The sequence below is a fragment of the Gymnoscopelus braueri genome, assembly GCF_963280865.1.
Source record: "Gymnoscopelus braueri genome assembly, chromosome: 22".
Taxonomy (NCBI): domain Eukaryota; kingdom Metazoa; phylum Chordata; class Actinopteri; order Myctophiformes; family Myctophidae; genus Gymnoscopelus; species Gymnoscopelus braueri.
In genome coordinates, this window is record NC_137624.1 from 8,227,353 (window position 1) to 8,371,531 (window position 144,179).

General features: G+C 41.8%; 6 protein-coding genes across 6 annotated transcripts in view; 2 read left to right on the forward strand and 4 right to left on the reverse strand.

Moving 5' to 3' along the window:
* Window positions 1-3,561: 3,561 nt before the first annotated feature.
* On the reverse strand, window positions 3,562-10,373 carry LOC308078046 (uncharacterized protein). The gene is made up of 7 exons (XM_080419106.1): window positions 10,262-10,373; window positions 6,858-7,191; window positions 5,850-6,212; window positions 5,179-5,438; window positions 4,952-5,026; window positions 4,313-4,387; window positions 3,562-3,964 (listed from the first exon to the last, which is right to left on the reverse strand). The coding sequence occupies exons 1-6, from the start codon at window positions 10,331-10,333 to the stop codon at window positions 4,313-4,315; spliced, it is 1,179 nt and encodes a 392-aa protein (XP_080275232.1). The 5' UTR covers window positions 10,334-10,373; the 3' UTR covers window positions 3,562-3,964.
* Window positions 10,374-14,788: 4,415 nt separating this feature from the next.
* On the forward strand, window positions 14,789-16,952 carry LOC308078415 (NF-kappa-B-activating protein-like). The gene has a single exon (XM_080419572.1). The coding sequence runs from the start codon at window positions 14,880-14,882 to the stop codon at window positions 16,068-16,070; it is 1,191 nt and encodes a 396-aa protein (XP_080275698.1). The 5' UTR covers window positions 14,789-14,879; the 3' UTR covers window positions 16,071-16,952.
* Window positions 16,953-21,746: 4,794 nt separating this feature from the next.
* Window positions 21,747-23,923, reverse strand: LOC308078802 (dual specificity tyrosine-phosphorylation-regulated kinase 2-like; the record flags this gene model as incomplete). The annotated part of the gene is made up of 2 exons (XM_080420151.1): window positions 21,747-21,976; window positions 22,084-23,923. The coding sequence occupies 2 exons, from the start codon at window positions 23,921-23,923 to the stop codon at window positions 21,747-21,749; spliced, it is 2,070 nt and encodes a 689-aa protein (XP_080276277.1).
* A 1,899-nt stretch (window positions 23,924-25,822) lies between these two features.
* ppwd1 (peptidylprolyl isomerase domain and WD repeat containing 1) lies at window positions 25,823-32,738 on the reverse strand. Its single transcript, XM_080420519.1, has 11 exons — window positions 32,577-32,738; window positions 31,573-31,675; window positions 31,276-31,379; window positions 31,039-31,159; window positions 30,063-30,510; window positions 29,361-29,551; window positions 28,820-29,009; window positions 28,214-28,395; window positions 27,423-27,504; window positions 26,884-27,066; window positions 25,823-26,058 (listed from the first exon to the last, which is right to left on the reverse strand). The coding sequence occupies exons 1-11, from the start codon at window positions 32,725-32,727 to the stop codon at window positions 25,915-25,917; spliced, it is 1,899 nt and encodes a 632-aa protein (XP_080276645.1). The 5' UTR covers window positions 32,728-32,738; the 3' UTR covers window positions 25,823-25,914.
* Window positions 32,739-33,551: 813 nt separating this feature from the next.
* On the forward strand, window positions 33,552-89,164 carry cwc27 (CWC27 spliceosome associated cyclophilin). The gene is made up of 14 exons (XM_080419532.1): window positions 33,552-33,746; window positions 36,123-36,219; window positions 36,685-36,797; window positions 37,270-37,413; window positions 39,563-39,661; window positions 39,907-40,010; window positions 40,234-40,303; window positions 40,805-40,884; window positions 41,753-41,780; window positions 42,867-43,042; window positions 66,397-66,500; window positions 79,051-79,166; window positions 80,169-80,281; window positions 88,007-89,164. The coding sequence occupies exons 1-14, from the start codon at window positions 33,705-33,707 to the stop codon at window positions 88,170-88,172; spliced, it is 1,452 nt and encodes a 483-aa protein (XP_080275658.1). The 5' UTR covers window positions 33,552-33,704; the 3' UTR covers window positions 88,173-89,164.
* Window positions 89,165-104,923: 15,759 nt separating this feature from the next.
* adamts6 (ADAM metallopeptidase with thrombospondin type 1 motif, 6) overlaps window positions 104,924-144,179 on the reverse strand; it is a 120,480-nt gene continuing 81,224 nt past the window's right edge. Inside the window, exons 18-25 of the mRNA XM_080419522.1 lie at window positions 143,126-143,206; window positions 132,038-132,201; window positions 129,065-129,203; window positions 125,412-125,541; window positions 118,386-118,590; window positions 117,610-117,786; window positions 112,406-112,562; window positions 104,924-108,126 (exon numbers count right to left, since the gene is read on the reverse strand). Of these exons, the coding sequence (XP_080275648.1) occupies window positions 108,017-108,126; window positions 112,406-112,562; window positions 117,610-117,786; window positions 118,386-118,590; window positions 125,412-125,541; window positions 129,065-129,203; window positions 132,038-132,201; window positions 143,126-143,206 (1,163 nt within the window). The 3' untranslated portion in view covers window positions 104,924-108,016. The remainder of the gene's footprint in view (window positions 108,127-112,405; window positions 112,563-117,609; window positions 117,787-118,385; window positions 118,591-125,411; window positions 125,542-129,064; window positions 129,204-132,037; window positions 132,202-143,125; window positions 143,207-144,179) is intronic.

Genomic DNA, 144,179 nt, shown 5'->3' on the forward strand with positions numbered 1-144,179 from the left:
GGCCCCCATTGGCAAAGATTGTCAGTGTAAATAAGAAATAAACTTACTTGAAGCACTGGGCGGCAGTGAGAACAAGTCGGTGGGCGACGAGCGTTCCAGTGCACATATGATGTCCAAACCACTTAATGCTGATATCGGTGTGTCCCCCAACTATTTTCTTGTCTGGAGCCACATTGGTTATTGGATAGTCGATGGAAGTCCCCTCTGGAGCCACAGTGGTCATCGGAGGGTTGATGGTCGTCATGGAGTACGCGGACGAGGCAAACCAAACATGACCAAGGACACACACTGGAACAGACAGAGATACAACCACTTAAGCCCTTTATACTTACAAGTTAATCATATGATGAATAGATAAAGTATCAGATAAAAAAAATCACTTGAGGGATTTAAAGGAGCTGTAAGTGATTTGTTAACATGTGTTAAACATATCTAATCTAAATGATATTATTCTTATAGTAAACATTGCTATTGAGTGTGTTGAGTGAAAGGGGTTTCCCCCTCTCTCCAGCTCTTAAAATATGTTTAGGGTTGGGACACCAATTGTTGTCAACCGGGAGAGATAACTCATACAGGAAACACATGGATAATCAAGAATAGGAAGTGATGAAACAAAACAAAACAAAAAAATAGCAGAGATTGAAACTGAAAAATAAGTTGTCTGCAATTTTTTTTAAATAAAACATCATTATGAAAGTAGTCTTACCGTATCCTATGAGCAAACTGCATCCTATGCAAATGCAAATACTCAGGGGGAGCTCCAAGAGACCAGCCAACAACCACCCTTTGGACTGGGATGCAGCTAAAGTGAACACACACACACGCACGCACGCACGCACGCACCAAAACACAATCGTGATTTTCTCTGCGGCCAAATATATATCAATTTGGGGGTCCTTGTTTGAGAACCACTGTTCTAAAGAATTTAAATGTTGGACCTTGTATTGTGAATTGTACTTCCATGTACTGTTTCCATGTCTTTCTAAATAAAGTATTCAATCAATCAATCAATGTTCAGAAGATCTGTTCACGTTCTCCCATTGAAATGAATAGACTCCAACCTGCTTTCCGTCTCCTGCTGTGGCGGCATCTCCGGGAGAGGCGGCCACCTCTGCCACGCATCTTGGCACACAAAGTGTCCCAGTGGCCCACAGATATCTGGTTAGATAACAAATGAAGATTCAAGTTAGCTTGGTAATCATAATACAGCGTGTGATCTAGATGTGTGTTTCTTAATTTGAATTGAATATTTGGTTTCCTGAGATATGGGCTTCTTTTGGAAGATCATGACTTTAGATTTGTTCAAGTTTCTCTCTCTCTCTCTCTCTCTCTCTCTCTCTCTCCTAAACACTTAAATTCAATTAATTATTTCACTCTTGTTTTATTTGATGGCCTTCCTGCCCTGGCATTTGGCCTTTGTGCCCTAAAGAAATTGACAACACCAAAGGCCAAGTGGCCTTGCCCCTAAAATGACAACATTACAGGCCTGGATATAAGAGAAGGCCTTGGTATAAAAGTAGGTTTTAAGAAGTGGTTTAAAAGATGACACTGAGTTTGCATCCCTCAGATCCTGAGGCATGCAGGGCGTTCCAGACAATTAGGTTCCCAGGCTGCAAAAGCCCGATCACCCATAGTGACGAGGCGACTTTGGGGAACAGTCAGAGAGCCCTGCCTGCCTGAGGATCTAAGGTTGCCCACAGGCTCATACAGTTCCAGCATGTCAATATCTGGACCTGGGAGCCTGACCTTGCAACGTCGCAAGGCTAAAAGTCGTCAGTAAAATCTCAAAATCGATTCTGAACCTCAATCACCGGCAGACAGTGAAGGGACTGGGGGGCCAGGGCTGGTGTGATAAAAAGTCTGTTTGATATTCTATATCTGGCACATGATGCAGCACAAGAAACAGGCGTGTTTCTTGGGTTATAACCTGCCCTGCATATGACAAAATACTCTGTACAAAATAGTCCAGTCCACGGCAAAGAGGCAGTAGCCTATTATAACGTCGCACTAAATGGTGCATTTATTTAGCGCCTTTATCCACAGCGCTTTACATTGTGCATTAGATAGATAGATAGATGCGCAATATTGCTATAATTATACAATAGTATACACTGCGGTTGAATAATCCAATTCTTGCATTAAATTTAGGAAGGCAATAGCTTTCTCTAGCCTATCAGCCAACACAAACTATCTGTGTGCGTCACACACAGCAAGTCAAGACCGAGTTATTTACAAAACACAATCACACACAAACAACAATATAATATATGAACACGTCACATCATTCAACTTCAACATGGAAATTCATACATTTAAAATGCATTTTACATTTTATCTCGACAACAATCTTTAGTTTAATTTTTACTTTCACTTTAATTTAGTCTTACTAAACACTCACTTTTTAAATGCTTCGGGGCCGGGTAGGCCCAACTTCTGGATCAATTCTTCTCCGTCTCTCACCACTCAACTTTGGCAAAATGTGTGTGAAAATGAGGGCCTTCCCAGTACTGTACTGTTATGAATGATGAATCTGTTTTTATATTCAGGCCCTGGATCTGACACACCTCCTACCTGGAATACTTACATGTGATTGGTTTCAGGAATAAGCTCTCTCAGCATTCTGTCTCTGACTCTGTGTTAAAAAATGTTGCCTTTAGACAAGCGCATTCACTGTAAAAAGTCTGACCCAGTGCACCAGGTACAGCTGTGTGTGTGTGTGTGTGTGTGTGTGTGTGTGTGTGTGTGTGTGTGTGTGTGTGTGTGTGTGTCAGGCGCACCTAGGTTTGTGTACACGTGGGGGAGCCGAAAGAGAGACAAAAATACTAATTAATTATAATAATATAAAAGTGTGCAGAGCAAAAACCTAGACAGCACAGAGCCCTTGGGTATCTGGTCAACTAAGACCCTGTCTTGTTAACCTTACGAGTGCTGCTATTTATTGTCGTCTCTGCCAGGTTAAAGACAAATGGTCTGTGGCTAATTTCACAATCCACTGGGCTGATCAGTGTCAGATTTATTGTGCCAGAGGGGCAATGAAATAACTCCACAAATGTATAAAGTCTTATGTTAAGTCAATGGGCTCAGATCGAGCTGAAACCTTGCCCTCATTTGGAGTCATACATCATAGATATGTCAGAGTGCGATATGTTTGATGTCTAGACTCATGTTCAATCTGTATATTTATCTGTTGATACATTTTAGACTGAAAGGTCAGTATGTCAGCAAAGACATCCTGGGAGAGGTGGAAATGTATTTGTGGTGTGTGGCGCCCTATGGTGGCTGCATTCATCATTCTGCTCATCCCTCAAGTGTGTTCCTATAAAATGTGGTACCATTTAAAAAGGAAAAAACAGGCGTTCCAATGGTATGGAAGATATTGCCAAGAGGCATTGTTACAGAGAAATAATCTAACAAACAAATGTAAGAACTTTCAGAAGTTTATACACATATTGCAAAAGATATGTGCAAAATATATACAAAACTTAGTCAGATATTGCCAAGAAGCATTGTTACAAGGAAATAATCTAACACAAATTTCAGAAATGCATATACATATTACAAAATATATACAAAACATTATAGAGTCATTATGAGCTGAAGCCCTTGATGGCTGTAGGGGCCTGAAACCAAACGTAGTCCTTCCAGTCTGGCATCTCAGTCTGGATGCACCTACAGAAGGCAGTGTCAGATGACAGGGCAATAACTTGCTTTTTTGCCCGGGTTGGCACTTTAAAGTTCAGTTGAGGCCGGAACCAGTCAACACCGCATTCCCTGTGAGCCAGAACCAAGACTCTGGTGGATGTCAGGTGCACAGGTGCGGTGTCGGACAGAATATCCGCGACAAGAAGTGTCCGACAGAGTTGCTGTAAGCAGGTTGACACCTGCAGGCTTTGGTTAACTGAAGACAATGTCAGTGCCTCCATATTGATGTCGTACAACTCTTTTGGCAGGACCAGAGAGCCACCTAGAATAGAATAGAATACTTGTATTAACATACAATCAAAAGCAATGTATCCACTTTAAAAGCATCAACATGGATATGTCACAAAAAAAGCCAAAGCTCGTTTCCATTGTGGTCCATGACCATATTAGACAGTTAAGATCCAATATAGAGGGAACTAATGTCTTCTGCAAATAACCATCACATTTAAAAACGCCACGCCTTAATAATCCCCTCATGACGACTGATAATGATGCATCTCTTAAAAATATTACTGAAAGATTCACATTAACAGGACCATACAAAGCATCACATTTGAAAAGGCTAAAAGTGAATGTAAATAAGGAACAATTGTGTAGTTGAATGTAGTACCTAGTAGCAGAAGAACACGGGCACCTGGCTGAGGCAAAACAGCTCTTCCAGCTGTTCCAGCAACACGTCCAGCTCCTGCAGGTAGGAAATGGGACAATATGAAACTTTCATGTCACCACTAGTGTGGCCAAAATAATTGTGCTTAATGCCAAAAACTCTTAAAATGCCACTTTTGTTAACCACTTGCATGACAGCGTCCATTTCTGGGAGTAACATCAGCCAAAAATATCAGATCTACAAGTTCAGAGCTTGTAGATCTGATGTTTGGCGAAGCAATTTCGTGTAGATGGCAAAAAAGAGGTCAGAGTACGAAGACGCATCATCTACATATGATTACTAGTCAACATTTTTTTCGCGATAAACCAGTGGTTCTTTTCAAAGAGCGGTCAAGGGACCCTCAGGGTTCCATGAGGGGGTTCTAAATCACCGTTTCCCAAACAGTGGGTCGTGGACCAATTTTTATGGGCCGTGAGTAAATATCCCCCTTTTTTTTGTTTCCTACATAATAATAAAGAATAGTAACCGACAGTGTACAAATCAATTTGCACACTCAAGAGTTATGTTTGTTTTTTTTTAAGCATTTTTAAGTTTGAGAACCACTGCGATAAACGATAATAAGGATTATGGTTTCGTCCTTACCTGTAGGTTGCGCTCTCTCTTCCTCCAGCCCAGGTCTGCTGACCGCACTGATCTACAGCTCGCCTCCTCCTCATTCTAGAAGACACAGAAAACACATTTCCAGTCAGCTAAAAACAGTGGTGTAAAGTAACTAAGCACATTTACCAGTACAATTATGAGGTACTTTGGCTTTATTTGAGTAAATTACTGGTGGTTATTACTAAATAGCCAGAGATAACAGAACTCACCTGCTTTGAAGCTTGACATGTCTTCAGCTGCTCGTAGGGCATGGGCAGCTGCTGTCTCTGGTAGAGAACACACTTGACGATCTCAGTGACAAACTGACAGCAGCCATGCAGAGTCACAGTGCCTTTGAAGACCACATCTACACGAGCCTCCTCCTGCTGTGCCCCTGTCACCGCTTCAGTATCACCATCACACTTAGAGGGAGTCACAACGGGGGGCTCGGGACCCTCAAGGCGGGGGCTGTCATCTTGTTGAAGGTCATCTGTGGAAAAGATGTCAACAAGTTTAAACTGGTTTATTCACAACAAGCAGCTTGCCCGGCACAGCCAGGGCTGTCACGATCATGACATTTCACTTGATGATTAATTGTCATACAAATAAAAGTCAATTTTTTATTTTTTTTCCCGTTTTTTATTGGCATTTTGTAAACAAAATCTACTCAAAATAAAGAATTAATAAACAGGCCTATATAATAAATGTATACTTAACTGCATTGGAATCTACAAGCTCACAATGCATTGTGTTGTGAAAGCTCACAACACGTCGCTAGACTGGGATTCCAGAGATACAAATCGGATCAAATAAGAGAGGTCCTTGAACTTAAAAAGGTTGTGAATCACTCTGGTCTACAGAGCAGCAGGATAACTGCATTAGCTTAATGTTAGCTACATACCACCATCTGTGTCTGTGTCTTCAACGATGCTTGTGTTGAGTTCTGAACTCAGTTGATTCTCTGAAGAGACATCTTCTTCTTCATCATCATCATCAATGGTGACATCAGACATGGTGACTTCCAGTATTGAAGACTGGAAGGAGATGTCAGGATCCTCTGTGTCAATGTCCTCTACTGGGAGGATCTCAGTGACAAACTGACAGCAGCCGTGCAGAGTCACAGTGCCTTTGAAGACCACATCTACACGAGCCTCCTCCTGCTGTGCCCCTGTCACCGCTTCAGCATCACCATCACACTTAGAGGGAGTCACAACGGGGGGCTCGGGACCCTCAAGGCAGGGGCTGTCATCTTGTTGAAGGTCATCTGTGGAAAATATGTCAATAACTTTAAAGGTAGGGTAAGTGATTTGCTTTGGTTAAAATAAGTGTTAAAGCTCTATATTCTGATAGTACTCATTGCTATAGAGTGTTTGTTCAGTAAAAGGAGTCTCCTTTTTTTTCCTGATTGGCTGAGATTTTGACACACCTACCGAAAAATGTATTTTCTGTTTATTAAAGAGCTGGAGAGACAGGGAGACATCTGTTACTGAAAAAACACTCTATAGCAATGATTACTATCAGAATATAGTATTCTAACCTTTTAACAAAATACTTTTTGTTTTAACCAAAATATATCACTTACCCTACCTTTAAACTGGTTTATTCACAACAAGCAGCTTGCGTGACGATTAATAAGTCTAAGTTTTTTTTTTATTGGTGCTTTGTAAACAAACAAATCTACTCAAAATAAATAATGTACTATGACTAAAACAGGCCATATTTAATAAATGTATACTTCAAATTTTGTTTAACCATCAGAATGTATCGGAATCTACAAGCTCACAATGCATTGTGCTGTGAGAAGCTCACAACGCGTCGCTAGACTGGGATTCCAGAGATACAAATTGGATCATCATATTGGTCTACAGAGCAGCATGATAACTGCATTATCTTAACGTTAGCTACATACCACCATCTGTGTCTGTGTCTTCAACGATGCTCGTGGTGAGTTCTTCTGAACTCAGTTGATTCTCTGAAGAGATGACATCTTCATCGGTGACATCAGACATGGTGACTTCCTGTATTGAAGACTGGCAGGAGATGTCGGAATCCTCTGCGTCAATGTCCTCTACTGGGAGGAGCGTGTCAGAGAAGGCCTCCTTCGTGGAAATATCTGCAGCTTGTTCTGGAACAACTTGAGATGGTGCCTCAACTCTGACCAGCTGTGATGGCTCAACAACAGCTACTTTGGGTTTCTGGTTCAAAGTTGTCTCGGTTGAAGGTTTGGCCGCTCCAGTCCTCCTCTGAGAAGGAGAAAAAACAAAAAGATCAAAATGCATTATTCTTTAGGGTTAAACTGTAGCATTTGTATCGTATAGTTTAATAATAAAAGAATACGGTACAGGAGAAGATTTATTTAAGGAGAAGCAACGTTTCAGTCCCTGATGACCTTCTTCAGACCGAAACTTTGCTTCTCCTTCAATAAATCTACTCCTGTACCGTGCAGTTCGGCAGTGTGCGGACGTATTATTTTATTATTGATGTGCTCTTGTTTGCCTACGAACCTGCTCTTAAGCTTTTATTCTAGGAGTGCGAAAGTATTTCTTAACAGTATCTTAGTACTCCAAAATGGGACCGTACCTATGTTCCCCAGGTTCTATGTTCCCCAGGTTCTATGTTCCCCGCAAAAAAGGTTCTATGTTCCCCACTTACCAAAAAAGGTTCTATGTTCCCTGGGTTCTATGTTCCCCTTTTACCTAAAAAAAGGTTCCATGTTCCCCGTTTACCCCAAAAAAGGTTCTATGTTCCCCATTAACAAAAAAAAGGTTCTATGTTCCCCGCTCACCCAAAAATGCAGGAAACATACATTTTTAATTTCCAATTATTAATAACATCTCTGAACACACACACAACTGAACATAATGGGGAGAAATTACTATCAGAAACTTGCCCGCCCCTTTCCCCTTTCCTCCCCCCTTTTCCCCATCTTGGTGATATAGAGCACCTTGTAGCAACTCATAATGTAATAACGGCGTAATAACAGTTCTTAATATAATAAACTAAATGTCATAAAAGCTCATAATGTAATAAAATCATGAGCGATAGCGCAATAACGGGTTTTTGCATAATATAATAACGTAATAATTTGTTACATTAAGATTTGTTCTGGCTTTATCTGCCTTTTATTAGATAGTATACAGTAGTCTGAGAGGAAATGGGGAGAGAGAGATGGAAGTGACACGCAGCAAAGTCCGTCGGGATCGGGAGTCGAACCCGCGACACGCTGTGCCCGGACCGCCACACCAGCTGTCCGGGCCATAACTGGTCAAATTGTTGAGAAAAGTGTTACATCTTATAATCAGTATCAGTATCATGGTCAGTGTCATGGTCAGCATCATGCTCAGTTTCATGGCAAGTGTCAGTATCATGTTAGTATCATGGTCAGTATCATGGTCAGTATCATGTCAGTATCATGGTAGTATCATGGTAGTATCATGGTCAGTATCATGGTAGTATCATGGTCAGTATCATGGTCAGTATCATGTCAGTATCATGCCAATATCATGACAGTATCAACTTTTTTAACATCATATAAACACCATAAAAGGCCTACACCAAAATGTAGGGAAAAAAATAAAACCTTGTCAGACAAGAGGAAATGCTTGTCAAAAAAGGCAAGGGGTTTGGGGGATATAGCCAATAAAAAACATGCATCATTAACAACAACAACAAAAGCAAAACAACACCAGAACTACACTAAAATAGAAGAAATTCCAGTAAAAAAATTAAGATATGCCTATTAGTGATGAGCGGGTCGACCCGTAACCCGCGGGACCCGCGGGTCAACCCGCGGCGCGGGTAGGTCGAGTCAGGATTTCAGAGAAAATTATGCGGGCTGAGGGTGAGCGGGTCAGCCGCTCTCCACGAAAAAAAATAAAATAAACCCTATTTTGACCAACATGCTTGTTTATTCAGCCCATGACAATGTTGTGCTACTGTAGACATTTAAAGGGACTTTGGGTACTTAAAAGAGCGCAATATAATATATATATATATTCCCACCGCGGGTCGCGGGGCGGGTTGAGCCATAGATTTATATATGGGTTCGCGGGGCGGGTTGAGGCGGGTCGTGTTCCGTCGCGGGTTGGGGCGGGGCGGGTCATGAAAAAACCCGACCCGCACATCACTAATGCCTATCAAATTTGTCAAAATCAAAAATGTGCACAGTCTAGCCCATGTAAATGATACGGCTGACAGCCCTCCAGTATGAAGGCAGATCTCTGTGGCCCTGATTGTATTACGGTTAAACATGAGGTTAAACATGAGGCATCATGTCAGTATCATGTCAGTATCATGTCAGTATCGTGTTCAGTAACATGTCAGTATCATGGTCAGTATCATGTGTCATGTCATATCATGGTCAGTATCATGTCAGTATCATGGTCAGTATCATGTCAGTATCATGCCAATAGGGTTATTGAGGGTTTAAAATGCTCATTTGTTAATTGCATGGTCTTCTTTCTCTCAAGTTCATTCTTCTATGTTTCTATGGCTTATTGTGCTTATTACTTATCATTGCTTCTTTCTTTTTTCTTTCTGCATTCCCTGGCCCGCTTATCGCTGCTTTCAGCTATATTTGTATTTATTTTTGTGTGTAATTTTTTTTAAACTTTTTTTATATGCTTTATAAATTAAGCACTTTGAAACTGCAGATGATGGCCAATGTTGATGATAGTAAAAATGATAATAATATCGTATCGATATCGTGAGCCCAATATCGTGTATCGTATCATATGTACCGTGAAATTAATGTATCGTGACACCCCTAAATAGATTTTGAGTCATGTCAAAGAAGATTTCAAAACATGATATTTTGACACTTTAAAAACTGAAAAATTACAAATAACTAATGGGTATAAATACATGTATTTAAACCTTTTTAAATGTCTCACCATTTCTTGCATTTTTGGGTGAGCGGGGAACATAGAACCTTTTTTTGGTTGAGTGGGGAACATAGAACCTTTTTTAGAACCTATTTTGGTTGAGTGGGGAACATAGAACCTTTTTTTGGACGAGTGGGGAACATAGAACCCTTTTTTGGTTGAGCGGGGAACATAGAACCCGGGGAACATAGCACCTTTTTTGGGGGGGGAGGGGAACATAGAACCTGGGGAACATAGAACCTGGGGAACATAGGTACGGTCCCGGATCGCAGCCCTCCACACCTTCCTATCCAGCATTAGGAGCTCTGCAGTGTTAGCTTCAGTGTTGTGCCGCAGTGTGTCTACGTAGGTGGTGCACCTCTTTCCTCTCCTAGCTGCACCTTGGGTTGACTCTGACAGTGTAAGCATGCTCGTCACCAGTTTCGAGTACCTGACACAGTGCCCTGATCCTCCTCGGGAGGCTTTGTAGAAGAGGTCCACCTTTCTGGTCTGGTCCACCCATGGTACATCAATGGCCATTTGTAGCATTATGACACTACAGGCATCATCCAGGGCCTTTTCCTGTTTGGAACCAAATGGAACATTAAATTAGAGGCGTGTTACTCTAAGATTGTACAAGTGGAACCAAGTGGACCCATAAGGGTTCATTTGGTTAAATTTTTTCTTTTAAATTAACAGTCAATTTCAATGAAAACTGAGGATTTTGCAGTGTAGATTGGGGTCCCAAAAAAAAGGTATCACACTGGGGGTCCTTGAATTTGGAAAGGTTGAGAATCAGGGTTTAAATATTATTACCTAACATTCAAAAACGGAAACCGTTGCAAACAACTGTCCAGTTAAAATCCAAGGTTCAAAACGCACTTAACATCTACTTAAACAGCATTCAAAAGATCAGAATACACTTAACCCGTTCAAAAGATCAGATTTACACTTAACCAACGTTCAAAAGATCAGATTTACACTTAACCGACGTTCAAAAGATCAGAATGACATTTAACCGACGTCCGAAGGATCAGAATACGCTTAACAAACGTTCAAAATATCAGAATTACATTTAACCATTTGCGGCCGTTCAATGTGCGCGACCACGTCTGCTTGAACGCTGCTGAGACTTGTCAGAGACCGTGTTGCCATGTCCGCTTATTATAAGCGACGTTGGGCTTGTTTTTCTGTAAAGTTGCTTGTAAATATTGGTAGTTGCGGGTTGAGGCTTGATTGATTGATTGATTGATTGATGTAGTTTATTTAGAAAGACATGAGAATAGTACATGACAGTACATAACAGTACATGGAAGTACAAATTCACAATACAAGGTCTACTAAACTGGAAACCCTCATTAAGCACTAAGCTTGTTTAAGATGAGAACCCCATGCACACAAATCATGATGAAATATAAGAGGCAGGCAGATATACACACTACTATACAGAATGTCATACAATCAGCTTTCAGGTTACTGGTATGACGAGAGGAAAAAAATATATATATATATACAAAAGAGGAAAATGAAGGGGGGGGGGTAGGGGGGGTAGGTTAAGACTTAGACAGGGGCCATTTTCGAATTGCAGCCTCCTGAAGGTGTATCTTTAGGGCAGTTTTGAAAGTGAGTAGGGTTTTACACTCCTTTACTCCTTTTGGTAGGGCATTCCACATTTTTGATGAATAGCATGAGAACGAGTTCATACCCTTAGTTGAGCCAAATCTGGGTTGAACATGATTTGTGGAGCTGCCTCTGGTGTTATGATCATGGACTGCATTAACATTTTGGAAGTATTTTGACAAATACAGGGGGATCCCAATGTTGTGGTGTATCTTGAAGACCAGGCCCATAGCAAGTTGCTGTACTCTGTCCTCAACCCTAAGCCATCCAATGCTAGCAAAATGAGCGGGGGTTAGATGGGTTCTGTGATTGAGGCCAAGAAGTAGCCTTACAAGTTTGTTTTGGGATGTTTGGAGCCTTGTTTTTAAGGCCTTGGAGGTGTTGTGATACCATGAAGTGCATGCATAATCATAATGACCTTGAATGAGGGCCCCTGCAAGAATCTTCAGAGTATTCTTACTGACTAGGCGATCAATCCTCCACAAATAGCGTGTTGTTTGGTTGACATTTTTGATCACTTTTTCGGCGTTTTTGTTACCAGAGAGGTTTGCCTCCAAGATGGAGCCCAGGTAGGTAATTTCATCCTTTCTTTTGATGACATCATCACCCACTTTGATCGTGAAACTCTCTGCCTTGCTAAGGTTAGGACTGGACCCAAAGAGGATGGATTCAGTTTTACCCAGGTGTAATGAAAGTTTGTTGTCAGAGAGCCAGATGCAGATCTTGTTGAGTTCGGAGCTGAGAGTTTTCTCAACCTGCAGCCTGTCCCTGTCCGAGACTAGCAGGGCCGAGTCATCTGCGAACAGGAACAGCTTGCAGTCGCAGGCCGATGACATGTCATTCACATATATCAGGAACAGTAAAGGTCCTAGTATACTTCCTTGTGGGACACCACAAGTCACAGGGAGGGGGGGGGACTGGGTGCCGTTTACTTCCACCACTTGCTCCCTCCCTTCCAGGTAGGATCTCATCCAGTTCACTGACGTATCATCAAAACCTATTGCTTTGAGCTTATTGATCATAATTGGGTGATTGACGGTGTCAAAGGCCTTCTGGAGGTCCAGCATGACCATGCCGCAATATTTGCCCTTGTCGACATCTTGTTTGATAGAGTCGTTCAAATAGAGAAGGCATGTGTCAGTGGAGTGGTTTGTTCTGGAACCAGATTGGAATTTGTAGATTAGATTTTTTTCGGCAAGATACTTATCGACCTGTTCATAGACTATTTTTTCCATGACTTTCGAGATGGAGCTAAGAATAGAAATAGGGCGGTAGTTGCCAGGGTCTAATTTGTTTCCTTTTTTGTACAGAGGGGTCACCCTTGCTTTTTTGAAATCGTTAGGGACCCGTCCCTGTATGATGGAGAGGTTTATTATGTGGGTAATGATTGGAGCAATGGAGGCGGCCGAGTCTTTTAGAAATTTGGCGGGGATATTGTCGAGGCCTGTGGCTTTGTGTTGATGAAGAGCACTACATTTTTTAAACACCTCTTCTGTTTTCACAGGGGAGAGTTTAAAATCATCTTTGCGTACACCCTGTTTTTCGTAAAATGAGTCAACATGCTCTTCACCATAGCACCCAGAGTGAGGGGGTAGTTTTTCAACCAAATCTGAGGTTATGGTCGTGAAGAATATGTTGAGGATTTTACTCACTTCATGTTTGGATGTGATGAGAGTGTCATTCACCTTGAGGCTTATGTTTGTAAACCTGGTTTTAAATTTCTTGCTGCAGCCTAGTAGGTTGTTGAATAGCTTCCAAAGCTCTCGTGGTTTGCTTTTATTTTCCTCAATTTTGTCATCGAGGAAGCTTTTTTCTGCTAATTCGAGCATGCCATTAACCTTGTTTCTTAGCTTGTTTCTTTCTTTTTCAAGTTTAGCTACGTGGGATTCGAGACCTTTGTTAAAACACCTGGCGAGTTTGATCCTACCTTTATGAAGCTCAGAACACTTTTTGTTTCTGACCTTCATGGCAGTAAGGATGTCCGAATTCATCCATGGTACCGGGCGGGTTTTGACCCTGATGGTTTTCATGGGAGCCACACTGTCCAAAATTTGAATGAATTTGGTTTTGAAACTAAGCCAAGATTCGTCTACCTGTGTGCTGTTTAGTACGTCGGACCAGTCCAGTTCCTCTAGCCTGTGATCTAAGTCCTCACTCTTAGAGTTTTTGAGGTCTCTGATCGTGACTGATTTGTGGTAACCGGTCTTAGGTTTACGTTTCTTTCTGGTGCAGAAGATCATGTTATGATCAGATATGCCACAGGTAGAAACACCACTATTGAGGATTTTGTCCTTGTCCGTTGTTAGAATGAGATCTATGTTAGTTTGAGTGGAAACACACAGCCTTGTGGGCTGGGTGATCAGCTGGTGGAGTGAGTGCCGATGACAAAACCCCTTGAATGACTTATACACTGACGCTTCCTTACGGAGCATGTCTGTGTTAAAGTCACCAAGAAGTATCGTCTCCGCACACTCCACCTTAGCTCGACCTTAGGCTTTTTGGGCTTGTTTCCTAAGTGTAGTGACTTATTTGGTTTTGCTTCCTAATGTTGTTTAAGACAACTTTCATGTCAAGGACCGCCCAAATTAATATGTATTTGTCTGCGGACACCCATCTGAAAATATGCTATGCCAGGGACCCCCATACAAGGTTTGTGTAGATCGGCTAGATTTTTGTTATTTTTGTGTACCATGCCTCATGTGAAAAGCACTTTGTTACACAATTTTGAAAGGTGCTAAATAAAGTTGTATTATTATTATTATTAAAGTCCTCATGTGGTCGCTTCTTTTTGGCTTGTTTTCATAGACCCGGTTGCTTGTTTCTCTCTCAAGATCTGGCAACGCTGATCAGAGCGCGTCATTCGCTGTTTGTTCGTTCTTTCAACAAACAAGATCCTGCTACAGTGTTGCCATGTCGGCTTATTATAAGCGACTTTGGGCTTGTTTTTCTGTGAAGTTGCTTGTAAATATTGGTAGTTGCGGCCTTGCAGGTTGCGTTTTTTGGGCTTGTTTCTACAGTGTACTTGCTTATTTAGGGCTTGCTTCCAATTTGTTTTATTGTTATTTAAACCAGTGGCTCTCAAATATTTTCAAGAGAATGTTTTGTGCCACAGGGCAGCATTTGTGTTGTTAGAATGTTTCAAAACCTATTCTAAATATTCCACATTTTATTGCAATAGTTTTTGATTATTATTTTTTTAAAGATAGCGATGCGACGCGTTGTGAGCTTGTAGATCAGCTATTTTCAAATAGCCGACGCATATAGGTTTAAAAGTGTTCATGTGGCCTAATAAATTGCTTCTTTTGGGCTTGTTTTCCTAGACCTGGTTGCTTATTTCTCTCACAAAAGCTGGCAACACTGCCCACTACACTTCCGCGTCACTCAGCCGTTGACTAACAGTGAAACCACGTTGGGGTATTAGCTACTAAGCTTAGATAGCGGTCGAAAAAATGCCGTCGGCGTCGTCGAATCGATCCAGTTCTTCTTCTGACGCCGAGCAGCAACAGAAGAGCCCCAGGCCCAAGAGACGGAGTCGTTCTCGGTCTCGGAGTCGGTCTCGGTCACGGTCACGGGACAACAGCAGGCTACTGTGGCCGGACTATTTCGGCCCGAAGCCACCGAAGCCCCGCGACAGAGAACAAGAAAGAGAGGACGGAGAGCGTCGCCTCCGAGAGGCCCGGAACATCAAGCGGTTCCGCATAGGAAGCCCCCCTCGTTTCCCCCCGGCTAAAGAGAGATACAACCAGGGCAACATCAAGAGCAACAACAACCAATGGTGCAACAATGAGCCGAAGTATGGGGGCAGAAGTGACTACTGTGACCCGGAGAGAGACGCCGCTCAGCGTCAGGTACAAGAGGCCTTCATGTCCCGGCGTCTGCAAGAGAGGGAGCGGATCGGCGAGACGGGCTGCCCCGAAGTTTGGGGATACTCGCCAAGAGTCAAGGAGCCCGACTCCGACGAGTTCTCGCCGGTAGAGGACGCCAAAAAGGAAGAGGAAAAGAAGAAAAAGAAAAAGAAGAAGAAGTCCAAGAAGAAGAAACACAAGAAGCACTCGGAGGACAGCGAGTCCGATTCGGAGGAGGAGGAGGTCAAGAAGAAGAAAAAGAAGAGCAAAAAGTCCAAGAAGTCCAAGAAGAAGAAGGCGAAGAAGAACCGCAAGGCTTCCAGTGACTCGAGCAGCGAGGAGTCCGGGGAGGAGGAGGCGAACAGCGGGGTGATGTGGGTGGAGAGGACCTGCATGGATGAGCACCTGGTGGGCCCGGAGGCCCCCCTCACCCATGTGTCTCAGCAACAAGGGGACAAACCTCTGGACTTTGGTCACGCTCTGCTGCCGGGTGAAGGTGCGGCGATGGCAGAATACGTCAAAGCGGGCAAACGGATCCCGAGGAGAGGGGAGATCGGGCTGACCAGCGACGAGATCGTCAACTACGAGAAGTCTGGCTTCGTGATGAGCGGCAGCAGGCATCGTCGCATGGAGGCTGTGCGCTTGAGGAAGGAAAACCAGATCTACAGTGCGGATGAAAGGCGAGCCCTGGCTTCCTTCAACCAGGAGGAAAGAAGCAAGAGGGAGAGCAAGATCCTTTCCAGTTTCAGAGAAATGGTGTACAGGAAAACCAAAGGCAAGGACGAGAAAAAGTGAAGCTTCATTCTCCCCTGGCTGTCACTGAGCCCCATCTCATAGGATGGGAGAGTCATGTCCCGTACTGTGGACCAGAGTTTCACAAACCTTTTAGCTCGAGACCCAAGAGAGTAATTTAATGTCTCCCCGGGACCCAAACTGGTGAAAATAGCGCGTTGTAAGCTTGTAGATCTGCCATTTTCACTACTTCTTAAAAGTTTTTTTTCATGTTTTTTATGGAATATCTTTTGAAAAAGGTTTTTAATAGATGGAACATTTAGATTTTCAACAACTATTTTTTCAAATGTAGGAAAAGAAGAAAAAAAGGGATATTTACTCGTGGCCCACGAAAATGGTTTCTGCGACCCACACATGGGGTCTCGATACAGTGTTTGGTAAACAGTGCTGTAGACAACACTTTCCTGACTTCTATCCGAGTTCTGTGGACACAGGACATGTTATGGACATGTTGGACACTTGAAGAGGACTATTCCATAGTGATCACACTGGAACTTCTTCCACTACACTTATCATTTTGATATCATAGATTCTATGGGGTGTTGTGTGTTGGCCATTTTGTCTGGATTATTTGTCTTAACAACATGAACACATGCCACAAATCAGGTTAACGTGTCAAACTTTTAGTGTACCTGCTCTGGTCACTGGGTTGCAGCATTCACTAGCCAATTTCACTGGAAGGTTTTCCGACTAGAACCTCTAAATTATATTATATGTTTTATACCTCCATGTCTTTCTTGCACAGGCAATATTTGGTTCACTGTAAACCGCTTCAACGGCACTGCAGCCCTGGTTATATGTTTTGGTTAGTATAGTAATTTTAAGCTACTGTTTCTTGTATGTATGCAGTACGTTTTTGGGGGTGATTAAAGTTGACTATATGCAGCTCTTGGTCATGTTTTTCTTGGTCCACAAAACATATTTGAAGTGGTTAATTAAAGCCCACACAGGACATTACATAACAGCGTTATGATGTGGGGTGTGTATACAGTATAGACACTAAGTGGAATTGCTGTAGATGCAGCTTCCTCACTAAATGAAAAATCAACCTGCCTTACTCTAATAACCCTCCTAACTTTAACTGCTCAGCTCAACTGCTTTCAGTGAGACAAAACTCTAATTTTAATTCCCCAAAAATATGTCAGACAAAGAACTTGCCATGGCATAAATAATAAAATAACCAGCTGGTGAAAACAAGATGCGATGAGACATTCATTTAACCCATTAAGACCTGGAACGCATCTGTGTCACTTTAGATTTCTTTGGCTATTCAAAAATAGCAGATATACAAGCTCATAGCGTGGCACCGAGTGCAGCGCTATGAGCTTGTAGATCTGCTATTTTTGAAAAAAAGAGAAACTGTTAAGATTATAAAAAAAAAAAGAATCGCCTCAGGTCTTAATGGGTTAATTTGATCCCTAGAGACAAGATGACAGTCTCCAGAACAATATTGCCCTACAAAGCCAAAGTGCAGCAACTACGTTTTTGGACACACTGACTTATTTGTGTATCCCAAAGGTCAAATTAGCCTTTGGGATTTTGGGGGATACACAATTACCTCAAGAACAGATATACAATTTGTGTAATATCACTTATAAGCCGATAACCCATTTGGCTGACCAATTGAAACCGTTTTAAACCCTTTCATCAGTTAAATGATTTGCGCAGTTTCACTCAAAGGAGGAGTGAAGGCTGTGACATGGCCAAAAAAGCCAGCCCCTCAGCCCAAATCACACTCCTGTGTGATGGTAAACAAAAGGTCTCATTTCAATCTCTACAGTTCTTGGATCAAAAGATGTTGGGTGTCGGTGAAGACTGAGATAGGTAGATAACTATATTATGCAGAGAACGATGGCAAGTTGAAAGCCCCTCAGAGAAGTAGCACTTGTACTCTCAGTCTGACCCACACTTTATCACAATGTAGAGATAACGTGACTCATGATTTTAGCTAGAATAAATTCTATAACAAAATACAATATCTTGACTTGGTATCCACTCAGTTTGAGGGGGGAAATATAAGCACACCTCTGTCTGCAGTGAATGTAATGTTTTGAACCACTACTGTCCATCTCAAATGAGGTTAAACACATCTCTAGTGCAGTAGTTCTCAAACTTTTTCACGTCAAGGACCCCCAAATTGATATGTATTTGGCCGCAGACCCCCTCATCTGAAAAGGTTTTGTGCAAGGGAACATGAGATTTATGTTAAAGAAATTCAAAATTATTCAAAAATGTAAAAAAAAATAGATACAAGCTCGCAGTGCGGTACAAAGTGACCCGTTGTGAGCTTGTAGATCTGCTATTTTCGAATAGCCAATGTTTGAATGGATAAAGTGGTTAAAATTATTGTGATTATTGCTATATTAACCATACAGCTTGTGTTAGACATTCCACTCTATTCAAGAGATGGTTTCTTGAATAAGAAATGTAGGTATTATGTTCAATGTCAAATCTGTATTTTGGGTGTGTGTGTCCGTCTGTCTGTGGCTAGCTAATCTCCGGCACCGTTGGCCCGATCGACATGAAACTGTGCACACACACTCCCTGGATGCCAGAGCCCCAGACGGTGTAGTGATCAGACTGGTTCACTTACATAGAAGGTGTAATGATCAGACTGGACCCTCTGCACTAAGACTTTGTTCACATACTGCAGGCAAATCTCATTTGTTTCTCAAAACTGATCTTTAGGACTGACTTTCCACACTGTTATTTGCAAGTGATTGGATTTGTGTATTCAGACATTGCCAAACATAGCAGATCGACAGTACAAGCTCACAACTTGTGGATCGGCTATTTTTTGGATAGGACTATTATCAGATTTGGGCTGACGGTGTGAACATAGTGGGTCTTCAACAGAGGGTCCAGGACCTTTAAGTTAAGTTAAGAGTTACTACAAGGGGGGGGGGCTGCCTCAATACTTAGTTTACTAAGTATTGAGGTTTTAAGTGTATGTCTGAAAATAAATGTTAACATGAATCCAACATATTAATAGAAAAGATAATGTGTAAACAAACAAACAACATTAATTTACAAAACACTGATCATAGTGCTATGAAGTCTATGAAGCTATCTATGAAATCTATGACAATTTTTTATCTGCAACACAATGTTAGCACAATATGTAGTGGGGGTCCCTGTTTCATCTCTCTCTCTCAAAACGTTGAAGACCCCTTAAATAGATGAATTGAATACTAATGCAAATTCTCCCTCTCCACTAAGCTGTGAGGGGCAAATACTCACGGCGCAAGCTGATGAACATCGCCCTCATTCCTGAGCTGCAGTCACCTGCTGTGAAGAGCCTGGCTGCTACTGTCAATATTGACAGGTTGTTTGTTACCCCCCCCCGTCCCCCGTCCATCACTTGCACTTCGTAACGTGCTCTCATATGTAAATAATCATTCATTCATTCAATCATTCATTAAAACTATTTTTGTGTGATTAACAGTGTTTGTCATTGTATATGCAGCCTTTTAGTTTCTATTGAACAAGGTTTTCTTCTGACACTTGCTCTAAATGGTATATGACTTGTTTTTAATGATGTTGTTGAATTGTCTAAAGTACCATCTATCTAAACCTTAGACTCAGTTAAATGACAAAATACGATTTTGTTTGTACTTTTACTTTAGTCAAATTTGAAAACACAGCTTTTACTTGTAACAGAGTAGTTTTATATTGCGGTATTACTACTTTTACTTAAAGACGGGGTGCCGTGATTTTCAGTGATCCCCCCCCCCTAAAACATAATCATCAGGTATTATGGTTATACTAGGAGGAATATTTTTTTCAAAAAAGTGTACAGAAATTGTTAAAATTATGTTTTTATGTGGACACGCCTCCAGTTCATTAAGTATACCTGGTTCTCACCTTAGCACCTCCTCCACCACCTTAGCACCACCCACCTGTCCTAGTCCCTCCTCCTCCTCATGCCCACACCTGTTGTGTTATGATAATGAGGGGGAGGGTGTATTTTTACTATGTCACTAAAGCGCTGTTTTTCTATTGGCACGTTTGACCCTCAAGGTTTCAGCCTCCAGGTAGAAACTCAAAATAGTCAGAGAAGACATAAAACACCATAAAAACATCACCAGGGGGCTTAATGAAGTTCTATCAACCTCATAGACACATGAAAAACAGAAAAAGTTTTTTTCTGAGTAAGATTTTTTCTGAGTACGTCTTCCACCACTGGAACATGTATCCACAAGTTTCCTAGGGTATTGTGGGCATCACTTCCTGTCGATTTGATCAGGTATCATGGATCAAATCGACAGGAAGTGATGCCCTCAATGCCCTAGGAAACTTGTGGATAGGAAGAAATACATTCAAATATTCAGCTGTGTTACTGTGGAATGGTCTACCTGCTTCCCTAAAGTCTATTGGCTCATACTGTACTGTATGTCACCTTTAAATCCGCCATAAAGAGTTCAGCAGCACTAGAAGCTGTTTCTAAATAGGTAACTAGTGTTTGTTTTGAGTGGAAATTTGTATTTTTTGAAGATATATGTATTTTTTGTTTGGTTTTGTAGGACTTTTGTATCAATATTGTAGACGGTATATTGTACATATGTATTTGATGTATCCTATGTATTCAGAGGAAGCAAACTTGTTCTAAAGTTAGTTTGGTCATCTGTGAAGTATGTATGTAAAAGGCAAAGGCAAATCCCTTCACCCGGTCATATATCTGAGGCCCAAAGCTGTTTAAATGTTGAAGCCAATTTCAATACTCATATTAAGCCACAGCTATTATTTGATAACTGATTAAATTCACAAGGGTTGAGAGGATCACATATAGATTAATATTAAATTGAATCACATTCAACCTGACGTCCATATCTTGGGCATGACATTGTACAGGCAAACATCGGAGAAAGACCGAAATATTTCAGTAGGTCATGCCATTGTGACATGCCCTATTGCCCTCAGGCCTTACATTATTTACTAAAAGAAACAATGGTGGTATTGTTAAAGCCATTAAAGGCCATTAAAGAGGACAACAGATCATTTAAAATGCAGGAAATTCAAATAATTCTCATAATGAGAAAAGCTGATCACCTCCACTGCGGAGACTTAAGGAATTGCATCCTCTGTGGTGCATCAGGCTTGGCCGGGCATTCCAAACAAACACTATCGGCCGTGTTTGAGGGCGGTGGGGGGGTCAGGGCTACACGTCTGTGGGGAAGATTCGTGACTAAATAGGTAGAAAAAATATGAAAAAAGAAAAGAAAAGCTGACCACATTTTGTAAATGTTTCTTTTGAAAAAAGAGACTATCACGTTAATTTACAGCTACTCTACAGTTTCTCTTTTCATAGTCTGTATACGTTTGTGATCTCATGCTGGAACAACCATCTTCCCCCCTACTTAACATACCACTTTACACACCAGGGGCGTGATGACTAAACAATGAGTATTTTGCATAAAAATTATTCACATAGTTGATGCCTCTCTAATCGCGGTGAAAAAACGACCTTGTTCCGAATAAAAATTGCATGGCTTTATTGCCACGTCACATTTTGTGTGAATGTACTCATATGACACAATCAACGGTTCGAAAAAATACATCTTCTGGCTAATTAATCATAAACCGCCCTGTTGTGTAAGGAACACAACGGTTAGACTAAATGGTTGTATACGACATGTTGCAACATGATTATACAACCCCCTATACTACTTACCTTTCAGTTTAGCTTCTGAGTATACATCTTCTGATCTTCAGCGCTTGACCAGAGGTCCTGTTGTTCTGGGTGGTTGCCGTGGTAAAAGCGTTGATCTTACGAGTGTGAGTGGAGTCTTTGTCTTCCCCGAGTCTCCCATCATGTTGCTCCTCACTTTGCGGCTGTCGTGGGAGACCCTGGGCTGTTCGCGGCCGCAGGCAGGGGTTCGGGCAGTCGGCGGTACAGAGCCGCAGGTTGGCTATGGCGTTTGATTCACACAGAACACAGAAGTCATGTGTCGCTGCTGTCCTCCTGTCTCCTGCAGTTGTCAACGTTTGTAGCCAGCTTCCTCCGCAGCCTCCTCACCTTCACTTTCAGTACGGCGACGTTTATTCATCGGCCAAGAAGGACGACTATAGGGGGCATACTGCATCATGGGTAACAATGTGCCATGGTGCTCGGGGAACCTCTTCACCGCGTGGACCCCTGGGCTATTGCCCTCTGGCCCGGGGCTATTGGCCCCGTGCAAGGGCTTGCCTGCCAGCCAGGGGTGCTTGAGGGCTTCACTTGGAGAGAGGCGCGTCGAGGGGTCCCAGTCCAGACACTTCTTAATGAAGTCAGTAAAGGTGGGGTCCTCGCAGCCCTTGAGTGCAGCTCTCCACTCCTTGCTCCCCGGGGGACCTCTAAACTTACCTAGGCGGGAGAGTGACCCCGTGAGCATGGTGCCCCCCGTGGGCACCGTCTTGGCGACACAGTAGCGCGGATAGCCTTTGGAGTTGATGAAGTTCTTTGCCCGCTTGGCCTGCTCCAGGACCTTCTGCGGAGGCTTACCCAGCAGCTCCATGACACAAGCCAGCTGGTCACCTTCGTCCTCACCGGGGAACAGCAGGTTGCCCGTCAGCAGCTCGGCCAGTATGCAGCCAAAGCTCCACATGTCGATGGGCAGGCCATAGCACATGCCGAGGATCACCTCTGGGGCGCGGTAGAAACGAGATTGGATGTAAGCTGTTCGAAACACAGTCTCTTCGAAACAGCTGGAGCCAAAGTCAATCACCTTGATGGCGGCATCAAGGTGATTGACTTTGGCTCCAGGTGATTGACTTTTGGGTTCATCCCTCTTGAGCTGGATGTTATCAGGCTTGAGGTCACAATGGATGATTCCGAGTCTGCTCAATGCTTCCAGACACTGCAGGATTGAGTGGGCAAACTTTTTGACCACCGGCAGGTTGAAGCCCTGGAACTTTGAGCCCTGCGACTTGATGAACTCGTGCAGGTTCATACCCAGCAGTTCGAACGTCATGCAGATGTGGTTGCGGAACATGAAGGTCTCTAGCATGTGCACCACGTTCATGGTATCGTTGAGGTCCTGCTTGCGCAGGTACTCCAGGATGCGGATCTCCTCCTGCGCCTGCCGGTGGTAGCGCTTGTCGTTGCGAACCATCTTCAGGGCCACAAACTGCCGCAGCTTGTGATCGTACACCTTGGCCACTTGACTGAAGCTGCCCTTACCGATCACCTTGAGGAACTCATAGCGGTAGGCCAGCTGGTCATGGAGGACGAGGATGTAGTGAGCGTTATCGTCATCGTAGCCGTTGTTGTAGTTGCTGCTGCCAGCGATGTCGGTCGTCCTTTTCTTGGCATTGGTTCCCAGAAAGTAGATTTCTGGGTAGGAGTAGACCTCCGTCTGCTCCAGGGGGGTCAGCAGGGTGCCGTACAGCCTCAGCGCCTGCTCAGGAGTCAGGGGCAAGCGTGTGCTGTTGCCCTCATTCCCACTCCCCTGGGGGCCATACGAGTCACTGGAGCCTTTACCGGAGCCTGTGCTGTCCACACTGTGCTCCTTGGACAGGTTGTACACAGGGGTGGGTTTGCCCGGCACCTGAACTGCGGTAGGCCCGTTGTTCTGGATGTTTGCCACTGTAACAGCGTTGATCTTACGGCTGTGAGCGTGGTCTTCATATAGATAATTGACCTTGAGTTGACCACCTTGCACCGCTACCTGATCCCTCATTATGCCCTCATTACTCACCACCATGTGTTTAGGCTTGGGGGGTAGCCCAGATGGACTGTTATTCACCACTGTGTGTTTAGGAGGTATGGATGGTAGCCCAGATGGACTGTTACTCCCCACTGTGTGTTTAGGCGTGGAGGGTAGCCCAGAAGGACTGTTATCATCTGTATGTCCTTGTAGGATGTGGTCTGTCCTCATATACGAGTCATCGTACAAACTGCTCTTTTGTGTAAAGAACTTTGAATTTCCTTTATGCTGAAATGTGGTATTCAAATTATTAGCAATTGCACTGCCTTTCCTTGGCTTACTCCATGGCGCCATGGTGAGCTGTTGCAGTTGGGCCTACAGTTCTAAGGCGCCCTTTCAACGAATCAATGATGTGCTATTTTGTTCTACTTCTATATAATTTAATGGCTGGATGGAATGACTGAATCAAGAGTGTGCAATGGCATGCTACGATTCAAAATGAGCTATATATATGGTGTGGAACAATGACGTCACCATGAGCTCTACCTCTGTGTTGACGTGGTCATACTGTAGCAACATAACGGATGACAAATAAACCGTTGTTTTTGTTGTACTAATGTATTGGGCTTTCATTCACTCTTCTACGTTTTCATTAAGTAGCTGAAGTATTGAACATTTTCATGATTAAATGAAATGTAATTTTTGCTGTCAGTGTTGCGAAGCTCGCTGAGCCAATCCCACCGGATCGTTTGACGGTGACGTCATATGACGCTACAGCAGGGTGGGTCACTGTGGAGTGTCTAGGGTGCTGTGTCCTCCTTGGCCTACTGGCAGTGTGCGATCAGAGTTTGACACTGATCGATCCGGTTGTTTCCGAGATTAGACACACAGACAGGGGCAAAAACATAATCTCTGCCTCCGCCGCAGAGATAATGATACAAACTAAATTAAATTGTAATGCACATTATTTATAAATACCAAAAATATATAAAGCCATCCCAGTTCAACACTGATACAGTTCATAATTCTATAAAGTTCAGTATATGGTTATATATGGTTGGACTTATCAAATGGATACAACAAAGTATGACTAGAGACTTTCAAAAGTATTATTACTATCAGCTTCTATGATTATAAAAAGACTATTGCTTTGATGCACTCTCTCCTTCACCTTTTAAGAAAGCCTCATCTTGGCTGTATCCCAAAACTACCAGCAGCCTAAAGTTAAAGAACCTCATTGTTAACTTTTTCTTCAATATACACAACAAAAGATGTAATTATGAAGACTGTTTTGAGGAGGTAGATCAATTTAATACCATTCACTGATCTTTTTTCCCCACTTCGAGCACTGTACATCCTATAGCCTGTATCCATGGCATAACATAACCCCTGTTAAAAAAGATTGATATCTATATCTGTGGGACTAAAAAACCTAGGTCTTTTTTGTAGTTTATATTCCTGTACAGGATAAAAACTACATAACGGTAAAACATGGCAGGCTGACCATTAGTACGCTGTGATGTAAGCAACGCAGCTGCAGTCAATACAATTAATGGGCGTGTAGACAGGGATGGTTTTTCACAAAAGCTGCTTAATGGTTAAGTAATACCTATACAGTATACCATGAGATATTTACAAATCCAAATCTATACTATCAGGTATTCTTATTAGTCATTTATGAAGCAATCAGTATGGCCATGCTTGCACATTGGCACACCTATTGATGGTGCTTCTGGTATGTTATTTCTTACCTTTGTATTGCTGCTCTGTATCTGTAACTAACTACCGTTCTGCCTCTTGGCGACTGATTTCCCCCCGTGAGATCAATAAAGGTCTAAATCTGGATAATAATAACACCTTTGAAAAACCCAAGGACACTTTACATTAATAAAAATAAACAAACTAATTGCCAGAAAGCCTGAGTGGAGAAGCGTCTCTTGAGTGCGGACTGGAAAGAGTCCAATGGAGAGAGTTCCAGAGGACAGGAGGCTGCCACACTGGCTCTATCGCCGAGGGTCCGCATATTGGTGATACTCATTGATGTCACTATGACTATGATTGAAACTTTACATTTAAAAGACGATTCAGTCATTTAAAAAAAGACACGATTGATGTCACACTGACTATGACTGAAACTTTACATTTAAAAGACTTTATTCAGTTAAAAAAAAAAGTTAACAAAAAGGGACAGGATGGCAAGGAAACTGATACGACTGAAAGGATCATTTGACGGTAATGTTGATGATGCTGATGTCCTCGTAGGGTTTGTCTGTCTTGGGGTTGACTTTGACGTTGGAGATCCTCTGGACCACCTCCATGCCTTTAGCACTCCTTCCAAACACTGTGTGCTTGTTGTCCAGCCAGGGCTGAGGAGGTATAGTACAAGAGCACATGTTGATGAAGACGACAAAAATGGCACAAAAAAGCTGCTTTTCACACTCACACACACAATGCATTATTCATTATTTTTGTTGATGAAGACAAAAAGGGCACAAAAAAAGCTGCTTTTCGCACGCACGCACACGCACACACACACACAGCAATTTTTGTAACATTTTGGGTATGTCATAGGTGACATTTTTCAATACATGTCGAAACCTTAAAAAAAAAATCGAAAGTAGCAGAAAAAAAGTTATACCTTGTTGTAAAGGTGACTAATCAACGCTAAACATTATATGAAATAAAATACCAATTGGTATTATTTAAGGGGAGAAATAATTGGTAGAATAAACTCTAAGCGGGCGCTCGGCTGGCGCAGTGGTTAAGTAGCTGCCCACCACCACAGAGGTTGTGGGTTCGAATCCACTGCGGTGCAACGGGCTTTGTCGAGCGTCTACACAAACACAATTGGCCCGTGTTTGGGGGAGGGAAGCCAGGCAGGGAGGGTGATAATTGGCACAGCACGCACTCCTACGGGCTGGGGGCGGCGCCTGTCAGCGGGCAGTGTTGGGCAGTAGGGGGAGTAGGACGAAGGCTCTACGTCCTCCCGGTGGGGGCTCCTCACTGGCAGGTGAGTCAGTGGGATACAACAGCAGTGACAACACACAAATGTGTGTGGGCAGGAATTAATTGGCATAACGATACATTGGGGAGAAAAAGGGGGTTGTTTCTTTTTGGCTACTCTAAATTTGTAAAAAAAAGAAAAGAAAAAGAAAGAACAATAAACACTAAGCCCTAATGACCCAACTTACAGTTGGTACGACGGTGACGAAGAACTGTGACCCGTTGGTTCCAGGGCCTCCGTTGGCCATGCTGAGTGTGTAGGGTCGGTCGTGTCTCAGTGTAGAGTGGAACTCATCCTCAAACTCGCCTCCCCAGATACTCTCTCCTCCCATGCCTGTGCCTGTGGGGTCCCCCGTCTGGATCATGAAGCCCTGTTCATCAGGAAGACCAGAAGATAAACAATCAGTCAGGTTAAGACAGTGGTTCTCAACCTTTTCAGGCCGTGACCCCCCAAAATAATCATATTTGAACTGGGGACCCCCCCCCCCCCACCCTGACAAGCACTTGGAATTGTAGGAGTTAAGGCATTACATTTAGATAAGCAAATGCATGAAAAAGATTCATCACACCACTAACTATATATAAGAAATTGAATAAAATAAGAGGTAAGAGATAAGAGGTTTCTGCCCGACAGCAACGATATATATAGCCCTTGACTGAGTAGCATCAAAACCTCAACCTCAGAGTATCAAGTACAGTGTCTGAAATGATACAACAGAGAACTTACCTTGATAACTCTGTGGAATATGTGACCGTTGAAGTAACCATTCCTGCTGTGAACACAGAAGTTCTCCACCGTTTTGGGGCATCTGGTGAAACATTGAAAAGATCATCTGAATAAACATCTTAACATACAAATGACACAGAATAACCTGGACGGAAATCAACAATCGCATGGAGGACTTTCATCGTAATGGTGGTGCAATAGTTTAATCGAACAAAAAAAGATATAACATTGATTTAAATAAAATGATCAATTTGGAGGGAAAGAAATAGTAAAACTAGCCGAGCCAAGCTCCCCAACGCCATGTGGCGCATTGTGAGCTGCTATGTTCGCTATTTTTGGGTGACAGTTGTATGACAATGTATAAAATAGGGCTTAAGTGGTTACGGTAATCAGATTAAACGATTTAGTCCAGTGGTTCTCAAAGTGGGGTCCCCAGCAAAAGTAGTTAATATACCATAAGTCATTTTAACCTTTTTATCCATTTATACGTTGTCTATTCAAAAATATCAAAAATGTTTGGAAAAGTTTGGATAATTTTGATAAATCTTCTCTTCTTGGAGTCCCTGGCAAACCCTTTTCAGATGGTTGTCTGTGGCCAAATACATATCAATTTGGGGGTCCTTGACATGAAAAAGTTTGAGAACCACTCATAAACCAGTCAATCATAAAAAACGAAATTTGAATCGTTTGGCGTCCGAAAAAGTAATTAATAGAATAATGGCTAAGCAGATCATGGATAGTTGCAGCACTACATCAGAGTCATGGGGGGGGGGGGGCAGGGAGAGACGTACTCAACAGGGAAGAGTTTGATGTGGATGTCTCCCATGGTGGTATGGATGATGGCACTGTCAGACACTCTCTTGGGGCCCTCAGCCTGGGTGGCAGCCATCACCTCTTCTTTAGAGGGCTTCTCATTGAAGATGTCTCTGTCAGAGTCTGCACTCTTTGTATCCTCTGGCTCCCTCTTGGAGAACTGGAAATGATGGATGATAAAAGAGTGAATGTATGCATAATATAATATGAATAATATACTGTATGTGTCACAAAACTTTTATATACATGGAACAGAATTTTTTATAGATGCTTTACACTTTGTATATATCAATGATGAATCACCACGAATATATTGTAACTGGTTTTTCATAAATCGAGTAAGCCCAGTTTGTTGTACAATGGTGTCAACAAAAATAGCTGTTCTACAAGCTCACAGCGCATCGTGATGCATTGTCAGCCTGTAGATCTGCAATTTTTTTTAAAGATTTTAAAATTAAATTTCCATTTCCCCCCAAAAATTGATAATTTTATTGAAATCGATAATTTTTCCAAATTGATTACTTCTATCAACTAATTCTTTTCTATTCGTTATTTTGTTTGACTAGAATGTCACGCCATCTCACGTTGTAAAATCGGTTCTTCTTGAACGCAGTGCAGAAGATGGTGGGATCGGGCACCCCGCTCTGTAAGGCAGGGTTGTCGGACGCCTTCATCTCAATGGTGGGCGCCACTTGGGAGACCTTTGCAATGCCTTGGAACAGGCTGAGCTTGACCACACGGATGTTCTCCATTTTTCCTAGAACCCGCACACACCTTACATGGCAGATGAGGAGGGAAAGGTTTAGTCATATTTGAGGTGAATTACACAATTACACACTGTTTTTACATATACTTAAGATATTCAAGGAAGTCTGATCATTTCAAATATAGGGTTCATAGAATTTAGAATTTTTCTCAAACAAATTGAAAATAGTTTTTCAATTTAAGCAATAACGATAAGCCAAAGAGCCTACATGTTAAGCCTGATTTATACTTCGTTGTACAACGATGTCGCAAGTCAAAAATAGCAGATCTACAAGCTCACAGATTAGCTATTTTTGGCGAGCAACACCATAGCACAACGGAGTACAAAATAAGCATTACCAGGACCACTTGAAAACATACCTGTTGGTTTCCACGTTTATAACCTTGATGCCAAGCATTGTCCCGTAGAGGACAAAGTGTCCGGTCTCATCAAAGATGATGTTTGTCAAGCGGATGCCGTCGATCTTCTCCAGTTCTCTCTCCACAGCCATTCGCCTCCCAAACTCCATATCGGGCAGCTGCTGCCTCATCTGCTGAAGCTCTGTGAACATCTGACACCAAACACATCAGGTGTGAGAAGCGTCAATTCAGGTGCAATGAATTACCCACGCAAGTAGTGTTGCAGACACGTGTATGCCTTTCGGCCTGACAAAATGCACAAACCATGCCCAATCGCTGCGATTTCACTTGACAATATATGGCAGACAATGACGTCAATGGGCTAACGTTAATGGGCTAGCTATAATAATATAATTTGGTCCACAGTCCCCTCTCCTTTTGGGAGTGGGGACTGGGGGTTCTATGGCCCAATCAAATACCACGTAATTTCCCACCCAGCCAAAGGTAGGACAGCTAATGAAAGAGATCGGGCCTGGTTTGCATATTTGTCAGTGCACAAAGCGTCAGGGTGACTTATACTTGGTTGCGTGCCCGGTGTCACCCACCAGAAAGCTGAGCTTGTAGATCTGCCATTTTCTGTGCACAGGAGGGGTTGGTGAGCAACCAAGTATAAAATCAGGCATTACACACTTTCCACAGGACGACCGACCAACTAGAACTTACCGTCAATGATTCATCAAAGACCCTCATCAGTTTCCCAGTCAGGAAACGGAAGATCCTGACTTTCCGGTCAGACGCGATGGTGGCCATTTTCTTGCCATCAGGGGAGAACACCAGGCTGGTGGGATAGGTTTTGTTTTTCGCAAATTCGTACAAGTCTGTGTCCGTTTTGTACTCCCACTGAACATACTTGGGGAACTTGAATTCGTTTTTGAAGCCAGTCCAGTATTCCAGCATTCCCGATTTGTCAGCAGAGACGATGACCCTAAATTTGGGATTCAGGCGGATCTGGGACAGTGGCGAAGAATGCATCTTGTCAATGGTGTGTAGCGGCTCGTTGCCTCCCCGTCCGTCATAGACGAAGATCTTCCCTGTAGATTTTTCGGAGCAGGCTACAGTGTAGATAGCATCCCCTGGGTTGTATATCCATTCACACTGGCCTGGATGGAAGCTGCACAGTGACAAACAGATAATGTCATACTGTCAAATAGTTGTCAGTGCTTGAGCAAAGAGAGCTTATTATATATCAAATATTCATGTTGGCTACATGATATTAATAAAAAATGCTGCTGGCCCGGGCGGCTAGTGTAGCGGTCCGGGCACCTAGGCTTCCAATCCAGCGTGTCGCGGGTTTGACTCCCGATCCCGATGACCTTTGCTGCGTGTCACTCCCCATCTCCTGTCAGTCTACTGTTCACTATCAATAGGCATAAAAAGCCCCCCCCCCCAAAAAAAAATATGCTGCTTATGTTTTGGTCAGTTTGAGTATGATGATAGATTCTCTGACATGTAACCTGACTTGTAGTTCAAATGACTTATTTTAAACAACATCTTTATCAAAATCAAAAACAGCCTCTTGGCATTCAGGAAATTGCAGCAGATCATATTGCGGTTGTAAGTCCATTGTGATTAATTGCACAGCCGCAATTTATGCACACCATCTTTGACTGTTACATGTAAAACATGAGTGCACACATACCCCAACTTCAGCATATTGATCATGTCAAAGTTGACAACGTCAAAAACTTTCATGGCCTGGTCATCACCAACGGAGCAGAAAATGGCCCCCTCAGAACTGACAGCAATGCACTCTATCACACCTGCAGAAAGTCAAAGGCGCACAGATTGAGATTCCTGGTTTGAGCTAATTGACAAATATTACTTGAGAAATATTATGACAGACGGTGTCCGTCTCCCCAAGAAATGTCATTCATACCAAGATGGCTGCGAAAGTGTTTCACAAACTCTATTCCCTGGTCTTCTCTCTTCTTCCAGAACTTGACGTGGCCATCCTGACTGGCTGTGATGACGAAGTCTGTCCTAAGAAGGGGAAAGATAAACTTTTCATCAGATAACACAAAGTCTGGAGGAAAAGGAGAAAGTCAGAGTGATGGTGCACCGAACTGGGAATATCACTGATTTAATCAAACAACTAGTGAGTATGGAACAACTACAGGCTAGTAGTAAAATAGTTTCCTTGACTTGTGGAAACATTATAAGGATTAAAACTTACTTGGAACAAACAATGTATGTGATAACGTCTCTGTGCATGTAGCTTCGCTCATACATGGCAGCTGACGGCAGATTGTCCAAATAGACACGCTCGTATTCCAACACTGAGGACAGACAACAACACAACAAAATGTCAGACATGCACTCAATAGATCGCTCAAAGAAAGCTCAAATCGAAACACTGCTCCTTACTTTTGACGAAGAGAAAGCATTTTGAAAAAAGGTGTGCTGGCCCTTTATTTTTGAAACATGCTAAAGGTTTTCATCTTAACACGTTTTGTTAAATGGCTTCAGAACAATGTACAGCCAGGAGTCAGGACCACAAGAGCACAGGATAGCTTAAGCAGAACCCTCCAAGACGGTTTTTGAGTTACAAAGATGGACACATATCAAAACGGGAATAACGTTGTTTAATACTATCAGATAGGACTTTTCTGTTTGGATGTATGGGCTGTCAAGGGTTGATTTTGCAACTATAGATTCGATATTAAAAATAGGATCTAAGAGTTGCTTGGGGCTAGATTCACTGTATAAATTGAATCATGGAAATCCAGATTAAGCTAGATCTATATGATTTGCAGAAACTGTACCCCATCATTAACAGGGTGGGTATTAATGCATCGTGTACCATTTTGTGTTGTGGTTCGGACAATAGAAACAAGGAAAACAACTAGCACATCTAAACTGAAGTGGTTAGAGGCGGTCTCTCCCGACTATTCCATTGATACATTCAGAACCTGATGTCGGGTAGATAGGAGTAGGACACGACATCTACTGGCATAAAAGTAGTACTGCCTGAAGCCAATAAGTCCAACATCTTCCCCTGGCACTAGGCTTTGATCGGGGCTACCAAACTGAAGATGACGTTTTACAGATGTTATTGCTTTGACAGTAAAGAAAGTAGAACACGGCCACAGCCCACAGTTGATCATAGTCTTCATCAGAAGTTCCCAGGGAAGTCTCAACACTAACACACAGAATGGGAAAACCAACCACGATCCTGACCTTTTCTCTTCTTGGTGTGTGTAGCCTCGCTCGGCATGGGTCCGACCCATTCTTCTCCATCTTCTCCTTCCTGCTCTCCGGGTTGTTCTGTCTCATCATCATCTGCGTCCAGTTTGCGCTTCAACTCCACATTGCTTCCCTCCGCCGCCATGGTTGTTGTCGAACTGCTGGAACTACCCGGTCGTCTCTTTCCGGGCCACCCTACTTCCGGTGGCGCGCAGGCGAAAATAGCCGATCTACAAACTCACCACGCGTCGCACCGCAAGACGTGGTGAGCTTGTAGATTGGCTATTTTCGGCACTAGACCCCGGGCTTGTTCTTTCTTTCTTTTTTCTTTTACTACGGCTGTGTGGCAAATAACTTCTAATAAAATAAGAACACTAAACGAGTCGAACTGTGGAATCAACACACCTTCCCAATTGAAAATTGTATTATATGTCTTTTATTAAGTTAAATAGTGTAACGCGTCTCCCTGGCTATCCTGGTTTCAGTTTACTTGGTGCTCAGATCCGGTTTAAATCCCGCCTACTATATCCGGTACTTTCCACACACACATACACACGCATGCGGGCCGTTTCCGTGTCCGTTCTAGGCAGGATCCACAACATTCAAAGTGAAGTTATCCAAAGTCTAGTAGCGTCAACTCCAGATTTGGTAGCCGCCGGCCCAATAGGGTCTGGCGGGTGTTGTTTCTACAGGGATGGATTATAACGCAACACCTGAGCCAAACCAACAAAACAGGGGAGTTCGCGTCAAAGCGATAGTGTTTGACGCCAATATATTTGCTTTTTAACCGACCATTGTCTAAATAAACAACCCATATACACGTTTTTAATTGCAAACATCCACACCCAACTGGTATGGCTGGAATTGATGACACACGTAAAAAAGGGTCCCTCGAAGTATCCCCCCATTTATTGGAAGTAAACAATACCCTCACGTGTGGGTGTCTCCAACATGGCTGTGTGGGGACTGTAGTGAAATCGTGAGATCAAGTGAAGTGTTTATAGTTGTTGATATTAAAGTGTTATCGTTTTGATCCATAATCTATCTGACTCTATAGTCGCGTTGTAAGTACCAGCCGGTGTAAACGTGCTTATTGTCCTCTGCTGACTGCACATCGGAAGAATGAGTAACATCTACATTCAAGAGCCCCCTACTAATGGCAAGGTGAGCGCGAATATAACAACAAAAACAGATGATCTCTTCATCATGGTGCTCAAACTGTTTCATCTCAAACTGTTTCATCTCAAACTGTTTCATGTCAAGGACAAGGACCCCCAAAATGATCTGTATTTGGCCGCGGACCCCCATCTCAAATATTTTGTTCCAGGGACCCCCCAGAAGCAATACGATTTGAGTTACAAATGTTCGCTTTAAAAAATGTACATTCAAAGGTTTGCACAAATCTTCACGATAAAAAAAAGGCAGATTAAGCTCATAGCGCGGCACCAAGTGCTGCGCTATGAGCTTGTAGATCTACATTTTTTTAAATAGCCAAAGTATAAAAGGTTGAAGTGGTTAAAATTATTGTGATGCTATATTAACACATTTTGCTGGGGACCCCCACCCACGGACCCCACTTTGAGAACCACTGCTCTATACACAAAGCTCACAATGCGTGAGCTTGTAGATCTGCTATTTTCAAAAGATTCTGCACAATAAGTACTTCCTACTTGTGTTACTTCAAGTACATTTAATGCCAATACTTTTGTACTTTTACTCAAGTCCATTTTTTATTCCAGACTTTTACTTGTAGCAGAGTATTTCTACATTGCAGTATTGATACTTTTACTTCAGTAGAACATTTGAGTACTTTTCCCACCACTGCCTAAAAGGCAGACTATACAATTTGACTGGGAATAAATTGGGTGGTGTTATGTAAAATATCTCTATTCTTATCATTGGTATAGATAGATAGACTATAGTGTTGGTTCAGTAACAGGGGTCTCCTTAATTTGTCTCTCCAACTCTTTAGTAAACAGAATATACATTTTCAAATCAGGAGAGAGCTCATACAGGAGGGTACAGGATAAACAAGTGACTTTGGAAGTGATGAACACTATAACATGTAACTTTTCCCTGTGTTTACATATCAAAGCAATAAATCATATTTCTATGCCAGCAGTCCTCAGCCACTGGAGTAGTGTGGTGGTGTTTACCTGCAGAAACACATTGCCCTCTCACTGTATTTCTGTGTTTTCACGGTTATTTTTTTAGCAGACAGGGATGTTTTTGGGCAACCAAAGCAAACAGTGTAAACACCAACATACAGTCAGAGGGCAATGTGTTAAGGCTGATAACTGCTGGCATAGAGAGAAAGGACGGTCGGGTGTATTGTTTTGTTATGGAAACACACCGCATAATATGCCTTTAAGTTAGCATAGAACGTAAGCATTTAAAATAAAATATCTCATTTTATATAGTTGGTGTACCCATTGGTTTTCATGTTGGGTTAGCTAGTCAAGACGTTTTCCCTCTTGATATGAGGTTGCATCAAGATTCAAGAGATGCATTTGTCACGCTCATACAAGTACTGTACCTGTATGTGTGTGAAATATTGGTTTGACACGCTCCACCAGACTAACGCTATATAATAAACCATATAACACACAGGGTATTATACAAGTACAATGTATAAAGCAGTGATTCTCAAATGTTTTAATGTCAAGGTCCCCCTGGTATGAATGAATCCACAGGCCCCTATAACTCGGAGTGTGTACAAACGGGTCCATTCGTAAACTCTGAGTTACAGATATACAAGGGTCCATTTGGTTCCTAACTAGAAAGTACTGGAAAGTGTATCAAGTGCAAAGTGTGTGTCAGTGTGTTCAGTGAGAGGCTCTCACTGAGAGCATTTTGAATAACGTAGTACATGCAAAAACGATATCTACAGACACCTTTACGGATTGTCACTCTACAGAATAGGTTGGATATACTGTATAATATGAACTAGATCATGTTTTGTGTGTCAAAATGTCGCATTTAAATGTACGGTTAAAGATTATGGTAGCCTATGTATGTTTGTTGTATTATTATTAGCCTAAGTTTGGTTAAGTTAAAGGGGTAGTTCACCCCCAAAATAACTTTTTTTCTATTGATTACTGACCATCTGGAGCCTTGAATTCATAGATATTTTTTTGTTTTTGTCACATTCCTAAGCCAATAATTTGATTATAATAAATGTGTCCCCATTGATTCCGGTAGGAGACACAAATGCATTTGTGTCTCCTACCGGAATCAATGGGGCTAAATTTATTATAATCAAATAATAAAGGAAGGAATGCGACAAAAACAAAAAAATATCCATGAATTCAAGGCTCCATGGGGTGAGTAATCAATAGAAAAAAAGTTATTTGGGGGGTGAACTACCCCTTTAAGTTTGTCTGAAATCATGGCATGATCTTGTTGAATGTTGAATAACCTAAACATTTTGACAGGACATAAAAACAATCTGCTCGTTAACAGTACATTATAAGTATAACAGAAAGACATTAAGGAAAATGTAGAGAAAAACATTGTAATTTTGCTCTGAACGTTCCGTAGGTTCTGCTGAAGACGTCAGCAGGTGACATTGACATCGAGTTGTGGTCCAAGGAGGCTCCCAAAGCATGCAGGAACTTTGTGCAGCTGTGTATGGAAGGTAAAATGACTCATTGGCTGAGGCTCCAGGCAGAACCAGAACTAATTGTTGACCACATGAAGCCTAGCATCCCTATTCTGGACAATTATGTCACAATAGGAAAAATGTGGTGAAAATAGGCAAAGATTCATTGAAAATAGCAGATCTACAAGCTCATGACGTGTCACAACACGACACCACATGAGCTTGTTCGATCGAATTTCTGGCAAAGAGATTTGGCGTTGAGGGAAAAATGGAGGAGGCTTAGTATAGACCCCTGGGGGACCCCAGGTCAACGAAGTATATAGGGTTACGGTAGTTAAAATCGGCCTCAGGTCTAAATGGGTTAATCAGTTTGAATGAATTTGCCATAGATTTGTACAATAGTTTGCGGTTGCTGATATACTGTATCCATCTAAATATCTTTTTTTTGGCCCCAGACACCGCCGTACGACTAATCGGGTTTAATGTTGTCATTTTGTCCAGGTTACTACGATGGCACCTTGTTCCACCGCGTGGTGCCTGAGTTCATCGTTCAGGGGGGGGACCCCTCTGGGACGGGGAGCGGTGGCGAGTCTATCTACGGTCGGCCCTTCAAGGTCTGTCTCCTATACTGTACTGTATTTCCCTGCCAAAATGGAGTCTATAAGTAGTCACCCCACAGAGACTTGAATTCATGGATATTTTTTTGTTTTGCGGACCGGTAGGCAGCGGTTCCGGTAGGAGACACAAAGGAGACTCTTTGTGTCTCCTACCGGAACCGCTGTCCCGGTCCTGTTGAGAACCATTATGCATATCGTCGCTGTCCGGCAGAATCCTCCTATCTACATATTCTAACTTTTTGTGTTTAAATTAACGCCCTACTTTATCATACTACAGCGTCACACAAAAGCATCAAAAGTAGCAGATCTACAAAATCGAAACGCTGCGCAAAGCGATCTGCTACTTTTGAATTTGAATCCTGAAAAGTAACTTTTGGACGTATGAGGTTTCCATCCGACAGAGACGATATGTCAGATTCTTGATTGACTTGATTGTACTGTGGGTGACTTCCTTTGCTCCCGCTTTCAGGATGAATTTCACTCCAGACTGCGTTTCAACCGGAGAGGACTGGTCGCCATGGCGAATTCAGGGCCTCACGACAACGGGAGTCAGTTTTTCTTCACGTTGGGGCGTGCGGATGAGCTCAACAATAAACACACCGTATTTGGCAAGGTAAAAAGAACATTTGGTGTGTGTCTTCATAATGCTATTATAAACAACTAAGAAACTCTTAACTTAAGCAGTCCATGCAAGTGATAATTGATGGGTCGCCGGTCATTATTAATAATGACCAGCGACCCGTCAATCATCCCGCTTATTACATGGCTATTTAATAAATAAATAAATAAATTGACCCAAAAGTAACAGCAAAACGAAGTATTTCCTTGCTTAAGACAATGAAAGTTGGGGACGCCACATTAAAAACTATTAACTCAGCCTCTTCTTGTGCGAGACTATGTCTCATCCAATTCAAAGTACTTCATAGGATACATTATAGCAAAGCTAGATTATCGAGAATATACCCAGATCTCTCTGATGCCTGTGACAGATGCTCTCAGGCACCAGCCGATCTGACTCATATGTTTTGGTCATGCCCAAGCCTGACGGAATACTGGAGATCTTTCTTTGATATTATTTCCGAAATATTAGCACTGAATGTGGATCCATCACCTTACATTTCTATCTTTGGTGTCCCAGAAGAGGGGACCCGAATGAACACCAGACAAAAGAATATAGTTTAATTTGCTTCTTTAACCCATTGAGACCTGAAGCCGATTCTACAAATGTCTTCTAAATCCCAACAGTTTTCTGAAAAACGTATGTTTCTATATCAGTGGTGCTCAAACGTTTTCATATCAAGGACCCCCAGAATAATATGTATTTGGCTCAAAATATCTCGTTCCAGGGAACCCCAGAAGCGATGATTTGAGTCAAAATGTTCGCTTTAAAAGAATATATATATTCAAAGATTTGCACATATTTTCATGATTTTTCAAAAATAGCAGTGCTGCGCTATGAGCTTGTATATCTGCTATTTTTGAATGGCCAAAGTGTAAAATAATTATTTTTAGCTTAAAATCTAAAAATTACAGATGCGTTCCAGGTCTCAATGGGTTAATTGCTCGTCGTCGAATCCTCCTCCAATGGAAAAACCACTTACCTCCTTCAAACGCATCCTGGCTGCGGGATTTAATGTCATTTTTGAAACCTTAATTTTTGAAAAATTTAATTTGCTGTCCGCGGCTCGGTTGAAAACTTTTATAAACACTGGCAGCCTCTCATCTCTCACTTTGATGCACTACAGAACATTTCACTTGATTAGATGACCATCCGAAATTTGGGGGTGTGGATTGTCATGTGATGTATCATTGCAAAATTGTGGAATAAAACTTAATAAAAAAATAAAAATAAAAATAAAGACAATGAAAGTATTCCTTAAGTGTTGTGCTAGGCGGACACGGTTGCCTCGGAAAACAAGGGAGTGTTGATCAAATATAATACATTTTCGGTTACTGTATTGTCTATTTCTCGCTTCAAATGTTTTCAAAAACATTCTTGAACAATAGTTTCTGTAAATGACATGGTGTGTTTGTTTACATGGCTGTCATGTTGGATACAGCATAACATCTAGCAGTGCAGGTTTACAGCGGCGGACTGGCCATTTGGCGTACCGGGCATATGCCCGGTGGGCCGCGGGCCAGTGGGCCGCTGGGCCACCCAAAAATAAAAAAATAAAAAAACAATGTTTTTTTTTTGCTCCCGTTTTAGGATTATTACTATCATTTCCGGGTCGCGCGGCCCAATTATTAGTTACGTTAACGTTTGGGGCTGGGATGCTTTCCAGCAGTGGCCTCAGTGCGGCTGCAGAGTTCATGTTGTGGCCTATCCTTTACATAGGGTTGCGTTTTTTTTTCATACTGCCCCCCCCCCCCCCCCCCCCCCCCCCCGTTGACAAAACGGATGGTGGGCCGGACCAAAATGCCAGGGCTGAATTTTGGTCCCAGTCCGGCCCTGCAGGTTGATATGAGCAGTTGCTCTGAGTCTTTGATTAGACAGAGCTCATCGGTCATTATCCAGAAATAACACACAGCTGAATTCAGTGATTGACCAATCAGAATCAAGCATTCAACCAAGCAGCGTAATTAAAACTGTTAACAAGTTTCTTCCGAGCGCTCATAAATGTTTATGATGCTATTATTAACATATATGGTCTTATTAACACATAATAAGCATCTTATAAGGACTAATACGTTTGGTACAATCAAAATGCATTCTGATAGATAAAATGATGGTATCTCTCTGCTGTTTTGTTGTGGTGTAGGTCGCAGGAGACACGGTTTACAACATGCTCAGATTAGCAGAAGTTGAATGTGACAATGAGGAGAGACCACTGAATCCACATAAGATAAGAACATCTGAGGTACAGTATGTCCCATGGCAGCCGTTCCCAGCCTGTGGGCATTGCAAGTGTGTTGCAATTTTCATGAATTTTCAAAAATACCAGATCTACAAGCTCATAGCAGGGCACTCGGCGCAGCGCTATGAGCTTGTATATCTGCTATTTTTGAATAGCCAAAATATAAAAGAATGGTTATACCTAAAATCTAAAATGACACAGATGCATTCCGGGGTTGAATGGGTTAATAGACATTGTTGTCTTCACAGGTGTTGCATTCCCCTTTTGATGACATCATTCCCCGTGAATCTAAGAAAGACAAAAAGGAGAAAAATAAAGCGGAGGGGAAGAAATCTCAGTCAAAGGCCACAAAGTGAGTGCTCGGTTATAGCGGACCTACAAGCTCACAACGTGTCGAGAATGCGACGTATCGTGAGCTTGTATATCAGCTAGTTTTCCGGCTGCGCGAATGCGTTGTACAGCGGATCATAATTAACTTATGTTTTGATCTTTGATTTCCAAGCTTCATTGTTCTTCTTTTTTATTCATCATCATCATTATTATACTAAATTGACATGTTTACATGTCATTTCTAGGAACTTTAGTCTGTTATCATTTGGAGAGGAAGCCGAAGAAGACGAGGAGGTGGTGAATAAAGTCAGTCAGGTAATCCATTCTTCGTCCATTCAGACGTTCTGGAGGATGTACTGTTGCTGTTTATTGTTTATGTACGGTACAGTGATGAAGGAAGTATTCACATTTTTTGTTTTATTTTAAATTCATCAATACCACAATGTAGAAATACTTCTGTTACAAAAGATATATAAAAAAGTAGAAATATGGAGATGCAAGGTTTCTGCCTGACAGACCATAATTTGCCTCATTCAACTAATATAGAACTATAACTATATGAATAGTTGCCAATGCGTTTTTCTGGTCGTTTATTCGTCACCTCTCCCCTCTGTGTAAAGACCTTAATGCATCTAATCAAGAATAAATAAAAAATTCAAATAAAAAAAACGGCAAAAGTATCTTGCAAATCTGCTACTTTTGATGCTTTTGTGTGACGCTGTAGTATGATCAAGTAGGACGTTAATTTAGAACATGGAGAGGTTTCTGCCCGACGACAACGAAATGTTTATTCTTTCTGCCCCATTGTCTCCACAGACGCTGAAGGGAAAAAGCAAGAGCAGCCATGACCTGCTGAAGGACGACCCCAGACTGAGCTCTGTTCCAGCTGTTGATAAGTACGAAAGTCTTTGATAATATAACCCATTCAATCCGGGAACGCATCTGTGTCACTTTAGATTTCTTTGTCTATTTTTGAAAAATAGTGAAAATGTGTGCAAATCTTTGAATATATATATATATATACATTTTTAACTAAAATCTTTGCTTATCCCCCATAAGCAAAGATTTTCCCTGGAACAAAATATTTTGAGATGGGGGGTCCACGGCCAAATACATGTAATTTTGGGGGTCCTTGACAAGTGGAGAACCACTGGTAATATCAGTTACAAATGTTCGCTTTAAAAATGTATATATATTCAAAGATTTGCACAAATTTTCACGATTTTTCAAAAATAGCAGATCTACAAGCTCATAGCCGCGCTATGAGCTTGTAGATCTGATCTAATTCGGGAAAAATAAATAGGGCAGTCGCGATTATTACATTTTAGTTGGCGATTAATTGTTGCTCAAATAATTGCGATTAACTATTTAATTGTGTTTCTGTCGTTGAGCATTATGAATAAGAAATACATTTCTGTTTGGCTTCTAGGCTTCGTAAACAAAAGTTGCATAAGGCAAATTGACAAATAACTTACATATTTAATAACTTTATACTTCGGAAACAGAAATGGCCGATCTACAAGCTCAAAAGCTTTAGAGCTTGTAGATCTGCTATTTCCACAATTTTTTGAAAAAGTACATAGAAATGATTATGACGATTATGCAAAAAAATATTGCGATTATCTCAAATAATTGCGATTAGACGATTATGCAATAATTGTGACAAGCCTAATAATAAATGTCCTTTCTGTCATTGTTGTTATAAAAAGTCCTAATCACACACTATTGTAATGGTAATTGTAATGTGTGCTTTCTATCCAAAAGGAAAGCCAAAGCCGAAGGTGTGGCTGAGGTATGTATAACTTATTATTACACGGCTTGGTTGAATGCTTGATTCTGATTGGTCAATTGCTGAATTCAGCCATGTGTTATTTCTGAACCGATGAGCTCAATAACAGACCGCTGTCTAATGAAAGACTCAGAGCACCTGCTGCGCGCCGCTTGAATTCAACATGACAGCCATGTAAACAAACACACAATGTCATTTGCAACTAAACGTTGCTCTCAAGAAAGCGAGAAATAGACGATGCAATAACCGAAAATGTATTCTATTTGATCAACAATTCCTTGTTTTCCGAGGCGACCGTGTTGCGCTGGACGGACGGCCAGCGCAACACTTATAGAATACTTTAATTACCGTAAGCAAGAAAATACTTAAAAAATAGCAGATCTACAAGCTCATTGCGCGGAACCGAGTGCTGCGCTATGAGCTTGTAGATCTGCTAATTTTTTTTTATTCTTGTAAATTTGTGCAAATCTTTGAATATATATTTTTTTATATCGAAGATTTTTAACCCAAATCTTTGCTTCTGGGGGTCCCTGGAACAAAACATTTTGAGATGGGGGTCCATGGCCAAATACTTTATCAAAAAATGTTTTCTAAATTCTAACAGAATGTTGGTATATCAGTGGTGCTCCAACTTTTCCATGTCAAGGACCCCCATAGCGCGGCACTATGAGCTATGAGCTTGTATATCTGCTATTTTTGAATAGCCAAAGAAATCTTAAAGGAGTAGTTCACCCAAAAAAGTACTTATTTTCTATCAATTGCACACCCCATGAAGCCTTGATTTCATGATTTTTTGGGGGGTTTTGTCACATTCCTAAGCCAATAATTGAATTAACGGCGGAAAGATGGTAAAGTATCCGGTAGGAGACACAAAGTAGACTCTTTGAATCTCCTACCGGGTCATCAAATTATTGGCTTAGGAATACGACAAAAACAAAAACATCTCCATTAATTCAAGGCTTCATGCAGTGTGTAATTGATAGAAAATACGATTTTTTTGGGGGTGAACTACTCAAAAACAACTAAAATCACACTGATGCGTTCCAGGTCTTAATGGATTAATTTGCGCTTTCCGCACGTTCTGTACAGGTGAACGACGGTGATGACAGCGAGGTGGAGATGGGTGCAGGGGAGGAGGACTACGACTCTGACCAGAAGGAGAAGATGAGAGAACTCATCTCCAAGAAGCTGAAGAAAGACAAAGCTGCAGACAGGAAGACGGACGCCGAGGAAGAGGAGGAGCGAGGGAAGAAACCCAGCCGCAGGTACAGACAGTAAAGCACCAGACTCTCTCTTCGCCGGTATTTTGCCCAGGTGGGTGTGGTTTTGAGCTTAGGTTTCTGTGAGGTTCGGGTTAGGGTTAAGGTTAGGGTTAGGCATGTGTTTGTGAGGTTAGGGTTAAGGTTAGGGTTAGGCTTAGTGTTTGTGAGGTTAGGGTTAAGGTTAGGGTTAGGCTTAGTGTTTGTGAGGTTAGGGTTAAGGTTAGGGTTAGGCATAGTGTTTGTGAGGTTAGGGTTAAAGGGATAGTTCACCCCCAAAATGACTTTTTTTCCTATCGATTAGTCACCCCATGGAGACTTGAATGAATGCATATTGTTTTGTTTTTGTCGCATTCCTAAACCAATAATTTGGCAATAATTTGATGACCGGCAGCGGTTCCGGTAGGAGACACAAAGAGTCTCCTTTGTGACTCCTACCGGAACCGCTGCCTACCGGTCCGCTGGTCATCAAATTATTGGCCCAGTGGTTCCCAAATAATCGATCGCGAGTATATCCCTTTTTGTTTCCTACAATTTCTTTAATTATTTCAAAAGATAAAATAAAATAATGAAACACATTTTAAACATGTTTTAAAAGAACATCATACATGAAACAATGAAACAACAAAATAATCAAAGAAATTCCAGAAATGAATTTTATTTTTACTTTTAAGAAGTAGTGAAAATAGCAGATCTACAAGCTCGATGCGACGGCTATTTTCCCGGGGAGATTTCTCTTTTGGTTGAGCTAAAAAGTTTGGGATCCTCTGGTCTAACTGGCACTGCGGTGCTATGTCTGTGATTCTTCCCCCATTTGATATGATTTCTATCTCCCAATCTACACTGTAAAATCCTGTTAATTTAACTCTGAGGATGTTCAAATGGAACCAAATGGACCCCGGAACTGGTCCCTCAAGTTTGAATTAATTTTAAAAGATGAAAATGGCAACGTTAGTTAGTTATCAAGTATCTACTTTATAAAAGTATCTACTTTATAAAACCTTGTGCTCCCATCTGATACCGTTACAGGTGACAGGTTTATGTCACAAATATTTTGGATGATGTTTTGGACCCAAGATGATGGTTAATTTGTTGTTCTTTACGTAATACAGTTGTTTGGCCTGTTGGGAGCAGTGTTGTACAAGAAAAAGACAATCAACAGGTTCCAATAGTAGAATGCAGTATGTAAAGTAATCACATGCACAGCAACAACACTAAACATTTGGAAGCAGAAGACGTATACAGATCTATTCTATCTGGTTACATTTGTGACATATTTTTCCAGGTGACAAAACAAAAGAAATACAAACATTTGTCTCCAGGGTGAATAAGTAATTGTACTTGGTATGTATACTGTATACTTACCATTCAATCCCGGAACGCATCTGTGTCATTGTAGATTTCTTTGGCTATTCAAAAATAGCAGATCTACAAGCTCATAGCGTGGCACCGAGTGCTGCGCTATCAGCTTGTAAATGTGTGCAAATCTTTACATTTGTAACTCAAATTTTTGCTTCTGGGGATTCTACTAATATCTTCTAAATCCTAACAGTTTTTTGAAAAAACGTATGTTGCGATATCACTGGTACTTAAAACCTTTTTCATGTCAAGGACCCCCAAAACTATATGTAATTGCATTTTTTCAGAGCATGTTGTGATCGATCAATCGATTGTGTACCTCATGGCCCCACCAGAGGGCGCCCCAGCCCACATGTTGAGAACCACTGAATTAAATCATCTCTCCAGGTTCAGGAAGATAGTTGGCTGTATGAGAATGCCAAAAAGACCACTGCAGATTGATACTTGTAAGTGTCGCACCAAAAATAGCAGATCTACAAGCTCACGACACGTTGCAGCTTGTAGATTTCCGGCCGTATAAATCGTGTAAATCAGGCTTTAGGTCTTATTTTTTGATAATGGTCATGATCGCCATAATCATTTCCCTGTTGAAAAATGTCAATGTATTTTCAAACATTTAAAAAAAATAGCAGATCTACATGCTCAAGACGCGTCATGACGTGTTTTGAACATGTAGATCTGCTATTTCCACTATTCTATGTTTTATTTAAAAAGTATATTGAAGGATGTAAGTCATTTGTCATATCTGCCCTGTGCACCTTTTGTTTGCGACGCCTAAAAAGCCAAGCCGAAATGTAAATTTTTGTTCCAATGTTCCAATGACAGTAACGCAATTAAAATCGTTAATCGCAATTATTTGAGCGACAATCAATCGTCAAGCAAAACGTCATAAACTCGACAACCCTACAGATTAGGCCTTACCTAACGGACCATTGGTGACATAGATATTTGGGATAGGTCAGTAGGAATGATGTGACAGGTCTTGCCATGCCTTTTCAGAATCTGCTTGACAGAATCAGATTTATGCAGTGGAGTAAAGTAACTCAGTATATTTACTCAAGTACTGTATTTAAGTACAATTTTGAGGTCCTTTTACTTTACTGGAGTATTTCCAATTGTCTGTACTTTTACTTCTACTCCACTACATCTCAGAGGCAATTATTGTACTTTTACTCCACTACAATTATTTGAAAACTTTAGTTACTAGTTACTTTGCAGATATAAATTATTACATCACAAAACATACATGAACCACTTTAGCCCTATTTTATACTTAGGCTATTTTCAAACATTTAGTACTTTTACTTTTGGTACTTTAAGTATATTTTCATGCCAATACTTTTGCACGTTTACTTAAAGTAACGTTTTGAACACAGGCCTTTTACTTGTAACAGAGCATTTCTACATTGCAGTATTGATACTTTTACTCAAGTAAAAAAATTGGGAGTACTTTTTCCACCACTGGATTTAGTATGTGCAGCCCGCTTTTTCCAAAACGCACACACGTTACCTTAGTTCACACTCACTGGACCAACATCTATGGGTCTGGCTGAGGGCTACGGCTGCCAGAGGCTATGTGAAAAATGAATCTTGGCACTCGAATCAAATTACTCTCTGCTGTAGTAGAAGCAAACTGTAGCCACGGCTCCCGAGCCAGCAGTGGTACTAGTCACGGTGGGCGGGGGCCATAGTGTGTATGTGACATTGGTTCTCAAACTTTTTCCTTGCCAAGGAAGACCCCCAAATTGATATGTATGTGGCCACGGCCCCCCCCCACCTGAAAATGTGTTGTTTCCGGGACCCCCCAGAAGCAAAGATTCGTGTTATAAAAATGTTCGCCTTTTAAAAAAAAGATTGAGAGATTTACACACATTTTCAAGATTTTTCTAAAATATCAGATCTACAAGCTCGTAGGGCGGCACCGAATGCCGCGCTACGAGGTTGTAGATCTGATATTTTAGGAAAATCTTGTAGATCTGATATTTTTGAATAGTGCAAAGTATAACATATGGATAAAGGGGTTAAAAAGATTGTGACGCTTTACTAACTAATTTTGCTGGGGACCCCCTGGTACCCCCCCCCCCCCAAGGACCCCACTTTGAGGACCAATGGTGTATCTGACATTGGTTCTCAAAGTGAGGTTCTGGGGGGTGGGGGGGTAGTTAATGTAGCATCACAATCATTTTAACCACTTTATACATTTGCACGTTGGCTATTCAAAAATAACAGATGTACAAGCTCGCATCGCGGTACATCTGCTATTTTTGAACGTCTTTGAAAAATATAGAAAGTGTTTGGAAAATTGTGAATATAGCCTATATAAAAAGAAATTATCCCCCCTTTTTTTTTACATGAATCTTCTCTTCTGGGTGTCCCTGGCACAAAACCTTTTCCGATGGGGGGGGTCCACAGCCAAATACTTATCAATTTGGGAGTCCTTGACACGAAAAGGTTTGAGAACCTACTGGTGTATGAGACAGAGTTAGCATGAGACGGAGTTGGAAAGAGAGTGGAGAGAGCAGGTGGAGGTGAGTGTTTTTAGAGCAGTGATTCTCAAACCGTTTGAAATTCTAGGACCCTCCAGTTCGCTATGCATAGGGTCATGGACCCCCCCCATAACTATATCTCTATCAAAAATCTATTTTTTTTTAAAGAATTTCACAAATAAAATAAAAAACTAATCAAATAAATTCCATACATTAAAACAAAAAGTTAAGAAGTACTTAAACAACTGACTGATGTCGTGATGCGACACGTTGTGAGCTTGTAGAGCGCTGTTTTCTATTCTATTCTCCTCGAGCTAAGAAGTTTGGGAAACCACCGGCTTAGAGGCTTCGGGGGGCTACCGGAGGGTATGAAAATGAAACAGAATCATTATGATATATAACCCTTAACCCATTAAGACCTGAGGCAGATTCTACAAACGTCTTTTCTGTTTTTCAGTTTTCTGAAAAACCTATGTTTCTATGTCAGTGGTTCTCAAACCTTTTCATGTCAAGGACCCCCAAAATGATACGTATTTGGCCGCGGACCCCCATCTCAAAATATTTTGTTCCAGGGACCCCCAGAAGCAAATATTTGAGTAAAAGATCTTCGCTTAATTCTTTTTTATATATTTTAAGTTTGCACAAATTTTCACGTCTTTACAAAAATAGCAGATCGACAAGCTCATAGCGCGCTATGAACTTATATATCTGCTATTTTTGAATAGCCAAAGTGTAAAATAATGCTTTTTTAGCTCAAATCTAAAATGACACAGATGCTTTCGCGGACTTAGTGGGTTAAGGCTTAATCTCTCATCCGTCTCTTTAATGCTGTAGTTATCTGTATTCAAGTATTCTCTTCCTATATACTCCCTCGTCGACATGCATACATACAGAGCCTACATACCCTTCTCTCATTAGCGCTAATGGGATAAGGAGCGGGGCCCCCGGTCAGCTGTGTGCCCTGACTGACAGCCAGCCCAATGCAGGCAGACTGTAGTCTATTAAACACAAGCTCAGATTGTTTTGCTACAAGAACTGTAACCCAACACAGTGGTTTGTCTTGGCAGGGAATCAAAGAGCAGGCTGGTAGGTACAGTGTTAGCCCGGGACAAAGGGGGCATTGTTGAAGGGGGCGAAACCCCCCCAACCCCCCCTCCCCCCACCCCTCATCCACCAGCGCTTTGCTCAGACGGTCAGACACTCTGTATGCAAGGAGGACAGGCTTGCTATCTAGTCACCTGGGAAAGTGGAGAGGGTGTTAAAAAAATAAAATAAAATAAATGGTTCTGAATCTTGTCTGTATATAACTTTCTATCACCCCCCCCTAGTACTCTTCTTCTCTCCTTGTAGCCCTTCTCCTGTCTCCTGTTTTATCGAGATTCTAGTTTTTCTATGCAGATACAGTATATCTCTGCTGTCCGGCCGGAACCAGCTAAATCCAAAATGGTAATTGTTCAGGAAATGAAAAACAAAATATATTTTTTTCTGAAAATGAAGAAAACCTTATATTTTTAAAACAAAGCAATACTGCCTCATCAAACTTGGTATTGTGACTTTATATATTATCAGATACTTGCATGTGTCATTATATTATCACCACTTTACCCAAATCCAGCTCAAGTGGAGTTAGGAGTTTTGTCCAAACACAAATCCAGCGCAAGTGGAGTTAGGAGGTTTTGTCCATCATTGATAAGAACAGCTGGCAATGGATCTCAAAGCTCACAACACATCACAACGCATTGTGAGCTTGGAGATCAGCTATTTATGGTGAGCGCCATCCTCATATACTAAGTATAGATCAAGCTGAATTCTGTACTTAAACAACTTTTATTTTAACATGCATTGTAAACAACCATGAATCTAACTGTTACCACTGTTGTTCTTCTACAGTTGAGTGCAACAAACAATTCTGCCTCAATACTCAATCATGTATTTAACAAAAGCAATCATGGCACACCAACAATAAATAAATGGCATATAAATACAAAATACATTCATGAAAAATAGAATCTGTAGCCTATCAAATCTGTAGCCTACTGCACTAACAATAAAAACCACAGTTGAATTTACCTATCATATACCTATCAACATTTTATTATCACACTGTTGTGTGTTGTGTGTTGTGTGTTGCGTGTGTGTGGTGGGTGTTTCTTAGTGCTTTAGATTGTCATAAAAGCTGTGAAAGTCTTTTGGCATGATCTCCTTCAGCTCTTGGAGATGTTTGAAACAAACTCCTGCACACACTCATTCTCTGTCCATTAACATTTAAAAATAAAACACGAGCAGATGACCTTTGTGAAGACACCCTTCTCCTCTTTACTGGGGTGACATCTATCAAACCTTGCACATACATTCTCTTCTCTTCCCAGTTTATGTTCTCCCAAAAGCATTGAAAAATCTTCTCCCTGTCTGCCTCATACAGAGCAGAGCTTCTCTGAGAGCCTGAGAGGAGGGGGGAGTTGTTTGTTTTTGACGGACAGTTTGAGGGTCCAATGGAGTTAGGAGTTTTCGTCAGAGGCGCTTTTTAATACTTTTCATATGTTATTATTAAAAAAAAAAATTCACAGATGTAGAGGGGGTTCAATAGCGTTGATTTATGAAAAAAATTGAGTTAGCTGGTCCCGGCTGGACATCGACGATATTATGTTGGTTACTTTTTCCACTTGTTCTTTTTTTTGTTTGTTACTTAGATTAGTTTTTTTCACGTATAATTTTAAGAATGTTATGTAGATTGGTGATGGTTCTCAAAGTGGGGTCTGAGGACCCCACAGGGGTAGCAGCTTGTAGCAGCTTGAACGTCTGCTATTTTTGAAAAGTTTTTGAAAAATCAAGATTTTTTTTTTAACTCTCTCGGTGCCACGCCTCGACATATCCCGAGTTTTTCCCGAGTACCCTCAGTGCCAGCACGAGAAATCCCGAGTTTTTACTTTTGACTGTGGTCGCGCTATTCTGTGTATTTTTCATGATCACTTTCGCTTCCTGACTACATCAGACTCACCCGGAAATGGATGTGAAAAAAAAAATTTCATTTCCGGGTCACGTTGTTTTTCTCCGGTGATTTTCGGCCAGAATAGGGAAAGTCACGGTTTTTCACACGTTATAAAAAACAAACGGAGAGGTCCACGTCTACTCTCTTTGGTCTGGGTGACGATCAGTCATCGTAGTCGTGTATTACATCGTAATTTAGCGCGATCAACGATTGTCAAAAATGTCAACATCCGGTTCTGACCGGATATGACGTGAGCCTGTTTGGGAGGGGGCGAGTGAGCCAGCGAGATCATCAATGTGTCGATTTGTTGCTCTCTACTGGTAGAACTGTATTATGGGTTTAAAACCCCAATCAGATCATTTATTTGAATGAAAAATTACAAAATTTAAAAATTAAAAAAAACGCAAATTCCTGGCAGTTTGGGAGTACTTTATGAAAATACTCTTGGCACTGAAAGAGTTAATATAGATTTTTTTTTGAAAAATCTTAAAATGTGTTGGAAATGTTTATATATTTTTTTAAACTGTGAAATTGTTTGAATATATATAATTTTTTTACACAATCATCTTCTCTCCTCTTCTACATCTTCTCTTATGGGGGTCCCTGGTACATAATATTTGGAGGGTGCGCGGCCAAATAAATATCAATTTGGGGGTTCCTTTGACTTGGAAAACGTTTGAGAACTCCTGATTTAGATAGCGTGTTGTTTAGGCAGATGCTAGGTTCGATGTTTACCTGGTATCCTAGTTTCTTTGAGGCACTACCTTGTTCTCTCTGTACTCTACTTATTTGTGACTATTTACACTAGTGTTTGTTGAACAGGGTGCATGCGTACTCTGCTTACTCTAATCTCCCAGGTAAGGTCGCTCTGGATAAGAGTGCCTGCTGAACAGTGGTGGAAAAAGTACTCTAATTTTTTACTTAAGTAAGAGTATCAATACTGCAATGTAGAAGTACTCTGTTACAAGTAAAAGTCCGGAATTCAAAATGTACTTGAGTAAAAGTGCAAAAGTATTGGTATCAAAATGTACTTAAAGTACCAAAAGTAAAAGTACAAAAATGTTTGAAAATAGCAGATCTACAAGCTCACAACGCTTGTAGATCGGCTATTTTCAAATGGCCTATGTATAAAATAGGGCCAAAGTGTTTAAGGTGTGTTTTATAATATAATGATTTATATCTGCAAAGTAACTAGTAACCAAATCTTTCAAATAATTATAGTGGAGTAAAAGTACAATATTTGCCTCTGAGATGTAGTGGAGTAGAAGTAGAAGTATGGAAAATTTGAAACACTCCAGTAAAGTAAAAGTACCTCAAAATTGTACTAAAGTACAGTACTTGAGTAAATGTACTTAGTTACTTTACACCACTGCTGCTGAATGCCTCAATTGGAAATATAAGCCCCTAATGGGACTGTAATTATTTAGGTCTCCGTTTATTTCCTTGAAAGGGGGGAAAAGAAAGTGTATGATTTCATTGCATTGAGTTGCATTGAGTCTCTCACTCTCTACAGAGAGTGAGAGAGTGTCTTCAGCTAAATTGTGACAATACCCTTCCTGTCAAAGTTGAATCTGTGACATCTCTGAAAATGTGTGATCTCTGGGACACCGAAATAGTTTTTTCATCAGCCTCCAAAATGACCATACCATGTTGGCAGTGGTGGAAAAAGTACTCAAAATAAAAGTATTAATACTCCAATGTAGAAGTACTCTATTACAAGTAAAAGTCCGGAACGCGTCGCATTGCGACACGTTGTGAGCTTGTAGATCGGCTATTTTCAAATAGCCTAGGTATAAAATAGGGCTAAAGTGTATGTATGTTTATAATGTAATAATTTATATCTGCAAAGTAACTTGTAATTTAAGTTTTCAAATAATTGTAGTGGAGTAAAAGTACAGTGAAACTTTGCACGCACATTCCCACTAGGCAGAGGAATACATGCCATCCTTTTAACATTGCCCTGTTATAGCGCCACCAGGAAGACGACTTTTGCTCTTTTGATATTACAGATTTTGACCAAACATCACGCAAATCGGTACACATTATCTCTATAGTCATGTGATCAAGACGGATCCTGGCGGAGACCCGAGGAGCACGTCTTCTTCTAATTTTCTCCTTGATGCTATAGTTTACCTTTTTTACTACTGGCAAAGCATGATGCTTATGTAAAAGGAACAGTCTTTGTATCAACACCATTACCTTGTGTGTGAGTGAACCATAAAGGGTAATTCGCACTGCTGCCATCTTTCTCCCAAACCGTATGACGATATCGCACGCCACAAAACAGCAGATCTATAAGCTCACAACGTATGCGACACGTTGTGAGCTTGTAGATCTGATACTTTTGCCACATGAAACCGTCGTACCAACGAGTATAAAATCGACCATAAAGTGGTTTCATCTCATCATGAAACGTGTGGTGGTGAACTTGGCTTAACCACTTCAATCCCAAAGGTGGTTGACCGGAGTCCCTCAGGGCTCTATACTAGGGACTTTTTCGCTCTACATTAACTCTTTGACTGCCAGAAATAAAACATAATTTGCTACACCACTGCCAGCGATTTTCGAGTGTTTTCACTAACCTTTGAAAAATCATAGTAAATGAATTTAAAAGACGTATCCGAGTCTCGTAAAATCGGGGGGGGGGGGAGGCGCCGCGATCATCCGTGCCATAGTTGTGGGCAGTTGAATGTAAGCTGTTTACACCAAAAAGCAACAGAAAAAACTGTGCATGTGGTAGCCTAGCCACCACTTTGGTTAACCCATTAAGACTGGGAACGCATCTGTGTCATTTTAAGATTTATTTGGCTATTCAAAAATAGCAGCTCTGCAAGCTCGTAGCGCGGCACAAGCTTGTAGATCTGCTATTTTTAAGCGAACATTTTAACTCAAATCTTTGCTTCTGGGGGATTCTACAAATGTCTTCTAAATCCTAACAGTTTTTTTTTTTTAAACGTATGTTGCTATAATATCAGTGGTTCTCAAACTTTTTTCATGTCAAGGACCCCCAAAATGATATGTGTTTGGACCCCCATCTCAAAATAGGTTGTTCCAGGGACCCCCCAGAAGCAAAGATTTGAGTAAAAAAAAAATATATGCAAAGATTTGCACACATTTTCACGATTACAAAAAAAAATTTGCAGATCTACAAGCTTGTAGATCGGCTGTTTTTGAATAGCCAAAGAAATCTAAAATGACACAGATGCGTTCCCGGTCTTAATGGCTTAAAAACCCCGACGGGGCATGACTGGGTAAAGCAAAACGCTTCCATATGGCCGTGGGACACAGCGTAGATGCTCTGCCAGCCAGCAGGGCCCTGGCTTTCTCTAGTCGCTGTCTGGTAATCACTTTTCACTCACAGCTGGGCTGAACATAAACCAAGATTAAGGGTTCGTACACACTGCAGGAGATTTGGTCCGAGATTGCTGTCGCCGACATTTTTTGGCGCTCGCCGACAAAACCTCCCGATCTGACGCAGATCGGCCTTTGATCTGCGAGATAATGCTCGCTCTGTGTGAAAGGTTCCGCGAGACGATGTGGCCGCGATTATCCGCTCTGCGACGGCTTTCCGACCGTTTTCAGATAACTACCATGTTAGATATTCAGCTCTGTCCCAGACAGGAGATCGGACAGTATCATACATTATGAAAGGGTCTGCGAGGAGATCCACGCTACAGCCAATGAGAGCCCATTACAGCCACCGTGGCCAGGGGAGCGTCGCTGGATCTGACCACAACAAACAGTCCCTACCGCAATATTACCGTCCAGTCCTGTATTAAGTTAACATTATAAAACAAAATGAGAGAGTGAGCAAGCCTGGTGGGCTGTTTATTTTAGAGGAATTGTACAGAGAGAGAGAGAGAGAGAGACAGACAGACAGAGAGTGAGAGCAAGAGCGAGCTCTGTGTGTGTGTGTGTGTGTGTGTGTGTGTGTGTGTGTGTGTGTGCAGCATGTGCACGGTGTTATGAACAGCGTTGCCAGATGTTGCGAGAGAAATAAGCAACCAGGTCTATGAAAACAAGCCCAAGAAAAGGCCACTTGAGCACTTTAAACCTATTTACAAATACATTGGATATTTGAAAATAGCCGATCTACAAGCTCACAACGCGTCGCAGCTATTTTCAAATAAAAATCTTGAGAAAATGTATGGAATATTTTCCAAATCCACACAAATCTTGTATGGGGGTCTATGATGGCACAACATATTTACAGAAGGGGGGTCTGCGGACAAATACATATTATGTGTTGTTTAAACAACATTAGGAAACAAGGCCAAATAAGCAACTACACAAATAAGCCCAAAAAATGCACCCCGCAACAACCAATATTTACAAGCAACTCTACAGAAAAACAAGCCCAAAGTCGCTTATAATAAGCGGACATGGCAACGCTGTCACTGACCGCTTCTGCGCACTTGACGTGTGAGAGAGAGAGAGAGAGAGAGAGAAAGAGCGAGAGAGGGGGGAGAGGGAGAGGGAGAGAGGCATATCACGGGATACGTCGATTAAAATGAATTGGAATAAACTCAAATGTATGTATTGGGTCTGACTCTGGAGATAGCATCCTAGTGAACTATCCTACAGTGTGTCAGCCCTTGTCGGGGATCAATCCTGTTGTGAAGACCACAACGATATTATGACAGCCGATTTCAAGAAATAAACTCCTGCAGTGTGTTATGCTTAACGATCAGATGACCCCCCGAGCACTTTAAGGTCCTGCAATGTGTACCTGCCTTAACACTTCCCTAACTGTTATTTTACCACTTGCTATCACCTAGTGCAGGGGTGGGCAACTTTGATGATGGAGAGGGCCACTATATTTACACACTCACTCCAGAGGGCCACATTGCATATATTGTCGGGCTGAAACCTCTTATCTCCGTATTTTAACTTTTTTTTCGTAATTAATGCCCTACTTTGTCATTCTATGTAACACAAAAGTAGCAAAAATAGCCGATCTACAAGCTCAAAGAGCTTGTAGATCGGCTATTTTTGCTACTTTTTAATTGGACTCCTGAAAAGTAACATTTTTATTTTCTTTAAAGAAGAACCACTGGCAGTCGTTTAGAGCAGGGGTTTCCAAACATTCTGTGCCTATGGGCAGGTCCAAATCTCCATGCACACCTGTATTCATAGCGAGAATAGCTGATCTACAAGCTCACAACTCCACAACTGCCATTCTTTGGCTAATGTAAAAATAAAATATTTTGTTCAAGGTACCCCCAGAAGCAAAGATTTGAGTTACAGATGTTCACTTTAAAATATATATATATATATATATTCGTAGATTTGCAATTTTTCGAAATTTAAAATGACACAGATTCTTTCCCGGTCTTAATGGGTTAATGGGTATCAATTTGGAAGTCCTTGACATGACAATGTTTTGAGAAGCCAATTCTAAAAAGTGGTGTCCCCGGGGACCCCCAGCGGTCCTTGAGGGGCTTCCAGGGGGCTCCCCAGCAAAGTGATTTAATATAGCATCAAAATCAGTTCAACCATTTTAACCCGATTTCATACTTTGGCATCAAAAATAGCCGTGTCGCTCACAACGTACGTTGTGAGCTTTTCAAATCCAGAAACATTTTTGAATCATTTCATAGCGTTTGAAGACAAATCTTCTCTTCTGGCGGTCCCCCTGGCACACAATGTTTTCAATAGGGGGTCCGCGGCCAAATACATATTAATTTGCGGGTCCTTGACTTGTCTAGAGTCTAGACTACTCAGCTCATACAGAGCCATGCAAATGTAAAAACACGTTGGCAAGAAATGATTACTAATGCTGTCACTGCTGGCAGCGGACCGCGCACCACTGAAAAAAAGAAACGCATTGACTTAACCCATTCAATCCGGGAACGCATCTCTGTCATTTTAGATGTCTTTGGCTGTTCAAAAATAGCAGATATACAAGCTAGCGGCACCGAGTGCTGCGCTATGAGCTTGTAGATCTGCAAAAGAAAATGTGAATAGAGAGACAGAAAACCAGGGGCAGAGAGAGAGCAGAGACGAGACGGATCGGATTCAAACACAGGTCCTCATTGATTGAATACTTTATTAACAAGTTTGTTAACGGTGCATGGTGTATACAGTCAAAAGCTATGCTATGCTTAAAGCCCCCCAGGGGGCTTGTTTCCATTGTGGTCCGTTGTACTCAATTCATCAGTAAGACATACAATACAATACATATCGGCAGCAGAAGGTATATTTACAGGAGGGAGGAGGGGCAGAGGATGCTACTACCAAGGTGTTCCAAGGTGTACTAAACCCAATTGTATTTTGAGGTCAGCCATTCTTTTAGGTAAGTTCTGAGTTTGGGTCGGGAGTGGAGATCTTTAATGGTTCCACAAGGAGCTCACAAGGAGCTTATGGTCGGCGCAGCTTGGTCTGGACGGTTCTCAATTCTATGTATATTGCAAATTATAATGGATAGAATATTTTTGTTGCCGTTTTTTCCAGGGCATGAATCTCAGTAGGCTAATGGTATCGGCTGATTGTGGAGTTTGAAAAAAAATTATCTATTCGCATTGGCCCAGAATTTCCATATCGGCGCATCTGCAGTACACAGAACCGTGGGTTTTCCTAGTGAATAAAATGTGCTCCATGTTAAAAGTATGTTAATGATCATTAAACTTTTTAAAAGCCGCAGAAAGCTCCTCCACTAACGCGAGTGCAATTGAGCCAACGTTGCTGACAACATATGGCGCAAGGCCTGAATAAAAACATTTAAAAGAGAAATAAATAGCCCGCAGTATAAGTCATGTCAGTCTTCAGTTATGCACAGGCCTGTTGAATACACTCTGACTTCACTCACTACTCCCCAACACCGCATGTGGTATAGATAAAACAATAGGCTAAACGCCGAGCCAAACTAACCCACATCTGAATTTAGGATCTGAATCCCAATCTAATTATCAAATCTTTTGGATCTCCAAAGCGTTCGCCTCAGCCCTGCTAATGTCCATTGTGCTATATTGTCCTTATTATCCATACCAGTGGTTCTCAAACTTTTTTAATTTCAAGGACCCCCAGTTATGCATTATGCACTATGCATTAGGCCGGTGGTTCCCAAACTGGAGGTGGGGGTCTCCCAAATTATTTTGGGGGGTCCCCAGATGATTAGCTTAATGTCCAACATTATTTTCTCACTCAACAGTAAACAAACCAACATACGGTATAAGTGTTTACAGGTTATCTGCACATCATTTCTAAAGTTACAATTTAAAGATTTTTTAAGACCAAATTGGCCAAACTGGCAAATATTGTGTAAGAAAGAGGCAAACCGTGAAAATAGCCGATCTACAAGCTCACAACGCCTGCATTGTGAGCTTGTAGTTTGGCTATTTTCATAATATTTATCTGTGGAACCGAGTCAAACTAAATGTAATGCCTACAATTCCAAGTGCTTGTTCCAAGTGCTCGTCAAATATGATTATTTTGGGGGGTCGCGGCCTGAAAAGTTTGGTAACCCTTGCATTAGACCAATAGACCATGGACCCACATAACTCTGAAAGTGTAGGAATGGAACCAAATGGACTTGTTAGGTAGCCTGGTATCCAGCCTGCTTCGCTACGTTCGGCGGACCTTTTTTTCTCTCTTCGCTTCTCAGTCTGGAGAGCCTCCTATCTCCAAGGGAGGCGGGACATGTCAAAAGCTTCGAAACCTACCGTGGCTTCTGATTGGTCTGTGGTGCGGGGCGGGACAAAAAGAAACAGTGTGATCGTTGTGATTCGTCATTCGTTTGAACAACATCCAATCAGCAACGACGTTGCCCAACGTAACATATGTAGTTCCAGTGTAGTTCTGCAAAACGAGTCAATAGGGTGCTCTCCAGACTGAGAAGCGAAGAGAGAAAAAAAAGTCCGCCGAACGTAGCGAAGCAGGCTGGATACCAGGCTACTTGTTAGGGTCCAGAGTTACCAATCATTTGCTGTAGCCGGTGATCCCCCTGGAAACCACTCAAATACCCCTTTGAGAACTATTGATCCATACACAGGGACAGGGTTGCATTGCTCATGGGACGGCCTTGCACGCCGCGCAGGAACCTATTTGACCAGGAGCACGCACAGGCACACGCATAGATTTAAAACTACTTTAAATTCACACCTGAACAAAGTTTACAAAGGCTCCCGACTCACACCAGGTAAATTAACATAGGAATTAGCCTAGATGCATATCAATTGTCCATTGTGTGACCTGTAGTGTAGGTGTTTAGCGGCGTGCGCGTCACGCCATTAAAAATACAGTGCAACCACGTTCCAATTCAGCATTGCAACACTGTCAATACAACAGCTACAGTTAAAGATGTGGTGAAATGGAAAGATAAGTTTCTCACACTTTTAGAACATACCCACAGTCATAATTAGGACTTATCTATCATTAGATGCAAAACATTTTGTTTGTGTATTTTCATATCAAAAGTCCCTAAAATTGGAATTTAGATTTCTTCCTGTAAACGCAAATGTATGCGTGATGACATATGATAGATAGACTCTTATGAATATAAATGCATCTTGATTTCATTCACTTGTTTGACTCCCATATAGCTCACGTTCCTCCACTCACACCTGATTTCAATTAGGGAGACACTCTTGGGCTGCTACGTTATTTATCCAACTCAACATGACGGCCAGACGGTGCATTACTCATTTTAAACTTAACCAGCACACTAAAATATATATCTGAAAACATTATACGTTAGAAACATCATCATGGTAACAAACATGCTCTCTCTCTCCCATGGGCAGGGTAAACAAACACTAGCCCTCTGCTGCACACAGGTGCAGTGAGTGAGATTCCAGTGTTCCATAGCCTTAAGGGATGGGACCTTCTGATTAGTTGAGACCAGGTTGAGACGACGTTTCAGACTGAAACTTCAAAATGAAATGACCGGAAAAGCCATTTCACCACAACTTTAAGTCTTTCAACGTGTGACTAAATTAACCACTTAAACTCTCTGTACTTCGTTGTATGTCAAATAGCTGAAATAGCCCGAACTACAAGCTCACAACGTTGTGATGCGTTGAGAGCTTGTAGATCAGCTTTTTTGGCTAAACTAGATGCCAAATGCGGTCCGTTTTATCAAGTATAGAGGGTGTAAGTGGTATTGAATTGCAGCACAACAAAAGCTAATTCATCCTTGTGACGGAGGACAATATCACGATAAATTCTAATCTCTGCAATATGATTATTGTGAGTGTTTTTTTGTATCACAGTAAACGATAACGATTATCGTCCCATCCCTACTCGGAGGCCAGTTTATGATGTCAGTAGCACTATGAAGTTATATTGATGACACCAGGTCTCCATAAAAGGGGACACAGACAGACACACAGACAGACAGATTCACAGAGATATGTCTGTGGATTTGGGGTTCTGAGGAACCGTTGATCCCACCAACTTCTTTAATCCGCACTGACCGTGCTCCCCTGGGTCCTCTGCGATACGCACGCCAGGTTTCGAAGTCAATGGTCAGGCGGTTCTCAAGATATGCAGATTCTATGCATTGTAGATGGAGAAGTTTGCTTATTTTTTTGCCAAATGTTTGCCTATTTTTGCAGAATGTTGTTTGACATACCCAGAATAGGGATTCTAGCGTATGGACGTGCGGGTAAGGCAACAAATTCAATTTTCATATTAAAAAAATATCTGTGGTCCTTGCATAAATAAAACAGACGTTTGCTGCATAGAAAGAAAACGTCTCTGTTGTGTGGAAGCCTTGGATGTCCAAAAACTGTGTATTCAAAAACTTTTCAAAACATTGCAAAAGTAGTAGATCTACAAGCTCAACTCGAGCTTGTACATCTTCTACTTTTGATACTCTTGGGTGTCAAGTAGGGCGTTAATTTACGAAAAAAAAACCAAAAACAGTTCAAATCTGGAGATAAGAGGTTTCTGCCCCGACAGCGACGGAAAGTGCAACGCGTTATGTGACTGCGTTCGGAGGAATTTGTTCGGAGGAGTATTTGACAGGTGTTCTCAGGTTCTTCCTGGCCTCTCTATCTTTATTGCTACTGGGGTCATGAAGCTGATTTCTTTTGGCTGTTGCCTTGGATATGTGTCTCTTGTTTTGCAAATTGTAACCTGTCTTGGCAAGCAGAAAGAGATCACTCAGTCAGAAGGTGTTCCTCCGCAATAAAATATATTGCCTGTCTTCATTTCGAACTCACAAAGTATTGCCCTGATCAAAGGACTCTTGTGTTGCCACGGTAACTCTATGGCTCATACACATTTTCATCAAATAAAGCTTTGAAAGAAAAAAAAACACCACACCGAAATCTGACCTGAACAGAAATGGACTAATAAATCATGGATCCAAAAATGCATGTTTGACCTCATCAGTAGAAGACCACGTCTCAGCCATGTGTAATAGTTGTTCATAGATATGTAATCAGTGAACTTTGCCAGAAGTGTTTAACCCATTCAATCCGGGAACGCATCAGTGTAATTTTTTCTTTAATTTCTTTGGCTATTCAAAAATAACAGATCTACAAGCTGCCGCGCTACGAGCTTGTAGATCTGCTATTTTTGAATAAATCGGGAAAATGTGTGCAAGTCTTTGAATATATACTGTATATATTTTTAAAGCTAACATTTTTAACTCAAATATTTGCTTCTGGGGGTCCCTGGGACAAAATATTTTGAGATGGGGGAGGCTCCGCGGCCAAATACATATAATTTTGGGGGTCCTTGACATGAAAAGGTATAGCAACATATGTTTTTTCAAAAAACTGTTAGATATTTTGAAGACATTTGTAGAATCCCCAGAAGCAAAGATTTGAGTAAAAAATGTTCGCTTATTTTTTTTAAATATATATCAAAGATTTGCACACATTTTTCACATTTTTCAAAAATAGCAGATCTACAAGCTCGTAGCGCGGCACTCGGTGCCGCGCTATGAGCTTGCAGATCTGCTATTTTTGAATAGCGAAAGAAATCTAAAAAAATTACACAGATGCGTTCCCTGGCCTTAATGGGTTAATGTGTCTGAGAGCAATGGACCAAGTCAAATTCCTTGTATGTGAACATACTTGGCCAATTGACTTATTCTCCCAAACAGTGGCATACATGCCAACAGATGTCTATAGCCGAGGTTCCCAAACCTTTTATCCCCGAGACCCAAAAGAGACATTTGATGTCTCCCCGGGACCCAAACGAGTGAAAATAGCAGATCTTATAGCAGCCGTGTTAAGTGCATGTTTATTTTAATGAGCAATCAATTAAATTGTGTTCCAGCTTGGATCAATGGAACTAACGTAGCACATTTTAGTTCTTATTAGTCGGTATCACAATGAAACATGCCAACAGATGTCTATAGCCGAGGTTCCCAAACCTTTTATCCCCGAGACCCAAAAGAGACATTTGATGTCTCCCCGGGATCCAAACGAGTGAAAATAGCAGATCTTATAGCAGCCGTGTTAAGTGCATGTTTATTTTAATGAGCAATCAATTAAATTGTGTTCCAGCTTGGATCAATGGAACTAACGTAGCACATTTTAGTTCTTATTAGTCGGTATCACAATGAAAAATGTTCAAGGTTTTCCAGAAAGAAAATACCCTGACTTTATTTTATAGTATCATTAATATAGTGTTTTGCCAGTTATTTTGGGGGGCCCACTTGCAATATCCCCCAGGCCCAGGAGTTGAGAATCACTGGAATATACAATGTTTTATTTAACCCCTTAAAACTGGGAAAGGATCTGTGTCATTTTAGATTCTAGCTCGTGCCGTGCTATGAGCTTGTAGGTCTGCTATATTTGCAGAAAATCGTGAAAGTTTGTGTAAATCTTTGAATATATACCGGTATATATTTTTTAAAGCAAACATTTTTTACTCAAATCTTTGCTTCTGGGGGTCCCTGGAACAAAATATTTTGAGATGGGGGTCCGCGGCCAAATACATATAATTTGACACGTAAAAGTTTGAGCACCACTGATATAGCAACATTCGTTTTTTCAGAAAACAGTTAGGATTTAGAAGACATTTTTAGAATCGGATTAAAATGATGGTGATCTCATACAGATGTTTACGACTAGTTATGCCTAATAATAAAACACTCCAATGCAGAATACAGTATCAATGGGATTTGTACTTCCCCGACCCTCGCTGTTGAGCTCTACATTGCGTCGACTGTATTCCTTCATCCAGCGGTCGTTCATCACGTCGCACTCCCCCCTTTGTCATACACCCTAGAAACAATATGAATCATGGACTCCTGGCTTCTGGAAAAGTGGCTGAGTTGGCGGTTTCTCAGACCTCATCAGCGGTGACGAAGGCTGCCTCAGACATGCCTTTTTTCATCTGTTCAAACTTTAGTCTAGAACGAGCTGTGACAATCCCAGCGGGAATAAGAGAAGACCTTAGCCAACAAGCTTGTCTGACTGCTTCTTCAGCTTAAATGGAGGCTAAAGCATGATTTATACTCCTGCCGGAAATGGCAGATCTACAAGATCTGCACGCGCCAGCGTTGTGAGCTTGTAGATCTGCTATTTTCGACGTGGGACACAGTGAGCGCCACAGTGATGCAGTCATAACTAAAGGGGAAAAAAGAGAGAAACATGGAAGAGACAGGGCATCAAGTCAGCCACAACAGCTGATATTTGCCAACCTTCTTCTGTTCCTTCTGACATCCCATTAAAACTGGGATGTAATTTTAGATTTGAGCTATACTGTACACCTGTATAACAATTTAAGTTTATCAGAAAGTTTATCAGAAAACTGGATTAGGATTTAGATCAGTCGTTCTCAAAGTCCATATTTTATACGTTGGCTATTTTGAAAAATCTTGAAACTGTTTGAAAAACTTTGTTTTTAAAAACATTAATCTTCTCTTCTGGGGGTCCCTGGCACAAATAATTTTCAAATGGGAGGTCCGCGGCCAAATATAAATCAATTTGGGGGTCCTTGGCACGAAAAAGTGTGAGAACTACTGATTTAGAAGGCATTTGTTGAATCGGCATCAGGCCTTAATGGGTTAAATTACCAGACATGACCAAGTTTAACAACTTAGACCCCTGTAGTCAGTCTTAAAGGACTGGACTTGAGTTGCAAGGGTACTTAGACCCCTTTTTCCGTTTTCACCAAATCTCTTCGCCAAACATAGCCGATCTACAAGCTCACAATGCATTGCGCGAGCTTGTAGATCTGCTATTTTTTGTCCCACTCCCAGACTATGAACGCTGGGGTTCAATTGGTTAATACCACAGTGTGTTTTTCCCCGGAGAGCATCAGAGAAATAAAATGTTAACCTACGTGGGAGTCGGACAGCAGCAACAAACGCAGCAATGAAAGTTGCTGATAGAAAAGGGGGGGGGAGCGAGGGGGAAGGACAAAAAGATGAATGTTGTTACGGAGAGAGAGAGAGAGAGCAGATGGAAGAAACAAAGGTGGCCATTGTTTTGGTCTGGAGTTGCTTCTGTTTCTTGTTTCTGGGCCGGGGGCCCAACGTGTGCAGCTTACCTGTGTTTCTGGCGAAGGGACCAGCGTGTAGGCCTGTCTAGCTTACCTGTGCTTTGTGGCTTCATCAGAGAATGGGAACAAAACGGAGCTAGCTTATTTGTTTGTCTTCCTGGGGTCCACACAGAAATAATTACATAACATGAAAACATTTTACATGACAGTATAAGAGAACCAATTGTAAAAAATAATTAAAATCTCAATTATATGGTGTGGTAAATCATTACTTAATTCAACGTTTCACTCATAGCCTGACAACAGTCAGGACCCCTTTTGTCTTGTATGGTGTTCTTATTTTCTGTAATCTCTTTCTCAAATAAATAGAAAAATATTTGATATTTAATATCATATGGTGTATGTCCCTCAAACCTTTTTCAAAAGGTTTGAGCCTAAATCATCACTCAGATATACTCATCCCAAGTCAATTGTCTCTGGCTTATACAGCACTTTCAGCTGCAATACCAAAACGTCCTCTTGGGCAGGGGGGGGCTACTGAGCAATTCTGTCTGGCCAGCATCAATGCAATGGCAATGCAAGTGATGTCACTTGCATTGCCATTCTGAAATGGCCTGTTCAGACACGCCCATTCTGAAAATCTCTGAAATGAGAATGAATGACTGAATGTTCAAAAGAATTTTTTTTTGGGGTACAAGAGACACTGGGGAGCCCAAAAAATACTAAAAACCCAAAAAAATGAAATTCATGGTGTAGACCCTTTAATAATGAGTTATATGTATTTTTATGCATGCCTGGGATCAGCTGAACATTTTAATTTAACCAAACAAACTTCAGAATTCCTGAGCAGTTCGTCTGATAGAACTACAACTGTACTGGTGGCGACCCGATAGCCAAGTGATTAGCATGATCAGCCTGCTGGTTCGATTCCCGGCCGGCCAGACCATTTGCTGTCATTCCCTTACGCCTTCTCTGCATTTCCTATCTCTCTCTACACCAGTTGTTCCCAAACTTTTTAGCTCAAGACCCAAAATAGAAATTAGATGTTTGCCCGGGACCCAAACTAGTGAATATAGCAGATCTAGAAGCTCCCAACACGTCGCTTCGCGCAGCGTTGTGAGCTTGTAGATCTGCTATTTTCACTACTTCTTCAACTTTTTAATTGATAAGAAGTTCTGTTTTTTTTTGTTTAAATCTGTTGAAATAATATACATTTATAAATATATATATTTATAATATATTTTAAATGTAGGAAACGGAAAAAAGGAGATATTTACTCACAACCCATAAAAATTGGTCCGCGACCCAAAGATGGGTCCCGAGTCCTAACCCACTGTTTGGGGAAAAAGTGCTCTACACTGTCACTATCAAATAAAGGCTTAGAAAATGCCCAAAAATAACCTAAGAAAGAAAACGACAACAACAAAAGAACTTCTGCTGTACTTGGTTCAGAGCTCTTCAGCTGTACATGAGATGATCTTATGGCAGTTTATCAAAATATACCTCACCTCACTTTCTGGAAGCAGAGTCTGCCTCTGCTGTCCAGTTTGAGGTTTGGCCCACGTGGCTGCATGGATTCAGTGGTTTCAATGCTGGTGCCACTTGAGAAAAAGAGGGCCAAGCATTTTTTACATTTTGCTCACAAGGTCATTGGGATATTATGTTTATTTGACCAAAAAAGTGATACATTGCATTGAGGCCCGATGCTCTGTTATTGTTATATGAATACGGCTGATTCGCAAGGATAACTTTTCAAATTTGAGGCAAAATTGTCCATAAAGCCACAGACTATCCAAGGCAGAGGCAACCCTCTGGTTTTGTCAATTAGCTGCAGACGTAGTCTTTTTTTTTTTTACCCCAAGGGTATGCATATTTGTGTGAAAGCTTGTAGAAAATTGCGTGGGCAATACTAAGAGTGTACATTTGTACAGTTGAATTAAAATTGAGTTCTGTTGATGTTACTGTGCAGTTTCACGGTCATCTCCCCATTATGATCACAGTATGTTTTAAACGTGTTTCATGACTGCCAGAAAAACCCAGACAGATGAGCCATGAAATATGTCTTGTGAAATATGGACTATGTTGGAACAATTCATGTTTGTTTGTTAATACCAGCTGAAATATATTATTCATTGGTGTGGAATGTTTAAATGGATGGATATGCTTGCTGGTGTAAGCCTAATCAGTATATTCAGGTTTTGTAATGTATGATTTAATATTAGTCGTGCGGCGGTGTGGCGTGCTGAAATTCACAAGCTCACAGAAATGATCCAATCTACAAGCTCACAGAAATGATCCAATCTACAAGCTCACAGAAATGATCCAATCTACAAGCTCACAGCGCGTTAAGTTGCTTGTAGATTGGCTATTTTCGGCATGTGACACTGAGTCGCAACAAATTATAAATCAGACTTAAGAAACCTCGAACCTTGGCTTTGGAATCTGTCACCATCAACTATTTGCAGAATTACTGCCTGTTTAAGTGTAATGATTTAAGATTAGTATATCATTGTTGTCAGGCAGAAACCTCATGTCTCCATATTTTTCGTAAATGAATGTCCTACTTCATCTCACTACAGCAAACAGTGGGTCGGGACTCATCTTTGTGTCGCGGACAAATTTGTATGGGTCGCGGGTAAATATCCCCTTTTTTCAGTTGCCTACATTTAAAAAATATATAATTATTGCAAAAGATTTTGAGGTTTAAACAAAAAATTGAAACCCCTTCCAACATTTTTCTAAAGTATTTAATAAATAAAATAGCAGATCCACAAGCTCGCAACGCGGCGCAAAGTGACACATTGTGAGCTGGTAGATCTACTATTTTCACTAGTTCCGGGCGGATGTCTGATTTATCATAAATAGCCGATCCACGTTGTGAGCTTGTAGATCTGCTCTTTTTGCGGTTAAGTGTGTCCGTTATTGTTGTTTTAATAAATATTTAACTAATGAAAAGTATTAACACAAGCTTGTGACTAAATAATAACTACATTGGATCCATTGGAACACAGGTTCTTTTTTTCCTCCATTTTCTGAAAAGTAACGTTTTTGGACATAGGTCATTACAGTGATTACATAGTATAAAGTGTAGAATCTTGAAGCCCTCTTCTGTCTATATACAGTGATGAACTTCGTAAAGAGTCCCGTCAGCTGAAGAAGGACCTGCAGGCCATTAAGCAACGGAAGGAAGACAGTTTGAAACCCGCAGCAGACGAGGACAAGGAGGGTATGTTAACAACTATTACTCATATTAACTACCAATAATTAATTGGCTGTTGGTAGTTTAGCTAATCACAGACTGTGGTTTGGAGAATGTTGTTGCCTATATGTTCATGTTGTTTTTTTTTGGTTTCCGAGGTTTTGTAAAAAAGAAATTTTCTTAAAGGTTCAATAGGCAATATTCAGCCACTAGATGTCGCTCTCTAAACACCTCTGTTGCTCATTTCATCGGCAAGGCATCAATTATGCAGTTTGCCACATTGTAACGTGGTGGCTGCCTCCAAGCGTTTCTTTGAGGGAAAAAAAGTACCTTTCCCCAAAGAAAATAGAAGTAGATGGCTGTCAGCTTTCAGAGGTAAACAAAACAATTATTTTGGACCTGCCAAAAACAATCATAATATGTTTTTGTTTGTGGAAAAAAAGTGATACTTTTATGCAACAACTTTTTAAAAGCTCTGTGAATGTATTATTTTTCCGTTTAATATTTGTCCACATAAAGATGTTATCAACATGACGTTTAATTTGTACTTCACAGAGCACTAAGCCTGTGCAAAGTCTCGAACAGGGTGGTCAAGCCACATTCCCTACTAATGGACACCAAGGCAGAGGCAACCCTCTGGTTTTGTCAATTAGCTGCAGACGTAGTCTTTTTTTTTTTTACCCCAAGGGTATGCATATTTGTGTGAAAGCTTGTAGAAAATTGCATGGGCAAACAAATTGTTGAGTGGCCGCCATAGCTGAACATCAAACCCTCATGTGTTTGCTAGTTAGCAGCTTTTGGTCAAAGTGACTCTGCAAAATCTCAACCCCCCCCCCTCGGTTCTCACCACACTGAAAACTCTCATAATGCAGCGAGTCTCTGGGTTGTTTTTGATATACAAGCTGATGTTGAAACACATTTTTGACTATTATGGAAACCACTTGGTGCTAGAGGTTAGCCCAAGTGTGGCTGTAGGTTTCTTGGTTGTGTGTACATTGTTGAGCAACCAAACAAAATGGTCCATGGGGTCTATGTCGGATGCCAACCTATCTGTGTGGCCACCACCAACTGAAGTTTACTGTTGACTTTGAGGTCCTCTCATTTCTCAGACACAGTTTATTATTTTTTTGACTCCACGGCTGAAGATGCCTCTGTAATTTAAAAGGGACTTGAGGACATTTATGGCTTGGGGTTGGTCGGCTTTAAGATGGTGTGATAAAGAGCGCACTTTGAAATGCCTTAATTTGTACTTTAGTTTATTACTGCAGTGCACGGGGTCTTCAATGTTTTTCAGGCCAACCTGAGTCAAAGGACCCCTTAGAGATAAAGCAGGGACCCCCGCTACATATTGTATAAAATTGTGTTGCAGAACTCTTGTATAGATTTCATAGATAGCTTCATAGACTTGTTTGACAGTACTATCATCAGTGTTATGTGAATTCATATTTTTTTGTTTTGTTTGTTAACACATGATCTTTTCTATTGATATGGTGGGTTCATATTAATCAGTTTTTTCAGACAAGTCTAAAACCCTCAATACTTAGTCATCTTGAACTTTGGTTCTGTACTTGGTCTGCTCTCTTTTCCCTCTTCACCAAATGTCTTCGCTGCGACGCATTGTGAGCTTCTAGATCTGACATTTTCGTCAGAATAGGGATGTGGTTAATAACCCCCTTGTAGTTACTCTGAGGACCCCCTGTTGAATGTGTCGGACCCATCGAACAACCCGAAGCTTGCTCAAAAGTGTTGAACACGCGTTAGATTTTCTTCTGACAAGAATCTTTAAATTGTCCTTGTGTCTTCATTACAATCTCATCCGTAAGTCTTGCTGTCATGTCCTCTACCATCGAGGGGAAAAGACGGGGACGGGGGGGAAAAGATAATCTAAAACATGCATGTGTTGTTGGCAACCGCGTTATCTTTCAATCTGACTTGGCACGTCCCCCTGGAATAGATTTACAAGATTCAAATCTGCGTTTCTCATCCCATTAGGCAACAATTTAATCTCTGTCGGGGTGGAAACCTCATATGTCCAAAACTGTTACTTTTCAGGATTCAAATAAAAAAATAGCAAAAGTAGCAGATCCACAAGCGCGAAACACGTCGCTTCGCGCCGCGTTTCGAGCTTGCGGATCTGCTACTTTTGACACTTTTGTGTGACGCCGTAGTTGTAGTATGATCAAGTAGGGCGTTCATTCACGAAAAAACACAAACAGTTAAAATATGGAGATAAGAGCTTTCTACCCGACAAGAGAATATCACATCCATCGTGATTAATGTTATGGGCAGCGGTGGCCTCAAGGTTAGAGGAGCACACTTGTTGCCGGAAGGTTCCCAGGTTCGATTCCCCGGGCCGGCAGGACAAATCTGGGCGGGGGAAGTGAATGGCCACCACTCACCCCTCCCCCAAACAGCGCCGAAGTGCCCTTGAGCAAGTCACTGGACCCCCCCACCCAGCTGCTCCAGTGGAACTGCTCAGTGGCCAACAGTATAAGACTGTGGTTGTACTGGTCAGCTCCCAGGTGTGTGTGTGCGTGTTCGTGTACATCAATGTATGTATGTGTGTGTGTGTGTGTGTGTGTGTGTGTGTGTGTGTGTGTGTGTGCGCGTGTGTGCTCACCCCAGTATAAGTGTCTTAAGTGTCCGTGAGCAAGACACTTAACCTTAACAACTCCCTTCTGTGCGCTTATCATAGCCATCTGAGCAACCATCAGTTGGGTTAATCTGTAAAAGCAACCCCCCCGGGGACTAGAAAATACTCCCTACTTATGAACGTGATGAATAACGTTCTACTGGTATCTGTTTTTAAATGCGTTGTTAGTGGTGCTATTTGAACCATTGTGTGTATAGTTGTTTTTATAAGGATCATGAATGCAGTGTAAGAAATGTGCAATTATGTGTTGTGACAGTAAATGGCCTACTACAGTGTACATGGCTGTATAAACAATTGGCAAATGGCTTTAGCTCCTCCATTGTCTTGCGAGGCACACAAACTCTGCCAAGAGACTTGCTTTGTGTTTGTGTGGTGGCTTAGCAAGAGACAGGAGTCTCATTTAAGAATCCACCCATTGTATATGTTTTGTGTTGGAAGAGGAAAGTTAATTCCATGTATATACTTGGGCCTGATTTATAAATTGTTGCGTGTCATTCTCGCGCGCTGAAATAGCTCGCAATGCGTCGCGATGCAACACGTTGTGAGCGTGTAGATCGGTCAAGTATGAATGAAGCCCATGCCATTGACCACTGGTTCTCAAAGTGGGTGCGAATGGAACCAAATTGACCCTTTACAGGTCTGTAACTCTGAGAGTATGCAAATGGAACCGGATCCATTTGGTTCCGTTTGCACACTCTCAGAGTTATGGGGGTCCTCAAAATGTAAAAGTTTGAGAACTACTACCATATATAGACCAGTGGTCACACCAGGGGAGAGGTATGTGTACCTGTCCTCAAATACAACCACAGAACAACAATGTGATGAGATTGTATACTTTATTGTCCTGTTTCTGTGGCGAATCCTTTTGCGACCACGGCCAAGAACAATATAACATAAAAATCATCACAAGCCGGGGGCGATGATTTCATACTTTTTGCCTCAATTACGATAAATACCTGATCTACAAGTTCCCAAGATGTGGCGCTGATCGGTCCAGCGGTTTGTGAGATTAACTATAGTCAGACAGACAGACAGACAGACACAGACCCTGTCATAGATGGTTAGCCTCTTGCAAATCCACGCCATAAAAACATTGGATTGTTTACATTGTTTGAACAAGACACATTGCCAACCTGCCCACATAGACCGTGTGTGTGTGTGTGTGTGTGTGTGTGTGTGTGTGTGTGTGTGTGTGTGTGTGTGTGTGTGTGTGTGTGTGTGTGTGTGTGTGTGTGTGTGTGTGTGTGTGTGTGTGTGTGTGTGTGTGTGTGTGTGTGTGTGTGTGTGTGTGTGTGTGTGTGTGTGTGTGTGTTACTATACTTGTGAGGGCCGAATGTCCCCCCAAGTATAGTAGAATTTGAAATATAGACAGGAGGACAATTGCCCTGCTCCTCACAACTAAGACAGATGTTTGTTTAATGGCAAAAACAAAAGATTTGTAGAGTCAGGCTTACAATTAGGAAAGGATTCAGGTTGGAATTAGCATTAGGCACTTACATGTTAGGTTTAGTGGTTGGAGTTACGTCTGATTTATACTTAGTTTGCGTGCTGGTCGTGCACAGAAAATAGCCGATCTACAAGCTCCCAACGTGTCGCGGCATGGCGCTGTGAGCTTGCAGATCCGCTATTTTCACTGTTTTTTCTTTTTTGAATAACCAAATAAAAGCCTATGGTCCACAGATATAAATGTCAATGAATCACTCAAACACGTTAATCTTGAATAATTGACAGCTATTAGCGTTATATAGACGAACATTCTGTGTAAACGGCAAGATCTATGAGCTCGTGGATCTGCTATTTTCGGCAAAGAGTTTGGTGTGGAGGGGGGAGAAACGGGGGGGGGGGGGGGAATTGGTGGATGGGGGAAAGTATAGACCCCTGGGGGGCTCCGGTCAACAAAGAATATAGGGTTTAACCCATTAAGACCTGAGGCCGATTCTACAAATGGCTTCTAAATCAGTAGTTCTCACACTTTCAAGATTTTTCCAAAAGGTCCAAAAATAGCAGATGTACAAGCTAAACGCTAAAATCTAAAATGACACAGATGCTTTCCCGGTTTTAATGGGTTAAGTGGTTAATTGCAGGGTGGATTCAGCCATGAGACCCACCATGGTGGGAGGGGGGGGGGGGGGTTAATACCTCAGGTCTGACAAAAGAAAAGTTACCTCTGGGTGAAGACTGAGGAAGAACCATGTCTGACAGAACTGACTGATGTACCCATTCCAAGGGAGCATCACCAACCATTTATTTTAAGACCTGAGGCCGATTCTACAAAATGCCTTCTAAATCAGTGGTTCTCAAACTTTCTTGTGCTAAGGACCCTCAAATTGATATATATTAGGCCGTGGAACCCCCCCCCATCTGTAAATGTTTTGTGACAGGGACCCCCAGAAGAGACGATTTGTGTCAAAAAAATAATTCAAACTCTTTCAAGATTCCAAAGAGTTTAAAAAAAAATGTATGTCGCTATAATATAGCTATATATATAGCGGCTACATATATATATATATATATATATATATATATATATAGCTAAAATCAAAAATGACACAGATGCTTTCCCGGTCTTAATGGGTTAATGAGGTACTGGTCAAACAGTTGGAAGTATGGTTGCTGAGAAATGTCCGCTGGTAGCTTGTTAGCATGTTGTAGCAATGCTAAATGAAACGCGTCGGTACCAGCTATAGCCAGTTTTCCAGTATCCACACCATCCTCTAACCCGGCCTTCATTATTAGGGGTGCAACATTTAAGCAATTATAAAAATCACAAACATGAATGAATGGGTTTTCTATCTGTGGCACCACAAAATGGCCACCACTGCTATTGCTCTCTTCCTATGACCCAATCACAGTAATGCTGGTATGTAGTGGAACAACCCTCCCTCGCATGTGATGATAACAGAACAGTGGAACTGTACCCTGCCTAAGAAACTAATTATGGCTCCAAAAGGGACAAGTATAATTAGGCTATATTTAGGTTCTCACTGTTCCTTGGTCAACACGGTAACAATAATACTGGTGGCAGAGGGGGGAAAAAGAGGTTAAATGGTCTATTCAGTACATGTCAGAATAAACTATACCCATATTAACCCATTAAAACCGGCAAAGCATCTGTGTCATTTGAGATTTTAGCTATTATATATAGCAACATAAGTTTTTCAGAAATATCTTAGGATTTAGAACAGTGGTTCTCAAAAATAGCAGATATACAAGCTCACAGTGTGACACTTTGTGCCGCGCTGAGAGCTTGTACATCTGCTTTTTGGGGGGAAAAAATGAAATATTGAAAATGTTTGAAAAATCTAGAATAATTGTGTTTTTTTTACACAAATCTTCTGTTCCTGGCACAAAACATTTTCAGATGGGGCGTCCCTGTCCAAATATATATTATTTTGGGCGTCCTTAGCATGAAAAAGTTTGAGAACTACTGATATAGAAGACATTTGTAGATTCGGCCTCAGGTCTTAATGGGTTAAAATAGCCTGTAAATGCCATCTAAAATCTAAATCAATACAATGGCAGCCGGTTCTCGTTACATGTTGAGGTCTTCCGATTATAACAGATCTTTGTCAACGGGCAAGTCATTTGAGAGTTCAATAATCCACAGTTGAGGTAGTGATGGCTGACAGGGAAGTTGAGGGAACCATCAGATTTCCAGTGTAGTGGTGTAGGCTTTCTTGCTGAGGAAAGTTCTAGATCTACCTAACGTTTCTCAAATGTGATCCCTGTGATCTTTGGCGGCCCCCTCCCCGGGGGGGGGGGGGACCCCAGGTCGAGAAACACTGCTTTAGAAAATGAGTCAGCAGTTAACTTGCATCACAGCTGCAGTCTGGGTCATTTGTTGAGTGTATTTGACAGCGGAGGATTTAGGTAGCGAGCGTTTACCTCGGAGTGCTAATTTACTAAATTATTTTTGATGTTCCCGTTGATTGATGACAGACAATAACGCTGCCTCGCCGCCCGAGGACAACGCTTGCCGTGCCTCTCCCTTTGGGACGCGTTGATTGTCGGAAGGGGAGAAAGGCAACCCTTCCTCCTCAAAGGAAGCGAGCGTTTTGTCGTCTACAACAACCCGCTCGGTTGCCACAACATCGGCGGCGTGATTTGTAGCGCTTGCGAGCCCAGGTGACAGGAGAGGGGAGGAATGTAGTTAGAATGGCCATCAAACTCAAAGCTAGTACTTAGTGACAACAGCTGGAGAGGGTGATGTGTGTTCCTCGGTGTGGGACCCCAGGGCATCATCACTCAGCATCCAGCATGTCACAGGCTGCAGCGAAGAGGCAGAGCACGAGAGGTGCACGTGCTAGAACAGTGGTTCTCAAACTTTTTCATGCCAAGGACCCCCAAATTTACACTTATTAGCCCGCGGACCCCCATTTGAAAAGATATGCCAAGGAGGACCCCCATAAGAGAAGATTTTTACAGCTCTAGCAGTGATTTTCAACCATTTTAATTTCAAGGACCTTTGACGTTTGATATGCATTAGGCTACAGACCCCCATTTAATGGCATTTCTATCTCTGGGACCCAAATTTATATTGTAAAATTAATGTTAATTTAACTCTGAGAATGTAGAAATAGAACATCTACACTCTCTGAGTTACAGACCCATAAGGATCCATTTGGTTCCTAACTATCTATCATTTACCTGGGGACCCCCTGGAACTCCCTCAAGGACCACTGGGGGTCCCCGGACCCCCCTTTGAGAACCTCTGTGCTAGAAGACTCTAGAGCAGGGGTCTTCCAACGCTTTTCAGGCCAAGGAAGGACCCCTCAGCTGAGAGAGAGTTGAAGCACGGACCCCCCTACTTACTACCTACAGTTAGCGTGTAAAATTGTGTTGCATATTCAACTTTTAAGACTTGTCTGACACATCAGTGCCGTGTAAGTTAAACATATTTCTTTCTATTAATTATGTTGGATTCGTGCTCAATGTGTATTTTCAGATATTTAACCACTTAAACCATCACTACTTGGTAAACTCGGCCTTTGGCTCTGATTAAAAAAAAAGAAGGTTCCTATCGCACAAAGATTTGGCGGCCTCCCCTGTAGTAACTCTGAAGACCCCCTAGGGGTCCCCGACCCCCTGTTGAATACCCCTGCCGTAGAGCGGTGGTTCTCAAACATTTTTGGCACCCCTATACATAGCTTCTTCATCCACGGCACATCCCACCACAGCTAGTACATTTGGCTCTTTTCCTCAAAGCAATTTGGTGTAGAGGGAAAAAAAGGAGGACGCCTGGGGGACCCCAGTCAACAAAGTATATCGTTGCTGCCAATCATTTATCTCCATATTTATAACTTTTTGAGTTTTTTCGTAAATTTTACGCCCTACTTCATCATACTGCAGCGTGACGCTGCAGTATGATGACGTAGGGCGTTAATTTACGAAAAACTCAAACACAAAAGCACCAAAAAGTAGCAGATCTGCAAGCTCATAACGCGGCACGAAGCGACGCGTTATGAGCTTGTAAATCTGCAATTTTGTATACTCTTAAATTAGAGTCCTGAAAAGTAACAGTTTTGGACATAATGACCCGACAGAGACGATATTTAAGTGTAACTTGAGCTTCTGAATACTAAAATGCTGCACATTTGCTCAGAGCTGGATAGTTGATGTAAAAGGTCGCTAGGGCTCATATCAGCCTGAAATTGCTTAATGGCAGCCAAGCCCACTGTTAGTATGTATTTACAGGATGATATGTGCCTGTTAAGTAGGGAGAAAGATTATTTGCACGTTCCTAAAATATAGACTATTTGCACGTTCCTAAAATATAAACTAGCTCCAGGCTGTGAAAAGCATCACTTTTGTGAACTACACCTTAGAACTGTTCCACCGTGAAGTGGTTCTCAAACCTTTTCATGTCAACGACCCCCAAATGAATGTGTGTTTGGCCCCCATCTGAAAATATTTTGTGCCAGGGACACCCATACAAGATTTGTGCTGTAATTAAAATCATAACTCGCTGAATTCTTAACAGAATTGTGTCGCGGGTTTGGACATGTATTTATGTTAAGATAATTTGTTAAGTAAAACATGCGGGTTTAATATGAAAACATAGATAGTTAACAGTAATGGTTATAAAACAGAAACAAGTTTTAGTCTCGGGTACTTCTACAATTCAGGCATATTTCTTGAGTTATGGCAAGCTTCCCTGCATAATATGGGGGTGGGGGTGGCGTTGACGTGCGGCCCCACTGGCCAATGAGGTGTCTATGTATTAATGTCTATGAAGGTCAAGGTCACACATGCGCTTCATACAGTAACCGGAACGCTCGCCCCAAAACACACTCGCCCCCATTTGTTCCCGCGGACCGCTCGCCCCCAGCGGTTCTTGTATTCGTTTTACTCAGGTTAAGGTTAGGAATAAGGTTAGGTTTAGGCGTAGTTTTACTGAGGTTACGTTTCGTAATACCTGGTAGCGACCGTTCCAAGGTCGCCGGATTTCAGCGAGCGTGCAAGCTTGTATTCCGATCTTGTATTCCTTCATACGTGTCAGAAGCGGCAGGTTCCCCGTCCCCAAAACGCGTCGCTTCGCGCCGCGTTTCGAGCTTGTGGATCTGCTACTTTTGATGCTTTTGTGTGACGCTGTAGTATGATCAAGTAGGGCGTTAATTTACCAAAAAACACAAAAAGTAAAAATATGGAGATAAGGGGTTTCTGCCCGACAGCAACGAGATAGGGGTTAAATGTCTTGCTCAGGGACACCTTGATACATTGCCGGGGCCTCTCTACTCTACCCTTTCAGCTATGGCCTCTCTACTCTACCTATTCAGCTATGGCCTCTCTACTCTACCCTTTCAGCTATGACCTCTCTACCCAATCACCTATGGCCGCCCCAGTAATTAGTGAGCCAACCGCTCCAGCGTAAGTCAAATGAACGACACAGCAGGAAACCGGCACCAAGCCGGCGCCGCCCACAACCCGCAAGACAACATGGGAAAATTGACGCGTCTGAAGCCTCGGCTTGCGTTGGCGACGAAGCTTATGACGCAGATGGGTGACCCTACCATAAATCAGCCGTCCCCACACACACACACACATTCAGGGACAGAGAGACAGGGCGTCTGTCATCACATGTTTGTTGTATCTGCAGTTTCTTTACTCAGTATTCCCATGTGGCTATTGTACTGTTATAACTAAGGCATGGCAAGCAGCATACGGTGACCAGACGTCCCCGGTTTGGCCGGGATTGTCCCGGTTTCAAGTTGGGTGTCCCCGAGTCCCGACAAATATGTCTAGAACGCAAAATTCTTCCGGTTTTCAACATTTCACTATACCAAAATTGTCCTGGTTTACACCACGGTTAAAATAATAACACTTGTTTTGAGTGCTTACATAGATGTTTATCATGTTCTATTTGGTTGAAAGGTGCAGTCAAGTAAAAAAAAAAAATCTAAGAAATGTCAAAAGTAGCGAAAATAGCAATAGTTAGTTTCGTAACTTTAAAAAAATGGATTCAAGTGATTATGGGTCCCGCTCTGGGTCTTTGAAAACACGCTCACCCTGGAGCAGCACGTGGAAATAAAGAGTACATGAACTCAGAACCCTGGCTCGCCTGTCGCAGTAGTGAGCCTTTCTTGGACGACGTGCCCATTTTAAGGACAACATTCACAGCGTGGCAAACATACAGGACAACACACGACAGGTGCTGGCAGCCCGCGTTACATCATTTGTTTTGTCCCGCCGAATAGGTCTACTCAGTCAGAATTGCCGTCGTCCTGGCTAGTCGGGGTGAAGCCGCCGCCGCAGGGGAGTTGTGACTTTACATTTTGTTGGCCGTGGAAGAAAAGTGACCATGTCTGCTAAAGCCGGTGACTTCATGGCCCTGTGTGTCTGAACCAGGAGGTTAGAAGAAGCACGTTAACGCATGGAGACACAAACGTAAACACGCTGGTTGTCAGTGGCGTCTCACTTAACCCATTAAGACCTGAGGCCGATTCTACAAGTGCCTTCTACATCAGTAGTTCTCAAACTTTTTCATGCCAAGGACCCCCAAAATGATAAGTATTTGGCCGCGGACCCCCATCTGAAAAGGTTTTGTGCCAGGGACCCCCAGAAGAGAAGATTTGTGTTAAAAAATATATATATATATATATTAATATTAATTTATTTTTCAAACACTTTCAAGATTTTTCTAAAATGTTGAAAAATAGCAGGTCGCATAGCTTGTATATCTGCTATTTTTGAATATCCAACGCAAAAATTCAAAAATACACAGATGCTTTCCCGGTTTTAATGGGTTCATTTATTCTCGGTCACACGATGGCGTCGCACGCCAAAAATAGCCCAACTACAAGATCACAACATGTCGCTCCACGACACGTTGTGATCTTCTAGATCTGCTATTTTCGGCACTAGGGAATAGTTGGTGCTCCAACTATTCCCTGTCAAGGACCCCCAAAATTATATGTATTTGGCCGCGGACCCCCATCTCAAAATATGTTGTTCCAGGGACCCCCAGAAGCACAGATCGGAGGTAAAAATGGTCGCTTTAAAACACTAATTTTCAAGATTTTCCCCCAAAATAGCAGATCTACAAGCTCATAGCTTGTATATTTGCTATTTTTGAATAGCCAAATAAATCTAAAATGACACAAATGTGTTCCCGGTCTAAATGGGTTAACTCGAGGACAAATTTGACCGAGCAACGTGTTACTTTTAGCTGAGAAATACTTGACCAAGGAGGGTACCTGTAGTATCCATACTTTGACTCGAGTACAGGCGGTCGAGCACTCTGTGTACCAGTCCAGCACTGAACTGTACGCGTGATAGATTGCATAAGGTTCTCGGGGTATATGCATAATGGCTTTCCCTCCATGATCAAGACAGAGTGAGGGGGGTGACTAGGTTGAGACCTCTCCGCTCTGCATCTACATGAAAGCTGGCACCAGAGTGTAGCTCCATGCCGAGCGTGTCAAGGAGATGAGAAGAAACGGCTCTGTTTTTGCCCCCGGTTCTTCACCTTTCATAATGTGCTCTCCCATCATCCTATGTGGCAGCGACACGCACAGCTTGAAAAACGTCCCGCTCTTCCCTTTTATCTTTTTTTCCCCCCCTCTTCCTCTCCCCTCTCTGATCGCGTTCCGCCCCTTTTGTTATTTGCTCATCCATCAAGGGTCTGAGACAGTGTGTGGTGGACAGGCTTGGGGCGGCACTGGGGTTTCCCCATAGCCAGATGCATGAGAGTCCCACACACAGCATCTCTGTGTGGATTCACCGCTCATTACTTATCATTTTACTTACTTAATTACTTAATTAATCATTACTTAACTCATTAAGACCTGAGGCCGACTCTACAAATGCCTTCTAAATCGGTAGTTCTCACACCTTCAAGATTTTATTTTAGATTTTATTTTAGATGTTCAAAAATAGCAGATGTACAAGCACGCAGCGCGACACGAAGCGACGCGCTGTGAGCTTGTAGATCTGCTATTTTTGAATGGCCAACGCAAACATCTAAAATGCACACGGATGCTTTCCCGGTTTTAATGGCTTAATCATTACTTAATCACTTTCAGGGAAAAATTCACTATATGTCGCTGCTGTCGGGCTGAAACCTCTTACCTCCATATTTAAACTTTTTGTGTTTTTTTGTGTATACATTAACACCCTACTTGATCATACTACGGCGTCACACAAAAGCATAAAAAGTAGCAGATCTACAAGCTCGCCGCATGTTGAACTTCTGTTGATCTGCTACTTAATCTATTTTTAATTCTGAAAAGTAACAGTTTTGGACATAATGAGGTTTCCACCCTACAGAGACGATATAAGAAATTTAGTGAAATATCTGTGTGTGATTGCGTGATGCTTGGGACATTTTTGTGTTATTTATTTCAGTTGAATAAAATGTTTTCCGGTTTTCGTTATTTTTGTTAGTTTTCGTTAACTATTAATAACCCTGGTCTCCTGTGGGTGCAGGTGAAGAGAAGAAGCCAACCACCAGCGACGCTGTGGCCGAGTATATGGAAGAGCGGAAAAAGTACGACGAGCTCAAGAAACAAAAGCTGAAGAAGGGCTCCACCCGAGAACAACAGGTAAAAGAATTTGACTTTTATTTATTTTTATTTTTAATGTAGCCTGACACGCTGTCAGGCTACATTGTAGCCTAGGTGCCTGGACTGCTACGCCAGCAGTCCAGGCCAAGGACCTAATATTTTTGCTTGTGAGGTACTGGCGGTCTGCGTCTCTTTCTAGCACAAAGGGATCCTTCAACCACATGAGCCAGATTACTTTTTTTAAAAGATATTTTTCAGGGCTTTATTGATAGGACAGTAGGCTGACAGGAAATGGGGAGAGAGATGGGGGGGAGACACACAGCAAAGGTCGGCGGGATCGGGAGTCGAACCCGCGACACGCTGTCAAGCTGGATTACCAGCGCATGTGGTACGCGCCTGGACCGCTTGGCCAGCGGGCGCCCCAACACACACATGAGCCTGATTTATACTTCGCCGTACGATGGTGTCGTGACTCGTGCAGAGGAAAATAAATGTGACCGTAAAAGAAATGCTAATATTAAATCAGTCGCCACGACTGATTTCAGTCATTCGGATTCCATAGAAGTCAGCATGTCTTCTATGGAAGCATGCTGCACAGCGAAAACCCTAGCCCTCAGCTGCAGTGAGTGAGATCCCAGCGTTCCATAGCCTGAAGGGATGGGACCTTCTGATTGGTTTGCGAGGCCGTTTCAGACTGAAACTTCAAAATATAATGACCATGCCAATTGGATTTGAGCTATAACCATTATTTTATACTTTGGCTCTTCAAAAATAGCAGATCTACAAGCTCATAGCGCGGCACCGAGTGCCGCGCTATGAGCTTGTAGATCTGCTATTTCTGAAAAATCGTGAACATTTTGTGCAAATCTTTGAATGCATATATTTTTGTAAACAATTTCTTTAGCTCAAATCTTTGCTTCTGTTGGTCCCTGGAACAACATATTTTGATGGGGTCGGTGGCCAAAGACATATAACTTTGGGGGTCCTTGACGATGCCATTTCACCACGACTTTAATGATGTTTTCCTGTTGACTGGTTTAGACCATGGCGCTGCTGGATCGTTTCAAGTCCAAGCTGTCCTCAGCCATCACTGAGACGGAGACCGCAGAGGAGGAGCCGGTGGAGGAGCTGCAAGAGGACGACGACAAGGGATGGTATGTTGATCTGAGACTCCAGGTCTCACAACTTCACTATGATCAGCTGTGATTGTGGAGCCAGACATTTGTCTTAACCACTTCAAGGAGTAGTTCACCCAAAAAATGACTTATTTTCTATCAATTATTACACACCCCATGATGTTTTTGTTTTTGTCGCATTCCTAAGCCAATAATTTGATGACCGTAGGCGTAGGAGACTCAATTGGATCTCCTACTGAGCAGCCACCCGGTCATCGAATTATTGGCTTAGGAATGTGACAAAAAAATATGGGTACTGGTAGTGTAATTGATAGAAAATAAGTCAACTATTCCTTTAAACCCTATATCAGGGGTTTTCAACGTTTTTCAGGCCAAAGACCCCTAGCTAAAGACAGTACCTAAAAAATACCCTGTCAAAAATAGATAAAATCCTCCAGAATAGTACCATGGTAGCATACAATTCAAATGGAAGGCTGAAATAGGAGACCAAATGAATGAAGAAGAATGGAAATAAATATGCAGAGAAATTCATAAAACAACAAACTCCAAATACTGGAGAGAATTTGCATGGAAACTACACACTAGATTTTTTATTACACCAAATGTACTCTCCAAAATTAATAAATCTGCCACATCGGAATGCTGGAGAAAATGTGGCGAGATAAGGGCAAACCACTCGCACATTTTCTTCTTTTGCCCCATTTTGGCAGTCAATTACAGAAGAAATTATGAAGATTTTTTATTTGAAAAAAATCACTCAGCCATGTAAGTATTATTCTGGGAAAATCACCGTTAGAGCTAACGCAAGAAATAGATAAATAAATATAGAATCCTTAGAACTGCAGCCCTAAAGCAAGTAACTAGGAACTAGCGATGAGCCTGAGGTTAATAGAAGATCCAGAGTAAATGGACAAATTATGGGGTGAAGTTGGGGAATGACCCAGTATCGATTCCATATCGGGAGCGCAAGCTGTGGTCTCGAACCATTCCAAATCTAAATCAATAAAACAATAGGTAAAAAGGTAGATCTTAGGAACTGACATAAAAATAGTGTCAACTATCTGTTCTCAACACATATGTTTAAGTTATCATCATTTATATCACTAGTATTATCACTATTATAATTGAACATGATTACTAGTGGTATATTTTGCTATGTTTATTTCTGTTTGTGAAAGTCAAATGACACACATTGATGATGGATATATATATATGGACTCATGTCAGACATAATTTTTTTGTTTACTGGATTTTAATTTAGTTTGTAACACTGGGTGTACATAAAATGTGTGTGTGTGTGTGTGTGTGTGTGTGTGTGTGTGTGTGTGTGTGTGTGTGTGTGTGTGTGTGTGTGTGTGTGTGTGTGTGTGTGTGTGTGTGTGTGTGTGTGTGTGTGTGTGTGTGTGTGTGTGTGTGTGTGTGTGTGTGGCTTTTTCATGCTTTATTTAGATAGGAGTGTGGAGAAGTGGTTCTAGGGGGACCCCAGCAAAATGTGTTACCGTGGCTATTTAAAAACAGCAGATCTGCAAGCTCACAAAATGAGAAGTACTGGTGTAGAGAGACAGGAAACGCTGGGCAGGGGGCGGGTGGCTAGTCATTTTAACCCATTCAATCCGGGAACGCATCTGTGTCATTTTAGATTTCTTTGGCTATTCAAAAATAGCAGATATACAAGCTCATAGTGCCACGCTATAATAGTATAGTATAATGTAAATTAAGGCTTAATTGGTTAAGGTTTTGTAATAATAATCTAAATCTGCAAAGTAACTTATAACTAAAGTTGTCATATAACTGTAGTGGAGTAAACAGTACAATTTGTGTTGAAAATTTTAATGTACATACATAAGCTCCTCAAAATTATGCTCAAGTGCTGTACTTGAGTAAATGTACTTAGTTACTTTCCTCCACTGCCATCTGCCTCCAATAAAAGGCAATTAACAGTGTAAACAAGGAAGTCATTACAGCCTTACAAGCCATGACAGAACTTCAGAAATAACCACTTCAAATGGCCCAGTAGCAGTGTTGCCAGATTTTGCGAGAGAAATAAGCAACCAGATATATGAAAACAAGCCCAAAAGAAGCGACAAGGCTACATGAGCACTTTAAACCTACATATAAATCAGCTATTTGAAAATAGAAGATCTACAAGTTCACAATGCCTCGCGATGTTGTAAGCTTGTAGATTTGCTATTTTCCCCCCAAAAAGGTTTCATATTTTGAATATTCTTGAAACATTTTAACGCAAATCTTGTACGGGGTAAAATATTTTCAGATCGGGGTCCACGGACAAATAAATATTAATTTGGGGGTCCTTGACATGAAAAATGTCTGAGAACCTAAAAAAAACGCAACCCGCAACGACCAATTATTTACAAGCGACTGCGACAGAAAAACTAGCTCAAAGTCGCTTATAATTAGCAGACATGGCAACACTGCCCAGCAGTTCATTGGTTTCACTCGCTATAGCCTAAGCTAACTTATGCAACATTTACCCTACACCTGCTAGATTAGTGGTTCTACAATGTCGAGTCCGTCCAAAAGGACCCTGTGGCGGGTCCATTTGGTTCCATTTGTACACTCTCAGAGTTACATAAACACTGTACAGTGTATATTTCGGGTGCCAGAGATTTAAATCTTTAAATCTTGATCAATTGGGGGGGGGGGGATCCATGGTCTAATAATGAGTATCAAATTGGGGGTCCTTGACATTTTGTGTGATGCAATCCATGTTAATTTAGCAATATGTTCAACAGAGTATTTTAAATGAGTTCATGCAATGATGAAAGATAATAAAGCCTCTCGCTAATAGTGATACAGTAGGTGCAGCAGTTAGTTCACCAGATTCATATGAATGCCGATAAAGCCTGATTTATGCTTTCAAATGTTTTCAAAAATAGCAGATATACAAAGCTTGCAGATCTGCCGTTTTTGAACATATACATATAAATGGATAAAGTGGTTAAAATGATTGTGATGCTATATTTACTGCTTGAGCTGAGGACCCCCTGTGCACCAGAAATAGCAGATCTCACAAGTTCACAAACGCATCGCGATGTGCGGGGCGGGGCGCTCCGATCTATTTCCGCGCGCGCTTCGTTTAAGCACGATCTAGGCTTAACAGTTTTTGCCGCAAAAAAATAAAATAATGTGTGTGAAAGTTCAAGTTGTGTGTGTACGGCGTGTGTCAAGATGGGATTCCTGCCCAAAACCGGCCCAGATCGGCCATCAGGAAATCAGGCCTGACGCTGTGTTTTCCTCTCATATTCTTGTTTTTCACCAAAGATCTCAAAGTCTCCCCGAAACCTAAATATATGGAGCTGGCACTTGAAATGAATACCATGTGTTTGAATGTGAGCGAAGTGTCTGTGTGTGTGTGTGTGTGAGCGAAGTGTGTGTGTGTGCGTGTGTGCGTGTGTATGTGCATGTGCATGTGTGTGTGTGTGTGTGTGTGTGTGTGTGTGTGTGTGTGTGTGTGTGTGTGTGTGTGTGTGTGTGTGTGTGTGTGTGTGTGTGTGTGTGTGTGTGTGTGTGTGTGTGTGTGTGTGTGTGTGTGTGTGTGTGTGAGAGAGAGATTTGGAATAACAAAACCTGTAGTTGCTATTAGTCTCCAGGAGCCCCCTTGAAGTAGTCTAGTCTGTGTGTGTGTGTGTGTGTGTGTGTGGGGGGGGGGGGGTAATGAGTTTGAGAGAGCCCTTGGCAGGCCCTGCCAGGCCTCCTGCCCTACAGTGGTGCAAAGTAATTAAGTACATTTACTCAAGTACTGTACTTTGGGGTAATGTCATTTTGAGGTACTTTTAACTGTACTTGAATATTAATATTTTTTCGTTAATCTATACTACGCATAAATTGTGATTTATTTTACTCCACTCCACAATTTTATGAAAACTAAGCTATAGTTACTAGTTACAGTTATTATTACAAACGTATATTAACCAATTAAGCCCTTTGTTATTTGGTTATTTGAAGAAAAGAAGAAGGCGATCTACAAGGTCCTCTTGTAGATCCCCTTGTAGATTGGCTATTTCGGAATAAGTTTGACAATTTTTTTTAAAGGGTCGACCACTTTTACTCTTCTACTGTACGCGTATTTTGACGGCAATCGTTTTGTTCTTTCAGTCCAAGTAAAAATGTTGTATATACATACAGTACAGACCTTTAACTCGTAAACGGACTATTTCTATATTGCGGCACCGCTACTCTTACGTAAGTTTTTAAAATTTTTTATCGAAGTACGTCTTTTTCAACGACTGCTCCCCCAGCCGTGGACAGCTCGCCACGCTGGGGGGGAGGGGAGGGTAGGGGGGGGCAGTAGCATAGCAGTCCTAGAAAAACGTGTGTGTGTGTGTGTGTGTGTGTGTGTGTGTGTGTGTGTGCCACTCTAGGACTAGGAGCCATTTGTGTGAACAGAATGTGGGTTACAACAGGTCAGACACTGGAAGTCAAGTCTGGGCCAGGAGCACTGTAAACTATTCCATCTGTGTCTGTGTCTACAAACGCACACACACACACACACACACACACACACACACACACACACACACACACACACACACACACACACACACACACACACACACACACACACACACACACACACACACTCCCCCCACTCACTCACTCACTCCCCACCTCTCTCTCTCTCTCTCTCTTTCTCTCTCTGGCTCTCTCGCCGGTGTTGCCAAGTCCGCTTATTATAACGGTGCTGTTCGGGCAGAAACCTCTTATGTCCATGTTTGAACTTTTTGTGTTTTTTCCCCCCCCGTGAATTAACACCCTAATTGATCACAGCACTGCGTCACACAAAAGCATCAAAAGTAGCAGATCCACAAGCGACGCGTTTCGAGCTTGTAGATCTGTGAATTTGAATCCTGAAAAGCAACAGTTTTGGACATATGAGGTTTCCACCCGACAGAGACGATAAGCGACTTTTGGGCTTTGTTTTCCTGTAAAGTCGAGTGTAAATATTGGAAGTTGCAGGTTTTTTGGGGGGGCTTGTTTCTAAAGTGTTTGCTTATTTGGGCTTGCTTGGGTCAACCCTATATGCATCGGCTATTTAAAAAAAAAAGGAATCTGGAATGTTTTTGAACCATGCCCCAAAATATCTTCAGATGGGCCAAATACATATTAATTTGGGGGGTCCTTGACATGAATGTTTGAGAACCACTGCTCTAAAACAACATCAGACAATAACGTTTGACTGACCTGCCCTAGTCGCTTATTTTGGTCTTCATGGACCTGGTAGCCTGTTTCTCTTGCCTGTTTCTCTCGCAAAATCTGGCAACACTGGCTCTCTCTCTCTCTGCCAACACATATTCACACACAGTGATGGAAGGTAACTAAGTACATTCACTCAAGTACTGTACTTATAAGTAACCTTTTTGGGTACTTTTACTTGACTTGAGTGCTTTATGCTTCTGCACAGCTATTTCTCTGAGGCAGATGTTTTTTTTAATTTTGGATTATTATTACAAAACATACTTAATTAAGCCCTATTTTATTCTATCTATTGAAAAATATATATTTTTTTAAAGATTTTGACAACCTTATTATATTTTGATGCAAATGTTTTTGTACTTTTACTAGTCACATTTTGAATACAGGGACTTTTACTTTTTCTAAATTGTGGTGTTGCTACTTTTACTTGAGTACAAAAATCGGAATACTTCTTATGCCACTGCACTCACAAACTGCGAGCCTTAGAGCCTTAGCTCTAAAACAAAACTCAATTTCTATTGAGTGTTTGTTCAGTAACAGGAGTCTCCATGTCTCTCCAGCACTTTAATAAACAGAAAAAGAAATCAGGTAGGTGACAACATTTCAGCCAATCAGGAGAGAGTACCAATTTATCAGCTACTTTTTTTGTGTTCCAGTTCCAATTGTGTCTGCTCATTTATTTGTGTCATCACTTCCAATTTCACTTATTTAATCTGTAGCCTGATTGATATCTCTATCCTGATTGGATAACATTGGTATCCTGACCTGAAAATGTATTTTCTGTTTTATAAGAGCTGGAGAGACATGGAGACTCCTGTTACTGAACAAACACTCTATTGCAATGAATACTACAACTACACAATATAGAGCTATTTAGCACTTATTTTTACCAAAGAAAATCACTTACCCTACTGACAAATATTTACTTTTGACTCCATTAACTAAGTGCTCCAGTACGAATTTGACAACTTTGTCATGTAGGTGAGTAAATTGACCATGAGTATCTGTAGACTCATCTCGTGGACTCATCAGTGGTTCCCACATTTTTTATCCCAAGACCCAAAAGAGAAATTTGAAATTGTACGGGACCCAAGCTAGTGAAAATATCAACAAGCTCACAATTTCTTAAATGTTTTTTTTTATATATATTTATGGAAATTATATGGATTTTTAGATATCATTCATGAAATATTTTTGAAAACTGAATTGTTTTTAATCGATGAGTAGTTCAGACTTTTTTTGGTTTAAACCTTTTTAGATATTTTTTTAAATTTGTATTTTTTTTATATAGGAAACCAAAAAAAGGGGATATTTACTCGCGACCCATAGATATGAGTCTGCGACCCAAACACGGGTCTGCGTCCCACTGTTTGGGAAACAGTGCGTCCCATCATCCCGGGCCGTATGTCTGGGCAGTGTGGGCCGGCGGGCAGGCTGTCATCACCACGACTGCTAGACAAATTATCCCCGGCGTCCCCGCTTGCACGGCAGGACTCCTCAGGGTCTGCCAGAGTCTAGCCATGACATTCTAGATGAGCTGTCACGACTCCTGCCGATTTCAAACGAACACGCGTACCGAGAGTATGCAGCGAGCGCCACCACACAGGCATACTTTACACACGTTCACGTTCATGTACACATTGCGTTATACGCACATACACACATACGTAAACACACTCGGAGGTGGACTGACGCCATAACAGAGGGGTTCTCGAACTTCTTAAAATTAAAGCATTGGTTCTCAAAGTGGGGTCCGGGGACCCCCAGGGGTACTTGAGGGGGTTCCAGGGGGTCCCCAGCTAAATGATGGATAGGAACCAAATGGACCCTTATGGGTCTGTAACTCTGAGAGTGTACAAATGGAACCAAATGGGGTCCATTTGGTTCCATTTGTACATGTGCTGTATATGTGCTGTATATGTGCTGTTTACATGTCTGATTAATCAAGTATTCAATCAATCAATCAAACAACACAGATTTGCGCTGACATCAGGGACCTCCATGTGATGGCTTTGGGCCAGGGTTGCCATGTCTGCTTATTATAAGCGACTTTGGGCTTGTTTTTCTGTGAAGTCGCTTGTGAATATTGGTAGTTTGCGGGTTGCGTTTTTTTGGGGCTTGTTTCTAAAGTGTAGTTGCTTATTTGGGCTGGCTCCCTAATGTTGTTTAAACCGGTGATTCTCAGCCATTTTCAAATTCAAATATATTTAACAATTTGGAGGTCATTGGCACGAAAAAGTTTGAGAACTACTGGTTTAGAAGGCATTCGTAGAATCGGCCTCGGGTCTTAATGGGTTAAGCTATTCTCATCTGCTATTTGTCTGCGAAGGGCTCCCCAAGAATACGGATGCTGGGGTTTTAAGTGGTTACGGTTACAGATTGCATCTTTCAAAGACCGAACCCTCGCCTGCAAGTAGGAGCCAGATCAGAGAGAGCAGCAGTGATTTAGTGGTCTAGAAACGGTGCTATCGCTGTTCTTTGAACTCTCTCTCTCTCTCTCTCTCTCTGTGCATTTCTGCCTTGATGTAGGATGTCCCACGTGCTGCAGTTTGACGAACAAAGCAGCAGGAAAGTCAAAGACGCCGCCGTGCCGGACGAGGACACGTTCGAGATCCACGATCCTCGCAACCCCGTCAACAAGCGGAGGCGGGAGGAGAGCAAGAGGATCATGAAGGAGAAGAAGGCCAAATGGTGAGGAGGTCACGAGAGAGGGGGGGGGGGAGGTGAGTTCAAGAAGCACCGGGACCGTACCAAGCCAGATTTATAGCCCCCCGTCCCCCGTCCCCCCCGTCCCCCCATCTTTACGACAGTGTCACGTGGGCGAGATTATAGCGGATCTACAAGCTCCAGTTGTATGGCCTGCTCGCGTATGGGTGCCGGATATAGCCGATCAAGCTGTACAGATCGCATGCAAGGCCAACGACACGTCGCATGAGATTGTAGACGTCCGCTCTTTTCGGCTCGCGCTGCTCTGCCGTTTTGCCGCCTCGCTCGCTGTATATTCGGCGCATACAGGAAGCAGGCCCGTACGACGTGAGCTTGTAGATCCGCTCTTTTCGTCTCTGCTCTGCTCTGCTCTTTAGCGTGACAACTGGAAATGCGGACGCAACGGCATCCTGTCTGTCTGCTCTGCCCGGCCGCCACATCAAAACTGCCCCCCCCTTTTAGTTGAACTGAATGGACGATTCCCCTGGAATGTGGTGAATGACCATCGAACATTCTGCTGTCTCCAACATCTGGATTAGAGGATTCTGACCCGAGTTCTGTACACTGTGATGGGCATGACTTCTACTCTGTTACGTGCCGGTGCCTCGCACCCGAAATTGTCGATCCACAAGATCGGCAATTGTAGATTCGGCTTTTTCGGGTGCGAAGGCCTCTGTCATTCTGTCAGTCGTGCGTGTAATGAAATGTTCAGTTTGCTGGCTACCGAGACTGTATGTACTGTATGGGCCTAGTAATGGTTGTGTTTATACTTTTGATTGTTCACTATTTTCATTACTTTTATTTCTCTCATCAGTTCTGTAGCCTTTTTTTGTTTTGTTTTTTTACACAAATATATAGTTTGCCTTTGAAAGCTAATTTGTAAAATGACTGGATTGACTTCGGTTACACTTAATTTTTTGGGGGTAATTGTGGTGTCACGTTATTATATTTAGACACATTAGTAAATGAATTGCAAAATCATTTTGTGTCGTTGTTTTTTTTTAAAACCACATTGCTTAAACAATTATTGCAATTATTGTTCCACCACATACATGTATCACAAGGGATAATGACTGATGAGCAGGTCATTGTTGAGAAATAAACCCTGACAGGGTGATTGTCATTGAGCGGGCTCCAGATGGTCCCACAGCAAAATGGTTGCTAGTTCGTAACCCAACAGATTCTTACGGGTCTGTAACTCTGAGAGTGTACAAAGGGAATACAAGAACGGTCATACTCCTAAACTTAACCTCAGTAAAACTATGCCTAAACCTAAACTTATTCCTAACCTTAACCTCAGTAAAACGAATAAGAGAACCGCTGGGGGCGAGTGTGTTTTGGGGCGAGCGTTGTGCTTACCGTACCAAGATGTAACTCTGAGAGTGTTCCAGGTCGACACTTGACGGGTCCATTTGGTTCCATTCGTACATTCTCAGAGTTGAATGAACACTGTGGATTTTACAGTGTAAATTCGGGTTACAGAGATAAAGATTGCATGAAATGGGGGTCCGTGGCCAAATAATGCATAGCGTTGCTGTCGGGCAGAAACCTCTTATCTCCATATTCAAACGTTTTTTGTTTTTTCTCGTAAATCAACGCCCTACTCGATCATACTACAGCGTCACACTAAAGCATTTCAGCATCAAGAGTAGCCGATCTGCAAGCTCGTTTTGAGCTTGTCGATCTGCAATTTTTGCTGTTTGAAAAGTAACAGTTTTGGACATATGAGGTTTCCATCCGACAGAGACGATATCCTCCTTGAAATGGAGTTTCAGGTTTGAGAATCACTGATGTCCAGAATACAGATGGGGACAGATGAGAGAGAGAGAGAGGACAAGACAATGTCACTGTGCAGCAGAAGAATACTTAACATTCCCCAGGCTCCGCCTAACGATGATGTCACTGGTAGGCGGGTTTCTGAAGTGTCCACAGCCCTCCTATGAGACACAGACCGAGCAGATTTCTTTTTTACCATTTTATCATGAGCATTAGTGAGGACCAATTATATGAAGATGGTTTGAAAATGGGTGAAGTCGTCCTTTAACACATTTAACACATTGACTGCCATGGACATAGTATTACGTCATCTCAAATCCAACGCTTGACCGCCAATGACGTAATATTACATTGTTGTGTGTTTTTAGTGATTGCGCTAGAGGGCGCTCTTCGCCAACCTATGAATGATGTACACCCGGAAATGACTTAATCAAAAAAAAATCACCCCGTCCTCTACAATGTAAAATACATTTATCTCTTTTCCCAGATTGCGTTTTTCATGAAAACGAGCTATATTCAACTGCCGATAACTACAGAACAGATAATCGCGGTTACAATGTTTTTTTTTCCGGTGGAAAGAAGAGAGACTTGTCTTTCCACGAGACATCATTTGTTTACATCTTTTCTTCTGTGGATCGTCAAAATAAGGTAAAACATCTGGCAGTGGCGGAGGAATTAATTAATGAATACCTGCTAATGAATTTGAACAGTTTAAGTACACTTTAAGTAAAATAGGGTTAAAGTGGTTAGACATCAGTGTACACTGTGATATCAAGGCCTGATTTCTTCTTTGTTGCGCGACAGTGTAGTGCACAAAAATAGCCCAGTAAGCCCCGTAACAGAGTGGCACACACAGGGACGGACAGGGACGGACAGGGCTGAAAACACAATCTCCCGACCCCGGCTGTTCCAGCCTGGCGGAGATAACAAGGGCTTGTGACTACACTGGTTTGGAACACTTTCTTTTTTCCATTTTCTGTTTTTGGACTTACAAGGTTTGTGCACGACAGTGACGATATTCATTCCCCATGGCCTTGCCAAACACTGGGTACAAGGCCTGCACATGGAACCTCCAGTGCCAGTGGAATAGCATGAAGCTGATCAGGAATGAATACTATTTTCCAGAAGCTGAACACAGAAGGAAACTAGTCAAAACAATCAATTAAGTCCAAGGCTACAACCAAGACCAACGCTTAAAGGACGACTTCACCCATTTCCATCCAATCTTCATATAATTGGTCCTCACTAATGCACATGATAAAATGGTACAATTATTTTCCTACTCGCTCTGTGTCTCATAGGAGGAATGTGGACAATTCAGAAACCCGCCTACCATTTTCGAACAAGATTTTATTTATTCATTTTTTTTAATACGCAAAAACAATGGCTTCCATTATACAGTAGCATGCTAACTTTCCAGGAATAAAAAGCCCGCAGTTTCTATAAGCTTGGATTCCCCATCGATGATGTCACTGGTAGGCAGGTTTCTGAACTGTCCACAGCCCTCCTCTGAGACACTGACCAAGTTGACAAAAATGGTACCATATAATAATGAGCATTAGTGAGGACCAATTATATGAAGAAAATGGGTAGTGCAGTGGTAAAGTCCCTGCCCAATCGGTTGTCTATGCGAACACAGGGAGTGTTGAGCGGGAGGAGTAGTCCTCCCAGTGGGGGCTCCTCACTGGCAGGTGAGTCAGTAGGATACAACAGCAGTGACAACACGGAAATGTGTGTAGGGAGGAATTAATTGGCATAATGACTACATTGGGGAGAAAAGGGGTGTAACAAATAATTGGACGCCGGAGTTGAACGTGTTCCGTTCTTTTTTTCCCGCCTAATTTTGTAACCAGTTCAGAGTGTTTCCACTGAAAATGAAATAGTTCAGAACCCTAATAGTTGGTTTGGAACTGCATCCAAAAAATACTTGTTTTTTCTTGCCCTGAACTGGGAGCCAGTATTCTATAGGTTGGAAGATACAGATGCGATATAAACAATGGCAAAAGCAAGGGAACAATCATTAAAAAAAAAGAAAAGAAAACGGAAATTGTAACTTTCATTGACGATTGATGTTTTTATTTTTGAAAATGTTAATAGTTTTATTTAGTTTTTATTAGTTTGTTAGTTTTAGTTTTTTTTAAATTTGGGGGGGGGGGTTATTTGTCAGGTGCAGGGTTGAAAAGGTAAGTATTGTGTAATAGAAAATGTACAAAATATAGCATTTATTTATACATTTGGTAAAGCGAAATCAATAAATTCATATCATCCCAAAAACCTTTTTGTCTATCCTTTCAGTTCGTTTTAGTTTGTTTTGTAAACAATACAGTTTCAGTTAGTCATCGTTTATTTATGCTTATTTAGTTCAGGTAACGTTTTTTTAAATTTTTAAGTTTGGTTAACTGTAATAACATTGGTGTGTGGGGTGTTTATGTAACCTGTGCTGCATCACCAGTGGTGTGGTCAAAGCCCCGGCTGGAAGCAGATAAGAGTGACAGATGGGTCAACAATGGGTACAGACAAACAAACATACTGTTGTTTATACAGTAGGTACACAAGTAATGCTCCGTGTTCCTTTAAAGGGATAGTTCACCCCCAAAATGACTTTTTTTCCTATCGATTAGTCACCCCATGGAGACTTGAATTCATGGATATTTTTTAGTTTTTGTCGCATTCCTAAGCCAATAATTGTTATGACGGCAGCGGTTCCGGTAGGAGACACAAAGAGTCTCCCTTGTGTCTCCTACCGGAACCTCTGCCTACCATCAAATTATTGGCTTAGGAATGCCACAAAAACAAAAAAATATCCATGAATTCAAGTCTCCATGGGGTGACTAATCGATAGGATTTTATTTTTTTAACTATCCCATGAACTCTGAGAGTGTTAATTGCTGTCGGGCAGAAACCTCTTATCTCCATATTCATAAATTAGCGACTACAGCGTCACACAAAAGCATCAAAAGTAGCAAATCCACAAGCTTGTCGATCTGCTACCTTTGCTATTTTGGAATTCGAATCCTGAAATGTAACAGTTTTGGACATAATAGAGGTTTCCACCCCGAGACAGAGACGAAATGTGACCTATCTGTCCCCTATTTGTTCTCATTGGCCTGCTGTCGTTTATTATTATGCAGCGCAATTTAACCACTTTCAACCTGGCATTCCTATCTTGGGGGCGCGTTCAAAAAGCAAAATTTAAATAGCAACAATAGCTGATATACAAAGCTCACAACGCGTGGCGATGGCACGCGCTGTGAGCTTGTAGATCGGGCTAATTCCGCCTCGCGACACCACAGTACGGCGGAGTATGAAATAGGGCTTTAAGTGGTTTTAAAGTTAGAGAATCATCTATCTAATGCGATACAAACGCTAGCTGCTACAACCCCCCCCCTCCCCATCCATAGCCCACAGCACTTGTCTTGCTCTACGCTTCACTCCATCGTCCCTAAGTGATTGGCTATTGATTTTTTCGGAACATTTAATCTACTTACTGTACCTTGGGCCGTGGGGACAGAGGACACTGCAGTTAAACGTAAAGGTGACCCAACGTACCGGCCCTGCCAACCCGCCACTCACCATGTTCAACATACTGATCACAGGTGGTGGTGGTAAGTAATCACCTGCGGCGGAACCGAGCCCATATGCTTGCTGTTGGGGCGGAAACCTCTTATCTCCATATTTAACCCATTAAGACCTGAGGCGATTCTTTAAAAAAAAGTCTAAATCCTAACAGTTTTTTGAAAAAAAAACCAAAATTTTTTTCCCCCAAGATTTTTCACAAATAGCAGATCTACAAGTTCATAGCGCGGCACTCGGTGCCACGCTATGAACTTGTATATCTGCTATTTTTGAATAGCCAAAGAAATCTAAAGTGACACAGATGCGTTCCAGGTCTAATGGGTTAAACTGTTTGCGTTTTTTTCGTAAATGAACGCCCTACTTGATCATACCACAGCGTCACGCTAAATGCATCAAAAGTAGCAGATCCACACGCGGCGCGTTTTGAGCGTGACGATCTGCTACTTTTGCTGTTGTTGCATTTGAATCCTGAAATGTAACAGTTTTGGACATAATGAGGTTTCCACCCGACCCGATTTACAATTTTGAAGACCTCTTGATGCTTCTACTGTATTACATCTCGGAGGCAAATACAGTAATGCACTTTTTTAAATATTTGACAGCTTTAGATAATTCTTACAAAACATAAATTAAGCAATTAAGCCCTTGTTTTATACTCCGGCTATTCGGAAATAGCCGATCATCAAGCTAACATGTTGCGTGCGCCGTGAGCTGGTAGATCTGCTATTTTTTTTAACTCACTGAGTGCCAGAATTATTTCGAGCTATTTCTGGCCAGTGCGATATATATATATATTTTTTCAAAGTAAAAAAAAAGTGCTTAGGAAGCGAGATACAGCCTTTTTCAGTTATAAGTTAAACAAGGAGTGGATGGAGCTGCAAATCTTCAGATAATGATATCTTGGGTTCTGAAAATTTTTTTCCCCCCAAAAAAATAGATATATATTTTTTTTAACTTTTTTTTTCAAAAACACGTCAAACACGTCATTGGCACGTTGCGCCATAGCGGTAAAACACGTGAAACACGTCAATGGCACTCAATGAGTTAAAGGTTTTTTGAAATTCTGAAACATTTGACTATTACATTTGCTTTGTGCTTATAGTTTAGTTATAGTAAGTATATTTTGGCAAAGGTCGTCAGGATCGGGAGTCGAACCCGCGACACGCTGTCAGGCTGGCACTGCAGCCTAGGGTGCCTGGACCGCCACGCTGCGGCACAGGCCAGTAACAGCACATTTTTTACTCCGCCAGTCCAAAGGCGTGGCCGAGACTATGTTTTCGCCCCTGTCCGTCCGTCCGTCCCTCCATCCGTCCTTGTGTGTGTTCGTCCGTCTGTCTGTGAACGGCTAATCTCCGGCACCGTTGGCCCGATCGGTGTGAAACTGTGCACAGACACACTCCCCCTGGAGGCCAGAGCAGAACCTCTGGCCCGAAAATGTTCACATCGGCCTGTTATAGCGCCGCCGTCGCTTCGCGCCGTGTTTCGAGCTTGCGGATCTGCTACCTTTGACGCTTTTGTGTGACGCTGTAGTTACGATCAAGTAGGGCGTTAATTTACGAAAAAAAACACAGAAAGTTAGATGGCGGTCCGCGGCCAAAAAATACACATCAATTTGTGGGGTCCTTGACATGGAAAAAGTTTGAGAACCGCTATATAAGAAGAGATTCCTTTTCCGCTCCTTGGAAGGTGTAAAAGCAAAAAAAAAAACATGGTGGCAGACAGTAATGGAGGCTATACAGCCTCTCTCCTCTCTATCCCTGCACCCATCAGGCTCAGTCTTTGATCTCTGTGGCATTTCAATTTGGGCCTCCTCAGCTGTGTGGGAAAGGCTTAACACACAGACCCCGGCCCAGGCAGATAGCAGGTGCCAGAGCCGTGACCTTCCCAGACCCCAGGCCCAGCATTCCTACCTGTCAGGACCCACCCCTGCCCCCCACCCCCCCAATGTGTCCACCATGCGTGCATTGTCTCCGCTCACACCATCTGGAGGCCTGTTTGCCCCCAACCCCCCCCCCCCCCCCCCCCCCTTTGCTTGCACTTCGGAACCCAAACGTACAAGAAGTGTCCGAAACACTCCAGAGCACTTCATCGACGACACCGCGAAACCACAAGCAGCTGTGATTAGGGTGAGATAAGGGCCATGTTGATTGTCATGATGGTAATCCTCACACCCTTGGCTGTTCAAGAAGGAATATTCAAAAATAGCAGATATACAAGCTCATAGCTTGAGCTTGTAGATCTGCAAATTTTTTTTTGAAAAATCTTGCAAATGTTTGCAAATCTTTGAATATATATATTTTAAAGCGAACATTTGTAAAAAATATTTTTGTTCCAGGGACCCCCGGAAGCAAAGATTTTAGTTAGAAATGTATAAAAATATATATATTCAAAGATTTGCACAAAATGTTTAAGATCTTTCAAAAATAGCAGATCTACAAGCTCATAGCTTGTGACATCTGCTATTTTTGAATAGCCAAAGAAATAAAAAAAATGACACAGATGCGTTCCCGAATTGAATGTGTTAAGGTCTTTGGAACAGTAAAGGTTTGGTTAGTCCAGAATGGCTTTAGAGATTCTAGAGGCCTCCTTTTTTTAATCTTTAGTACAGCTAGAGGGGGAGGAGGGGGAGCTATGTCATAAATTAACAAACAAAAACTAGAATGGGAAAAACATTTTTAGTTTACTGAAATTAACTGACTGAATCATAGAGAAAAAAGTGTCGTTAGTTTTAGTATTTGGCAATATTTCATACGTGAGCCTAATATTTGGGGTGGATATGAAATCTTCCAATATTCTTTAGCTGTACCCAGTAGTCGTGTCCAAGACCTTCAAAAAATAGTGGAATGCATTGTGAGCTTGTAGACTCCCTATTTTTGTGATATTTTTGAATCTTGCCGCTGACTACCCCATATTATAACAAAAAACTTAAATGAATAAGTACCTGACTAAAACTAAGCCTTTTCCAAAAATGCAGAAGTGGGAGAACATAATGCAGAAAAGAACAGAATTCGAGGTTACATGTGAACGCTATAGGGCAATTGGTTCACAAAGTGGGATTAAAAATGTTGAATACATTTTTTTTTTAAATCTAGCTAAAACCTACTCTGGGGGTCCCTGGCACAAAACATTTTCAGATGGGGGGTCCACGGCCAAATATATATATCAATTTGGGGGTCCTTGGCACGAAACAGTTTGAGAACTACTGTGCTGGGTGGGGGGGGGGGCAACTGCCATCCCCTTGGGATAAACGCCCCTTGCTTCATTGCCCTATAGGCTTTTAGGCTTCAGCCTCTGAGGCGAGGCAGATGATAACCAGCCTACTAGGGTCTTTATCTTTAACGGTGGCTCCCATAATACCCACAAACACCATCTTGGAAGGCTTTGATGCGGGAGAATGTCTTTCGGGAATTTCAACAATCTTGTTGTGTTTTATGCATTTGTTGGAGTTCACACGTGTGTGTGTGTGTGTGTGTGTGTGTGTGTGTGTGTGTGTGTGCGTGGCAGAGTGGAGGAGTTGTGAGCTTGTAGATCGGCTATTCTCAAAATGTTTGCCTCTTTCTTATATTTTTTGACAATTTGGCCAATGTTTTATTTGTATAGTTTGTTGAGTACTTTTGATGCATTAATGGCCTTTTTATTTTTTTCTGTTATTAAAAGGGTCTTAAAAAGTCCTTAAATTGACACTTCACTGTCATGTGGGGACCCCCCCCCCCCCAAATTAATCATGTGGGGACCCCCTGGGGGTCCCAACCCACAGGTTATGAACCACTGGTATATTGCACAACTTTGCGTTGCACCACAAGGGCCCCCTGGAGGGACATGTTTTACCACTGATAAACAACATTAATGGTTTCAATCACTGTCAGCGGTTTAGTGTCTCTGTTGAAAGTGTAAAAGCCTGATTGGTACTTTGCCGTATGAAGGGGGGGGGGGGGGGTCGAGCGCCCAAAAATAGCCGATCTACAAGCTCGCGATGCGTTGCGGAACGCCACACGGTCGGGAGCTAGTAGATCTGCTATTTTCGGCGCGAGACCCCCGTCGCACGACTGAAGTGTAAATCGTCATCAACCCTGCAGCATCCTCAATCTGCTGGGGGAATGTTTGCCAAAGAATAGCAGATCTACAAGCTTGTGCTGCATCACAGCGACGCTGTTGTGAGCTTGTGGAGTACGGTTGCATCGCAGGTCTTTTTTTTAAACTAAGAATAGAGGGTTTAAGTGGTTAAATCCCGGGGTGTGGAGACGTAGATCTGTTCACCGTCCCCTCCACACCTCTTATCAAAACCAATGGGTTGATCTCCCACCTCTCAGCCAATCTAATGCACCGAGAAATCACTTCATCACTTCTTTCTATCTGCTGCACATGGACTCTGTCAGGGAGGCTAATATCCCATTCCTGTCAAACATGTCAACAGATGCATCTGTACAGCGGTGGAAGGTAACTAAGCACATTACTCAAGTACTGTACCGAAGAACAATTTTGAGGCACTTCCCTCGAGCATTTCCGCTTTTTCCTATTCTCCACTAATGTCTCAGAGGCAAATATCTGACTTTTTTTACTCCCCTACAATTCTTTGAACACTTTAGTTACTAGTTTGCAGATTTAGATTAATATAACAAAATACACACACACACACAAACACACAATCAAAAATATATACTACTCACTGTAATGGTCATATGGTGACTTAATATACATTTTTTTAATACTATTTTATACCATTTTAAACCTCAGATGTCCAAAACTGTAACTTTTCAGGAATCAAATTCAAAAGTATCAAATGTACAAGCACAAAACGTGTCGCTTTGCACCGCGTTTTCGAGCTTGCAGATCTGCTACCTTTGATGCTGTTGTGTGACGCTGTAATATGATCAAGTAGGGCATTAATGTACGAAGATTTTTTTTTTTAGATATTAAGTTTTTTCCCGACAGCGACAATATCAATTTGGGGGTCCTTGCCAGTGTTGCATTGCTGAATTGGAACGTGGTTGCACTCTATTTTAATGACGTGTCCCGCACGTCGCTTAACACCTACACTACAAGTCACACAATGGACAATTGATATGCATCTAAGCTCATTCCTATGTTAATCCACCTGGTGTGAGTCGGTAGCCTTTGTAAACTTTGTTGAGGTGTGAATTTAAAGCTGTTTTAAATCTATGCGTGTGCCTGCGCGTGCTCCTGGTCAAATAGGTTCCTGCACGGCGTGCAAAGCCGTCCCATGAGCAATGCAACCCTGGTCCTTGCCATGAAGAGGTTTGAGAACCACTACGCACGCTGACGGACTGACAGGTTGTGAGAGCAGCTGCTGAATCCCTCAGCACTGCAGGCCCCAAAACTCTATCCTCTCTTTTTTCATCCCTCTTTTGTTCGTTCCTTCCAGCTCAGGCGGCCATAGCGTTGCAGTGTAACAGGGCTAATGTAATCACAAAGCCTTTGCACACTGCCTGCCAGCCAGCCAGACAGCCAGGGAGCGAGCAGTGGTGTAAAGTAACTAAGTACATTTACTCAAGTACTGTACTTAAGTACAATTTTGAGGTATTTTTTACTTTTTACAGGAGTATTTCAAATATTCAGTACTTTTACTTACACTCCACTACATCTCAGAGGCAAATATTGTGCTTTTACTCCTCTACAATTATATGAAAACTTTAGTTACTAGTTACTTTGCAGATTTTTTATATTTAGTACAAAACACACATTAACCACAACCCTGTATACATTTCTATTTGAAAAGATTTTTATACATTTTATACAAAACTTGTGAAATGGGACATTCTGCATTATGAGTACTTTCTACTTTTGGTACTTTAAGTACATTTTGATGGCCAATACTTTTGTACTTTTACTCAAGTCAATTTTGAATTCCGGACTTTTCACTTGTAACAGAGTACTTCTACATTGCAGCATTGATACTTTTACTTAAGTGAAGAAATTGAGTACTTTTTCCACCACTGCCAAGGGAGAGAGAGAGACAGAGAGACAGAAGCTAGGGGCCAGACATCCAGGTATTCTAAACTGGTTACATTAGACCAAACAGGCCGTCTCCCCCTCTGTAATTGGAGGCCCTGGGTTTCAGAAAAGAGAGGGCCGGTGTGCGTCCCTCTGCCAAGTGGGCTAGTTAATGTTTATTTGGAATTAATTACCAAGGAGAGTGGAAACCTTGCTAGCTCCCTGAGAGAGAATCCAGACCCTGGAGGCAGAGAGTGTGAGGGGAAAGCGACATAGTACCAATTACAAAAGAAAAGAGGAGAAAAAAAAGACAATTTGGAGAGAGAGATGTTTGATACTGTTCACTCTTAAAAGCAGACTGCACTTTACAATGAGAGTTGCATTTTATTTGCACTGGTTCTCACCGTTGGGTCCAGGGGGGGTCAACCAGAGGTCTAAATGGAAACCCTTACCGTTCTGCAGTGGTGGAAAAAGTACTCAAATGTTTTACTTAAGTAAAAGTATCGATACTGCAATGTAGAAGTATTCAGTTACAAGTAAAAGTTACAATACTTTTGTAAAAGTACAAAAGTATTGGTATCAAAATGTTCTTAAAGTACCAATAGTAAAAGTACTAAAACGTTTGAAAATAGCAAATAGCTCACACGACGCGTTGTGAAATTGTAGCTCGGCTATTTTCAAATAGCCTATGTACTGTATGAAATACGGCTAAAATCTGCAAATAATTGTAGTAGAGTAAAAATACAATATTTGAAATAGGGCTTAAGTGGAATTCGTAATTCATAATGTATTGTTTTCCGCCTTCCTATAAATGTAGTGGAGTCAAAAGCACAATATTTGTCTTTGAAATGTAATGGAGTACATTTAACAAAAAAAATTATAAAGTACACATGCTCATAAGGCATAAAGATTTGTATTTCAAACTTTCAAGAGAAATTTCAAGATTCTTCAAAATGTAGATAAGCTAGTATTTGGGTACTATTTTGGGTTTGTAGTATTTGAACCTAGATGAATAGATTCATCACAAAAAAGCCAGAGGCTTGTTTCCATTGTGCTCCAAACTGCTCCATAAACAATCCAGACAAGCAACAGCACAACAAACAACGATATATATATAAAAACTAAAATAAATTCAACTGCATTTCTTGATATATTTAGTTTGTATCGTTGTTTGTTGTTAGTTAAAGCAGGAAGAAAACAGATGGAGCAGGCAGTATGGTATAGGTCACTGTGTTAAGTCACTGTCTACATAATCCAAACGTTGTGGGTTCAAATCCTCCTGCTTCTTTACTCTAAAGCATGTTTTGAACTCTTAACGTCCAGAAACTACACTTAAAAGCACCAAAAGAAACATAAATGTGTAAATGTGTGTAGGTGTCGTAGGGCAGCGGATAGTTGGTGGACACCTCTGTGGTCTTTGGCAAATACCACACGGCGACCAGGGGCACAGGTTCAATTCCAACCCCTGCAAGCGGACCCATAAGAAAAATTGTCAACTTTCCAAAGTATTACGAAATTGTCAAGGACATTTCAATATTCTTCAACATAAAAAACAAGTAGGATTGGAATCCAGAACCTTTGGATCATGTAGAGAGTGTCTTTACACGGTGAGCTATTGAACTTGTTATTCAACAGATGCCAAATGGATTCATTAAAAAAAAGCCAGAGTGCTTGTTTCCATTGTGCAACAAACAACAATATATATCAAAAATTCAACTGCATATCTTGATATATTTTGTTTGTATCATTGTTTGTTGTCAGTTAAAGAAGGAAAAAAACTATTTCAAAACAGGCAGCATGGTAGGTCACTGTGTTAAGACACTGTCTGTATGAGCCAAAGGTAGTGGGTTCAAATCCCCCTGCTTTACTACCGATATGAAGCATGTTTTGAACACTAACGTCCAGAAACTACACTTAAAGCACTAAAAGAAACATGTGTAAATGTGTGGAGGTGCTGCAGGGCAGTGGATAGTTGGTGGACACCTCTGTGGTCTTTGGCAAATTCAAAAAATGCCTCTGGTGATAAACTTGCCCCATAATTGCATACTGGGCCCTGATTGGTCCCTCACAACTTCGGAGGGAGAGAAATCAGATCTCTATTGAGAGGGGCCAGACCTAATCTGCCAAGGGCAAACTTTTTTTTTTTGGAAGATTAGTCTGGAACCAGGCTCGTTGTAACCTCGCATCACCAGTCTTTCCACCTCGGAGGAAAGCCTGGTCTCTGTTACTAAAGACCCATATGATCCGGTCTAGGCCACGCCTACTAAAAAAAGAAAAGAAAAAATAATCCTCTTTCCGGATTCTGCCCATCCGGTTTTGCGGTGCCGCTTTGTTTTGGTTCCCCAATCCCTATTTAGAAATGGAATAGAATTTCCCCGTGGGATAATACAGACGCTAAATAGTCTCCGGATAGTGCACGCACATTTACATTAAAAAAATAAGCTAAACTATGCCGCATCAAGGATTTTATTAGGACGGACCTATTTTGGGGTGAGACGTCTTTCCGGTTCTGCCCATCCGGCCACTTTTTATTTTTTTAACTTCCGCTCCCGACCGGATCATATACCCGAAAAGGAATGGTGCCCAGGCTAGGCTCGTTGTGATGTCACCAATTAGTTCTAACGTTGATTGAAAGCAGCAGACTGGTAGAAGCATCAATTCACTGCGGGTTGTGTGTGTGTGTGTGTGTGTGTGTGTGTGTGTGTGTGTGTGTGTGTGTGTGTGTGTGTGTGTGTGTGTGTGTGTGTGTGTGTGTGTGTGTGTGTGTGTGTGTGTGTGTGACTTTTAGATGTCATGTCATTACGCACAAACCTTAAGAAGATTTATACATAATTTAAAAAAATCACAACCCATTGTCCTCAACATATGGTGCTTAATTTAAAATGTATGGTTCCATTTGCACTCTCTCAGAGTTAAATGAACACGGAGGATTTTAACCGTGTGAGGTTGAGAACCACTGAGGTAAAGAAGAACAGAAGCCTTCACAAACCCTGCCGCTCCCCCCCCCCCCTCTCGCCGGCACCTCCTGGGCCTGGCCGGCCTATTAAGGAAGTGAATAGATGGATTTGTTCCATGGTAACAGGTATCCTCCTGCTACTTCTTTATCACATGCTCTGACCCCTCTGGGTGCTTTCCAAGGTTGAAGTGAAAGAGCTGAGGGTGTAGTATGTACGTCACTTACAAAGAGTAAGAGCAGAGATCTACCTGACACAGTCTGCCTGGATGTGATCTGTTCCTTTTCCTCCTAGTCTCTCGTCGTGACAAACAAGAGGTTGGAGGAAAAAAAGCTCTTTTCCATGAGCTCCACAGCATCAGCTCTTGGTTGGTGGATAACAGGTTATCCTTACACCTCGGAGAAACAAAACGAATTTTCATCTTTCGACCTGCCTACCTCACCCCTCAACTTCAAATATGACCTCAAACATCTTAAAAGTGTGAAAAACCTGGTGGCGCAAGAGAAAAGGAAATGCTTCATAAGCTGAAGGCTAGGGGTTTGAATCTTGGTCCTGGTAAATCGTTATTTTGGGTGTTTGTAAGGCGAGGAGCCGACCTCACACTCTCTTAGCTCCGGCAGGAGCTTTAAGAAATGTACATAATAAACAAAGCGATCTTTTTTATTTAAGCATTTCTTTTGTGTGACTTCCTATTAATTTTAGTCATATGACCCATGCTCTACAGTATACCAACGAATCGACATGAAAAGATTCTAATCGATTTTTTAAATAATCGACTAAATCGATAAGTGTGACTAACCACCTATCCCTGTATTATACTTTGTTGTACAATGGTGGCGTCCAAAAATGGTGAAAATAGCAGATAGGCTATTTAATAAGGGAGTAACTTTATGCAAGTCTCTGCTCAGACACTGAATTATTTTGATACGGTCCAGAAATAATGAGTGCACAGACAAACAGCGAGTCTCTTTAGAAGCTGCTCTTTTTATTGAATCTATTCTTAAAAAAAAGTTTGGTGAAGGTCATATTTCACTGCATTTCTTTTTCACTATGCTAAAGATTTTTAGTTGGCATGCAGTGAAATAAATGTACGACAAGTGACAACGCAATAAATTAGCATATAATTTACATTTGAAAAAAAATTAGTAACAGTGTACCAACATTAATACTGAATATAAAATATACGCAACTATATCACATGATGCTTCTCATTTTCTCTCGTGCACTTTTCGGTGCAGGTATTACAAGCAATGTGACATTCAAAACATCCAAGTTCACAGCAATGAGTACCAGTTTGATCGAGCAGTTCTTTTTTTTCCTTTTTTTCCTGGAGGCTCCTTTGTCCCATAACCAGTAGATGAGCTTCAGGAATGACATTAGTCGTGAAAGCTCAGCACTTTTTTTTTTGGAGTTCATTCCATTTCAAATGCCTTTCCAGCATCCGCTGTCCATTCCACCCCCACCCACCCCCATTGTCCTGATTCAAGGTTGGGTAAAAACCATTGAAATCTGTCTCTATCGTCGTTATACCGATAATGGTGGCTACAAAAAAGTAGCAGCAGCAAAAAAATAAAATTAGCATAGTTGTTAACAGCTCCGATCCTTGCGGACATCATGGTGTGGTGTCTCCCGTCCTTCCGAAGGATTCCATAGTCACACCTTTGTAGCGAGTGTGTAACATAACATCAGACGTTTGTTGGTGGAGTGTGTTCCCATTCACAACACACGTGCCAGCAGGTATGGAATATAGGGCAGTGGTTCTCAAAGTTGGGGTCTCAGGGTTCCTTGAGGGGGGGGGGGTTCCAAATGGACCCTTACAGATCTCTAACTCTGAAAGTGTACAAATGCAACACAATTGGTTCCATTTGTACACTCTTAGAGTTATGGGGGATCCTTGAAATAAAAAAAAGTTTGAGAACCACTGAATATAGGGGATCATCAATGACTTGACACCACAATACAGAATAACAACCACCAGCCGTGTCTTTTTTGTTGTCGTCGTTGGTAGAAATAAACGAAACAATTAACCGTATCTGTAACAATTAAACATTTCCCAGTGTGAGGTAAGAACAGAAGTTTACAAACAAAACAAATTTAAAAAAGACCAGCTTTAACCAAATGGAAATATTGACTATCATTCCATGTTGTTTAGATCCAGCCTCGCGTTATGCTCACTACAATGGGATGGGGGGGGTTGGAAATAAAGAGCACCCACTTCATAGCACCAGGCACCTGGGCAAGACATGCCCTCGGAGACGAGAAGGGAAAGGGAGGAGGTAAACAAATGCACTCGATTGGGCAAAAAATAAAAAAAGGTTGAGTCTTGTCTCCTGCTATAGACCATATTCACACGGGGGCCATTTTGGAATTTAACATTGAAAGTGCCACCCGTTGCCGAGGCAACGGGGTGGCACTTCATTGACTTAATAGAAACATGGCCGCCGTGTGAATATGGTCTATAGTCTCTATGCACAGCAGCCATTCACAGGTGTTACCAATGATACTAATGAAGGCTCTGTCCCATTCTGGTCAAACAGAGTCAGGGTGCTGATATTGTGCATGTTAGCTCACTGGAAACACTCTGCTACACCAGTGGATCTAAAATGTGGGTCCAGGGACCCTCATGGTTCCTTAAGGGGTTTCCAAATGGCCCCTTACGGGTGTGTAACTCTGAGAGTGTACAAATGGAACCAAATTGACCCGTAAGGGACCATTTGGTTCTATTTGTACACTCTCAGAGTTATGGGGGTCGTGGAAATTGAAAAATCTGAGAACCACTTTGCTACACTAAATGGAACAGAGCCTTCATTAGTATCATTGGTAACACCCGTGAAGGAAGTGATCATGTGGCTGCTGTGCATAGAGCCTATTGGGTAAAAGCGACAGAGGGTGAAAGAAGATTAGGGGGTAACGTTTGTGCAGAAAATGTGCGATCTATCACGCTGTGAGCTTGTAGATCGGACATTTTCGGCGTGCACCACCGTCGCGCGGCGAGTATAAATCAGGGGAGTTATGCCATGGTCTGGCAATGCGATGCTACTGCGCCATGGTGTGTGTGTGTGTGTGTGTTCAGTGCTGGCCCTTTACTTAACTCTTATCACGGTACTTGAAACCATAACCACCCTTTTTTGCGTGCTCATTAATACAAACATAATAATCAAGGGGATGGTTCATAATACAAATGGATAATAATATCACACTATACAACGAGTTGAGTCGAGTAAATTGGCCGCTTCGTGTTGCATTTAATGGCGTAGTTGCGTGTACTGAAATGATTGGGCGTTGGTCCTTCAAAATGTATCCTTCAGTAGTAAACTGAGAGCCTGGCCATCGGATCGGAAGACTAATAAAGGCAAAGTTTGCTAAAGGGTTAATGTTTCACAACGCACCCAGGCACCGTCTGACAACGTCGACACACTACTTTGGAGTCACGTTCATGGCCGACTGACACTGACTACACTTTATTGACAGTATCAAGAACAGTAGTGGACAGTAACTAAGTACATTTACTTGAGTACTGTACTTAAGTACAATTTCTATTATTTGTTTTAGTTTTTCGCAAGCTGATGACTTAACTCAGCAAAATGTTTAGGACTCTGTTTAGGACTGAAACTTACACAAATATTTTATGAATTAACTACTTAAGCCCTATTTCAAAAATTGAGGAAATAGCCAATCTACATTTCAGAACATTTCAGAACATTTCTAAAAAATTTACTTTGTAATTTGAACATTTTGAATATTGAGTATTCACATATACTGAGTATATACTTTGTCCACCACTGATCAAGAAGTAAGGCACCCCACATGGGAAAGAAAAGAACACATTGATAGAAACAATGCTCTTACAACCACATACAATTTTGTTTTTTTCTGATCCTTGACTACCATCATATACAATATACAAATACTCACATACAGTAAAGTAGCAACGGTATGTAACTTTTTTTTTAAAAGTATGTAACTTGTAAATAACTCGCAGTACGTTAAGGATTTACAGTATGGTAACATTTTTCATTCCAGCACAGAAAACATATGAATATGAACAATAATCACATTATATTCCCTTCCATGACAGTAGGCTATTATCTGGAAAAATAAAAAATAACAATTCAACTTGATGGGAGAGTTCAATGACTCTACGATTGTTTTTGAATGGTACAATAAATATACAGTACACTGATAGGGTTTGTTGTAATGGGAGTGTTGAATTGTAATTGGCAAAAAATATTTACACAAAAGTGCACCACAAGCTAAAGTCTGTCTGCCAATAGCACCATCACAGTTGTCCCGAGAAAGGAGCCCCACCACTTAGACCACTGCTTCTCAACGCGGGCTGCAGGGACCCCCGGGCGGTCCTTGAGTCGGTTCCAGGGGGGAACTTGATAGTTCGGAATCAAATGGACCCTTACAGGCCTGTAACACAGAGAGTGAACTAAATGGAACCAAACGGACACCATTTGGTTCCATTTCTACACTCTTAAAGAGTTAAATTACCACTGAGGATTTTACAGTATAGATTGGGGGTCCCAGATTTTAAAAAAATTGGTTAAATGGGGGTCCGTGGCCTAAAGCATCTCAAACTGGGGGTCTTTTAAATTAAAAAAGGTTGAGAATCACTGACATGGACCCACCCTCTACTCACATTCCCTCCTCCGTTTGGGAGTCATTTTCTCTCCATCGTCCTCACCAGGGTACACCCTCTGTGTGTGATGTGTCCAGCACTTTGGATTCATAAACAACAAACCAAAATGACAAAGAGGAAGACTAAACAATGATTAAAAAAACCCCAATAATAATAATAATTATTATTATAATAAAAATAACAGTACTAACAAAACAAAAAAAGAAATCTTCTAAGTTCCACTTCACAGAAGTGAAAATAAAAACAGTTGTGTGTCGTCAGCGTACAGGCTGAGCAGTGGTTTGGTCTCCACCAATGAGGGAGCTTCAGGAGGAACCGGTTGTGACAAAACAGGAAATCCCTTTATTCCGCTGGTCCGGCGACCCCCAGGGGACCTTGAGGGGGTTCCAGGACGTCCCCGGCTGAATGATTGATACGTTAGGAACCAAAATGGACCCTTGATCCATTTGCAAACTCTAGGTTAGTTTAGAGTTAAATTAACACTGAGGATTTGACAGTGTTGTAGATTGAGGTTCCAGAGATCAGATACTGTATCAACTGGGGGGTCCGTGGCCTAATGCACATCAAACTGGGGGTCCCTAAAAAAAGAAGGTTGAGAAATCACTGCCTTATTCTCTTTCTCCAGGGCTCATCTCTTTGTTTCTCTCTGCCAGGGGTCGAGTTGTCTGGTCTGTCCTGTTTTCCTCTCCCTTTTCAGTGCTGTCTCCCTCCATCGTTCCTCTGTCTGTCTGTCTGTCTGTCTGTCTGTCTGTCTGTCTGTCTGTCTGTCTGTCTGTCTCTGTCTGTCTGTGTGTGTCTGTTGCTCCTTCTCTCTTCCAGAGTCAGTGTCAGTGTCCCTGGTATGTCAGAGTCCCTGGTATGTCAGAGTCAGTGTCCCTGGTATGTCAGAGTCCCTGGTATGTCAGAGTCAGAGTCCCTGGTAAGTCAGAGTTAATGTCCCTGGCAGGTCTTGCAGCACATCTGTCTGAAGTACGCACGACTGCAGAACTTGAACTTCAGCACCAACGGGCAATAGGCCACTTTGTTTACATCTTTGCATTCTAGAGAGAGAGGGAGAGAGAGAGAGAGAGAGGTGGTTTAGTTGACAATGAATGCAACAAAAATAGTCAAACAAGCAGTGGTTCTCATCTTTTTCTAGATCAGGGCCCAATTGAAGCTCCTGAAAGTGTTTGCTAGTTATTATCATTCAAAGAAGAGGTTACCTATTTGGGACAAACTTTCTGGTGAAAAAATGGCAATAAAAGTGATGGTGAAAGTCAACCAAAAAACAATAATTTGTGGCAGGATCTTTTATCAACCAGTGTAACTCTAGCGGGAGCCCTCATTCAATGTCATTTTGACTACGCCTGCACCTCATGGTTCACTAACATCTCAATGTCACTAAAATCAAAACTACAGACCTCTCACAACAAACTAATAAGACAACTACTAAGGCCTCACACACAGGACTCACCTAATCCCACTTTGCTAGTCTGGGTTGGCTCAAGGTAGAGCCAACCCAGAGTTGGCTCTAGAGTGCAACATCTCTCAATGGCTCTGGTCTTTAAGATATTCAGAGGAACAGTCCCCAGTTACCCGTCAAACTATACTTCTCCAGATCTGGAGAGTGAGTGATGCCCATGGAGCACGAGATGGAGCTCATTTGACCTCGTTCCTCCAAAATTTGGCTCAAACATGGTGGAAAATCTACCACCAAAAGGTGGAATGCCAAAAGCCATTAAAGATGTTGACTCCCTACACAAACTCAAAACTAACCTAAAGGAATGGATGACCATAAAATACAATCAGGCTTAATATAATATCTTTGAACAGAACATAGCATAAACTTTGACTGTACTACCTGTACTGTTAATAAGCATGTTAATAAAGTATTCAATCAATCAATCAATCATATTGTAATTATGACAACCAATCCCTTAGTAAAACTATCATTATTATTTGAATTGTGACTATACAGTATTGTAAAACATTCCGATTTTGGACATGACTGACAACAATACATCTCCTGAAGGAGGATTTACCCGAGAACCTATTGGGTATTATTGTTGTGAAATGTGTGTGCACACACACATTGATTAATCGGTCAATCCCAGTGTATACTGTACATGTATATTGTGGCTACGTACAGCAGCAGTACTGCATACTTCTATAGCACAGAGTACTACAATACTGTGTACTTCAGTACGATGTGCAAATGGTGAAAGTGATGGTGAAGGAGGATTTACCCGAGAACCTATTGGGTATTATTGTTGTGAAATGTGTGTGCACACACACATTGATTAATCGGTCAATCCCAGTGTATACTGTACATGTATATTGTGGCTACGTACAGCAGCAGTACTGCATACTTCTATAGCACAGAGTACTACAATACTGTGTACTTCAGTACGATGTGCAAATGGTGCAAAAACAGGTCGCCTGCTTTTAAAGACATTTCACACAAACCGAAAATCAGTCTCTGGAAAGGGCCTTTCAGTGTGGAGTTTGCATGTTCTCCACTAGGGTAGGTACCCTGTCAAAAAACATGCAGTAATCCTAGTCTCTATACTGCCTCCCCCTGGTAAACCGGGGCGCCTGATGGAGGGGTAAGGAACTGGTTGGAATAACGTGTTCGTTCCACGCGCTACGTCCAAGCGGGCAAACTCCCCCCCCCCCCCCGTCCGTCAGGTGATAGGAAGCGGCCTGCTCACTCCTCATGCATTGAAGGAAGCTTGAGCTAAATTCGGGGCTCTCCCCAGGCTGACAGAGGGAGAGTAGCGCCCAGGATTACAGCTTAGGCAATTGGCACTGGGTGAAAAAAATGGTTACAAAATCGTGGGATAAAAAAATATATAAAAAAGAAAACTATGCCAGTCTCTTACGGATCCATTTGGTTGCATTTGGACACTCGCAGAGTTAAATGAAACACTCAGGATTTCACCGTGCGGTGCCCTCAAAACCAGGGATAATCAATCAGAAATCCTCCAGTGAGAGACAGACTGCAGGAATGCAATGATGCAAAGCTGGAGCCCTCAGTACTGCCGCCAACACCACGCATTACAACAGAGAGTGAAATCATTTTCTAAATAGCCTCAGACAGGAGTCTTCCTAAACACCAAATAATCCCGTAGCTAAGGTATATTCAGTATTTCCTTGTTTTTTTTACCCTCTTTTTTTATAGCGACCGTCTATAATACCAGTGGTTCTCAAAGTGGAGTCCAGGGACCCCCAGGGGTCCTGGAGGGGGTTCCAGGAGGTCAGCAAAATGAGTTAATATAGTATCCTAGACCAGTTTAACCCCTATATCAGGGGTCTTCTCAGAGTTACTACAGGGGGGGCCACCAAATCTTTGTGAGAAAGGATATTTCTTTTACTTTAACCACTTGAACCCTAGCATCCTTATTCTGAGGAGAACTTTAGCCGAAAATAGCAGATCTATAAGCTCACAAGCTGCGAGGCGTTGTGAGCTTGTAGATCGGCTATTTTTAACATGAATCAAACATGACAGTGCTGTCAAACAAGTCTATGAAGCTATCTATGAAATCTATGAAAATTTTGAATCTGTAACATAATTCTTATATATATGTTGAAGACCCCTGCCCTGTACATCGGCAATTTGAAAATAGCTTCTGCTATTTTCCAATAATATTATTGAAACATTTTAACACCATTCCTGTGTTCCTGGCACAAAATATTGGTCAATTTGGGGGTCCCTGACATGAAAAGGTTTGAGAAGCACTGCTCTATACAAGGTAGTGAGGATAACCTCCCTAAAGGCCTCTACAAGTTGTTCTTACTCTGCAACTATACTTGGAGACAAGAAGAGAGCAAAAAGACTGAGGCACATTCTGGCCTCATCCACTGCCTGGGCTGCCTGCCACATCCCTAGGATGCACACACACTAACACACACACACTAACACACACACACACACACACACACACACACACACACACACGTACGCGCACGCACGCACGCACGCACACACGCACGCACGCACACACACACACACACACACACACACACACACACACACACACACGAACACACACGCACACCCACACACCGCTCTGAAATGTCTTATCACGATTGGAGTGTCTTCCCTTATTAGGCTGCAGCCCCAGCCTCGGCAGAGCCAAATGCAACGAGACGTTGCCTCACTGCCTCGTCCGTAAAGGAACAATTAGCCTACAGCTAATCCCATTAGCCGGCCCTGTAAACGCTTCTGCTCACGTTTTCCATTCAGGTCCTAATCGAACGGAGCCTTCTCCTTTCTCTGCGCGTCTGAACGGCCATCCATCATGTGTAAGCGTATATGGAGGGCCGAGGCTAGCTTTTCGCTTTGACCCGACGCCAGCCTTTTCGCTGGAAAGATTAATGTCGCTGGCAGCGGCTGTGGGGAGTGTGTCATCCAGAGCCGTGTTTAGGTCATAGTTAGAAGAGCGCAGATGAAGATAGAGAGAATTGCGTCTTTGCGTGTTTCTTTTTTTTTTTACCACTTAAACCCTATGTATCGCTGTTGTCGGCCAGAAACCTCTTATCTCCATGTTTTAACTTTTTGTGTTTTTTCGTAAATTAACGCCCTACTTGTTCATACTACAGCGTCGCACAAAAGCATCAAAAGTAGCAGATCTACAAGCTCGAAACGCGGCGCGTTTTGAGCTTGTAGATCTGCTACTTTTGCTGTTGTTGTTTTTATTAGAATCCTGAAAAATAACAGTTTTGGACATATGAGGTTTACACCCGAAATAGACAATGAACTTTGTTAACCGGGGGTTCCCCCAGGGGTCTATACTCGGTCCCCCTCCTATTTAACCTCTACACCAAATCATCAAATAGCCTACATGCTAGATCGGCTATTTTCGCAGAATATTCGCCAGTCTTTTGCCAAATGTTTGCCTGTTACGTTATGTCATGTCCAGAATAGGGACGCTACTAGGGTTCATGTGGTTGTTGAACAAATGCACATACAGTGCAATGCGTAGGTATTCCCCATCCCACAGGTTCTATGTTCCCCGGGTTCTATGTTCCCCGCTTACCTAACCCTAAACCTAAACCTACTGTAACCCCTAACCCTAAGATAAGTGGGGAACATAGAACCCGGGGAACATAGAACATGAGGAACATAGGGATGACCCCGTCCTGGCAACATCTAGATCTGGAGACAGCAACACGTTTCTTCATAAAAGTGATGAAAACCATAAATCGACAACTTGTCACCCAGCCATGTAAAGCAAAGTGTTAAAATGTGAGGGCAGGTTCAGACAGGCGTTTCCGTGTGTGTGTGTGTGTGTGTGTGTGTGTACAGGAACATGCGTGTACTGTATATAGCTATCTTACCGTCGCCGTTGGAGATAGGCGTGGCATCACACTTGCTCTCACACTGCTGCATGGTGGTGGGCCGCAGGGACTCGGCACACTCGTTGGATGGCTGACCCGTGTAAGAGAGACACTGCACCGTTCTCATCTGCTGGCCCAGGCCGCACTGCGCCGAACACTGTGACACAAGACACACACGCACGCACACGCACGCGCACACACACACACACACACACACACACACACACACACACACACACACACACACACACACACACACACACACACACACACACACACACAAGCCGTTACAGCAGTGGTTCTCAAACTCTGATGTCAAGGACCCCCTAAATAATGTGTATTTGGCTGCGGACCCCCGGCAGGGACCCCCGGAAGCAAAGATTTGAGTAACAAAAACATTTGCTTAAAAAAATATACATATTCAAAGATTTGCACACATTTTCAAGATTTTTGAATAGCCAAAGTATATTAGGATTAAAGTGGTTAAAATGATTGTGACGCTATATTAACACATTGTGCTGGGGACCCCCTGGTACCCCCCTAAGGACCCCTGGGGGTGGGGGGTTCCTTTGAGAAACAATGCATTACAGCACATATAAAAGCAACATCATTATAGACATGTAGCCAGAGGCCCCTAGAAGCCATAGAGTGGTCCAGGGATGGAGTATTTCTGTAGGCAGAACCAGGAAGTTGGGCATCTTCCTGGTTCCCACCATGTAAAGAAGGAAACTGGGACTCAAACTGGAGCCGGCCGTTCAATGGAATGCATTGGAGTCAATGAGAGCTGCGTGGACAGAGCCTAAGAATTGTTTTAAATGACTGACCTTTGTCAGATAATCGGTAAATAAGAACGAAAATAGACGTTTTTTAAAATCAGGCTCAAGTGTAATAAAATGTCTTAATTTGTATTTATTTGTTTGCTTAGAAGTGGCATTTCTGAAATCTAAACGTGAATCAAAGCTAGGTCTTTTCAAATAGATTTCAAGATCGTTTTTTCTTTTTTCCCTTACAGAAATATCGGTCAAAGCGTTCTGTAGGACTCTCCAAAAAAAAACAACGTATCGTTATCGGTATCAAAAATCTGCAATCGGTTGGGCTCTATTATTCTGAGTAGTCATACACTGCATTGCTTGACCCAATCAGCCAGTCACCAGGGGGGGACAGGAGAGCCACGGAGCCACAGGCAGCCTAGAAAGACACAGTCACCTTTCCCTCCCCTCTCTTCCTGAACTGATTAAACTCTCCGAGGGAGACCTTTTATCCTGCTTAACTGGCCATTTGAAAGGCATCGTGAGGGGAATGAAGGAAGATGGCATGCTTAAGTACGAGTCAGTAGCATTAGCAGGTCAGTGCTCTATGAATGGGACAAAGCTCACTGCACTGTGATGTAAGCAACAAAAAAAAAAGAAAAACCTTGCCCCAGTTTAGCCTCTGAAATTCCAGTGTAATTCTTTAATGACAGCCTGACTAGCAGTTGAGCTACACTAATATATCGTCGCTGTCGGGCAGAAACCTCTTATCTCCGTATTCTAACTTTTTTCAAGTAGTATGATCAAGTGCCCACTTGATCGTACAACAGCGTCACACGAAAGCATCAAAAGTAGCAGATCCGCAAGCACGAAACGCGTTTCGAGCTTGCAGATCTGGTACTTTTGATATTTTTGAATTTGAATCCTGAAAAGCAACCGTTTTGGACATATGAGGTTTCCACCCGACAGAGAAGATATAAAGGGCTACAGCAGACTAGCATAAATCACATTGTGTGTAATTATGAGGCCGTGGGCAATAGTTCTCATTTGAGCTGTGGCTGTCTGCTACTCCAGTATTGCACATAAGCGCAGGCTTTACCAAACAATTAAAAATAATCAGTTTGAGCCTTATTTCTCATTGCAGATCCACACTCCACAGCCACGTACAGTACTGTATGAATTGGGTATCCATGCAAAGCACAGTTGCTGTAATCTGGCGTACATTCCTTACACCTGGTGACGCAAAACCCACACGTTTGATGTAATTTGATGTCAACGTCAACATTTCGCAGGAAAAACACAAAGCAGACGATAGGTTATTTCTTTTCTCCACACTATGATCTCCTCACATCCAAACATTTCTTTTAACAATTATTATTGATAAACTATAGCCATGAATGAAAAACAGTATCGCAGTGTCGCTGTATTCTGACATTGGTGCCAGGGAATCAAAGGTGACAAGGTCCTTTGTCCTGATTCGCTCTTTTTGTGGAGGTACTAAGATCCACCACACCTGCCAAATAGCCCTGCGTATGAACATGAATGAGTGTGTGTGTGTGTGTGTGTGTGTGTGTGTGTGTGTGTGTAAGTATGTGACATGAGCCCAGCCATCAACACATGGCCGCCCCCATCATTTGACCGGCTAGCGGGGCTTTACCGTCACCTTCAATGAGCCTAAAGCCTCACCCTTCAGATCATCGCGAGCCCTGCATGTCATCCCTTCCCAATTAGAGGGTCTTTATTAGGGCCTGCTGCCGGCCCATGACAGATGGCGTACGTCAATGGCGAGTCTTTAAGTGGGATTTGAACTAGTGACCTTTTGGCCCGGGAGACCGGGGGACTTCGCAAAGCTGCTGCTGCCGCAACAATCTCCCCTCTCTGGCGCTCTCCGAGAGCCGAGCGAAGAGAAACGAGAGAGAGAGAGAGAGGGGCGGAGAGTGTGAACGTTAGAATTACGGTGAGAGAGAGAGAGAGAGTGTGAGAGTTTAAGCCTGGTTTAGACTTCGTCATGCAAACGGTGTCCGGCGCTGAAAATAGCCGATCTACAAGGTCACAACCGCGACGCGTTGTTAGCTTGTAGATCGGCTATTGTAGGGGTCGATCGAGGGTTGTAGGGGTCTGTAGAAACCAAAATGTGTATACCGTAATGTAGCCTGTGTTATTTTTCTTTTGTTTAGGCTGCATTTGTTTTTTCTTGGTAACGTCAGTACCTTTGGTGTGGTTTCTCCTTTGTAAAAATGTTCAAGATTATTCAACAATAGCAGATCTACAAGCTCATTGCGCGGCACGAAGTGACGTGCTATGAGCTTGTGCGTCTGCTATTTTTGAATAGCCAAAGCATATTATGATTAAAGTGGTTAAAATTATTATGATGCCATATTAAAAGAATTCTGGTTTGAGACAAAAAGGGTGAGTTAGGCTTTCATATTTTCTGTTGACCACCATATTGCGTTTAGTCATTCAATGGCAACAGTTTCTCGTCAATCTTCAAGTTGAACAAACAGTATAAAAAGGATATAAGTTGTCAGTATGGATTTTGTTTGAATGAGTCATATATATGAGCCTATGCTTAGCCTCTATAGAACTGTTTCCCAAACAGTGGGTTAAATCAGAAGATTTAAAGATTTTAAAAAGTCACAACTTTTCATCAATTAAAAACAATTCCAACATTTTTCGTTGTGAGCTTCTAGATCAGCTATTTTCACTAGTTTGGGTCCCAGGGCAAACATCTCATTTCTCTTTTGGGTCTTGAGCTAAAAAGGTTGGGATAGCATCACAAATCATGCATTTTCAACTAAAACGAGGCGACTCACGCAGGCACTTTTTTTTCTCCCCAGCTGGAATTATGTAATTTCTGTTGCATGACACGGTCAAACAGTCAAGTATAATAAATGAGCCTTCCAGACAGCTCTCCATATGTGCACGAGAAAGCGCCGCATGAGGCCAAGGGCTCTGTGAAAGCAGGTTAGACTTTGTTGAACGTTCATCTCGCTCAACCAAAAAGAACCAATCTTTCAACTGACGAGGTGAAAGTTGAAGATCGTATATTTTCGGGGGAGCGGCCGCGCGACAAAATATAAATTAAGCTTTAACCTTGACAGGGCGCGGCGAAGAGCCTGCTCTTTGATAACCAGCACTGAGGTCATCACGCCATGCTTTGTTCCTGACCATTAATATGGTCATCATGAGCAGTGATTGAAGTACGACTAAGGCCGTCGCCATTATGAATTTTTACTTGACTTGACTTGATTAATTGTCGCTCAAATAATTGCGATGAACGGTTTAATTGTGTTTCTGTCGTTGAACATTGGAACATTATGAATACAAATTTAAGGTTCTGTTTGCTTTTGGGCTTCGTAAACCAATGGGCAGATAACATGACAAATAACTTACATCATTTAATAACTTTATACTTAAAAAAAACAAAAAAATACATGAATAGTGGAAATAGCTACTATCTACAAGCTCTAAACGCGTCACGCGTTTCGAGCTTGTAAATCTGCTTTTTGAAAATGTTTGAAAAGATATCGACATGGAAACGATTATGACAAGTTTATTCAAGGTTACTGTATGTGTGACAGATAAGGCCATTATGAAAATAATGCTCCCGTTAGACAAACCTAAAAGATGAGGTATCCCGATCAGATCGCACCAGCTAAACGCGTACGAAGAAAGACAAAAAGTCTTAGAAACAGAATAGAAACAGAAAATGTTTTGCGTCTAAAAACCTCGATGTGGACATTCCCTCCCTTTTTGCTGCGTCAGTGTGCCAGCATTCCTCTGTCTCTCATTATGAAAGCAGACCATGACCGAGACTGCATGCCTGACCCCTAACCTTTGACCTCCGACCTCGGCAACACTCAGCAAACTTCCTGACTGACCACATCACTGAAACCTTACCGTGACCTCAGCCCCCCCCCCCCCCCCAAAAAAAGAGGGGGAAAAAAATCCTGACCAAACAGTGGGTGGGGCAGTGTTTCCCAAATAATGGGTTGGGGTCCATTTTCGGGTCACGGACCCATTTTTATGGGTCGTGAGTAATATTTTTTTTTACAAATCACAAAAAAGAAAGTAGGGCATTAATTTACCAAAAAAGACAAAAAGTTAAAACATCTGCCCGACAGCAACGTCATGCTTGTAATCTGATATTTTTTTCAAAAGATTACAAAATAAATACATTCTAACATTTTTCAAAGTAACTATTACTATTTTTTTATAGTAAAAAAATAATCAAAGGAATCCCATTCAAAAAACAAAACAAAAACGTTTGTGAAGTAGTGAAAGCTCACAACACGCTATATTCACTAGTCACTGCGTGCTTGTAGATCTGATATTTTCACTAGTTTCACTTGTTCCCGTCTAATTTCTCTTTTGGGTCTTGAGCTATAAAAAAAAGTTTGGGGAACCACCGTGTCGAGAGATAAAGGGAGGACAGTAACGGTGCTAAATCCTTACCTGTCCCCATTCGCCGGGGATCCAGCGGGGCGGTGGACAGCGTCCCAGACTACAGCGGATCCTCACAGGCGGTTTGTTGTGGCTGGGACAGTGCACCGGAGGGAAGGTCTTGGTCAGGTCACTGCTCTTACACAGGACGATGCGATGCTTGAAGCCAGGGCCACATTTAGGCGTGCACTGTGGATTGGAGACAAAGTAGAGACCAGTGGTGTAAAGTAACTAAGTACATTTACTCAAGTGATGAATGAATATGTATAAGTAATGAATATACATTTTTTGTGACCTGTTGAAAGTAAAAAAAATTAAAAAAAAATTGCTGGCAGTGGGCAAACACAGCCAGAAATAAATCTGGCAGTGAATGAGTTAAGTGCAATTTTGAGGTATTTTTCAGTACTTTCACTTTCACTACAATTATATGAAAACTTTAGTTGCTAGTTACTTTGCAGATATAAATGATTACATTATAGAACATACATGAACCACTTTTAGCCCTGTTTTATACCTCGGCTATTTGAAAATAGCTGATCTACAAGCTCACAGCGCGTCGCATTGTGACGCGTTGTGAGCTTGTAGATCTGATATTTTCAAACACTTTAGTACTTCAACTTTTTGTACTTTAAGTATATTTTGATGCCAATACTTTTGTACTTTTACTCGAGTAACATTTTGAACACATGCCTTTTACTCGTAACAAGAGTATTTCTACATTGTGGGTATTGCTACTTTTTACTTAAGTAAAATATCGGAGTACTTCTTCCACCCCAGTGTTCTTATACCTCTGACCAGTCGAGGGTGATCCACTGGGGCGGACAGGACTGGTTGTTACAGGCCTCTCGTTCGATGGGCCTGTGAGTCAGACAGTGGCTGTCCTCCAGTGTCTCCTCCTCGGCCGGGCCGATCTTCCGGATGCACAGCACCGTCCTCGTCCTCATCCCTCCGTCGCAGGTCTTTCCGCACTCCGACCAGTCCCCGATGAACCACCTGTGCAACACAGGGGAAACATTTGTTTTTGATACAGGAGTGTCCCCCCCCAAAAAACGACCTTTTTTTGTAGAGTGGTCACACGCTCAACATTACTTTTTGATCATTTTAAATTTTTCTTTAATAATATATATATTCTACTGTGTATACTTTTTTTTTTTGACTTGTTTTCATTTTTCATTGCAATTGTGTCTTATTTGTTTGTATTGTCCTTTGTTTTAATGGTACAATGAGATACCAGGGTTGTGGCTCTTTCGGAGCGGGAACTTTGGGGGGGTGGGAGGGGTAACATACATTCACTGTTTTTGTATGCCCTTTGTTATAGACCTGTATGTGAAAATATAAAATAAAAAAACCTTGAACAAAATCGGCAAACTGTGGATCTGCTACTTTTTATACTTTTTTGTGATGCTGTAATATGATCAAGTAGGGCGTTAATTTATGAAAAAAATATAAGAGGTTTCTGCCCGACAGTGTCAATATCAACCCTGCCATGACCACGTGATCCAGGGTTCGATTTGCTGGGGGGGTCCATGCCTCATTCATCTTTATGTCCGGTGGGGGCATGTGTTTTCTCTCATTAAATCTTTGATATTTATAGTTTGATAATATCACAATTTAATTAGAAATTTGCGTTAACCACATAAACCTTGACGTTCCTGTTAAATCTTTGTAACATTTCTTTGTGTGCAAAAATAGCATCTCTACAAGTTCACAACACTAACGCCCCAGTCTGTGTAGGCTAGGGGCTTTAGAGGGAATAGTATTATTTTTTAACAATCCAAATCAACAGTCTTATAAAAACCCCTGTTAGTATTCTTGTTCTTCTCAGTCCCTTAACACTGCAGCAAGCAATCCACCTCCCATCATGAGATGGAATGTATACACAATCAATGATGTGTTCCAACAGCTATGTTGGCTTTCATCATGACTTGAGCCCGTAAAATTCTAAACTGGTTTTGTTTACATGGTTTCTTTGATACAGTGTTTCCCCCAGACTGCAGTGAGCTCACATTCCTGATGCTCGCCGCAATTCTAAAGCCTAAAGACTTTTTACACTTCAGTTGCGCGCCGTTGTCGCATACAGAAAAATAACCATGCGTACTGTACAGAATGGGTCTTCAACAGGGGGTCCTCCGGGACCCCTCGGGGTGGCAGTGGTTCTCAAACATTTTCATGTCAAGGAAACCCCCAAATTGATATGTATTTGGCCGTGAACCCCCAAACCACCATCTGTTTTGTGCCACCACAGAAGATTTGTGTTAAAAAATCGTTTTCCAAACATTCAACGAAAATAGCAGATCTACAAGCTCAAGAGGTTAAACCACTTAAACCCTAGCATCCTTATTATGGTGGGGGGGGGGGGACATTCACCGAAAATATCAGATCTACAGACTCATGGCGTGTTGTGAGCTTGCAGATCAGCTATTTTCGGTGAAGATATTTAGTGACCGTCACCGTAGGGACCAAGTAAAGGGTTTAATACTGTTATCTGTCTCAGCTAAGGGGTCCATGGCCTGAAAAACGTTGAAGACCCCTGTTGTACAGTATGGGGCCTTGTCCACCAATACCAATACTCCCCCCCCCCCCCCCGCCTTTTTTTGTATTGTTTTCAACGGGAGCGGCGCGTTTTTGGAAACTTTTGGAACGTCTGTTTTTGCGCTCGCACTTTCACCGCGTGGCGTTTTTTTATCTGCTTGCTGAGAGCTGACATATTTTCAACTTGGGCGTTTATAGGCTAGCGCCTTCGCAATTTCATGTCGAGGACCCACAAATGAATATGCATTTGGCCACGAACCCCCATCTGATAAATATTTAGTGCCAGAGACCCCCCCCCCCATATAAAAGATTTGTATTGTTCAAATTACCTTAGAGATCAGCTATTTTCAAATAGTCAATGCGCTCACTGTACTGTAGGCTATATAGGGTTAAAGTGGTTAACCTTGTTTTGATGTTATATCAAGTCATTTAGCTGGGGACCCCATGGAACCCCCTCAAGGACCCCTGGGGGTCCACTTTCAGAACCACTGCTGTACATCTGATGTTCACTCACACACATACACACACACACACACACACACACACACACACACACACACACACACACACACACACACACACACACACACACACACACACACACACACACACACACACACACACACACACACACACACACACACACACACACACACATACAACTCTCAAATCTCTAAATTATCTAAAAGCATTTAACCACTCGAATCCTAATAGTATCCCTATTCTGGGGATAGTAGTAGTAGCGATTTTCAGGCAAAGATATCTGGTGTAGAGGGAAATACTAGCCGACCTAGTACAGAGCCCTGGGGGATTCCGGTAAACTAAGTAGGGTTTAAGTGGTTAATTCCTCCAATTTACCATTTCAGACATGACCTCTGAACTCTACCTGACCATTCTCTCAGCAACAGAAAACGGGCAAAGTCACTGCAATCGCATACACATCCCTGTTACTGTGAACACATATCCCTGTTACTGTGAACACATATCCCTGTTACTGTGAACACATATCCCTGTTACTGTGAACACATATCGCGTTGCTGTCGGACAGAAACCTATCATCTCCATATTTTGACTTTTTATATTTGTTCGTATAAACGCCATACTTCGTCAAACTACTTCGTCACACAAAAGTCACACAAAAGTAGCAAGAATAGCCGGTCTACTACAAGCTCAAAACACACTTGTAGATCGGCTATTTTTGTTATTTTTGAATTTGGACATACGGTATGAGGATTCCACCCGACAGCAACGAACAGCCACTGTTACCATAAACGCGTACATATCCATACATACAGTATCCACCGGGTGTACAAGTGCAGGATTGGCCGGTACAACGGCTGGACTTATCACATTGAGAAGACTTGAGGCAGGGCATTCAACTTCACCATCAGCGGTTGTGTTGACAAGACTACAGCACAATGACATCCAAGTTGGTCAACAACCTGATTCAAACTAACTGGCTGCCTTTTATAGGCCCCTGCTGCAGGTAATTGCCTTGATGATACCATTCACTGGGGGTAATTCCCAACCACATAGAATCTACCACATACCGGTAGAGACATTTCATCTATACATACAGTACATAGATAAATGCATATGCACATAAAACCATCACCACAGTAAGTATATATAGTACAAAACTACAGTAGCTGCCAAATTACCCACCCCAAAATAACATCAACTACTAAACATAACATGACCCCATAACCCCCCCCCCCCCCCTCAAGTCAATTCGGGCGTCAAGCAGGGATGCCTACTTTCACCATTCCAAGGATCCCAGTCAGGATCCCATTGACTTACAAATCCGACAGAGAAAGTGGAGTTGGACTGGCCACACCCTCAGAAAAACATCACCCGACAAGCCCTGAAATGGAACCCCCACGGGAAAAGGAAACGAGGTCGCCCCAGGAACAGCTGGAGAAGAAGTGTCGAGGCAGAGATGTCAGAGAGTGGGCTCAACTGGGGAGATCTCGAAAGAACCGCAAAAAAAACAAGTGAAATGGAGGACATTTGTCAACGGCCTATGCACCCTGGAGGAGCAAAGGGCATAAGTCAAGTAAGTCAAGACAAGTCAATTCACATTCCTGAACACCCCTTCCATTTTGTACTGCTCCGGAACCTGAAGAAAAGGTGCCCGGCCCCCTTGGGACCTCTTTTGCTGGAACACCGTAGCACAAGGGTTTCCCAAACTTGTCAGGCCGCGACCCCCTAAAATAATCATATTTGAGTTGGGGACCCCCCATTGTGACAAGCACTTGGGTTAGGCATTACATTTACTTTGACAGATGAATATTGTGAAAATAGCCAAACTACAAGAGCTTGTACATCGGCTATTTTCACAATTTGGTATTAAAAAGGTCTTAAAAGTCATTAAATTGTAACTTTAGAAATGTGCAGATACCATGTATACACTTATACTGTATGTTGGTCTGTTTACTGTTGGCAACAGTGTTGCACATTAAGCTAATCATCTGGGGACCCTCCAAAATAATTAGGGGACCCCCCTTGAACCACTGCTGTAGAAGACATGACAAGTGAGTTGAGCAAATATTTCCTTCTTTACTATTAACAACCTGTGCTGCTAATATGATAGAGTTCAGCTTATGGCCAAACAAATTACAATTCACTATATTTACCAACAACTCCAAAAACAACAATAAACTAGTACATTTTAACCTTTTTAATGTATTTACTTTTTTATTAATGCAAGAGTATATAAACAGAAGACTTTGCTCTTGCATTAACGACATTTTTTTTGGCTTAAAATCTGAAATGACCAAACCTGCCTACCGATGATGTCACTGGTAGGCAGGCAGGTTTCTAAACTGGCCACAGCCCTCCTCTGAGACACAAAGTGAGTATACAGAAATGGTGGCATATTATAATGAACATTAGTGAGGACCATTTATATGAAGATAGGTTGAAAAGGGGTGAAGTCGTCTTTTAATCTAAGATCTTGTAAAAGGATTCCTACTGTATGTGCAACTATGCTGTGAAAATAAATATGCCCATTCCTACTGTCCATACAAATGTCCAAGTAACAGAGACCTTGGTCTCCGTTACTTTAAGTCACAGTAAACACATACGTATCCACTATGAGTACACAGTACTTGTATATTATCCCTCAAGGGTTCATAAAGTAAACTAGCCAGTACAATTAAATGCAGGTGGTAATTTTCAGAGCTTTCGCTTTTGGCATAAAACAAACACTGAAAATTGTTAACATATGAAAGCTGTAAATCATTGGCATTTTATTTGTTGCATTTTCTTTACAGCTAGGGCTCCTTGAAGGCAAATTAATATCAGCAGTCTTACTCAGTTTTCTGGAAGATGTTTCTTTCTCGAGCTGTGAGTTATAATTTGACACTTACTCTGCCTGTAATGATGACAAAATAAAAATGCAATGCCATGATGGAATCTCAAACACAGCTTTGAGATTTCACGTTCACAAAATCAAGCAATAGTGTTAAGATCTTATGGCCAAATGTATAAAACTCTGTGTAGGAGAGTTTTATGCATTTGGACACCCAAATGTTTCCAGTGTTTTCCCCTGATAAATCTCAAAAATCCGGAACTTGTGTGCATGAGCTGTGTGCATGAGCGCGAGCCTAATATTCCGGCCTGTTAATTCCAACAATGGTAAATGGTAATTGCAGATTTTCTTACACCCACACACACTTGCACTTACACCCTTTTCTTCTAATATTTCTATTTCATTCATACTGTGTAGCTATTGTTGTATTATTTATGTTGCCAAATCATTTATGTTTGTTTTTTATTACTTTGTTGTCTTTTTGTTGTTAAGTGAGGTGATATTAACTTCATAAACCCAACAGGGTTTTCTAAATCTCACCTGCACATGCCAACCCAATATTATGCTGTTGTTACAAATTTGTTGTTGTTAAATGTGCTATTAATTTATTTATTTTTCGAAAAAAATAATAAAGAATTGTGCCATTGACCACCAGAAGATTTTTTTCTCAAAATTAGCAGATGTACAAGCTGTGAGCTTGAGCTTGTAGATGTACTTAGAGCTTGTAGATGTGCAAGCTGTGAGCCTGTACATCTGCTATTTTGAATAGCCAACGTATAAATGGATAAAGTGGTTACAAATATTGTAATGCTGTATAAACACATTTAGCTGCCACCCCCCCCCCCCCCCCCAGGGTTTCTGAGGGAGTTCCCTGGCAAAATGAGGAACTTAGACCCTATTTTATTTTCCCCCCCAAAAATTCTCTTACATGGAGATTTTTATATAGTCGCATTCCTATAAGCCAATAATTTGATGCCCGGGTCATCGCTCATCCTCGGTCAGTAGTAGACACAGTAGGAGACTCTTTGAGTCTCCTGCCGGAGACTCCGCCGGTCATCAAATTATTGAATATTTGAATGTGACAAAAACAACAAAAATCTCCATGAATTCAAGGCTTCATGGGGTGTGTAATTGATTGAAAATAAGTATTTTTTTTGGGTGAGCTACCCCTTTAATAAACACTTCTAGTTTGACATTATCCTTTTCTGCCGGCTCACAACATCACACTGACTGACTAAAAAGGACGCGTGGAAGAACGTGCCAAGAGAAATGTACCGGTACTGTACGCACATTCCTGGGGATTTTTACAAATTGGGAAACCTGCGTGGAAAGTGGCGCACGCACACTCTTCATGTGCATGAGCATGGTTTAAACATTAGGCGCTTGGAATGCCAAATGTCAGAAATATTAGTAGTATTAAATTCTTTGACTCAAGGTCAAACAAAACTGTGTAGAATCTCATTCAGTCACACAGTAATATCCTTAGTGTGAATTTAAATGTGCAATAAAGGATTTTTTGTTGTTGTTGTTCTGATAGCAATCGTTGCTGTAGAGCAATTGTCCTCAACCTTTTCAGGCCGTAACCTCCCAACATAATCATATTTGAACTGGGGACCAATGGCTGCTATTTCCCCCCACGGACGGAAACCTCATATGTCCAAAACTGTTAAGTTTCAGGATTCAAATCCAAAAACAGCCAACTTAGCAGATCGTCAAGCGCGAAACGTGTCGCTTGTAGATCTGCTACTTTTGATGCTTTTGTGTGACGCTGTCATATGATCCAGTAGGGCGTAATTTACTGGGGGAAAAAAACACTAAAAGTTAGAATACGGAGATGAGCGGTTTCTGCCCCCGACAGCAAGGGTCAATCGGGTTCCATTCATAATCTCTTGGGAGTGAACAACACTGAGGATTGTACTGTGCCAGTATCAAGCCAGTTCAAAGGTATATATAAGAGCGCTATACGTACTCTGGGGGACAAGGCTCCGTGTTGCAGGCTCTCTGGTTCTCAGGGGGTTTGCCGTCTGGGTCACAGTAGCTGTTCTGGACCACCGAGTTATCGTCCAGCCTTTTACACACCACTTCCTGCTTCTGGGAGCCTGGGGGAGACAAGCGCGCACACACACACACACACACACACACACACACACACACACCGCCGCCACAGCCACGCACACCCACACGCAACCGCAGAAGAAAAAGCAAGAAGCGATCAATCCACCGGGGGACCAGAAGATCTTCGCGTTAACCCATTAAGACCTGAGGCCGATTCTACAAAATGTCTTCTAAAATCCTGTTTAGAAGATGTTGCTACATCAGTGGTTCTCAAAATTGTTCATGTCAAGGACCCCCAAAATGATATGTATTTGGCCGCAGACACCCATCCCAAAAGAAGCAAAGATTTGAGTTAAAAACGTTTGCTTTGAAATAATACATATATTCAAAGATTTGCACACATTTTGAGCTATGAGCTCAAAATGAGCTTTTTTTTTAGCTCAAATAAAAAAATGAGACACATGCGTTCCCGGTCTGAACGGGTTAAACACTCTTGAGTAATATATCTGAGCTGGGTCCTTATGTCAAGTAGGTTTGCTGGAGTAGTAGAGAGATGGTATCGCTTTTCACTCTCCGGGAAAAATCCACACATGTAAATTCCTTATTCTTTATGCTGGATATCTTGGCAAATACCTTTTACAGAGGCTCTTAACTTTTGCTTATGATGGCGAGACCGAGGAATAGCATATCAGCGCGTGCATGCGTGCGTACGTACGCTTGCGCACGCACGCGCGCGGGTGTGTGTTCTCTATACCATCTCAGAAAGGGTCTGTCTGGAACCACATGGGATATGTCCCACACCAGACTGGTCTGGCAGACGTAATAAGATATGGACGCCCGCACGCGTGTGTGTGTGTGTGTGTGTGTGTGTGTGTGTGTGTGTGTGTGTGTGTGTGTGTGTGTGTGTGTGTGTGTGTGTGTGTGTGTGTGTGTGTGTGTGTGTGTGTGTGGTTGTGTTGGTGTAAAAAACACATCTGTGCTAGGAGTGAAACATAGTTTATAGGAATAGTGCTCAGCATGGGGTAAAACAATCAGCACGTCAGAGGATGTTTTATATTAAATACTTTAGCAGCTTGATGATCTTATCTGCTGTATATCTCATCTATTTTTAGTCTGCGTATAATAATAATATAAAAGAAAAAAACCTATATGATTCATAGCACATTATGGCAGACACAAAAACACATTTAAATGACTTCCCACAAATGCATGTTGACCACTTTCTTTAGCAGCCCTACGGTATGTAAGTTATTGTTTGGAATGTCTTTCAGCCTTTATTGATAGTTACAGTGTAGAGAGGGACAGGGAACACACAGAGAGAGAGAGAGTAGATGAGAACAGCAAATGGTTCCGGCCAGCCGGGAATCGAACCAGGGACTGTGTGCTATACCGTACGCCCTAACCGTCCGTTTGGCGGGTTGCCCCACTTTAGCCCTATTTCGGGCAGAAACCTCTTATCTCCACATTTTAACTTATTGTGTGTTTTTTTCAATAAATTAACACCCTACTTGATCATACTACAGCGTCACACAAAAGCTTCAAAAGTAGCAGATCTACAAGCTCGAAACACGGCGCGAAGCGACACGTTTCGAGCTTGTAGATCTGCTACTTTTGTCATTTTTGAATTTAAATCCTGAAAAGTAACAGTTTTGGACACATGAGGTTTCCACCCGAGACGATTTCAATGTTTTATTTGGAAAATAAATGCAAAAAAAAAAGAAAAAAGTCTGAAAATGATATCATTATAATAATTATACTATAATGACATGCCCAAAATAGGGACACCAGGTTGAAAGGGAAGTCAGGGCGGCTGTGCATGCTTTGTCCATTTAGGAATGGTAGCACACTGTTATAGAATATGCTTCCTCACAAAACCCACATGCTTATTCAGACATGTTTTTTTTTTTTTTTACAAAATATTACAAACGCGTCCAGGGGCCACGCTTGACAACTTGGGGGAGAAACACTATTTATTGTTACACGAAACCCGTTGCTTTCAGGGCTCAAAGGTTTGGTTTTAGCCATTCTTAAGGCCATGGTCAACATTTTCGCTGTGGTTTTCAGACTTAAGAATATCTTTGACTTTGTAGGAGACACACGGCTTTCTGGAACGTTCGTTGACCATACCACTCTGTGACCTAAACCAGAAGATATGCACGGCTACTCATTCATAGGAATTACACCATCTTTATCGCACCGGGGGCCAAAGTATGCAAAAATATACATATTGAATTTATTAAAATGGCTGAAGCCACAAAGCCCACATGGCAGTAGACCTCAGAAGAGCTTCTTATCTTTCGAATGACCTAACCAGATTAAAGCTTAAAAGAAATGCCAACGCTAATTGGTTTCTCTGAAACCTTCAAGAATCGCGATACCGATAAATATGTTAGTTTCCACTGATCCGAGCCGGAACACAATCGATTGATCAAATGCACGGAACCCAGCCATCTGGCCACTGAACTAAACTGTGTTCAGTGGTCAATGTACATAGTAGAGCAGGGGTCTTCAAAGTTTTCAGGCCAAGGACCCCCTAGCTGAGAGAGAGATGAAGCAGGGACCCCCACTACATATTGTATACAATTGTGTTTTAGATTCAACTTTTTTCGTTTACTTGGTCTGCCCTTTTTTCCCTCTACACCTATACCTAGGCGTTGTGAGCTTGTAGATCTGCTATTTTTGGCTAAAGTTCTCCTCAGAAAAAGGGATGCTAGGGTTCAAGTGGCTAAGGTAAAAAAAATAATCATATCACACAAAGATTTGGCGGACCCTCTGTAGTAACTCTGAGGACCCCCTAGGGGTCCCGGACCCCCTGTTGAAGACCCCTGTAGTAGAGTATAAAACAGTAGTGCAACATCAACTGAAGCATTCAAAATACAAAATAAGTGATGACTGAAAATTACATATCATCGTGTGATAAATTACGCGGTATCGGAATGACATTGACTGACATATTCACCGATACCGATATCGGCATTTTAGGCAGTATCGGGCAGCTTTTCTGATACTGGTATTGGTACACACAGAAAAATAATGGTTCTTAAATGGTTCTTTAAAAGGCTATATGGTTCCACAAAGAACCATCAACTACTAAAGAACCATTTGATCTAGTGAATGGTTCTTCATTTTCCTCATCTAGCTCTAGAAAAGTTCTTTGAGGAACCTTTGAACTCTTAAACCATGTCTTAATAGGCAGACATTCATCGAAAATAGCAGATCTACAAGCTACACAACGCGTCGCACCGCGACACGTTGTAAGCTTGTAGATCTGCTATTTTGGAAAAAACACATCTCAGAATGCTTGTCACATACCAAAAGTGACTTAGGCAGAAAGTGCTTTAAAGGGATAGTTCACCCCCAAAATGATTTTTTTTTCCTAAGCCAATAATTTGATCTCTGGAACCAAAAATGGTTCTTCTACGGCATCACTCTGAAGAACCCGTTTTGGTTCCAGTTGGCACCTTTAGTTTTCTGTGTGTATCGGAACAACTCTTGCCCTGATTCAGAAAAGGTTGGGGGGAAAACGGCTGTCATTAAGAACAAAGGCCCGCGGAGCATACGCCTTACCTCCGGCGCAGGTGGCGGAGCATTCCGACCAGGGCAGGTGGTGCCAGGAGAAGCCCACCTCGTTGTCCCCGCTCCCCGTGCGCTGGATGGGCACGTTGAACTTGTATTCTATCCCCATGTTCTGCTCCTGAAGGAGTACCTGCGGAAACGGAGGAGAATTCAAACGTTTGTTTGTTTAAAAACCCATTAACCCATTTAGACCGGGTAAGAATCCGTGTCATTTTTTAGATTTCTTTGGCTGTTAAAATATAGCAGATCTACAAGCTCGTATCGCGGCACAGAAAAATCGTGAAAATGTGTGCAAATCTTTGAATATATATTTTTAAAGCAATTTTTTTTTAATCTCAAATCTTTGCTTCTGGGGGGGTCCCTGGAACAACATATTTTGAGATGGGGGTCCACGGCCAAATACATATAATTGTGGGGTTCCTTGACATGGAAAAGTTGGAGCACCACTGATTTAGCAACATACTGTTAGGATTCAGAAAACATTTTTAGATATGTATTTGGCCACGGACCCCCATCTCAAGATATTTTGTTCCAGGGACCCCCAGAAGCTTTTTTTCCAAAAAGGGCGCATAATTGCATATTTCCGCGCAAACATCCCACATATTTCGCTGCATAAAGTCACACAAAACCGCATATTTTATTGCAAAAAAGGATTTTAGCCCTTAGCCCGAATAATCAAGGATTTTTGCCCACGTTTTTTCTGGAGGGTCTACATAAATGTGCAAAGAGCAGGACTACCAAGGAATATCAGGCACAACTTCTTCAAGCCACAGAAGAATATGGTTGGTGGCAGGAGAGGAGGCCAACGGTCTGTCTATTCTAGTGGTGCTGCGTGGTCGGGCATTTTTAGCCGCCGTGCCCAAAGCGAAACACCACCGCAGTCCTGAGGGGGCAGCGCTGAGGACTTTGACAGATATACGCTCAGTCAGTTAGTAACATACCAACCGCAGAAATAACGCCGCACACAAAACACAAACACGCGCACACTCGGTTGTCAAAGTCAGGGGTCCTTGGGGTCGGAGCGTACCAGGGGGCCCTCAACTAAATTAGTTAATAAAGCGTCACAATAATTAATCCCTTTATCCATATGTTATACTTTGACTGTTCAAAATTAGCAGATCTACAAGCTCGTCGCGCAGCACTCTGCTATTTTTGAAAAATATACATTTTTTTAAATCAAAAAAGTTTTTAACACAAATCTTTGCTTCTGGGGGGTCCCTGGCACAACATATTTTCAGGAGGGGGTCCACGGCCACATACAGTACATATCAATTTGGGGGTCCTTGACACGAAAAAAGCTGGAGAGCCACTGAATCACAGTATTCAAATCCATGCACATACAGTGCATACTCACACAGGTACTCGGAACATGCCAGAGCTAACCCCTTCAACAATAACACACGCCCCTCGCCAAATGCTGTGTGTTTACACTTAGCCCCCCCCCCCCAAAAAAAGAAAAGCTTTTCACTTTCCCCATATAAATAGCGGTTACCTCCAAACAACTGGCTGAGGGTCAGCTGAGGTTTTGCAGCCAGATGTTGAGTCTAAGTGTGGACTGAGCCAGAGCAGAGACACACAGACAGGACGCAGTTGAAACGCTATCTCTCCCCACTGGTATTCTATACTGCACTGCTTCTCAGCCCGGGGGGGAGGGGTTCGGGGACCCCCAGGGGGCCCTTAACCCATTGGTTCTCAAAGTGGGGTCAGATCTACAAGCTCACAGCGCTGCACCGAACGAGCTTGTAGATCTGGTGTTTTTCAAAAATCGTGAGAAATTTGTGCAAACCTTTGAATATAGTTTTTTTTAAGCGAGCATTTGTAACTCAAATCTTTTGCTTCTGCGGGGTCCCTGGAACAAAATATTTTGAGATGGGGGCCAAATACATATCATTTTGGGGGTCGTTGACATGCAACAGTTTGAGCACCACTGCCTTAACCCATTAAGACCTGAGGCCGATTCTACAAATGCCTTCTAAACCAGTAGTTCTCAAACTTTTCCGTGCTAAGAACCCCCAAAATTGATATGTATTTGGCCCGCGGACCCCCCTATCTGAAAATGTTTTGTGCCAGGGGCAACCCAGAAGAGAAGAATTGTGTTAAAAAAATCAAAATGATTCCAAACACTTCAAAGATCTTCAAAAATAGCAGATGTACAAGCTCGAGTTTGTAGATCTGCTATTTTTGAGAACCGCTGCTCTAAACCAATGCTCTGAATCATGCTATATAGCTCAAATCTAAAAATCTAAAAAGACACAGATGCTTTCCCGGATTGAATGAGTTAAAGGACGACTTCACCCATTTTCAACCTATCTTCATAGAATAGGTCCTCACTAAATGATAAAATGGTACCATTTGTTTCTACTCAGTCTGTGTCTCAGTCTCAGAGGAGGGCTGTGGACAGATCAGAAACCCGTCTATCAGTGACATCATCGATGGGGAATCCAAGCTAATAGAAACTGCAGGCTTTGTATTCCTGGAAAGTTGCAATGCAATAATAGAATTCTTCTCACGTTAATAAAAATCGAAATATCTTGTTGGGAAAAAAAATCCTGCCTAACAATGATGTCACTGGTAGACGGGTTTCTGGACTGTCCACAGTCCTCTATGAGACACAGACAGTAGATTTTTTTTTTACCATTTTATCATGAGCATTATAGTGGGGACCTATTATATGAAGGTTGAAAATGGGTGAAGTCATCCTTTAAAGGGGGCGAGAGGTCCCCAGCTAAATTAGGAACCAAATGGACCCTTACGGGTCCTTAACTCTGAGAGCATTGAGCATGTGAAAAATGAGAAAATGTTCATATTCCCAAAAGGGAAAAATGCATGTATTTAATCAGTCTGACCAGAAAGCAGGGATAAAAACATATCCCCACCACCCACCAAAACATACAAATTAATAAGAGGGGAGAGAGGGATATCAAATGATGATGATAGACAACACAACAACAGTTACGTAGTTACCATGACAACAAGGTTCTCGGTTGTGGCTCCCAGGGCCTCCAGAGACTCGGGCTCATCGGAGGGTCTCTTGTAGTAGAAGGCGGTTCCTGCGATGTCAAACTTGCGCGGCCAGTCGATGGTCCAGGCCCCATTGATGTAGTAGTCGTCCCCTTCAGACTTCAACGCTGCAAACAAACAACATATTTTATATATATAATTCTATAAAATATATATATATATATATTTTTTTAAGAAATAGTGAAAATAGCAGATCTACACTGCAATTTTCATTTAAATAGGGCTTAAAGCCTCACTATGTAACGTTTTTGTAATGAATAAAACATAATTTTGTCCAATCTATATGTAGAGTATGTTAAAACTAAATTAATAACATGTTAATATATATGTTAATATATTGGGGTGGTTGTATTGCGAACAGCGTTTTCCTATCGCTTCGCAGTAGCGGGGGCCGGGTTGGCGGGGGTTTGTTCTGCTTATGAAAGTGCAGGAGTAATTCTAGTGCTGCTGAGATGCTCTCAGCAGGAGGAGCAATGCTCTCACTAAATAAGTGTAGAGGAATATCTTGTAGCCGTTTCACTCATGATACAATTTCTCTTTCATAACAGATACATGTGCCAGATAATCCCCTACAAAAACAAAACACCAAGAGAGTAAAAAAGAAAGACGTTTCAGTCATTCAGTCCGACTTCACTGTAGCCTATAGTAGCAAATGATATTTGTACTTAGGCTGTCGTGAAAGTTTATAATATTTAGAGAAATGTAAAGTTTCAAATACAAAAGTAGTAGTAGTAGTTGTGAATGAGCAAACTGGACATTTAGACTGAATGTTTCCTTTATCCTCATCGTAACGCACGCAACTGTTTCGCCAGGTTTTTTTTTTGTTGTTTCTCATAAGCGTGCATCCGTTGTCCGTCTACAACACAGCCGTCTGTGCTTTGACTTCTGTGCGCTGACTGCCCCACCCCCCACCCCCCCCGCTACTGCGAAGCGATAGGAAAACGATGTTTGCGGTTGTATTTGGTCTCCCTGCTCTTCTATTGAGACATTTAGATCGTGTCAAAAGGTCATGTCTCACCTAGACATAAAATTTGACCTGATGGTCAAGATTCAATCTAACCCCCTGAGCGAGCAGGCAAGGCTCTATTAGCTCAATGGTACAAATTCCAGCACTTGCGCAGGAAACCGGGTTCAAATCCGGGGGGGTAGAAGAGGAGAGTTACATAGTGCAGCTTTAAGTGGCTGATTCATTATGTGTTGTTTTGTACACGTTTGTTGTTGTGATGTGCTGATGAGCAGGTAGATGGGCTGAACGTTGGGCCTCCACAAACAGGGACGCTATATATACAGGCTTCATGCGGGTCCAAGAGCATGACAGCTCTGTAATCCAAAGCAGGCTCTCTCTCTGCTCGGGAACGGTAGCTAAGACAACAGGTGGAGCCCAGTGTTTTGGTGCGATGAAGTCATCAGCGTCATTCATCATCATCATCATCATCGTCAACATGTTGTGCTACCCTGATGTCACTGGCTGTTTTCACCCCGCGAACAGACACAGAACAGAGCGCAGAGCGGGCGAAGAAAATACACACACACAGCACACACACAAACACACGCACACACACACACACGCGTGCACTTTTTTTTACCGTACGTGCACTGTCTGCACACGTACAGTATATCGTCAGGTGGAAACCTTGTATGCAGTGGTGGAAAGTACATTTGCTCATGTACTGTATTTAAGTACAATTTTGAAGTATGTTTTTTTACTTTACTGGAGTAATTCCAATTTTCAATCATTTTACTTCTACTCCACTACATCTGAAAAGGCAAATATTGTTCTTTTTAGCCCACAGAATGTATTTGAAAACTTTACTAGTTACTAGTTGCTTTGTAGATTTTGATTATTATTGCAAAACCATTTCACACCTATATACTGTATACACTTTGGCAATTTGAAAATAGCCGATCTACAAGCTCACAACGCGTCGCTTTCGTAGATCGGCTATTTTCAAAGGATTATACATTTATACATTTGAAAATTTGTGAAACGGGACCTTCTGCATAATGAGTACTTTTACTTTTGGTACAGTACATTTTGATGCCAATACCTTTGTACTTTTACTCAAGTAAGTTTTGAATGCCGAACTTGTACTTGCAACAGACTATTTCTACAACAGGGTATTATTGATACTTTTACTTAAGTAAAACATTGAAGTACTTCTTCCATTTACTGCTTGTATGTCCAAAACCGCAACTTTTCTGAAAATAGGAAAAAAAAAAAATGTATGTTCCAATTGATCCAATGTAGTTATTATTTACGGCTATTTTTTCTCCTTTTGTGCGACACTGTAGCATGACGAAGTACGGCATGAAATGAAAAAATAAAAACATCAAAATATGGAGATACAAGGTTTCTGCCAAACAGCGACAATATATGCACACGCACGCACACACAAATCTAGCTCAAATGCGAGAAAAAAAAAACACACACACGTGCGCGCACGCACACGTCAGGTGAAAGCTTGGAAGAATCTCCTGAATACCATTCTCTCCGGTTGTCAAAACAAAGGTTGGTCTCCAACCACAACAAGATCTGAAAATATCCACTTTCTCAGCATTGAATCTGGGCCAAATTGAGGAGAAATGATCCCAGGCCGGCTGTATTGTTCCTCTTGTGCATTTGACGCTGGTAGAATCCACACGGATTACTGCAACACATGTTTACTCCCCCTTTGTACTGAGACTTTCTTTTTTTACTTAACCACTTAACCCATTAAGACTGGGAACGCATCTGTGTCATTTTAGATTTCTTTGGCTATTTTTTTTTTTAACCGTGAAAGTGTGTGCAAATCTTTGATTTTATTTTTTTTTGAAAGCAAACATTTGTAACTCAAATCTTTGCTTCTGGGGGGTCCCTGGAACAATATATTTTCAGATGGGGGTCGGCGGCCAAATTCATATAATCTTTGGGGTCCTTGACATAAAAAAGTTTGAGAACCACTGATATAGTCACATACGTTTTTCAGAAAACTGACATTTTGTAGAATCCCCATAAGATTGGAGTTAGAAATATTCACTTAAAAATATATATATATAAGATTTGCAAAAAAAATCATGATTTAAAAATAAATAGCCAAAGAAATCTAAAATGACACACAGGCGCTTTCCAGTCTTATTGGGTTAAACCCCCAGCATCTGTATTGTGGGGAAAGTTTTCGCAGGAAAATAGCAGCGCGACTCTTTGTGAGCTTGTCGCATCTGCTATTTTCAGCGAAAGCTTCCCCCCCCCCCCCAAAAAAAACTGAAAATACCCTAGTACAGACCCCTGAGGGGACTCCGGTCAAAACCTATGGGGTTTAAGTAAGTAAGTAAGTAAGTCGGTCGGAGAGGCTTATTATCGGTATCAGCCAGAGCGCAGGGAGTCTATCCCCGTTTCGCAATGCGCTAGAGGCTAGACCCCTGGGAGATGGATAGCTGATGTGGAACACCTACCATCAGCTCCCAGGACTCACTGCACGTCTAATATGCCACGTCCCTGGAATCAACATGCAGAACCCCCGTCCCCCCCCCACCCCACCAAAGAATAATCGTTGCTGTCCGGCAGAAACCAGCTAACTAAATCTTTCCCGTTTTTGCTTTTTTTCCCCATAAATCAGTGCTATTGAACAACCTTTACGTCTGTGTGTTGATTAAAAAAATATTGAACCAATGAAAAGTATTAAAAAGCGCTTCTGACAAAACCAAAAGGCGCTTCTGACAAAACCCCATTGGATCCTCAAAGTCCACCAACGGGGGGTGGAGTTAGCTGGTTTAGCTGACTCCAGGCTCCACCCCCTTTTGACCTCCAACCTCATTGTGAGCTTTGAGGTCCATTTAGCTTTGATTGATTGATTGAATATTTTATTAGGCAAAAAAATGTAAAACAGCACAGTTACATTTAAAATACTTTGTCAAACAGGTCCGTTCATAAAAGTCCTTGCGGACTTGTTTCCAATGAGGGCCTTGGTATTCAATTCGTAGGCATATATAGTGGCACCACAGTTCAAATATCATTACAAAATAAACAGCAAAAAAAAAAAAACACTATGTACAACAAAGAAAATAAAAAAGAGGGGAAAAAAATATGTACAAGAACAGGGGGGGGGGAGGGTCTGCTGTCTAACGGGAAAATGGTACTACCTCCTCATTTGGCCTCCTGAAAGATGATTTTTTTAAGGCTCTTTTAAATGAGCCCAGCGAACTGCATTTTTTGAGGGATGGAGTTAGACTATTCCAATCCTGGGTGGCAGTGCTGTAGAAGGACAATTTGCCCATGTTTGTTTTATGGGTGTTTATAAGCTGTTCTTATCAACGATGAACAAAACCTCCTAACTCCACTTTTTGTTTTGTTTTTGTCATTTCCTGAAAAACGAACATTTTGGAGATGGTTTCTGCTGGACAGCAGAGATATATAATAATAATAATAATAATAATAATAATAATAAACACATGTATCACTGGCAAAATGCAATATTAGACTAATTATGCCTTATCAGGGCTCAACATTTTGAATAGGCCTATAGCCTACTTTTTTATGTGGCCTATGTTTATTATAATTAGAATTTCTAAGTTATAAATGAATTGCAATGTAAATATTGTAACCTATGGACCAATTATTTGTTTACCAACATTGAGACAGGATGCACAGGTGATTGTTTCACGCAATCAATTCTCAACCTGTTGTTTTGGGGTGCGCTGGTTTCAACGCACCCCAACCCCCTCTTGTGTGTTGGCTGGTGAGGCGCGTCCTTGCGAGACCTGATTAGAATGGGTTTCATTGCGCGCATACTGGTTGCACGCATACTGGTTCTTATCAGTGTGACGTCGTCTGTTAAGGGGTCTATAGTTTTGCCATAATGTTACAATGTAGGCAGTGATATAGAATAAAGGTGATTGTGTTCTGTGCAAACTTTTAGAAAAATAACAACATGCATTTGTTGGTAGAATACTGTCATATTCTTCTGCCTACACATACGTCATGTCCTAGTAGGAGCGAATAGGGGAAGGGGATCAACATCACGTGATTCCCTTGTTTGACCCGGCAAAAACTGTGCGCGTCTCAAAGAATATGATTATTGTCCCTGATGATGCAACATGATACCTGAGTCACGTGTCACGTCACATACCTACTTTCACAGAGAGGGTGGTCTTAAGGCCAGTTTTGGGGGTAAAAATCCATAATATGATGCTTTAGAGAAAAGCAGAGTGCTAAAACCCACCAGGATTTTCATAGATAAGCTTCAAAAACATGATTTTGGGTGGTGGTAGCAATACCACAATACAAAAAGGCCTGTATTAAAAATTTGACTTGAGTAAAAGTACGATAGTATTTGGTGTCGAAATACACGTAATGTACCAAAGTAAAAGTACTCGAATGTTTAAAATATATAATCGAAAATGAAAATACTGAATTAAAGTAAAAGTACCGTAACATTTTAACACAAGTAGGCTACTTTCCACCAGTGCCAACAGTGTATGCACAGTAAAAATCCTCAGAGTTGATTTAACTTTCTCAGAAGTTACAAATAGCTAAATTAACACCCACGATTTGACTGTGTACAAGTCTTCACACAACACAGCTGGGGGGGCCTTGTTTCAAACTGAGTCATTTCATTGGAATTTGAAGAAGGGATCAATATTAGATGACGGCATGACATTTCACAATGCCGCTAGCTCTGATATTTTTTGGTACATTTTAATATTCAGTCGTATTGTTTAACCAATTTAAGACCTGAGGCCGATTCCAAAAATATTTTCTAAATCCTAACAGATTTCTGAATAACTTATGTTGCTATATTATATCAGTGGTTCTCAAACTTTTTCATGTTCCAAAATGATATGTATTTGGCCACGGACCCCATCTCAAAATGTTTTGTTCCAGGGACCCCCAAAAGCAAAGATTTGAGTTAAAAAATAATAATAAAATATATTCAAAGATTTGCAGAACTTTTCAAGATTTTTCTAAAATAGCAGATCTACAAGCTCATAGCACGGCATGAAGTGATGCGCAATGAACTTGTATAGCCTATCTGCTATTTTTGAATAGCTGAAGTATAAAATATGGTTAAAGTGGTTCAAATGTTTGAGACGCTATATTAACTGCTTTTGCTGGGGACCCCCTGGTACACCAATGAATTGAGAACCAATGTGCTATATATATATATATATATATATATATATATATATATATATATATATATATATATAGCTAAAATCTAAAATGTACTGGTTTTAATGGGTTAACACACTGGTTCTCAACGTCTTGGTCCTGGGACTCTGAGAGTGTACAAATGGAACCAAATGGACCCGTACAGTGTAGATTGGGTGTCCCAGAGATTAAAAAAAAAAGGTATCAAATTGGGGGGTCCGTGGGCGGCACCTGTCAGCAGGGAGTGTTGGGCGGGAGGACTAGGGCGGAGGCTCTACGTCCTCTCGGTGGGGGCTCCTCACTCGCTGGCAGGTGAGTCAGTGGGATACACAACAGGCCCATGTGTGCGAGGGAGGAATCAATTGACATAACGACTAAATTGAGAAGGACCCAAAAAAAAACTCAGTGTTTTCGGCCCCCCCCCCCCACACACACACACACACAGCTAAGGGACCCCCACACACGACGCCACAAACACGTCAACGCGTCCTCCCCCCTTTTATAACTAACGTGACACACGTGACGTTCATAACAACCGCAACTTTACAAATTGCTCATGAGGGGGAAGTTCCGTCACGATCGGCCTATAATTGCACTCTTTAAACTTTTTTGATATATAGACATCAGATGCCCCCCCGTAATCCTGCAGGACTCGCACAGCTGTCACCGCGGCCACGATAAATCTGCCGCCGCCGCTCGCTTTTCAAAGTGCTGTAGACGTTAAGCTCTCCCGTCGACAGCGAGCGCTGCTATAAATCTCACCGACACTGTCACGCTGGCTTTTCCCTCTCTGTTATTGGACCGTGGGCCACGAAACGAGCCTTTCTTCAATGAGCTCGTTTCATTGTTTTGATTGTGTGACACCGTCGGGGTGTAAAACCTCGTATGTCCGTGTTTAACCCTTTAAGACCTGAGGCCGATTCTACAAATACCTCCTAAGTCGGTGGTTCTCAAACTTTTTCTAATTTATATATTTGGCCGCGGACACCCCCCCGCCCCCATCTTGGTTTTGTGCCAGGGACCCCCAGAAGAGAAGATTTGTGTTAAAAGAATTCTAGATAATTCCACATTTTTCACTTTAAAAAGAAATCTGAAATGTTATTTTAAAAAAAAGAAGCAGATTGTACAAGCTCTGCTATTTAAACGCGGTGCTAGATAAACGCGGTGCAATGCGACGTGTTTTGAGCTTGTAGATCTGCTATTTTCGCCACATTTGTGTGACACTGTAGTATGACCAAGTAGGGCATTAATTTACGAAAAAACAAAAAGTTAAAATATGGAGATAAGAGGTTTCTGCCTTACAGCGACATCTTTTTTTTCTCGTAATTTAACGCCCTACTTGATCATACTACAACGTCACACAAAAGTATCAAAAGTAGCAGATCCGCAAGCTCGTCGATCTGCTACTTTTGAATTTGAATCCTGAAAAGTAACAGTTTTGGACATGTGAGGTTTCCACCCGACGGCGACCAAACGTTTTTTTTGTTTAGTCTGGAAGTGAGGAGGAAAACCTGTCCGGTGCCAAGATTGCCATTACATGATGTGTTGGATTCAAGCGGTTTTATGGGACAAGCAATGAATAGTTGTACTTTATAGCGCTGCATTAGGCAACAAGTGATAAATAAAACAACGGACGCCAACAGCGTCGTCTGCTTTGCCCTCGACAGAGAAGTCACACAGGGGGAGCGCAGCAGCAGCGCGCTTTGTTGCCGGTTGATTCCCCCGCCGGACCGGCAGGTAGAATCTGGTGTGGGGAAAATGAATGGCCACCACTCACTTCCAGTGGTGGAAAAAGTACTCAAATGTTTTACTTAAGTAAAAGTATCAATACTGCAATGTATAAAAACTCTGTTACAAGTAAAAGTCCGGAATTCAAAATTGACTTGAGTAAAAGTACAAAAGTATTGGCATCAAAATGTACTTAAAGTACCAAAAGTAAAAGTACTAAAATGTTTGAAAATAGCCGATCTACAAGCTCACAACGCGTCGCATCGCGACGCGTTGTGAGCTTGTAGATCTGCTATTTTCAAATAGCCTAGGTATAAAATAGGGCTAAAGTGACACAACAAATAATTGTAGTGGAGTAAAAGTACAATATTTGCCTCTGAGATGTAGTGGAGTAGAAGTAAAAGTATAGACAATTGGAAGTACTCCAGTAAAGAAAAAGTACCTCAAAATTGTACTTAAGTACAGTACTTGAGTAAATGTACTTAGTTACTGTACACCACTGCTCACTTCTTCCCCAACACCGCTGAAGTGCCCTTGAGCAAGGCACTGAAAACCCCCGACTGCTCCAGTGGAGCTGCTCAGTGGCCAACAGTATATAAGACTGTTGTGTGTCATGTGTATGTCTGTGTGTGTGTGTGTGTGTGTGTGTGTGTGTGTGTGTGTCATGTGTGTGTCTGTGTGCAGGGCGTGGCTGGAAATAAGCATCCTAGCTTAGCTACCTCCCTGGGTAAATAAAGTTAAAACAAGAAATTACCAATTACGTATTCTACCAGCTTGTGCCAAGCTAAAAAAAGAAAACTTGAAAAGTACTGTCACGGCTCTTGCATCTTACTAAACATTACCAGAGAAATATATATTAAACTCAAGAGTTAAATTAAGGTGCCTTTCACATCTAAAGCTCACTAGTGGATTTATTCATGCACTCTTACAGGCACAAACAATCCAACATCTAAGAGTAAACAGAAACAGAAATAACTTACAACTACTAGGCTTCTAATAAAAACTGCCGTATTAAATAACATATTCAACTCCTTTGAACACCGTTTCATCTTTAAATTTTTATGTAATATAGTCCTGACCTGAGCGCCTCATTGCGGCCGCAGAGTTTCTAATAGTCTAATAAATTTACTAGGCAGAGCGCTGACAACGATGTTAGATGGGGGAGGGGTGGTCTCGGTAAACTGTGTTGTTTGGGCCATTCATCAATCAAATAAAACATGTTTAGATTATTGAATAAACTGATGCACATTTCCCTCCTTACGTAGCGCCGGCAATTGTGTTCGAGTGAATGTGTTGCGCTGACTGATTCAGTCACTCAGTCAGTGACGACGCATCGAATTCCGCGACCGGAGCTCTTACGGCCGTTCAGAGTATGGGAAGGCATTGCAGACTCCCCATTGGTAGAAAGTCACTACTAACGCAGCGATTGAATATAGACCAGCTTGCTCCACAAGCTGGAAAAACAAAACTAAAAACTAAACAAGCCTTTGACTATAGACTTGACAGATAACTGCAAAAACAGGAGCGGAGAAAGAACTCAACCACCAGCACTTGAGTCAAAGTATAGTGTACTCCCGATCAAATATTACTCAACTACAGGTGAAATGCTGCTAAGTAAAAATTGTACTTGAGTTAAAGTACTGGAGTACTTGCTTTAAAAAAAATACTGAAGTATTTGAAAGTGCTTCTTTTGATGCTTTCGTGTGATCAAGTAGGGCATTCATTTACGAAAAAACACAAAAAGTTTAAAAATGGAGATAAGAGGTTTCTGCCCGATAGCGACGAGATACTCCACCACTGGTGGCTCACACATGGAGGAGATTTGGGATTATGCTTCATTTATAATCTGCGGTAAAACGGTGTCACCCAGCAAAAGATTGCAGATCTTCAACGTTCACAACGCATTGCACACGTTGTGAGCTTGTAGATCCACTATTTTTGCCGAACGACACCATCGTATAAAACGAACTATAAATCAGGCTTTAGTTGTCAAAGGGGATCAACAGCACAGGGAGACTGAAGGTCAATTTATGCGTAAGTGCGGAACGACACGTTGCACGATGACAGGAATTTGTCACAGGGTACCTCTGGAAAAATGAAAGGAAACATTTAAGGTCACAAACGCCTTCATACAATCAGTGGTGGAAGAAGTACTCAGATATTTTTACTTAAGTAAAAGTAGTAATACCACCATGTGGAAGTACTCCGTTACAAGTAAAAGGCCTGTGTTCAAAAGTATTGGCATCAAAATGTACTTAAAGTACCAAAAGTAAAAGTACTACAATGTTTGAAAATAGCCGATCTACAAGCTCACAACGCGTCGCGATGTGACGCGTTGTGAGCTTGTAGATCGGCTATTTTCAAATGGCCCAAGTATAAAATAGGGTTAAAGTGGTAAATGTGTGTTTTATAATATAATAATGTATATCTGCAAAGTAACTAGTAACTAAAGTTTTCAAATAATTGTAGTGGAGTGAAAGTACAATATTTGCCTCTGAGATGTAGTGGAGTAGAAGTAGAAGTATTGAAAATTGGAAATACTCCAGTTAAGTAAAAGTACCTCAAAATTGTATTTACATGTAAGTACAGTACTTACAGAGTAAATTTACACCACTGCATAAAATGTCTCACACACACACACAGAAAAATGTTTGTTCCTAAATGGCTCTTTGAAAGGCTATGGTTCCGCAAAGAACCATCAACTACTAGAGAACCATTATTTTTGGTCAAGGTGCTTTCAGGAGGCAGAAATGGTTCCTCAGTTCCCAATGTCTTTTAATGGGCGAACATTCTTCGAAATTAGCTGATCTACAAGCTCGTAGTTCAAAACTCCAGTACAGGGCCCTGGGGGACACCGGTTGATGAAGTAGAACCATTATACCCAAAATGATATGTATTTGGCTGCCGACCCCCATCTCAAAATATGTTGTTCCAGGGACCCCCAGAATCAAAGATTTGAGTTAAACATTTTGTTTCAGAAAAATACATGTATTCAAAGATCTACAAAGATCTACAAGCTCATAGCGCGGCACTCGGTGCCACGCTATGAGCTTGTAGATCTGCTATCTTTGCGTAGCCAAAGTATAAAACAATGGTTATATAGCAAAAAAATCTAAAATGACACAGAAGCGAATCGACTGAATTGACGACAGTCGCGTTTAAAGGCCACCACTTACCGATGTAGTTCTTAGACATGGCCACTTCTTTGATTTCAATGTGTACGGAGCCCCTCGGTATCTGCACCACCTCCATGTAACCTGCAAGAGAAAGGCCTGGGATTATTCTCACGCTATACGGTCACACTCGCAATCTGTCAGCACAACAAAGCACAGTGGTTCTCGAACTTCGTCACGTCAAGGACACCCAAATTGATATGTATTTTGGCCATGAAAACCCCATCGATCGAAAGATCGACGATGGGGTTTGATCGAAAGATCTCCACCACCCAATGCCATTAACTTCCTGCTTAGCATATTTGGGGAAATGGCTGGATCTTTTTTTTCTCCCTGCATTTTTGACGAGACAAGCTATTTTCAACGGCGTATAACGAGTGAATGGGAGGTCGCGATGATTGTTTTTTCTTTTCGCCGAAGCACAGTGAAAACCTCCATGATTAGCAACCATCATACTGGAGATAAATATTCTGTGACTACTTGAAAAGGTAAGAAAATCGTTAAAAATGCTGGCAGAGGCTGCTGCCTGTTTTAGAAAACCCCTGGCAGTGAATGTGTTAAGATGCAAAAAGACTATCAGGGGATTGTCAGGTTCAACCCCACGCAAGGTCGTGCATATTGGCCATTATCCTTCAGAAAACAAACAAGTATAGGTCTTATAGATCACATTAGGTCAAGACGCATAGAGCACGGATGGAAGTGTGTGTTCACCCAAAAAGGACAGCGGGGTTGCGAAGGAAGCACAAAACAAAATCCACCCCTCGTTCCCAAACACATACACACAGTATTTTTAGATGCTTTACTGGCCATACCATAGAAGGAGAAATATGTTTTCTCTCTCTCTCTCTCTCCCTCTCCGTCTTTTTCTCTCTCTCCCTCTCTCTCTCTCTCTCTGAGGCCCGATTTATACTTGTCACGCGCCGAGGATAGCCGAGCTACAAGCTCACAACACGTCGCAGACGCGACACGTTGTGAGCTTGTAGCTCGGCTATTCTCGTGCGACGGAGCATACTGTACATGACGCATTACTCTCTGTAGACTTGAGAATGTCTCTCCA

Excerpts from the sequence above, each read along its gene's own strand:
- cwc27 (XM_080419532.1), top strand. The coding sequence starts at position 33,705 with ATGAGTAACATCTACATTCAAGAGCCCCCTACTAATGGCAAG. Across the intron at positions 39,662-39,906 it reads ATAAGATAAGAACATCTGAG|GTGTTGCATTCCCCTTTTGA; the intron begins GTACAGTATGTC and ends TTGTCTTCACAG. Across the intron at positions 40,011-40,233 it reads TCTCAGTCAAAGGCCACAAA|GAACTTTAGTCTGTTATCAT; the intron begins GTGAGTGCTCGG and ends TGTCATTTCTAG.
- LOC308078046 (XM_080419106.1), bottom strand. The coding sequence starts at position 10,333 with ATGGGTGGACCAGACCAGAAAGGTGGACCTCTTCTACAAAGCCTCCCG. Across the intron at positions 7,192-10,261 it reads GGATCAGGGCACTGTGTCAG|AGGAGGACTGGAGCGGCCAA; the intron begins GTACTCGAAACT and ends TCTCCTTCTCAG. Across the intron at positions 5,027-5,178 it reads CATGTCAAGCTTCAAAGCAG|AATGAGGAGGAGGCGAGCTG; the intron begins GTGAGTTCTGTT and ends TGTGTCTTCTAG.
- ppwd1 (XM_080420519.1), bottom strand. The coding sequence starts at position 32,727 with ATGGCGGCGGAGGGAAGCAATGTGGAGTTGAAGCGCAAACTGGACGCA. Across the intron at positions 29,552-30,062 it reads TCTTTGATGAATCATTGACG|ATGTTCACAGAGCTTCAGCA; the intron begins GTAAGTTCTAGT and ends GTTTGGTGTCAG. Across the intron at positions 27,505-28,213 it reads ATCAAACTCTTCCCTGTTGA|ATGCCCCAAAACGGTGGAGA; the intron begins GTACGTCTCTCC and ends ATGTTTCACCAG.
- LOC308078415 (XM_080419572.1), top strand. The coding sequence starts at position 14,880 with ATGCCGTCGGCGTCGTCGAATCGATCCAGTTCTTCTTCTGACGCCGAG.